Here is a 144,179-nt window from a genome sequence, read left to right as displayed (position 1 = left end):
AAAAATTAGTGTTTTCCAGTAACACAGTAATTATGCCGCAGACTTCAAAGCACCTTAGAGATTACCGGAATGTAATGTGCAGTGTCTTAAAAAGAGATTGTAAAGTGAAAATCAATGAAAGTAAAAATGTTGCGAAATTAAGTCAGATGACGCCTAGAGAGTTACATTAGGAGATGAGGCATTATAAGAAGTGAATGTGTTTTGCTACTTGGGCATCAGAAAAAAAGGCTCGATCAAAAAGTTTCCGTTGGAGGTCGATTTTGCAGCGCATATCCAACAGAGCGCGATTCCGATGCTGGTAGATAAGCATCGACATGTAGCCAAGAGATCAGTGTGAGTTTCGTGTGTTTCCCATGTCCGGAGGTGAATGCTGAAACATGGACCATGGTGACGCTGTTACCAAATGCGTCCAAAGAGGACCAACATGCTTCTGTTCTTTTCCTGGCTGCCGAAGGATAAACACCGGTAGATATCCACTGAAGAAAGAAGAATTTCTACGGGGCAGTCTGTCAATAGCCACCGTTGTGGGATGTTGTGCCAAGTTCAGTGCTTGTCGCGATTCGATACAAGGCGCCGGTCGATCTGGGAGGAGAGCTTCATCCGTTACCCTTGATGCCAACCCAAGTGAGAGACATTCGAGCACCTTACGTAGCCGGCCAGAGTGGCCGAGCGGTTCTAGACGCTACAGTCTGGAACCGCGCGACCGCTACGGTCGCAGGTTCCAATCCTGCCTCGGGCATGGATGTTTGTGATGTCCTTAGGTTAGGTTTAAGTAGTTCTAAGTTCTAGGGGACTGATGGCCTCAGCAGTTGCGTTCCATAGTGCTCAGAGCCATTTGAACAAAGTACCTGACGTAGTCGTGATCCCTCCCGATGCTATTATGACGTATTCTCTCCCTTAAAAGAACGCCTTGAAGAGTCGTCTGTTCTCACGAGACACGGACGTGATAAGAGACTCCTTCACGGAGCAGTTCACTTCGTTTTAGCAAACGAGTTTCTTCAACCTGGTGCGTCGGTGGGATGATGGCCCCAACGCTCATGGAGAATTTGTCTGTGACTGGCGTACCGATTCTGCACTGTATGCCCGTCGAACGGAAACTTTTTGATCGGCCCTTACAACTGACGATAACACATATACACTCCTGGAAATGGAAAAAAGAACACATTGACACCGGTGTGTCAGACCCACCATACTTGCTCCGGACACTGCGAGAGGGCTGTACAAGCAATGATCACACGCACGGCACAGCGGACACACCAGGAACCGCGATGTTGGCCGTCGAATGGCGCTAGCTGCGCAGCATTTGTGCACCGCCGCCGTCAGTGTCAGCCAGTTTGCCGCGGCATACGGAGCTCCATAGCAGTCTTTAACACTGATAGCATGCCGCGACAGCGTGGACGTGAACCGTATGTGCAGTTGACGGACTTTGAGCGAGGGCGTATAGTGGGCATGCGGGAGGCCGGGTGGACGTACTGCCGAATTGCTCAACACGTGGGGCGTGAGGTCTCCACAGTACATCGATGTTGTCGCCAGTGGTCGGCGGAAGGTGCACGTGCCCGTCGACCTGGGACCGGACCGCAGCGACGCACGGATGCACGCCAAGACCGTAGGATCCTACGCAGTGCCGTAGGGGACCGCACCGCCACTTCCCAGCAAATTAGGGACACTGTTGCTCCTGGGGTATCGGCGAGGACCATTCGCAACCGTCTCCATGAAGCTGGGCTACGGTCCCGCACACCGTTAGGCCGTCTTCCGCTCACGCCCCAACATCGTGCAGCCCGCCTCCAGTGGTGTCGCGACAGACGTGAATGGAGGGACGAATGGAGACGTGTCATCTTCAGCGATGAGAGTCGCTTCTGCCTTGGTGCCAATGATGGTCGTATGCGTGTTTGGCGCCGTGCAGGTGAGCGCCACAATCAGGACTGCATACGACCGAGGCACACAGGGCCAACACCCGGCATCATGGTGTGGGGAGCGATCTCCTACACTGGCCGTACACCACTGGTGATCGTCGAGGGGACACTGAATAGTGCACGGTACATCCAAACCGTCATCGAACCTATCGTTCTACCATTCCTAGACCGGCAAGGGAACTTGCTGTTCCAACAGGACAATGCACGTCCGCATGTATCCCGTGCCACCCAACGTGCTCTAGAAGGTGTAAGTCAACTACCCTGGCCAGCAAGATCTCCGGATCTGTCCGCCATTGAGCATGTTTGGGACTGGATGAAGCGTCGTCTCACGCGGCCTGCACGTCCAGCACGAACGCTGGTCCAACTGAGGCGCCAGGTGGAAATGGCATGGCAAGCCGTTCCACAGGACTACATCCAGAATCTCTACGATCGTCTCCATGGGAGAATAGCAGCCTGCATTGCTGCGAAAGGTGGATATACACTGTACTAGTGCCGACATTGTGCATGCTCTGTTGCCTGTGTCTATGTGCCTGTGGTTCTGTCAGTGTGATCATGTGATGTATCTGACCCCAGGGATGTGTCAATAAGGTTTCCCCTTCCTGGGACAATGAATTCACGGTGTTCTTATTTCAATTTCCAGGAGTGTAGAATGTACAAAAAATACAAACTGGCAATAGAAAAAGAATAGTTTCTCGAAAAGAGAAATATTTTAACGTCTGATACAAAACTGTGTGTAAAAAAGGGTTTTCTGATAGTATTTGTCTAGAGTGCTGCCTTATACGGGAGTAGGACGTAGACAATGAACAGAGCAGGCAAGAAGAGCATAGCAGCTTTTGAAGTTTTTTGCTACAGAAGAATGATGAAGACGGTATGGACAATTACAAAAACTAATGAAAAGGTGCTGAATCGAGCTCAGGAGAAAAGGGCGTTATTGCAAAACTCCACCAAAAGAAGGGATCAATTGATGGAATACATACTCAGGAGTAGTCAGCTTAGTATTAGAAAGAAGGGTAAAGTTAACAATTGCGAGAGAGATCTAAACCCGATTACACTAAACTGTTTTAAGTGTGCGTAGATGTAATAGCTATACAGAGATGAAGAGGTCTGCACAGCGGGGAGCCTAGTATGGACAGCTGAATCAAACCAGTTTTCGGATTGAAAGCACGACCGACAACCAGTTTCTACTGACGGTTCAAACAACGTATGTCGTACAACGTACAAACAACATCCATACCTTCCTTCACACCGTCGTCATCTTGTCGAGTCACTTGTTCCTGAGAAACAACTGCCAGCTTGTCCCCTTTCGCGTGAAAAGTCCGCGCCATAGTCCTAAGTGTGTCTTTTGCCTTTAAGCGTACACAAGCGTGACGAAAGACTGGATACTGCCCACAGTACCTGCGTTGTAAGCTGATCAGCAGATACGCCGTGTGTGTGTGCAGCGTTCTCATCGACATGCTTACACCCTACATACTGTACGCTGTACGATGGAGTAATTTGGAGTGACTATTACCTCAGTCGTCCGTTCGCGGTGTTGTTCAAGATTTCCAAGAATGTTGCGTCTTATTTTTCTCTATAATCACTATCTATCTCAACTGAATCAAGCACAGCATACATCTACGATACTGCAACTCATGCTGAGTCAATGATCAGAACCCACAGCGGAAATGTAAAGTAATGCACACTCATGCATTGTGAAAGTCGGTGTCACAGCATGTAGCCATTTGCTGCTATTCTGAAGAGAAATTCCATTTGTAATACACTGTTCTACAGTTCACGTCTTAACACCCATATATGATGGAGCCTTTGCATTTGAATATGCGAAGCCATGACCTTTCCCAAAGAGGAAATTAATTGCTTACAATTCTCGACGTTTCTAGCACGTAATAGGCGTGTTTCCCACAACAACGCTGGAAAAATCACTGCGACCCAGGCGGTGCTGTGGAGGAACACAGGAATCGCATTCGGGAGGAGTCCGCTTCAGGCCGCCGTACGATCATTCACATCGTCGTTTTCACTGGTTTCCTAAATCACTTCAGGCAAATGTCGTGAGGTTCTTTGAAAATGACATTGCCGACTTCTTTTCCCTCGCTCCCAGATCCGAGACTCTCCCTTCTCTCATGACCCCGACGTCTAAGGATATAAATCCATCGCTTCCTTCCTTGAAATTTCAGCGCACAACAAAGTTTCATGACAGCTAGAAAGTTTCACTGTAGAATGTTTCCTTACTCATAGCAATGATGTAATATAGTATAGTGAAGGCGGACAAATTTTTTTCACCTTGGTACTCCAGTTAGAGTAATTTTTAAAACAATGTATGAGTGGGAAGAATAACCTCACCCATTGATGCTTCGCTCTTCTTTTAACAGACGCCTTAATCTGATTAACATCTTGATTCAGAGCTAGGGGCTGGTTTTCCAGATGAAAAATTAGTTATGTTAATATCTTCACATTATTTGTGAATATTTGTTTTCTTAATAAATATCGTTTTGTGTTTTCGGCGATTTTTGTAACCGTAATGAGCAATAAGTCTCCAATCAAAGCCGCATAGACAAAAATAAAAGTTCATAATGATTTTTCATTTGGCAGTGTCTTCTAATTAGAAATAATCTGGAAGATTAAAACTGTATGTTGTGCGAGAACTCGAACCTGAAACCTTTTCATTTCGAGGGCAACTGATCCACCGACTGACCTATGTAAACAAAACTCCCGACACGGCATGCAGTTTTAACGAGTGAAGAACCTTCACATCGGCGTAGTGTGGAAATTCATTTTGGAAACATTACCTTGGAAAGCGACTAAGCCATTTCTTAGCAGTTTCGTATCTGCCAGGATAGGAGAACCTCTGGCTACTTTGGAAGGGAGGAGACAGGGTGGCTGTGAGTCATGCCTGGATAGTCCAGCAGGTAGAGTGAATGCCCGCGAAAGGCAAAAGTTACACCTCTGAGTATCGGTTGTGACTTGTGTCTCTTGTTGTGGGCTAGTTTCCTTTTCTTCAACTTTCGTGTATCTCTCTGTTAAATGGAACCTGAACAATGCAAGTGGTGTGACTTTGTGAACGCTATCGGTAAAAAGAGTCGCAAAATCAAACTGAAACTGCATAACTGTATTGTAATGAACTTTTACGAAAAATAATTAGAAAGAGTAAAACTGTATACTGAATAAGAAGGCTTGTGAGGTTCTCTATCGCAGTGCAGCAAACGGTGCGACAATTCGTGACGGTACCGTAAGCGACTTGCAGTTCCAAAACATAAATCTAAAATACGAGGGTTGCTCAGAAAGTAATGCGCCGCATTTTCTTTGTCGGCTGAAAACAATGCTGCGAATGCGAAACGTTTCGTATATATTACAGGGTTATTACAAATGATTGAAGCGATTTCACAGCTCTACAATAACTTTATTATTTGAGATATTTTCACAATGCTTTGCACACACATAGAAAAACTCAAAAAGTTTTTTTAGGCATTCACAAATGTTCGACATGTGCCCCTTTAGTGATTCGGCAGACATATAGCCGATAATCAAGTTCCTCCCACACTCGGCGCAGCATGTCCCCATCAATGAGTTAGAAAGCATCGTTGATGTGAGCTCGCAGTTCTGGCACGTTTCTTGGTAGAGGAGGTTTAAACACTGAATTTTTCACATAACCCCACAGAAAGAAATCGCGTGGGGTTAAGTCGGGAGAGCGTGGAGGCCATGACATGATTTGCTGATCATGATCTCCACCACGACCGATCCATCGGTTTTCCAATCTCCTGTTTAAGAAATGCTGAACATCATGATGGAACTGCGGTGGAGCACCATCCTGTTGAAAGAATAAGTCGGCGCTGTCGGTCTGCAATTGTGGCATGAGCCAATTTTCCAGCATGTCCAGATACACGGGTCCTGTAACGTTTTTTTCGCAGAAGAAAAAGAGGCCGTAAACTTTAAACCGTGAGATTGCACAAAAAACGTTAACTTTTGGTGAATTGCGAATTTGCTGCACGAATGTGTGAGGATTCTCTACTATCCAGATTCGCACATTGTGTGTGTTCACCATTAAGAAAAAATGTTGCTTTATCACTGAAAACAAGTTTCGCACTGAACGCATCCTCTTCCATGAGCTGTTGCAACCGAGCCGAAAATTCAAAGCGTTTGACTTTGTCATCGCGTGTCAGGGCTTGTAGAAATTGTAAACGGTAAGGCTTTTGCTTTAGCCTTTTCCGTAAGATTTTCCAAACCGTCGGCTGTGGTACCTTTAGCTCCCTGCTTGCTTTATTCGTCGACTTCCGCGGGCTACACGTGAAACTTGCCCGCACGCGTTCAACCGTTTCTTTGCTCACTGCAGGCCGACCCGTTGATTTCCTCTTACAGAGGCATCCAGAAGCTTTAAATTGCGCATCCCATCGCCGAATGGAGTTAGCAGTTGGTGGATCTTTGTTGAACTTCGTCCTGAAGTGTCGTTGCACTGCTATGACTGACTGATGTGAGTGCATTTCAAACACGACATACACTTTCCCGGCTCCTGTCGCCATTTTGTCTCACTGCGCTTTCGAGCGCTCTGGCGGCAGAAACCTGAAGTGCGGCTTCAGCCGAACAAAACTTTATGAGTTTTTCTACGTATCTGTAGTGTGTCGTGACCATATGTCAATGAATGGAGCTACAGTGAATTTATGAAACCGCTTCAATCATTTGTAATAGCCCTGTACTTGAAGTCTCCTGACTGAGCGCGTCAAGTTTCCGTCAAATCCGACAGTGTAGCTGCAGGACAGTTTCAAAATGGCGTCTGTATGTGATGTACGTTACAAGCAACGCGCTGTCAGTGAATTTCTCACTGCAGAGAAACAAACTGTGGAGAACATTCACAAACACTGTGCAAAGTCTATGGAGCATCAGCTGTCGACAGAAGTACAGTTAGTCGCTGGGCACGGAGGGTGAGGATATGAAAAGGCGGTTCGGTGGTGCTCCACGGTTTGCGGCGGTTGGGGAGACCATCCACGGCTGTCACACCTGACACAGTTCCCTCGGACTTACACTTGTTTGGGCCATTAAAGGATGCCATTCGTGGAAGACGTTTTGTGGACGATGAGGGGGTGATTCACACAGTCAAGTACAGACTCCGCCACCGGGACAATGATTGATACCGACAGGGCAGACACGCCCTTGTTTCGCGCTAAAAACAGGATGGAGATTACGTGGAAAAATTGGGTGTGTAGATAAAACACCATTCTTTCGTGTGTGTAAGTCACATTATGTTGAATAAAGAATTCTTGAAGAAAAAGAACGAGGTGCATTACTTTCTATCTCGTACCTATAAAAAGTTGTAAAAGAAATTGTGAAAACATAAATGTCGAAAATGCTTCATTCCCTGTAGGTTTACGTACAGTGTGTTAACTGTATAACGGTAGAGTTGTGAGGGGAGTGCGGGGAGAGGAGGAAGCAAGCATTGGCTGGCGAGGGGAAAGCAGCCGTTGGGGGGGGGGGGGGGGGGGAGGCAAGGCACGCCTACCAGTTGCAGTGCTGGCACTACAAATTGCGCGTCATGCTTACACGAAAGCAGACGAAAGGCTTGGAAGTAAAACTCACTTTAAATGTTGTTCGCAAACGAAACTGAAATCGTCATGTACATCAATATCTATATACACTCCTGGAAATGGAAAAAAGAACACATTGACACCGGTGTGTCAGACCCACCATACTTGCTCCGGACACTGCGAGAGGGTTGTACAAGCAATGATCACACGCACGGCACAGCGGACACACCAGGAACCGCGGTGTTAGCCGTCGAATGGCGCTAGCTGCGCAGCATTTGTGCACCGCCGCCGTCAGTGTCAGCCAGTTTGCCGTGGCATACGGAGGTCCATCGCAGTAGCATGCCGCGACAGCGTGGACGTGAACCGTATGTGCAGTTGACGGACTTTGAGCGAGGGCGTATAGTGGGCATGCGGGAGGCCGGGTGGACGTACCGCCGAATTGCTCAACACGTGGGGCGTGAGGTCTCCACAGTACATCGATGTTGTCGCCAGTGGTCGGCGGAAGGTGCACGTGCCCGTCGACCTGGGACCGGACCGCAGCGACGCACGGATGCACGCCAAGACCGTAGGATCCTACGCAGTGCCGTAGGGGACCGCACCGCCACTTCCCAGCAAATTAGGGACACTGTTGCTCCTGGGGTATCGGCGAGGACCATTCGCAACCGTCTCCATGAAGCTGGGCTACGGTCCCGCACACCGTTAGGCCGTCTTCCGCTCACGCCCCAACATCGTGCAGCCCGCCTCCAGTGGTGTCGCGACAGGCGTGAATGGAGGGACGAATGGAGACGTGTCGTCTTCAGCGATGAGAGTCGCTTCTGCCTTGGTGCCAATGACGGTCGTATGCGTGTTTGGCGCCGTGCAGGTGAGCGCCACAATCAGGACTGCATACGACCGAGGCACACAGGGCCAACACCCGGCATCATGGTGTGGGGAGCGATCTCCTACACTGGCCGTACACCACTGGTGATCGTCGAGGGGACACTGAATAGTGCACGGTACATCCAAACCGTCATCGAACCCATCGTTCTACCATTCCTAGACCGGCAAGGGAACTTGCTGTTCCAACAGGACAATGCACGTCCGCATGTATCCCGTGCCACCCAACGTGCTCTAGAAGGTGTAAGTCAACTACCCTGGCCAGCAAGATCTCCGGATCTGTCCCCCATTGAGCATGTTTGGGACTGGATGAAGCGTCGTCTCACGCGGTCTGCACGTCCAGCACGAACGCTGGTCCAACTGAGGCGCCAGGTGGAAATGGCATGGCAAGCCGTTCCACAGGACTACATCCAGCATCTCTACGATCGTCTTCATGGGAGAATAGCAGCCTGCATTGCTGCGAAAGGTGGATATACACTGTACTAGTGCCGACATTGTGCATGCTCTGTTGCCTGTGTCTATGTGCCTGTGGTTCTGTCAGTGTGATCATGTGATGTATCTGACCCCAGGAATGTGTCAATAAAGTTTCCCCTTCCTGGGACAATGAATTCACGGTGTTCTTATTTCAATTTCCAGGAGTGTATATAAAAATTAATGTATGTATGTTTGTCTACTATGCGCTCACAAACCATTCATCCGATTGCAATGAAACTTTGGTGAGTTGTTCTCCGAACGCCCGAAAAGAGTAATAGACAATGTTTCAACAGTTACGTTACTGTTGCATGCGTAGCGCAATTGATTAGGTAAAGGCTTGTCATGCAGCGGACCCGGGTTTGATTCCCAATGCTCGCAATTTTTTATTTCATTCCCCGTATTAATTATGAAATTTCAATGTACTTAAACAGGTGATATAGTATAACGTAACTGTCAATCTCTATATATACAAATGAATGTACGTATGTCTGCCCTCTGTGCGTTTTGAATTTGGAAATGTACTGTAATATGAATGTGTTTCGAAATAATACAGTAACCAGTGGTGTTTCCATACAAAGCAATACGGTGGCAAGGAAAAATGAAATATAAGGTAATTCGGACGAAATAGGGGGCTCCTTCAAAGTGATCGCGAACAAAATATCTGAAATGAAAACTCACCTTTTCTTGCTAGGCGTTCGTGGTGATACGCCAGGATGATTCTTGGAAAACTGTTTGAATCTTCCAATGCTACGCATGCTTTGTCCTGTGTATGTAGCAGCTCTCAGTGAAGATTTGTAAATGGGGTGAAGCAATTTTTTCTGCTCCCTTTCTCTTTCGCAGCATTCAATCAGACGCAATATAATTTTGCGAGCATCGCTAAGTAATACTGGTTTCCTTCTAACCGTAGGCCTACCAGTAGGGGGTTGTTGGCGACTCCCGAGACGGGCCAGCAACTGCGTCTTCACTCATTTTGATAATGTTTAGCACAACTACACAATAAAAACACGCAGAACAGTACAGCGCAAAGCAATAACGAAGCAGACGACAATGGCTACCTTGTACAACACAGTCAGCTACGTAATGTTGGCAGCAGTCGAAACTGCGTGCCTACCGAAGCCTCCCGACGTTTACCGACTTCTACCGATTCAGGACTAGGGAGAGGTCTGCCATCTAAAAGTTTACACACAGTATGCGAACTGACTAAATGAAATTTTCAAATATTAAGTGATACACTCGCAAATCCCTCCCGACAGAGGTTCGAGTCCTCCTTTAGGCATAGGTGTGTGTGTTGTCCTTAGCGTAAGTTAGTTTAAGTAGTGTGTTAAGTCTAGGGACCTTAGCAGTTTGGTCCCTTAGGAATTCACACACATTTGAACATTTGAACACTAGCAAATATAACACTGCAATGGAAAAGTAAGACTCTCTGATCAAGAAAAGAATTAAATTTCATCTATATTGAACCAGATAATAATTTTGAAATCCAAAGCCTAAATGTAAATGACCTTATTGTTTCCTGAATGTAATGTTAAACTGCCCCTAACGAATTTTCATGGCCTGTCTGCGGCAATGGACACGAGGTACTGCACGATAGTGAAGAACATCAAAAAACAGCACAGCATCAAACCATCTAAAGAAGAGAAAAGCCTCAAGCAAGTACAACGCAAGAACGTGTTGATGTGCAGAGCAGGTGATGTTTGATTTAGAATAGCTGTGTTCCGTTCAATGCAATACGGCGACACACGATTAGAAAGTAAAACTTTCGTGAGGAGACGGTGGAAGATACTGCGTTTACTGAACGACTTAGTAGAGACCAGCATTCAGAAACTGTAATGAAACTCTGATTCCTACACAATTACAATCATCTTAAAAAATTACTTGTTATTTAAAAAATACTACTGAGCCATGAGATTAGTTACTGTAATGGTAAAGGAATGATACATCTGTTACTGTGAGTTGTATAACAGATAAGTGTGTTTCTTCACCTCTGGACAATCAAATTAATTAACCCAAAATCCATAAAGAAAAATCTCCGAAAATTTGCTCTTTACAATGGCATCATAAATTACATACGAGCAAGCGATGCAACAACAACGTTACTTGAAAATCTTCACACTTCTTAAAGCATTCTTTATTAAATCATATTTCCAAATAGCAACATTCTCTGAATTTGTGTCTCTGTGCTCTGGAAGCTATTTCCGGAGCGCTCAGAGGCGCAACCGACACCCGACTCCCTCACTCACTCCTCACTGAATGCTGCTGGCAACGGCAATTCTAATGACAGACAAAGATCACATTTCTTAGAACCTCTGTGGCGTAACATATCGACTAATGAAGACTAATATTCAGTGTACAAATATGAAGTGTTATTCATCGAATAAAATCAGAGCTCTACATCACTTTCATTTAACACCAAAAAATAAGCTAGTATCCTTACACGGTCCGAAACGCAGTTTCAATGTCAGGTTATTGGCTCTGAGCACTATGGGAGTTAACATCTGAGGTCATCAGTCCTCTCGAACTTAAAACTACTTAAACCTAACTAACCTAAGGACATCACACACACCGATGCCCGAGGCAGGATTCGAACCTGCGACCGTAGCGGTCGCGCGGTTCCAGACTGAAGCGCCTAGAACCACTCGGCCACACCAGCCCTCTAATATCAGGTTATTTCAAACATAAAACTTTTTGTGACTTCTCAGTCAGTCCCGGTGGATCTGTTGCTAATACGCGCCTCGGCCTTGTCAACAAATAACTTTGTGCTAGTCTCCCAAAATTTTATCTAAGCAACTGTTCGATATCTTCGGGTGATCGCTGTACTTACCGCTGCTAGACGCGACTGGGGATACGCAAGCGTCAGCGTCCAAAGTATTTAGGCTACGAGTGCGTAAACGACCAGGTGCCGAAAAGCTCTTTCAGTTGGACGAAAATACTGCTAATAGTGCCCTCTGGCGGCAACCGAACACAGGGCAGCTGCACGTGCACCATGGACGATAGCCATGCCGCCTGCGTTACTGTGGCTACAAACTGAATTGAATTTTAGAAATTAAGTGCGTTTTCCGGCCACAGGAAAAAGAGAGGAATCCTTTATGTTCGGTCAGTTATGATCTTGACGTCACAGCTCGTTTTGTAAGTGAGATTCCATGTCAGTGTGGGGCACTGTTCAAGGACACTTTGGTACACGACTGGCTCAACCTGACAAATCAGCAAATAGCGAAACATTTTTTAAACACAACACGAAATGTACATCGCGTCTTCGTCACAGTCTGGCAATGACTGTGAAAACATGTTTCGTTTGTTGTCTTTTTAGTGATGTTAGATAACACTTGCTGTACATGTCTTATTGTTTGTGATTACGTCAGCAAAGAAAGGTTTTCATTTACTAAAAGGATATGATTTTTCTGAGTAATGTAATTTCAGTTGTCAGATGGTTTGAAAAGCCAAACTTAACTTCGAGTGTAACTTCAAAAAAATGGTTCAAATGGCTCTGAGCACTATGGGACTTAACTTCTGAAGTCATCAGTCCACTAGAACTTAGAACTATTTAAACCTAACTAACCTAAGGACATCACACACATCCATGCCCGAGGCAGGATTCTAACCTGCGACCGTAGCAGTCGCGCGGTTCCAGACTGTAGCGCCTAGAACCACTCGGCCACTCCGGCCGGCTATAACTTCACTATTGAAAAATCCAGTATTAGTAATTCACGCAAAACACTACCGTCTCTCTGTCCACGTCATATGTTTTCAAAGATATTGAACTTAAATGTTTTCATTTATCAGCCCAAAGAATTTCGTGTATATTTCGAAGTATTACGTGCAACATTGCACACCGCTGAGTCGGTAGCTAGAATAATTTATTCTTCGTGAGAGAGCAGAATATAACGCAATCAACCGTTGCTACTTTAGAATTAAGACAATTTAATTTATTTGTTATGTGAAGAAGGACCAAGGTTATCAATTTTGAACAGGGCCAGATGATTCAGGGCTGAATGTATTTTGCAGTGACTGTATTTCTCTTTTGGTATTGGAAGTTGCACTGCCCAATCAGTCCGACACAGGGTAAGCACACCACTAACAGCTACAGCACGCTACACGATAACTCGAGTTTTGTATGCATCCCCAGTTCAGACATTATTTTAAGCATTTAAATAATTCAAAGACGTTACACGATGTATCAATTAATTGGCTATATCGAGGTTCGCGTTAACAAGAGTCGACTGTAGATGAAAGCTGTTTATAGACCTAACTGTTCAGTAACCAATTTTATTGTAAAACATATTGTATTTATATACTCTATTAAAAAGGTGCTAAAATACACTTGGGCAAGGAAGGTGATTTCAGAAGATTTCTTGTGGCTGACGTAAACAGGTGCAACACTACACATATCATTTACGTCAAACGCTGCGTTGTCTGCTGCCTACAGTTGGCAGTGACCGGATAGCATTTAATACCCGTCAACGAATTTTTGTTCCTATCATTTCGGCTACACCCAGCTGTCACCTCATCTGGATTTCTCAGAGCGCACGCGTAGTACGAGGGGTGCTCAGTAGGTAATGCAACAGATTTTTCTTTTCATAAAGCAAGTTGGTTTTATTCAGGAATCCAGTGTGTAACACTCTCGGGAGTACGAAGGGGGGTGGGGGACCCTTTGAAACGTCCCCTTTGAACAATTTTACATGTGAAACGTCCACTTAGAACAATTATACAAGCCTGTGCTTAACCTGACACACAATATTATTTAGCGCAACGCAATCTGACTTTCAATAACCCCTACAAAACAATGGCCCTGACTAACTTTAACCTATACCTTTCACAAATCACTTACCTCACAAAAATCTTCGTTACTGGAACTACTGCAATACAGCGAGCGCCACTACTGCCAGCTAAATAAAAGATTGAAACTACTGAAGGCACTAACTACTGATAGGGATAGTTAGCAAATGAAAGATATTAATAGAGAACAAACTCTGTATTTACCTCAATATTCATATTATATACAGCAGTTCATGACATTTTTCAAAACTCCGCCATCTCTCACCCCACATCCACCACTGCTGGCGGCTCACCTCCAACTGCGCAACGCTACGCGCTGTTCACATCCAGCTATAGCAGTTCATGACAACAATGGCAGGCAACAATGCAAACTAGCCACAGACTGCACACAGCACAGCCAGTGATTTTCATACAGAGAGCGCTACGTAACGTTGCCAATAAGAAAACATAAACAGCAAACTTACATAAAGAAAACATAAACAGCCTACTTACATAGCCCCCATGCTCCCCACAAAAAATTTTACAAATGTTTTTGGCCAGTGGCCAATAATGATTTGATAAAATTTTTCATAATTACACTAACAAAGATATCCAATGCACACACTTATTGATACAATGTTGGTCAACAGCTAAAATTTTCTCACAGTCCATAAAGACAGTCCTGATCGTTCATCATAATAGTAATTACAGTTTTTTTTACAAAGTCTCATTAGTAAAAGAAATTGCACACAGAAGTAGTGGATTTCCATGCAGTCTTGAAGAAGTAGAGTTGTCCTTCCAACGGAAAGACAGTGCTGACTCTTGACATGCTGACAGGTAATGGGCCACAACAGAGCAAACCCACAGCAGAGTCATTCGACGTTTTGAAGAAGATTGTTAGGTAGGTCGTCACAGAGCAGACCCACTGTAGTCCTGGTAGAGATTACGGTATTGGTGGGCCACCAGAGGTGCAGACCCACTGCAGTCCTTGTAGAAATTGTGGTACTGGTGAGTCAGCAAAGGTGTAGACCCACTGTAGTCCTGGTAGAGATGGCCAGCAGCCATCTGCTGCGACTGTGCAGGTGCACAATCACCATCGAAGAGTCTTGCAGAGAAGATAGCAAGTCCATAAACCACCACTTGTGCACGCACAAAGTTTTTGGGAATTGTCCTTAGAACCAGCAATGCTGTTATCCAGTCCCTTGCTGAATTATTAACACACGTGCAAACACTAACAGTCCCTACTTCTCACATATTGTCCATATACTATGACCAACAGAAATGTGTGCAGTGAGATGGAAGTTACAAGTTACTTAATTTGATGAACTGTTGTCAATTACAATTTTATAACATAAGAATACAATGACAAAGGTACAAAATACATAATTAAAAACATAACAATACAGATAACATTTGTAGTACAGGCTTTACAAAAGAATAGAAATAAACATATACATCAGTGTTACAGGAATGATGACATGAGTACAAAAATAAAAGATCAGAATCACTTTTGAAACGTCAACTGCACACATGAGCATTAAAACAACACAGAATAAATAATGTCTAAGCATCTTTACAAAGAAAATAACAGAGTATTAGAAAAATTCTACAACATAGCTCTCATCAGCACATAAACACATCAACACATAAAGACAGGAAAAACACAAATACACAAGGGTACACAAACATATAGTGGGATAACACAAAAGGAAAGGACAGGGTTTGTTTTCAGTGTAACATTTGGTACTGCAGTCCACCCCACAACTTCATTCGATAGATCTTTCGTCTTATTTCAACATTTGTTTCCACCAAAAAAATCCTATCCAAGCATGCTTTCTGTATTTATATGTTCACACATTGCTTACCTCATCATTTATTTCCAAGAAAATCCTACCTATACCTCGTTCGTGTATTCTATTCATATTTCTTTCAAAATAATTATTTCTGATTGTACAATAATCATTGGGGCCCAAATCTTTCTTCGCAATGCATTCTTTACCTATTCTCCATAGTCAGTTTCTTATATAGTCTACCCCCTCTTAAGCTAACTTAAATCTACTGAGCTCAGATATATATACCAAGGGACGAGGCAATGCAGCATCACAACAAATCAACACAAACAGAAATGACAAAAAATGCAAATTGGCAAAGCTAGCAGCATAAATTAGCAAAGCAAGTGCAATATTACAACTAATATAAGGCACTGTGCAGGAAACAAGAAATACTAGCTTAGAAGAGTAACACAAAGTCCAATTCAGTAACACTATGCCTGGCAAACAGCAGCAACTTATACCTAAACATGACATAGCTCAAGCAGAAAAAATATTACAGTAAAAACAACAATGCAGACAAGGGAAATGCATATTCACATCTTAATGTCAATGTAATTAAAGTGGTCATCTTAATGTCTATGTAATTAAAGTGGTGCACCATAACAACTTATTGTAAAAAAAATATTACCATGTACTTGAAAAGAAAATTATGTGTTACTGTTACTAGTTCCTTCTTATTGTTCTTTCCTTTCCAAGTGCTCCTTTTTTAAAGAATGTGGATCATAAAATAATTATTTAATAGATCTGTCGACAGAAAGAGTTCACTTTAACCTATACCTTTCACAAATCACTTACCTCACAAAAATCTTCGTTACTGGAACTACTGCAATACAGCGAGCGCCACTACTGCCAGCTAAATAAAAGATTGAAACTACTGAAGGCACTAACTACTGATAGGGATAGTTAGCAAATGAAAGATATTAATAGAGAACAAACTCTGTATTTACCTCAATATTCATATTATATACAGCAGTTCATGACATTTTTCAAAACTCCGCCATCTCTCACCCCACATCCACCACTGCTGGCGGCTCACCTCCAACTGCGCAACGCTACGCGCTGTTCACATCCAGCTATAGCAGTTCATGACAACAATGGCAGGCAATAATGCAAACTAGCCACAGACTGCACACAGCACAGCCAGTGATTTTCATACAGAGAGCGCTACGTAACGTTGCCAATAAGAAAACATAAACAGCAAACTTACATAAAGAAAACATAAACAGCCTACTTACACCTTAAGGGGCTCCGGAAAGGCTCAAAATCATGAAAAGTTCAATTTTTACTTTTTTGCGTTTTCTGAATCTGCAGACTATTACCTATTAATAGATATATAATTTATTCAATTCCGAAGACTACAACTATTTTTAAATTCTTTTTGAGATGTGTTCTACATGGGCGTGACCCACTGTGGCGCTGTTAAACTGCTGTCAAATGGTGTTATTATTAACGTCCGTGTTCATCAGGTACATTTCAGTGATGTGAGATAAAGTATGTGTTGTGGCTAACCTGTGATGGTTCAATATATGGTTCAATATATATCGCTGGTGTGATTGTCGATTGTTTCATGTTTATTTACTCTGTCGTTATCTCGAAAATATTCGTAATTAATTCTGTTTCTTGAGTCTCTGTTTTGTTGAAGTATAATAACGAGTAAAAGTAAAGCTATTAGAAATCCTCTGAAGGCTCTTAAGAAAAGGAGAAATGTTGTTTAGAAATATGGGAATGAAGATAGTTTCTAACATGGTACGAGCGATGCTTGCTTTAGACAAGGAACGCCTTCGGGCTGCAGACAGGGCTGTAAAGAGTCTAGAAATACAAGCAAGAGTAAACAGGAGGAGGAACAAGAGGAAGCTGGAGGAGGAGTTTGCAGAGGATGAAGATACTCCATCCTATGGACCTGGAATGCACTAAAAAGTTAATCCAATCTTTGTCGCTCGATTCCCAAAACTTTTATTTTCTCATACTAATTACATGTTTTCTAAGGATCTTCCAAACATATTGGTTTGAAACTTTCAGTAAATGTTACACAGTACCTTCTGCATAATTTAACACAGCCTTTTTCCAAAAAACTGTATATTTTTGAATATATAAATAAAAAATTGCAAAAAAAATGTTGTGAATTTTCATTACAATTGAAAAAAATCATCTTTAATAACTGAACTAAAATTTTGTAAAATCCCTAAGTTAAGTTGTAGCCCATATTCCAATAAATAATGTGTAAAAAGTTCAACTTCCTACCTCAAATACTTTGTGAGGAAAGATGTAATTTACAAGCGTTATTTTAACATTGCAATATAGGGCGTTCCGGAGCCCTTAACTGGTTGTCGCTTCTGCTTTTCTAGACCGTGCGCCCTGTCCACACCACGTACCTGATAATCCCGCGGCGGTCGTACTGTTCTGCTCCACACTGCTGCTGGCTTGCCTGAAATTATCTATCGAAATATGCAAGCGGATGTACGGGAGCCACTCAACGTCAAGCACAACACTGTCCTACGTCTGGTATGAACATCTGTATTCTGAGACGATAAGAAATCACAGGTTGCACTGCTTACAGTCTAAGTCATGAGTTTCGATGTCAACTTGTAGATGACTGTCTGTCCACCAAATCACTTGGACGAACTTACGCGCAACCGAACGCGGCGCGGACGATTGTTGACGATGCGAAAGCCGAGTAATCGAACGAAACTTCTTACGCTCGCCACACATACATAGATTTTTGGTACCAGTCCTCCTTGACACTAGTAATAAATTTTAACGCTGTTCACAAAGTTAAATTTACAGTTCACAGTTCTCAGTTGTACGCTGCGCGGCTGATTGTTGATGATGCGGAAACCCGATGACCGAACGCACGTTCTCACGCTCGCTACAATACACTGGCACTTGGTTGCACTCTTTTATGGTAACTAATATTTGCTGATTCATATTAATTCATTCTGAGAAACCGAACACGGCGCGGATGATTGATATTGTACGGTACGACACGCAACGATACACAAATACGTTATCAGCAGCACTGTTCATTTTGAAATTACTTCTTTACGCACTTTCCTCTGAATCACTTGCATATTTTATCACTTTGCTGTAATAACACTTGTAGCAACACTTCAGCTTCCATACTAACAATGCTTCATACATGTAGAGCTACACACTACACAACACAACAGTTCCGTGTCCCGCGCTCCACTCTCCAGACGCGGCTCCCCGCAAACATACTCCACAACTAAGCCAGCGATATGACAATACGCTTACAAGTGCACCATACTATTCCCACACTCCTAGCTGCAACACCCTATTTTTCAATGCCTGTATCCCCGCATGGTACCACATAACGTGTCGACCTCGGAGCCGACGCCTTGCTGCATTAATACCCTCCCCATTATCCATGTTGTGCTTCTCGCGCAGTGCATCCTTCGTTCGGCCAAACAGATGGAACTCAGAAGGCGCGACGTGGAGTGGCGCCACTTCATAAATTGCCGTTTTGTTTCCGATTCGATGCCGTTAACTCGTGTTTCATCGCCTGTGATGACGTTCGAGAAAAAAATTGTCACTATCAGCCTCGCAATGCGGAAGCAATTCGGCACAGAAGGTCTTTCGCTGCTCTTTACCGTCTTCTGTTAGGCGGCGACAAACCCAGCGGGGCACACATTTTTGAATACCCCAGCTGGTGGACGGCTGTGTCAGCGCTACCAAAAGAGACTTCTGGCAGAGCAACGAGGTGTTTGAATTTGATCGACGGATCCGTCGATCACCTCGAATGAGAGTGTCCGCACGTTCTGTCATTGCAGAAGTCACAGCTGGGTGCGGTCGCCCGGCACAGGCGATATGGGACAGGTTTGCGCGACTTTGTTGAAATGATGACAGACGCCTCGCCCAACGACTCACTGCGCTTTTGTTCATTGCCATATCCCCGTAGCATTCTGCAAGCGCCAATGAATACTGCTGTTCTCTCGTTTTCCTCCAAAATAAATTAAATGACAGCTCTCTGCTTGGAACGCCCCTTTGTTACAGACGCCATTTTGAAGGTTAAGCATAGCACCACCACCTACAAAAAAAATGGTTCAAATGGCTCTGAGCACTATGGGACTTAACATCTGTGGTCATCAGTCCCCTAGAACTTAGAACTACTTAAACCTAACTAACCTAAGGACATCACACACATCCATGCCCGAGGCAGGATTCGAACCTGCGACCGTAGTAGTCGCGCGGTTGCGGACTACCACCACCTACAGAAACTTAATGAAACTACAGGAGCTGAAGCAGAAATATCACATGATGTCCCAAAACAAATTCTGCATTTTTCAACTGAAATTGGCCGAGAAAACAATGTGTTGGATTACTTACTGAACGTCCCACGTACTTAGCTGCTCACCGTACTAATGGTGAACAACACAGACAGCATGTAATTTTTTTTCTGAAAGGAGGAAGGAAGAAGGAAAGATTAGTTTAACGTCCCGTCGATAACGAACTCATTACAGGCGGAACACAAGCTTGGATTTCCAAAAGAAGTGGAAGAAAACGGGCCGTGTCAAGGAACCGTGCCGCTGTTTGGCTTAAGCGATTGACGGAAGTCAAGGGAAATCTAAATCTGAATGCCCGGACACGGATATAAACCTCCCAACAAGCGAGTCCAGTGAAGTGATCATCCCGCAACTTCGGTCGGTAATTTTTCTACAAAAATAGTCTCGTTTTTGGAAGCATAAATGCGCAGTACGCCAAATTGTATATTTATGGCGTTAAAACTGTGAGCGAGTCTGGGTTGCGAAAGGCGGTGCGTTCATTTCGCTATAAATTCTCTTCTACATCTACATTTATACTCCGCAAGCCACCCAACGGTGTGTGGTGGAGGGCACTTTACGTGCCACTGTCATTACCTCCCTTTCCTGTTCCAGTCGCGTATGGTTCGCGGGAAGAACGACTGCCGGAAAGTCTCCGTGCGCGCTCGAATCTCTCTAATTTTACATTCGTGATCTCCTCGGGAGGCATAAGTAGGGGGAAGCAATATATTCGATACCTCAGCCAGAAACGCACCCTCTCGAAACCTGGACAGCAAGCGACACCGCGATGCAGACCGCCTCTCTTGCAAGAGTTCCGTACGAGCCACTCGCGCACTCCTCAGTAAACCCGTTTCAACAACAGTATTTCCGTTTGCTAGCGCTCTGTCTCGTTTTACTGCCACGTTGTCAATGGAAAATACATGTCATCCATATTGGGAGGTTTTGGGATCACTTCCTCAATTAATAATTAGTTTTTCCGATTCTTCCTTCCGTAGTGCTTTGAAATTTCTTGAAGCCGAACATTGTTTCTCTGATGCCTGCATATATAAATAAATGAGTATTACACCAGCTGCTTCATACGTTTCCCAGAGGAAGAAATCCAGACACATGACGTCAGGGACCTGGATGTCCAGACCACAGGGCCACCTCGGCAGATCCATTGACTCCCGAAGGTGGCTTTGAGAAGATTTCTCATAGCAGTACTGATGTGTGTTGGCGTCCCATGGCGCTAGAAGTACGTCCTCAGTGTAACATTCAGAGGTACATCCTCCAGCGTTTCTGGCATCAGATATTTCACGAAGATGCAATACCTCCGTCCGTTGAGGCGCAATGGAAGAATGTACGGTCCAGTCAACCTCTAACCGAGAATCACGGCCGACTCATTAACACCGAATCTCTGCTGGTGGAAGTGAGGTCGAATACTGTGTGTATGCACATGTTCCCAAACATGCGGATTGTGGATAATGTCATAACACGTTCCCATTCAACGAAACCGATACAATAGCTTACGCCAGCACCACAAATCGGAATACCAAGAAATACACTATTGGCCATTAAAATTGCTACACGACGAAGATTACGTGCTACAGACGCGAAATTTAATCAACAGGAAGAAGATGCTGTGATATGCAGATGATTAGCTCTTCAGAGTATTCACACAATGTTACCGCTGGTGGCGACACCAACAGCGTGCTGACATGAGGAAAGTTTCCAACCGGTTTCTCATACACAAACAGCAGGTCACCAGCGTTGCCTGGTGAAACGTTGTTGTTATGCCTCGTGTAACGAGGAGAAATGCGTACCATCACGTTTCCGACTTTGATAAAGGTCGGATTGTAGCCTATCGTGATTGCGGTTTATCGTATCGCGACACTGCTGTTCGCGTTGGTCGAGATCCAATGACTGTTAGCAGAATATCGAATCGGTGGGTTCAGGAGGGTAATACGGAACGCCGTGCTGGATCCCAATGGCAGTCGAGATGACAGGCATCTCATCCGCATGGCTGTAACGGATCGTGCAGCCACGTCTCGATCCCTGTGTCAACAGATGGGGACGTTTGCAAGACAACAACCATCTGCACGAACAGTTCGAGGACGTTTGCAGCAGCATGGACTATCAGCTCGGAGACCATGGCTGCGGTTACCCTTGACACTGCATCACAGACAGGAACGCCTGCAATGGTGTACTGAGAGACGAACCTGGGTGCACGAATGGCTAAACGTCATTTTTTCGGATGAATCCAGGTTATTTTTACAGCATCATGATGGTAACATCCGTGTTTGGCGACATCGCGGTCAATGCACATTGGAAGCGCGAATTCGTCATCGCCATACTGGCGTATGACACGGCGTTATGGTATGGGGTGCCATTAGTTACACGTATCGCTCACCTCTTGTTTACATTGACGGCACTTTGAACAGTGGACGTTACATTTCAGGTGTGTTACGACCCGTGGCTGTACCCTTCATTCGATCCCTGCGAAACCCTACATTTCAGCGGGATAATGCACGACCGCATGTTGCAGGTCCTGTACGGGCCTTTCTAGATGTGAAAATGTTCGACTGCTACCCAGGCCAACACATTCTCCAGATCTCTCACCAATTGAAAACGTCTGGTCAATGGTGGCCGAGCAACTGGCTCGTCACAATAAGCCAGTCACTACTCTTGATGAACTGTGGTACCGTGTTGAAGCTGCATGGGCAGCTGTACCTGTACACTCAATCCAGGCTCTGTTTGACTCAATGCCCAGGCCTATCAAGGCCGTTATTACGGCCAGAGGTGGTTGTTCTGGATCTATTCACCCAAATTGCGTGAAAATGTAATCACATGCCAGTTCTAGTATAGTATATTTGTCCAATGAATACCCGTTCACCATCTGCATTTCTTATTGGTGTAGCAATTTTAATGGCCAGCAGTGTAATTAATGCCGATTAATGAAATTTCGGGAATACATTCGTCTAGGTAATATATTTAAGTCATTAACACTTCAAGATCACACGTTAATGTAGGTGCGAGATAATCTATTCCAAATGCGAAATCCTGGTACATTAATAGCTTTTGTAACTGGTAGATTGCTGAATGCAAGCATTCAAACGTGCATACGTTGTGTTGCGCAGTTGCCGGATGTCGGTTTGTGGGTTGGAACTAGATGACTGTTGCACTCGGCCGGTCAATACCGCGACGGTCACAGTTTGTGGATAACGTTGGAGTTGTCATCTGACGATGTTCCATATGTACTCGATTAGTGACATATGTGGCGATGGAGCAGGCCAAGGCAACATGACAACACTCTGTAGAGCATGTTAGCTCACAACAGCGGTGTGCGGGCGAGTGTTATCCTTTGGTAAACACCCCCTGGAATGTTGTTCATGAATAGCAGAAAACTAGTCACGGTGAATCCTTAACTCTTGTTGTGTGTCACGCGTCTCGCTGTCTGAATATTTCACCAGGTGTTGCCATTCTTCACTGCACATCTCATTGTAATATTCAGTGCTTCAGGGGCTGCTTCATGTCTCTACACTGACACAAGGCTGATTATTTTGTTGCAAGTCGAGCAATGACTTTTCTTAATTAACGCAAAGTTAACTAACGAATGCAGTCACTTCAAGAGGTGCGGCCTTGCGATAAGCTCCGCTTCCACAAAAAGGACCCTGAGTCAATAACAATCGCACCCAGCTGCTCAGCTGCCTAGCCTGGGCCTTTGAAATGTGATAGCTTTCGTTGTCTTGCTAAAAAGTAAAAAAGTATTGTCAGATGACAGAAATGTCGTTGTGAATGTGGTCTGGAAGTGGACTTTCTTCTGCAAAAAGTATTTATTGTCATGAATTGCAATAGATTTCGCAGCTGTACAATCATTGGTACAAATTTTATCCATTATCAAAACATTGTTCAAATTATTCACATTACTCCTTTCGCTTCCAATTTCTTTCAGAGTAAAGAATGTTAATAAATGGTTATTTCAATCAACGTTGTAGCCACAAGTTACGATATGCCAAAAATGATTCCCACTACTGCGTTTTCTAATGCAGACAGGTGTTGGACAAACGTGTGCCTCTGGTATTTTGATGAGATATCTCTAAGTCCCAGTGACGATGAAGTGAATTATCATCCTGCATTTTAATTTACGATATTTATTTTCAGATGAGCAGTGGAATCGTCTCTACGATTACAAGTTTTTGACATTTCGATAGATTATTCCAAATGACAAGTTCTGTATCATTATAAGCAAATACGAGTGCGTAATGTGACAGTTACATCTCTCCTCCTACTTGTTATACGATATTAAACAGTTTTTGCACAAAGCAATTTGACGGATTGTACACAAAGCCTTTGTTCTAGTTTCCTTCTTTCTCGAAACCCATCCTGTACCTCTTCTTGTTTCATCAGTCGGTGGACGATCAAAAAATGGTTCAAATGGGTCTGAGCACTATAGGACTTAACTGCTGAGGTCATCAGTCCCCTAGAACTTAGAACTACTTAAACCTAACTAACCTAAGGACATCACACACATACATGCCCGAAGCAGGATTCGTACCTGCGACCGTAGCGGTCTCGCGATTCCAGAGTGTAGCGCCTAGAACCGATCGGCCATGCTGGCCGGCTGGTGGACGATCCCAAACATCCACCGGAAGTATGTGGGCGTTCAGCAACATTCTTTCTATAGATAACCACATCTTTTTCTCGCACCATTAGCTCTGCAAGTGAAATAATAAAACCATTCAATGGTATTTTTTATACTGTAGGTCCTGAAATATATTCAACGTACTCACGATTGGCGTCATCAGGTGCAGCTTGTAATTTTAAAAACTGTGCGAGCCGTAAACCGGCTTCCCCTTACCAATGGGACATTGTTAGATAGCAATACCAATCGCAATTTAGCGCTAGGTTTTCGATAAAATGTCTTGGGGCACATACGACCCATTGGCAGTCAAAGGGATTAAGTGGACGACTGAAAAAAGTCCCTGTGCCTGAGTGTCTGCGAATATTTCAGTGCCCAAAAATTTATTTTAGATAACATAGAGCTATTTTTTTTTATTGTACATTACAAGAAATGAACAAGCAGAACTGCAACAATTGCTTCAAAATTTACGTTACCCTTAAGAAGGAAAAATACTGTGATGCAATGCAGTGGACATGTGGTGTTTATGTTTAAATATGACTGATAAGAATGATTCGTCCAAATTATAGTTAACTACTATGTACACATGCTAAAATTAAGGTATAAAAAGACATATATTAGTCTTCTAATCTTCGAAAGAGAGAATTACTCCATGTTGTTGTTGTTGAGGTCTTCAGTCCTGAGACTGGTTTGATGCAGTTTCGATTTATTGGTGTTTATTAGACTGACTCTTGTATTTTGCAGGTGTTCTATTTATTGTTTTTTTTTAGACTTTGACTCTTGTATTTTGCAGGTGTTTTATTTATTGGTGTTTTTTTTTAGATGTTGACTATTGTACTGTTTTATTGATCAATGTTTGTTCTTGTGTGATGTATTAGATTTGTGATATTTTGTTTCGTAAATTCATTCAAGTGGCATTGCTTCGTTTATCAGTCAGATTGCTATTCATTCTCATTGGGCTGTGATCGATTAGCCTTTGCATGGGGCATATTTATTGTGAGGAACCCGTTAAGGGTAACAATCACATAATTATTGTAGTTTCAGTATAATGACACAGTGCTCATTGTTTGCTAACTAATTGAAATATAGTAGAGTGATTAAATTAGTGCCACATAGTTATTTTAATTCTAAAAAATTATTAGTTTTATAAGATATATAATTTTTTGCGATAACCACTTTGTAAAACATGTTTTTTCTCTTATCATTTTTTTGCTTTTGCGGATTGTGCATTGTAATGTTCTGCTTTGTAATACTGATGTTATTTTCATGTTTTTTTAATTGCTGTGGCACCTCTGCTATTTCCATAAATTTTACTTGTTAATCAACAGACATAAATTTTCCTGTGATCAGTTGGCTCTTGCAATGAGCAAATACTGGTGAACTCCATAAGGGTAACAACCAGAAATTGTTTTCATATTAATGACACAGGAACCATTGTTTTTACTTGCTGACCAAATTAGGTCTACACTATCTTTTAAATAGGTGTCACAGATTGTGGTGTTTTTCTCTTTGAAATTGGTAGATTCTAAAGATGTGTTTAATTATTGTGTTTTAGCAAGTAGCTGGTGACCTTTTGCCTTTTCTTTACATTTTTGGTTTAAGTAGGGTGTGAGAACCCTGCTTGGGAATGTCCTAGCATGGCCAGAAAATTCCCTGCACAGTCTTTTCCCGGAGCGTTGGGGTTATGAAAGGCCTCTGTTGGATTCCTTTCATGTTTAATTTCTTAAATCTGTTGTCATTTACGGCATAAATTCCTTTTCTAAATTTACTGTGGCGTTTCTGACTATCTGGGAGGAGACTGAGTAGTGGAACGTGTTACTTTTACACATAAACAAGAAGGCTCAATCACACTACTACACTTTAAAACACAGTTTATATGTAATTCATGTCACACAGTCTCATACGGAACTTACATATACTGTATATGATAAGATACTGTCATCCCCCTTCCCTTATGTGTGAGAGGATGAATGAGCAAATGTATTTCTAGTTGCATGCTTGAGGGTAGCAGACAAGGCTGTCTGCTAGAGAACAGTAGGACCAACGTCGGAACAGGTAGCTACGCTTTCTAAAAGCAAAGAGGTTTCTATCCTTAGTATGGTCCTGTCCGTCCATTGTCATGTTGGTATAGGAAGCTGCCCCTCTGGCCACTTCCGTTGGTATTTGTGAGCCACCCCTCAGGAAGGGACCAAGCAGTGGGTCCGTGGCGAGCGTCTGAAGTGGTAAGATCTCCGGCTAAGCGCGTGTCTGCTAAGTCCACAGGACAATGGATTTCTTAAGTTCAGCCTAACTGAAAATTTAATCACCTTTATTTCAGGTTTAGCTCTAAAATATCTAATGTTATCTTAAATTGCAGCGCAGTGTAATTCTCGTGTGAAGTTCAGATTATTTTCCGGTAGTTGCTTTGTCACTACTTTGTGAGTAAAGTGGAACCACGTGTTGATCAGTAACTCTAACTAAGATCAATCTTAAATGCGAATGCTCGTGTGATTATAACGTCTCGTCTTGACAATATTTTTCAATATAGCAACTTTTCTTTATGTTCAACCCACGTGGGGTGTACTTTGCGAGACCAGTACCACGTGCTTATATAACTGTTTGACCCGTCAGGTTAACAGTAAGACGTTAGTAACCAGTTCGAGGTTTTTCTTTTGTAAATTGCTTTTCGATCTAATTTATTTTAACTATCAAAATTATTGTGGAGTTACACTCTTTGTGTAAACCAAGTTGACCACGTGAAGCATGTGGTGTAATCATCAAAGTAGCCCTCAGCTATTCTTTTTGTGAAGATTTCACAAAGAGTTAATATGAATTTAGTATACCAGTGTGTGGTAATTACATGACGGACAGGATTGTGCTACGAACGTAATTTCTTTGGGTGAAAATTTGAATCTGTTGGTAGTGGTTAACTTTCTCTTGCATACATCTCAACGTTCTTTGTGCGTTGTTTTATGAATGCAGTGTTGTATGCAGTCTCCCAATCTTGGCTCCATAATTGATGTGTTCCGTAAGATTGCAATCTCACATTTTCACATTTTCACAGTTCTAAATAAGGCACCAGTTTAGTTAGGAATCAATTTTAATATGCTGAAATTTCAATGATCAATCTTAAAATAAATTTCCAGATATAAACTGATTTATTTTTTTTTATTTAAATTCTCTCTTTTATTTATATATCACCGGTTGTCGTATGACTATTAAAAGATTATAATTAATGTTCGTCTGGTTGGGAATTTGGTAAGCTAGACAGGATACCTGGTGAAACAGTTGCGCAGTAATGCAAGGTTAACTTCCCCAGACAGCTCACAGCTTTTAACCCGCTTTTATTGTCCATCAGTACCGCTTTCATCATAGCAAATTAAAGTAACAATCTTACAACACTCTTAATGATCGTGGCAATTTAGAAATACATAATTGAATGAGTGCAGATTCACTATATGGTTCACTTAAGTACTGGTTTTGTTGGACCATATGCTCAAAAAATTGCGTGACACTGGGAAAATTTGTGTTCTCATAATTTGGTAAACTGATTAGTTGATCTTTAATTCCGCGCTGTGTCGTCTTCGATCAATACGCTGATAGAAAAGCATTCTGAAACTCTTCTACCGAATAGCATTGTCTCGCGATCGGTCTCATACGAGTTGCCGGTTCGCCTTCCAAAAAACTGCAAATAAATTCAAGTTTATGCGTTACGGGCCACGTCGGTGGAAAAGCAAAGCTAAATTGTTGTATCCAATCTAGTGGGTGAATCTGTGTTCTGTCATTTCTAAACACTTTAAATTTTCTCACTGATAGAAAATGTTTGTAATGAAAATTATCGTCTCTGTATGATGGAACATGTTCATGTTTGTAAGAGAATCTATTTGTCTGTGCCTGTGCTGCGTGAGTCTGAAAAATGTTCGTAAAGTGGCGTCTGCTGTGATGTGTTATTAACTGAAATATTTTTTATCTCTGTTACCTCTTGCTGTAAACTTGACAATTTTCTACGCAATGTATTGTTAGACGAATCGATCTCATTAATTGTCTGCTGTAAATTTTGGAATTCAGGTGTTTGGTTAAATGAAACCGGTGAGGTATCGTCTGATTTGCTGTCATTATTACTTTCAATAACATCAATACGACTGGCCAATTCATCACATTTTTCAGTCAGTATTTTTACATGATCATCGTTCTTACTTTCAGAAGCATTAATCTGTGTTTGTAATTTACGTGTGGTTTCGTTCAATCTTTTAACGTCAGCTTTGACGACATCGGAATCCTGTGTTAGTTCTAATTGTTCGAATCTGTCTGTCACTGTCTGAATATCTGCTGTGTGCGTATCTGTTTTTGATTTAAGATCAGAAATTACCTCACGTAATTCTACGTTCAACTGTTTGATGGTATTAATTTCGTCGGACACTGTAGCAATATTGTTGTCTACGTATGTTTTTGCCTTCGCAAACATTTTACGTTTATCTTCTTGTCTCTGTGCAGTGATTGTTTCCATTACTTGTCGTTTTACTTTATTTTGATCCTGTATAAATTTACGGAAACGCGTATCACTGTTTTGTATGTGGTGATTAAAACGCTCGTCAATTTGAGTGTTCTGTTGTTCGAATTTCGCTTCTATCTTTGCGTCCATTGTGCGCGAAAGTTCTGCTGTCATTAATTTAAACTCGTCGCGTAATTGTGTAGCTTTTTCAGAGCATTGTTTACCGACTGCATTAATTTCCTCTCTAAGTGTTTCTGTTGTAGCTGTTTGCATTTCCCTTAATTCGTGAGCAACAGATTTAATTTCTTCGCTACTTTTCCTTGAACAAGCCTCAATTTCCTCGCGTACTGTTCTTTAGTATCATGACACTGAGCGGCAACGTCTCTAATTTGTTCACTAAGCTGTCTGGAATTGTTGTCTAATTTTTCATTTAACTGTTGTTTGAGATTTTCGTTATTTTCATTAAGCTGTTGTTTGAGATCTTCTTTAAGTTGTTTGGAATTGTTGTCTAATTTTTCATTAAGCTCTTGTTTGAGATTTTCTTTTAGTTGTTTGGAATTGTTGTCTAATTCTTCATTAAGCTCTTGTTTGAGTTTTTCGTCATCCTGTTTGTTATCTTCTTTAAGGCTGTCTTGTTTTTCAATAATTTCGTTAACTCGTTGTAGCAATAGTGCCATAATTTGATCGGAGCCAAAATTAGCATTTCTATTCTCTGTGTTGTTTGATAGTGCACCTGCAATTGTCACGTTTTGTGTGACCATTTGGTCATTCTGCGTCTCACAAAAAGGTTTGCTTATCGGATGTGCACTGTCCGTCACTATCTTGGAATTAAATATATCTGTCGTGTTTTGAGTATCCTGTTCTCTTTCATTAGAAAAATTTATCTGTTCGTCACGTAAATCCTCCAAACCGGGTGTGTTAATCTGGGCAGCACTCATTGCAACAGAGCGCCCCGCGTCATCCATTGTCGTCAAATTAACAGAGGACACAATTGAGTTCGCTTGTTCATCATTAGGATGATTGTCAGTAAACAGTGAATTGTCATCATTATATTGCGTGTCGCAAGTACTATCGGTGAAGTTATTTAGTTCGGTTATTTCATTCATAACACCTCGCGATGCACTATTAATAGTCTTTCGCGGCATTTTTACACTGATCACAATTATTCACAAATGACATGAGCACAATGCAAAAAGCAACAAACAAAAATACAACAGAGCAACGAATTGCCGATGATCTGAGGAAAGAAAGTCATAAAATTAGTAAAAGCGTTGCGCCAAATCCTAATTATATTAAGTAAATAAGAGCAGATATCTGACTACTTTTCCGAAGATTCTCAAAGAAATACGATCCTCGACCGGATGTCGCCAAGTGTAACCTCCCAAGAAATAATAAAAAGGAAAATATTTAAATGTGAATACTCATCGTACTAAGTGTAACCTCCACACAAAAATTTTGAAATGACAATAATTAAATGTTAATGGGAATCGTGCTCAACGCAACCTCCCAACAGAAATAAAAGAAAAGTCTATGATAATGGGAACGTGCCAAAAGTTATTTACCCACAAGATTACTGATTAATAATGACCCCAATGTTGTTGAGCTCCCGCAAAACATCGTTAAATTGAAGTAAAAGCGACTGTATCTTCGCTACAAAAATATTGAAAAATAATGACCCAATGTAAACTCGACACAAAAATTGAGAAATGAACATTCAATTGTAATAATTTTTTTTAATAACGATTGCTTTGAAAACAGAATTATTATTGGGGCATTTCTTGAACAAATTAATTACAATTACAATAAATTATTAGCTGAGCGCAATGCTGCTTCATTACCTTATTTAACAATATACCTCGTCCTGAATCGTGACCAGAGACCCCTGTCGACGCCCGCCGACTCCGACCGAGTACATCTCGCAACTGCTAACTCGCAACTGAACTACATGCTCTCGCGACTCTCTACGTACCACAACTGCGTCCAACTCGGAAAAAAACACACTCGCGCGGTTAAGCACAGACTAGCAACGATAAATAACTCTCTGGTCAGAGATTCTGTCATGCCTCGCCATCGCTGTCAATGAACACTGAATACATACGCGTTTCAACCATACGACTTAATAATATATATTGACAGTTAATCCATTTTGCCTGTTATCGATACTGATAGCTGGAAGATATCGGTCTCAGAAATTCCACCATTTTCCAGAATGTTCACCACATCTGAACGGTACTAGGATTGAATACGAATTACATGTCTTCAAATTTAGTTGGGCATAATACCTTCAATTTCATCCACCTTAAAAGCAAATCCTCGTTTCAAAACATCCGGTGCACATGGGACTAAGGGTATGTTTCTTCATTTATCGAGTCAATATATGGCTCTCGCGAGCTGAAGAAACTTCATTCTTTGTTTACGATTATATTTGCAAACTGAGTAGTGTATGATTGACGTTTCTTCTATTAGTTGTACGCACATTAACAAATTTTTTCTGAAAAACCGAAGCATGTCAACACGTAAGATAAATTTAAGTGTTACGAAGCTATTCGAGATAGTATGTGAGTGGAGGGTGGACAATAACTAGACAGAAGCCATTAGAAGTGATATTGAGTTGAACTGGGGAGAATAGACATTCAGGGCACAATTTACTAAAAGAAGGCATTGTACGATAGGGTACGTCCAGAGGCACCAAGGAATCATCAGTTTCGTGACGGAGTGATGTTCGGTCGTACAAATTGTAGAGGAAAGCCAATGCTTCAATGCAGATCGCCATAGGATGCGCCTTTCGGCAGATATGCAGAGATGAATAGGGCTGCACAGTAGACACTAGTACGGAGAGCTATGTGGAAGCGTTCCTACGACGATAGACACCAAAAACAACCACAGCTCAGTCATTGCTCTGAAATGCTAAATTAAAATGAGTCCGGTAGCATTATGAGAAAGGTGTATGATAAAGTTCTCAAGGCACACGAATGTCCATGTAAGGACGCGATTATTAATGGGAAATGGGTCAGAAAATAAGTTCGGACCATCACCAAAACCAAAGAGGAATAGGAAACGCCAGATTGTAAATTCTTCCTCCGGTGCAAAACACAATGGTTCAAAAATGGCTATGAGCACTATGGGACTCAACATCTTAGGTCATAAGTCCCCTAGAACTTAGAACTACTGAAACCTAACTAACCTAAGGACATCACACACACCCATGCCCGAGGCAGGATTCGAACCTGCGACCGTAGCAGTCCCGCGTTTCCGGACTGCAGCGCCAGAACCGCTAGACCACCGCGGCCGGCAAACAAAACACAATGGCTTTGCGTGATTTGCCATTTATCAGATATTTCTTCTCGCAAAATTCAAGAACACTGAAATACAACAGTTTAGTAACTTTTTTCATTGAAACAATGGACTCTAATCTGGGAGTATTATGGATCGCCATTACCTAGTTGTTGCGTGTGGCCTTCTGACATAATAATTAATGAAGATGAAACTGAAAAGACCACAACGAAGCCATTCACCTGAGGCAAACGAGACAATGGAGAGCTTGGGAAAACTTAAAGGAAATGGAATTAGGATGCTGTAGAGATTACGTATGAGAAATCATTGGAAGAGTATAATTTAGTTTAATTTAATATATATATAATTTAATATATATATAATATAATTTAGTTTAATTATGGAGTAATTATGGAGTAATTATGGAGGGCTAATAGAAATCCTTGGGTAACAGAAGAGATACTGAATTTAATTGATGAAAGGAGAAAATACAAAAATGCAGTTAATGAAGCAGGCAAAACGGAATACAAACGTCTCAAAAATGAGATTGACAGGAAGTGCAAAATGGCTAAGCAGGGATGGCTAGAGGACAAATGTAAGGATGTAGAGGCTTATTTTACTAGGGGTAAGATAGATACTGCCTACAGGAAAATTAAAGAGACCTTTGGAGATAAGAGAACCACTTGTATGAATATCAAGAGCTCAGATGGAAACCCAGTTCTAAGCAAAGAAGGTAAAGCAGAAAGGTGGAAGGAGTATATAGAGAGTCTATACAAGGGCGATGTACTTGAGGACAATATTATGGAAATGGAAGAGGATGTAGATGAAGATGAAATGGGAGATAACATACTGCGTGAAGAGTTTGACAGAGCACTGAAAGACCTGAGTCGAAACAAGGCCCCCGGAGTAGACAACATTCCGTTGGAACTACTGACGGCCTTGGGAGAGCCAGTCCTGACAAAACTCTACCATCTGGTGAGCAAGATGTATGAAACAGGCGAAATACCCTCAGACTTCAAGAAGAATATAATAATTCCAATACCAAAGAAAGCAGGTGTTGACAGATGTGAAAATTACCGAACAATCAGTTTAATAAGTCACAGCTGCAAAATACTAACACGAATTCTTTACAGACGAATGGAAAAACTAGTAGAAGCCGACATCGGGGAAGATCAGTTTGGATTCCGTAGAAATACTGGAACACGTGAGGCAATACTGACCTTACGACTTATCTTAGAAGAAAGATTAAGGAAAGGCAAACCTACATTTCTAGCATTTGTAGACTTAGAGAAAGCTTTTGACAATGTTGACTGGAATACTCTCTTTCAAATTCTAAAGGTGGCAGGGGTCAAATACAGGGAGCGAAAAGCTATTTACAATTTGTACAGAAACCAGATGGCAGTTATAAGAGTCGAGGGACATGAAAGGGAAGCAGTGGTTGGGAAGGGAGTAAGACAGGGTTGTAGCCTCTCCCCGATGTTATTCAATCTGTATATCGAGCAAGCAGTAAAGGAAACAAAAGAGAAATTCGGAGTAGGTATTAAAAACCATGGAGAAGAAATAAAAACCTTGAGGTTTGCCGATGACATTGTAATTCTGTCAGAGACAGCAAAGGACCTGGAAGTGCAGTTGAACGGAATGGACAGTGTATTGAAAGGAGGATATAAGATGAACATCAACAAAAGCAAAACGAGGATAATGGAATGTAGTCGAATTAAGTCTGGTGATGCTGAGGGAATTAGATTAGGAAATGAGACACTTAAAGTAGTAAAGGAGTTTTGTTATTTGGGGAGCAAAATAACTGATGATGGTCGAAGTAGAGAGGATATAAGGTGTAGACTGGCAATGGCAAGGAAAGCGTTTCTGAGGAAGAGAAATTTGTTAACATCGAGTGTAGATTTAAGTGTCAGGAAGTCATTTCTGAAAGTATTTGTATGGAGTGTAGCCATGTATGGAAGTGAAACATGGACGGTAAATACACTCCTGGAAATTGAAATAAGAACACCGTGAATTCATTGTCCCACGAAGGGGAAACTTTATTGACACATTCCTGGGGTCAGATACATCACATGATCACACTGACAGAACCACAGGCACATAGACACAGGCAACAGAGCATGCACAATGTCGGCACTAGTACAGTATATATCCACCTTTCGCAGCAATGCAGGCTGCTATTCTCCCATGGAGACGATCGTAGAGATGCTGGATGTAGTCCTGTGGAACGGCTTGCGATGCCATTTCCACCTGGCGCCTCAGTTGGACCAGCGTTCGTGCTGGACGTGCAGACCGCGTGAGAGGACGCTTCATCCAGTCCCAAACATGCTCAATGGGGGACAGATCCGGAGATCTTGCTGGCCAGGGTAGTTGACTTACACCTTCTAGAGCACGTTGGGTGGCACGGAATACATGCGGACGTGCATTGTCCTGTTGGAACAGCAAGTTCCCTTGCCGGTCTAGGAATGGTAGAACGATGGGTTCGATGACGGTTTGGATGTACCGTGCACTATTCAGTGTCCCCTCGACGATCACCAGTGGTGTACGGCCAGTGTAGGAGATCGCTCCCCATACCATGATGCCGGGTGTTGGCCCTGTGTGCCTCGGTCGTATGAAGTCCTGATTGTGGCGCTCACCTGCACGGCGCCAAACACGCATACGACCATCATTGGCACCAAGGCAGAAGCGACTCTCATCGCTGACGACGACATGTCTCCATTCGTCCCTCCATTCACGCCTGTCGCGACACCACTGGAGGCGGGCTGCACGATGTTGGGGCGTGAGCGGAAGACGGCCTAACGGTGTGCGGGACCGTAGCTCAGCTTCATGGAGACGGTTGCGAATGGTCCTCGCCGATACCCCAGGAGCAACAGTGTCCCTAATTTGCTGGGAAGTGGCGGTGCGGTCCCCTACGGCACTGCGTAGAATCCTACGGTCTTGGCGTGCATCCGTGCGTCGCTGCGGTCCGGTCCCAGGTCGACGGGCACGTGCACCTTCCGCCGACCACTGGCGACAACATCGATGTACTGTGGAGACCTCACGCCTCACGTGTTGAGCAATTCGGCGGTACGTCCACCCGGCCTCCCGCATGCCCACTATACGCCCTCGCTCAAAGTCCGTCAACTGCACATACGGTTCACGTCCACGCTGTCGCGGCATGCTACCAGTGTTAAAGACTGCGATGGAGCTCCGTATGCCACGGCAAACTGGCTGACACTGACGGCAGCGGTGCACAAATGCTGCGCAGCTAGCGCCATTCGACGGCCAACACCGCGGTTCCTGGTGTGTCCGCTGTGCCGTGCGTGTGATCATTGCTTGTACAGGCCTCTCGCAGTGTCCGGAGCAAGTATGGTGGGTCTGACACACCGGTGTCAATGTGTTCTTTTTTCCATTTCCAGGAGTGTAGTTTGGACAAGAAGAGAATAGAAGCTTTCGAAATGTGGTGCTACAGAAGAATGCTGAAGACCAGATGGGTAGATCACGTAACTAATGAGGAAGTATTGAATAGGATTGGGGAGAAGAGAATTTTGTATAAAATATTCTCGGTATTCTTGCCGCGTCAGTTCTAGATAAAATCTCGAGCTTTCGACGATTACCTCCATCGTCATCGTCAGGAGCTGACTGTCTCCACTGCTGCTATGGTAGCCTCTATATAGCCCGAAGACGGCTTCTGATTGGTCGGCTTCTGATTGGTTGGCGATTACGTGCTGCTGTCTCAGACGGTGTCACTGTGTGCGCCGGTGGCGCCACCGCTTCCGTTTAAACGTAAACCTTGGAAGGAACGTCTCTGCTGCTTCTCTGCATCAAGCGCTCGTTTCCACGCACAGCTCAGATGGTATCCGCTATCGCGGTTAAAGTTCTTTTGGCTCATTCTGATTTCAACAGCCTCCTTAATAACCGAATCCCAGTACGTGGAGGCATGGGACAGAATTTTAGTTTCATCGAGCAATATTTTGTGTTTGTTCGTGAGGCTGTGCTCCGCAATTGCCGATTTCTCAAGCTCTCTATTTTTAATGTGGCGTTGGTGTTCTGCGCAGCGTTCGGAAACGGTACGAATAGTCTGACCTATATAATTGCTTCCACACTCACAGGGTATATTATAAACACCGGGGACCCTGAGGTCGAGATTGTCCTTAACAGGGCGCATCATCTCCTTAATTCTCTTAGGAGGACGAAAAATCGGTCTAATGCCACGTCTACGCAGGACTCTTCCTATTTTGCTGGAAATTGCGCCACAAAAAGGAAGAACCGCAATTGGTGTATCATCCTGTGAGGTTGCAGCATTATCACGTTTCCTTCTTTTGGAGAACGCTGCCTTTATATCGCGTGCACTATAGCCGTTCTTTCGGAACACGTTCTTTAGGTGATTAATCTGGAACCTTAAGTGGTCCTCGTCAGAAACAGTTTTGGCTCTATATACCAACGTGTTCAAAACGGCTCTCTTCTGAGCAGGGTGATGGAAACTCTGTGCGTTCAGGTATAAATCGGTATGCGTCGGCTTACGGTATACAGAGTGGCCAAGACGTCCGTCCGTCTGTCGTTGTACTAAAACGTCTAAGAAAGGCAGTCTCCCTTCCTTCTCCATCTCGACAGTGAACTGGATGTTCGAATGGATGCTGTTCATGTGTTCGATGAATTCTTTAAGAGCTTCTTCGCCGTGTGGCCAGATCATAAATGTATCGTCAACGTAACGATAAAATAAGGACGGACGGAGGGGAGCCGAATTTAGTGCACGTTCTTCAATATTCTCCATAAAAAAGTTAGCCAGTGATGGAGACAACGGAGAGCCCATTGCCATACCGTCTGTCATTTCATAAAATTTATTACCATACAAGAAGTAGGTGGTCGTCATCACGTGCCGGAACAATTTTATAGTTTCAGGAGGAAAAAGATCCGCCAGCATTTTCAAAGTGTCCTCCACAGGAACTTTTGTGAACAGCGACACCACATCCAGGCTGACTAAAATGTCATTTGGACCAACTCTAATATCTTTGATTTTCTCAATGAACATCTGGGAGTTTTTGATGTGATGTTCACACCGGCCAACTATAGGAGTCATCAACTTTGTTAAGTATTTGGCCAGCTTATAAGTAGGAGAACCAATTGCACTGACAATAGGTCTCATGGGAACATTCTCCTTATGGAGCTTCGGTAGTCCGTACAACCTGGGCGGTCGAGGAGCTCGGACTCTGAGATTTTTTGTAATATCGTCTGGAAGCCCAGAATTTTTCAGTAACTTCATGGTTTTTCTGCTGTACGTCAAAGTTGGGTCCCGTTTAAGACACTTATACGTACTGTCCTCCAACAGTGAAGTCATTTTTCTATGATATTCGGTAGTATTAAGGACCACGGTGGCATTTCCTTTGTCAGCTGGTAATATGACAAGATCTTCATCCTTCTGAAGTAAACGGAGCCCCTCCCTCTCCTCTCTACTGATATTAGACCTGGGAGGCTTAGCTGATGCCAAAAAGCGACTGGTAACAAGTCTCACTTCGTCGGCGTCGTCCTGTGCAAGTTGCCGCACAGCCTGTTCTACTCCACTGATAAGATCCACGATGGGTATAGTACGTGGTGTAGGAGCAAAGTTCAAACCTTTATTAAGGGCCGAGATGGCTCCTTTGTCCAGGTTCTTGCCCGACAGGTTGACGACAGTGCGTGCTGTTTCATGCGCTGACTCTGATCTTTGCACAGCTACAAGATGCTCAAATTTCTTTACTTGTCTAGCAGATGTATTGCTAAGATGAGCTCTTTGATGAGCAGCCGTCGTCATATCGACCCACTCCCAGTCAAACGGCGAGAGAACTGTAGATAACAAAAGATGGCAACTGTATAAGCTTCGTGCATTAAGATCCAGTTCGTACCTTGTGTGTCGTAATCTTTCTCTGACGATCGCCCGACTTGTCTTCTGTAATATATTCTTCATTCCAACCGACTTGATATGGTGTTTAACCACAGCAAACTTAGGCACAATCTCCTTATCGCGACAGCGTTGCAGAAATGCCAAATTACTCCGCAACTGTGCATATTTGACGCGCAGCTTCTCCAGTTGACGAACCTGGCGTGCGATGTCCTCCCCGTAGAGGAAAGTAATATGAGAACGAAGTTTTTCGCGGCGGCACTTATGTATAAAATATTCTCGGTATTCTCTCCCAGATGTTCATTGAGAAAATCAAAGATATTAGAGTTGGTCCAAATGACATTTTAGTCAGCCTGGATGTGGTGTCGCTGTTCACAAAAGTTCCTGTGGAGGACACTTTGAAAATGCTGGCGGATCTTTTTCCTCCTGAAACTATAAAATTGTTCCGGCACGTGATGACGACCACCTACTTCTTGTATGGTAATAAATTTTATGAAATGACAGACGGTATGGCAATGGGCTCTCCGTTGTCTCCATCACTGGCTAACTTTTTTATGGAGAATATTGAAGAACGTGCACTAAATTCGGCTCCCCTCCGTCCGTCCTTATTTTATCGTTACGTTGACGATACATTTATGATCTGGCCACACGGCGAAGAAGCTCTTAAAGAATTCATCGAACACATGAACAGCATCCATTCGAACATCCAGTTCACTGTCGAGATGGAGAAGGAAGGGAGACTGCCTTTCTTAGACGTTTTAGTACAACGACAGACGGACGGACGTCTTGGCCACTCTGTATACCGTAAGCCGACGCATACCGATTTATACCTGAACGCACAGAGTTTCCATCACCCTGCTCAGAAGAGAGCCGTTTTGAACACGTTGGTATATAGAGCCAAAACTGTTTCTGACGAGGACCACTTAAGGTTCGAGATTAATCACCTAAAGAACGTGTTCCGAAAGAACGGCTATAGTGCACGCGATATAAAGGCAGCGTTCTCCAAAAGAAGGAAACGTGATAATGCTGCAACCTCACAGGATGATACACCAATTGCGGTTCTTCCTTTTTGTGGCGCAATTTCCAGCAAAATAGGAAGAGTCCTGCGTAGACGTGGCATTAGACCGATTTTTCGTCCTCCTAAGAGAATTAAGGAGATGATGCGCCCTGTTAAGGACAATCTCGACCTCAGGGTCCCCGGTGTTTATAATATACCCTGTGAGTGTGGAAGCAATTATATAGGTCAGACTATTCGTACCGTTTCCGAACGCTGCGCAGAACACCAACGCCACATTAAAAATAGAGAGCTTGAGAAATCGGCAATTGCGGAGCACAGCCTCACGAACAAACACAAAATATTGCTCGATGAAACTAAAATTCTGTCCCATGCCTCCACGTACTGGGATTCGGTTATTAAGGAGGCTGTTGAAATCAGAATGAGCCAAAAGAACTTTAACCGCGATAGCGGATACCATCTGAGCTGTGCGTGGAAACGAGCGCTTGATGCAGAGAAGCAGCAGAGACGTTCCTTCCAAGGTTTACGTTTAAACGGAAGCGGTGGCGCCACCGGCGCACACAGTGACACCGTCTGAGACAGCAGCACGTAATCGCCAACCAATCAGAAGCCGACCAATCAGAAGCCGTCTTCGGGCTATATAGAGGCTACCATAGCAGCAGTGGAGACAGTCAGCTCCTGACGATGACGATGGAGGTAATCGTCGAAAGCTCGAGATTTTATCTAGAACTGACGCGGCAAGAATACCGAGAATATTTTATACATAAGTGCCGCCGCGAAAAACTTCGTTCTCGAAGAGAATTTTGTGGCACAACTTGAGCAGAAGAAGGGATCGGTTGGTAGGACATGTTCTGAGGCATCAAGGGATCACCAATTTAGTATTGGAGGGCAGCGTGGAGGGTAAATATCGTAGGGGGAGACCAAGAGATGAATACATTAAGCAGATTCAGAAGGATGTAGGTTGCAGTAGGTACTGGGAGATGAAGAAGCTTGCACAGGATAGAGTAGCATGGAGAGCTACATCAAACCAGTCTCAGGACTGAAGACCACAACAACAACAACAACTGTCATCCCCCTTCCCTTCTGTGTGAGAGGATGAATGAGCAAATGTATTTCTAGTTGCATGCTTTTTACCTACTTGATCCTCTGCTGCCTTCACTACTTCATCCCTCAAAGCTACCCATTCTTCTTCTACTGTATTTATTTCCCCCATCCCTGTCAATTGTTCCCGTATGCTCTCCCTGAAACTCTGTACAACCTCTGGTTCTTTCAGTTTATCCAGGTCCCATCTCCTTAAATTCCCACCTTTTTGCAGTTTCTTCAGTTTTAATCTACAGGTCATAACCAATAGATTGTGGTCAGAGTCCACATCTGCCCCTGGAAATGTCTTACAATTTAAAACCTGGTTCCTAAATCTCTGTCTTACCATTATATAATCTATCTGATACCTTTTAGTATCTCCAGGGTTCTTCCATGTATACAACCTTCTATCATGATTCTTAAAGCAAGTGTTAGCTATGATTAAGTTGTGCTCTGTGCATAATTCTACCAGGCGGCTTCCTCTTTCATTTCTTAGCCCCAATCCATATTCACCTAATACGTTTCCTTCTCTCCCTTTTCCTACACTCGAATTGCAGTCACCCATGACTATTAAATTTCCGTCTCCCTTCACTATCTGAATAATTTCTTTTATTTCATCATACATTTCTTCAATTTCTTCGTCATCTGCAGAGCTAGTTGGCATATAAACTTGAACTACTGTAGTAGGTGTGGGCTTCGTATCTATCTTGGCCACAATAATGCGTTCACTATGCTGTTTGTAGTAGCATACCCGCATTCCTATTTTCCTATTCATTATTAAACCTACTCCTGCATTACCCCTATTTGACTTTGTGTTTATAACCCTGTAGTCACCTGACCAGAAGTCTTGTTCCTCCTGCCACCGAACTTCACTAATTCCAACTATATCTAACTTTAACCTATCCATTTCCCTTTTTAAATTTTCTAACCTACCAGCCCGATTAAGGGATCTGCCATTCCACGCTCCGATCCGTAGAACGCCAGTTTTCTTTCTCCTGATAACGACATCCTCTTGAGTAGTCCCCGCCCGGAGATCCGAATGGGGGACTATTTTACCTCCGGAATATTTTACCCAAGAGGATGCCATCATCATTTAATCATACAGTAAAGCTGCATGCCCTCGGGAAAAATTACGGCCGTAGTTTCCCCTTGCTTTCAGCCGTTCGCAGTACCAGCACAGCAAATCCGTTTTGGTTATTGTTACAAGGCCAGATCAGTCAATCATCCAGACTGTTGCCCTTGCAACTACTGAAAAGGCTGCTGCCCCTCTTCAGGAACCACACGTTTGTCTGGCCTCTCAACAGATACCCCTCCATTGTGGTTGTACCTACGGTACGGCTATCTGTATCACTGAGGCACGCAAGCCTCCCCACCAACGGCAAGGTCTATGGTTCATGGGGGGGGATGACAGTATCTTATCATATACAGTATATAAAAGAAAGCGGATGTAGGTTTCGTATGAGACTGTGTGACATGAATTACATATAAACTGTGTTTTAAAGTGTAGTAGTGTGATAGATCGTTCTTGTTTATGTGTAAAAGTAACACGTTCCACTACTCAGTCTCCTCCCCGATAGTCAGAAACGCCACAGTAAATTTAGAAAAGGAATTTATGCCGTAAATGACAACAGATTTAAGAAATTAAACATGAAAGGAATCCAACAGACACCTTTCAGTATCACTTTTAACGGGTCAGCAAAAGGAAAATATTTCGGCATTCAGGGATCTGCTGCAGCTTTTAGAAGTGCAGCAATCAGATTATTCCTTCGTAAACAAAAATTTTTCATATAACAACCAAGGCCAACACACTTACAGTAATTACGGTCAACCACGTAATTTCAATAGCAAAGGTAACAGACGCTTTAGGAACGACAACCACCAGAACTTTAATAGCAGACAACATTTTGATTATCAGTATCGAGAAAATTATCAGCAAGAAGAACAACATTTTAGTAACAATAGAGGTTATTCACAACAACTGCAACAAAACCAGCCGGTTGGAATACCTAACTAACAATGTATTGCACAAGGTCAACCTAACTTTAACGTTTCGCCGCGTGGACTGGTACAATAAATAGTAACGCACGGAAGCAAAGAAACAACTACGTGCAGAAAACACAGTACTTCAATTCCTATCGCAATGCACCGTATAGGAATGACTTTCACGACAGACGTAAAAACAATGAGCACAATTGTCAGCGTACGTATAATAACAGTCGGTCTTACCAGCAACAAAATGATCAGCAATAACATATTCTCATGAATGAACCCGACAGTAGGTACCATCCAGAGCGTAATACGTCTGGAAGAAATAATAGAACAGTTAAAATAGTAGAAATGCCACAACATCATCCAAAAAATAATAACACGTCAGATAGAATCTGACTAGATACAGTACAGGTCGCATCTTCCAGTAACACTAATACTACTTTAGACACGCAGAATGTTGTTCACGAAAGTGTTATTACTTTTGACGATATCAGAGACACACTTTTGCAGGAAAGACCAGTTGTTCAGAAAACCATTTCACATCCTGTCATTGAAATTAAAATTGGTTCATCGAAATTTTCAGCAGTAATCGATTCCGGCTCACCTATGTCAGTTATTAATGAAAAAACTTTCAACGAGTGTAATAAAGAGAATACCTATCCTACATTACCACTAGGCAAAACGAAAGTAAAAGGAGCAGTATCGAGTAAAGGAGTAGACGTTAAATTACAGACACATTTACCATTTTTCATTGCAGGTCACACATTTCACTCAAATTTTTGGATTGTGCCTTTATTGACAACAGACGTTATTTTAGGTACTAATTTTCTGGTACAACACGACGCAGTTATTGACTTTCAAAATTCCTATTTAATGCTAAATGATGAAAATGTACAATTGGCTTTAGAATTTCAGCACTCACTATCTGCGGAAGAACAGACAATTAATCGCACTGAGGTCATTTCCGTATCACGTAACATAGACTGTAATCCCACATGGTTCACAGATACGTACGTACACAACTATAATTGTCCAGACGAAGCTGAATACGATGTAATACAGACGATTTCAGATAAAGTTAAACAAAGCAGTCCAAATACAGACGACGAACGGACGCAACTACACAAAATTCTTTTACAGCAAGCTCCAGTTTTTGACAACGTTCCTGGTACTATGTCCGGTTTTATGTGTGAATTCCAAGTCAAACAGCATGATACATTTAAAGCCAAGCATTATCCCATTCCATATAGTCATAGAGAACAGGTTAAGAAAGAATTGCAGGATATGCTTGATCAAGGAATTATTGAACCAGCAGTTAGTCCGTACATAAACCCGCTACATATTGTTAAGAAATTCGCCTCGTACTTGATTCACGTCACATCATTGACATTATTATTAATTAAACAGGTCGACCACAGACATTAGAGGAACTTCTACAGAAATTTCACGGTGCTGCTATTTATTCTATATTAGATATTAAATGGGGATTTTGGCAAATTCAGCTCCATCCCAACTGCAGAAAGTACACAGCATTTCTCTGTTTTGGCGACTGTTATCAATTTTGCAAATTACCATTCGGTTTAACTATTTCCTCAGCAGCTTTTATTCGCCGTTTGAACACAATCCTTCCGTCAGAACTTAAAGACAGAATCACGTTGTACGTAGACGACATTCTTATCGCAGAAGCTAACTGGTCTGAACACAATGTGATTTTAGAACGACTGTTACAAACTTTTCATGCGCAAGGACTCACAGTTAATCTCAGTAAATCGCACTTTGGTAAAACTTCAATAAAATTTCTTGGACAGGTAATTTCAGCAGAAGGCATTGCGCCTGATCTGGAAAAACTTCAAGCTCTACGTGACATTACTGTTCCTACGACGAAGAAACAATTACGCAGCTTTTTGGGTTTAATTAACTTTTTTCGCAAATTTATTCGTTACCCTGCCTTGGACACACCCAGATTATGTCAATTGACAGGTAAAAACACTATTTGGTCTTGGGATAAGCAAGCACATTCTGAATTTATGAACCTGAAACATGCTTTGTTAAATGCTCCACTTTTATCGCATCCAGATCTTACCAGAAATTTTTCCATTGCCACCGACAGTTCCAACACCGCTTTAGGCGTACACATTTTTCAGGAAATTGAAGAAGATTGTTCTACAGTAATTAAAAACATCGCATTTGCAAGCCGCATTTTGTCACCTGCTGAACGAAATTATTCCGTTACTGAACTTGAAACATGATGTGTTGTTTGGGCTTTCACGAGATTTAGGCATTTTCTTTATGGGAGACATACCACCGTCTACACAGACCATAGAGCAATACAATTTTTACTTTCAGCTAAATTCACTCACGATAGATTGAGCAGATGGAAGCTATATTTACAGGAATTTAATTTTACAATAATTCACATTCCCGGCACACAAAATGTTATAGCAGACGCACTATCTCGTTCTCTCAGCAACAATCAGCAAGACGTCGCAACCAACTTCTGCAAAACAAATTCCAGCATCATGTACATTCAGCAAGTTTCATTTGAAAATTTTATTTCCTCGTCATTACAGAACATAGCACAAGAGCAAAGTAAAGACAACGTGTGGAAAGAAATTAAACACCTTTGGCAAGATAAGAATAATGTTACGATTAGAAACCATTACACTGTACGCAATGACATTCTGTTTCGCCGCTCTCACCCTGACAGCAACAACTGGTTATTATGCATTCCTGACGAATTGGTTAATAAATTAATCTGGTATACTCATTTAAGTTTCGCACATTACGGAGCAAGAAAATGTTTTCTTATACTGAGACTGAACTGTTATTTTGCCAACAGGGAGAAACGTATACGACAAGTTTTAGCGTCATGTAAAATTTGCCAGAAAGCTAAGTCAGACACCACTTCACATATTCCTCTATTATATCCCATTGTACCTGTTAAATTGAGACACATGGCCGCTGTAGACATTTTTGGTCCGATTCCCAGAACTAATAGAGGTTTTTGCTACATCTTTGTCGCTGTTGAACTCACTTCAAAATTTGTTACCTTCACTCCGTTACGCAAAGCTACTGCTAAAACTGTTTCGAAAGCATTTGTGAAACATTTTTTATTTCATGTAGGGCATGTGTTGAAAGTAATTTCCGACAATGGATCACAATTTCGTTCTGCTATATGGACACGTATGTTACGAGCTAGAAACATTTCTCCTATCTATATATCCAGGTACCACGCTTCTTCGAACCCCTGTGAACGATTAATGAAAGAAATTGGTAAACTGTGTACAATTCACTGCCATAAAAGACATATTGATTGGGACACACACATACACTCATTCCAGGATGTAATTAACTCCATACCAAATGAATCCACTATGCTATCTCCGTCTGTTATACTGAAAAATGTTGAACCACCTAACAAAATTACAGAATTAGTAAACTTTCCTACGTCTCGTCGACTACGACACCATGAAATAATTGACATTGCGCTGAACAACATCAAACGTGCCGCAGAGCGCCGGAGAAGACATCAAAAACTGGTTTGTACACGCCGTGACTTTCACATTGGACAGAAGATATTAGTACGAACACACTATTTATCCAACAAAATAAAAGGTAGGTGCAGTAAATTTGAACTTTTATACGCAGGTCCATATCGGATTCGCAGTACTCCTCATCCCAATGTTGAACACGTCGAAACTTTGAGAACGAGAAAAAGTAAAGGCGATCACCATGTCTCAAACATTAAACCTTTTGTTGAGTGAACATACTTTATGATTTATCACACTGTAATGCCATTTCCTATTTTTTTATGACCACTTAAGTAATTATATTCACATGACTAATTACTGATGATTATCATATTTTTTCTTGGCAAGTGCCCGGCAAGGTAAGGCTAGCAAGTCGCTCTTCTTGTCGTCACACATCGGACCGTGCATATTTTTTCCAGATGAACTTACACATTTTATGACCATTATGCAATTATATTTATGTGATTACCTACTGATGACTATCGTATTTTTTCTTGGCAAGTGCTCGACAAGATAAGGTTAGCAGGTCGCTTTACTTGTCGTTACACATCAGACCGTACACATTTTTCATTTTTTTGTATGTATGATTCTTTTCCTGTTTTGTTGGTATGCACTATGAATTAGTTAAGATATAGCAGTTGACTTTGACATTTTGCTTTATGATATCTCAACATCGTGACTACTTTACTTTTTTTTGCTGCTGCATTGTGATATTCTGTGTACATTTTTGCATTTGAACACTGTCTATGTTTCTGACATATTACGTTTTTTGTCATGTTATGCTGTATGCTCACTTATGTTACTATAAACCAGTTTTTATCTAATGGGTATATGATTTAAATGCAAGATATTAATCTTTGTTCATCATTTTCAGAAAGAAATAACGTTTAAAGGAAATAAATTATACAGAAATGGGAATTTCACCTACGGAATAAACGAAAGAAGATGCAAAACCTTATGAGGAAGAGTAAATGGATCAGAATTGACAAGCATTAACAAGAATATACTATACACATCGCAGAATAGCAGTCTTAACTAATTTTTTCTTTCAGAATACGAGGCGATTGATGCAGGCTGTCAGACAGAACTACACATCTTAGTTTTAGTGATGAAATATGCTAGAGATAAGGAATAATTGTGGAATGAATAATGAAGTGATTTTTTTTTGCAGATGATAATGAATGCTGATGAATAATGATGAAGAATATGCTACTGTGGATAATGAAGTTTTTCTTTACAGTTGATGATAACAATGGAGTTATGATAATGAAGTGATGGATAATGAAGCTTTTTTCTTTACAGATGAGGATATTGTTGAAGTTATGTATTTATGCTATGTAGTTATTTAAGTATTTGTTGCAGTTTGCTTTGACAGCAGGTGTTATATTGCATAGTATGATGACGGAAGGTTTTGGAAAGGACAGCTATGGAACATATTTTTATACGCATTTCACTACCTGTTAATTCGAAGTTCACTACTTTTCAGCATAAAATGCATTTCTTCTTTCAGCTTAATAATTCATTTTTTATATATTTTCGCAGGAGAAATTATTTATGAGATTAATGTGCTATAAGCAGTTGTTCATTAAATCTAGATCATTTATGAATGTGATTACATATACTCTACTTGTTTCATAACCTTGCTACAGCTGACTCATGACGTTACACATTTTCATTTACAGCAACAACCCAGAAGCATATTTTTTCTTTCTTTTTTCCTTGCTTTCCCCTATAATTACGCAAAGCAATGTATTGCTAACAAAAAAAAAATGTATTACCCATCCCAAATAATGATACCAGTTTAAGAGAGTTCTGAGTAATGCTGATCAGCTATGAATAATATGTCACTTGAATAATGAATACTACTGATTATGGTATTTAAATGACCAATGATTAATAATGCTTTGTAACTGGGAAAAGAATGCTACTGATTACTGTATTGAGATGATTACTGTATTTAAATGACCAATGATTAATAATGCTTTGCAACAAGGAAATGAATACTACTGATTATGCTTTGTAACTGGGAAAAGAATGCTACTGATTACTGTATTGAGATGATTACTGTATTTAAATGACCAATGATTAATAATGCTTTGTAACTAGTAAATGAATGCTACTAATTATGCTTTGTAACAAGGAAATGAATGCTACTGATTATGCTTTGTAACTGGGAAATGAACGCTACTGATTATGGTATTGAAATGACCAATGACAATGTTGTCTGTAAATCAATTAATGAACATTTTTCTGTAATACTACATACATGGTACAGAAATGTTCAATAACTGGGCTATGAATGCCGCAAACTACTAACGTAATTCCCAATGGAGACTAGTATGTGACTTAATGTCCTTCACTTTCTGACCTAACTACCCTGAATTTCTGTAATATCCATTTGTCCTGTATATCCTCTTGATCTTGGGGCACTATATTTGGTTTTTGCACTAATTTTACGTTGGTGTGCCTTGTAAGAGCGTGGTGTTGACACGACATGCTGTCCACCACCGTGAGCGATGGAGACGTTATTATGGTCGCACTGTTTGGTGTACCTGATGTACTGCCAAAATGATAACATGGAATATTACTACGACATTTCAGTGTCTTGGGTACGCTGATAAATACTTCTGGGAAAAGAACTTCAGATTGTCTCACTTGGTGTTGTACTTCTGTGGAAAGATATGGACTTTCAGTGCAGCTGCGTGCAACATAAAGTGCCACAACCATGATGCAATCCTTCCTTTTCCTATCCTAATTCTTGTAACATAGTGAAAAATCATTTTTAGCTAACATCATTTGTATTCATGGCCTATACATTTTTTTTCGAACTGCAGTGCATGTGCACTTATGTTACTTGTCAACATGATTTTTTTTGCCATTGTGTTTATTTGTTGTGAAAATGCTAAAGAGTTTTTCAGTGCGTGTGCACTTTTGTCATTTTATAACATGATTACTACTCATTGAATGTACATTTTGATTTGCTGATATGTTCTGAACTGCAGTGCATGTGCACTTATGTCACTTGTCAACATGATTTTTTGCCATTATGTTTATTTGTTGTGAAAATGCTAAAGAGTTTTTCAGTGCGTCTGCACTTACGTCATTTGTTAATATGTTTTGTACTCACATTTTGTCATTGCCTAATATGTTTGTACTTGGTGCATATGCACCATATTTACTTCATGTTCTATATCTGTATATATGCTGTAATTGTAAAGTTAACTAATTCTGAAACAATTTGTTGCTCATGGCAAGTCCAAATGACTCACCATCGCTGCCAAATTTTTGCCCCCCCCCCCCCCCCCCAGTGGAGGGTTATGAAACGCGTATGTATTCAGTGTTCATTGACAGCGATGGCGAGGCATGACAGGATCTCTGACGAGGGAGTTATTTATCGTTGCTAGTCTGCGCTTGACCGCGCGAGTGTGTTTTTTTCCGAGTTGGACGCAGTTGTGGTACGTAGCGAGTCGCGAGAGCATGTAGTTCAGTTGCGAGTAAGCAGTTGCGAGATGTACTCGGTCGGAGTCGGCGGGCGTCGACATGGGTCTCTGGTCACGATTCAGGAGGAGGTATATTGTTAAATAAGGTAATGAAGCAGCATTGCGCTCAGCTAATAATGTATTGTAATTGTAATTAATTTGTTCAAGAAATGCCCCAATAACAATTCTGTTTTCAAAGCAATCGTTATTAAAAAAATTATTACAATTGAATGCTCATTTCTCAATTTTTGTGTCGAGTTTACATTGGGTCATTATTTTTCAATATTTTTGTAGCGAAGGTACAGTCGCTTTTATTTCAATTTAACGATGTTTTGTGGGAGCTCAACAACATTAGGGTCATTATTAATCAGTAATCTTGTGGGGAAATAACTTTTGGCACGTTTTCATTATCATAGACTTTTCTTTTATTTCTGCTGGGAGGTTGCGTTGAGCACGATTCCCATTAACATTTAATTATTGTCCTTTCAAAATTTTTGTGGTGAGGTTACACTTAGTACGATGAGTATTCACATTTAAATATTTTCCTTTTTATTATTTCTTGGGAGGGTACATGGTACGCTCAGAACGCGAGTCCTAATCGCAAATCGTTAGTTGTTTTTTCTATATTTCTACCCAACTCCCAACAGCAATTTGCAATGTGCAATGTGGAACGTTTTTCTTCTAATGAGGTTGAAAGACGTTACTTCCACAAGAAAGGAAAGAAAGGAAAACATTGCACTGTCGCAATATAGTAGGTACTATTATTGTTTGCTAAATTTTATCTCTCCGACCGGTACCTAATGGATATTATTATCCATTTTTTAAATCAGTTTGTGTTAGGAACCGTAGCGTGTTAGCTCAATGAAATTTAAATAAAATAAATAAATAGATAAATGTGAGCAAACCAAAATGGCCGCTCACAAAATTTGGTGTTTGTTGTTTAACAGTTGATACGTAAAAGAAAACGCTTTTTTTTCTTTTTTTAGTGGTTATTAATATTAATATAGTGGTGCACGCAACCTACCGATAACGTCATCCAACTACGTCCACGCTACGAGTTACCAAATATCAGACAGTGATTCCTGTCAATTAATAACTTCTATTTAAATAACAAGCCAACACATCTTTACGCTGCTTCATTACGAAATTGCAGTAACAGCTCATTCTCCACGGTATCTCTTTCCAGACAGCTCACTGTCTGGTCTTTACGAGCATGGTAGATAATTTCGCCGGCAAGTATCTGCAACAGCTCATTAACCTGTCACTGAAAAAAATGTATTTTTTTCAGACTGCTCATGGTCATTACAAGTATAGTAGTTAATTTCGTCAGCCAATTTTGCCTGACAAGCATTTCATTAGCACGCGGTAGGAAGTCGGTACGTAGCAAGTCATTACCAAATTGCAGTAGTACGGGATGTCTCGCTTAAGAGCTCTCAGGCACATTTTCCCTGGTGTTTCCGCAGGTACTTGTAATCTCTTCTTCGTAATGTGCAGCTGAAGTAAGCGCAAACAAATCCTGTTCGTCACATGTTTCATGTGACACCCAGCGTCAATGGAAAGCGCCAGTTTGCTTCCCGTTACAAATGAAATGCTTTTCTAAGTGGAATTTTACGAGTCCATTCGACAATGCAGTTTAGGGCGACATTCTTTTGCCTACGTGTATTAACAGAGACAGTACAACACGAAGAACAGCCAGTACTGAGCGGCGACAGCACGGCCTTGGCCTGCACTGGCGGCTACCGTGGTGCAAGGCGCTGCTCTGTCGTTGCTGCAGTACTGTTTGCTATTCTTCGTGTTTCACTGCTACTGTTAACACACATCGATGAAAGGAATAACGCACTAGAGCGATACGGGACCGCTCCATATAATGGGCATGTAAAATTAGGCTTTAAAGCAATGTTGTTTGTAATGCGAAACTTACGAACGCTTTCTGTCCTTACTAATACAAAAACGACATCGCATATATCTGCCAAAAGATCAGATAAAATGCGCCTTACATGCCATAGGACAGACACCCGTACATTAGCGTTTTAGAATACAGCTACTGCATGGGTACACAAAATACAAGTACATCCAAACGTTTGAAGTAGGTTATGTTTCAACACGGAAACCATATGCTACCGAACTTTAATTCTCTTTATTGTGGAGTTGGTCGCCTGAAGTCCATCACAAGACTGTCAGCTCTACCGTCAAGCGAAAAGTTTCTGTGATTAAAGCTAAGAAAGTGAACACACCTTATCGCTCAGCAGTACTTGTAGAACTGGAGAAAGGAAAGCTCTTTGATCCGTCTCAAAGACGAACAGCGAGGACATACATTTCCTAAATTAATGGACACATTTTCGTTTGTTGTAATAGTAGAAGAACCGGAATGGATACCGTAATATTTATGCCTCTTTATGTAAATTTTAATAAGCATTTTTGCCTTTGTTCTTTTTGCATATTACATACTTCGCAAAATGTACTTTTTTTCGCATATATACTGCATATAAAGATACTTGAACTGTTATACGTTGGATACATTAGTGACACTCATGATTTTGATGTAGGATCAAGATGTATCTATAGATATACCAGGCGCATTATAACTCACTTTATGGATCATTTTTATGACATCTACGTCGTTGCTTCCGTGACTCCATGTTATGCTCTGGAATCTACAAAGTTGAACTGTGGAGAATGCCCAAAATTTTGTATTGGATAAACAGGAAGGAAAGCTACCACACGATTTAAACGACGCACGACAATAAGCGACAATAACCCATCCGCATTTGCAGCACAATTGAACGACACCAACCACACAATACCTAATACAGATGAATAACTTCAAATATTAAGTAAGTTACAGAAAGGAAAAATCATGAATGTAACGGAAGAAATTGAAATTAACATCCATCAAAAAGATCTATCAGACAGAGTTTTAAATGAGCAAAAAGACCTGCAAAATGGGAAATTCCTATACAGCTTTTTACCAGCTCTACGTCGAAGCATTACAGAACCATAGAATGAAAAATTATCGTTCCATCCATTAATAAATATTATTGTAATGCGAAACACAACCATAAAGCAGTTTTTACTCGGCGCTCCTAGTTTTCAGTACTGTTTCAATAGAGATTTCATATATAAGATCTTTGTACCATTATTCAAAAATGACGTTCTGCAACAAGAAAAGAACAAATACTTCCAAGTTATTTTAAACAAATTACATATAGTCATATATACACGAACGATGAGCGATAATTAAATATAATTGAGAACAAAAGTATATGCAGGTTAATTAACAGATTTCTGTAAAAGAATTATAATCTTCCTAGTTAATACTCAGACATAGCTCTTATATATATAAGAGCCATGCAACAACTGCTCGAAATTAACGTGCTCTTAAAATAGCGTAAAATACTTGAATTGTGTTTGAGATTCTTGCATGTGTAAGTACATACATCTTGTACTCCTGTGCAGTAGCTGTATTCTTAAGAGCTAACATATAACTTTCTATTAATTCAGAAGCAGAAAGTAACTGTAATCTTTTTGAATAATCAGTAATCAAAATAATTTATTATCATGTGTCCTTGTTCTTATTTACAAATCATTCCTTGAATCTCAGGTCCTGTTACAATAAATTATAAACCAGAGCAGTTATGCACTACTATTACTTGACAGCTCTTATGGCAGTTACACCACACACAAGTGGAACATATGTATACAGATACGTATGATGAGCAATGGTGAAGCTTGCAGGCTAGGCATTAAAAGTTTTTTTTCTCATTTCATCAGAGCTATCAGATAGCTCAGACACACATTTTTCAGACTGCAGATCATTATAAAATGATGTTGGACAGTGATCTATAATATCTAAGCAGTATTGTATTATTATTATTATTTTCCTCGACACACTGTAGAATCACTCTGCCTCATTTGAGCATTTTGTCAAATCTTCCGCGATTCTCTCAGTTTTTTTCTCCATGGAGCCTCTTTCTGTCCTCACTCCACTTTGTACCTGGTTTCTAAAGGACTTCATTCCTTGACCTAATATTCCACTTGTGTAACTTATCTCTGTATATTTTTCTCTCATGAACGTCTATCGGATCCATTTGTGGTTTTCCTAGGTCAAGTTGGACTTGTGTGATCCATAATATTGTTAACGTGGCTTCTTTTATGTATGTCATAGCTCTTTTGTTGAGTCTTGTTGCTGGTCCGTCCGCGATTGCTGCTCCGTCGCGACTGCCCTGCTGGTGCGTCTCCCACTCACTTCTAGACACAAGCTGGTAACTGAAGGGGCCGAGAAGCGCTCGGAGAACCAGTTACACCACGGCGTCGCAGCTAGCACCGGCCAGACTGATGTGGTGGGTTGACACCTGTTGCTCTCGTGTCGACCCCTCGCTATACGCCGCGGCCCACTGGACTCACGTGGCGACCTCACATCCGCCGACGTTCAAGACGGACAAGTCATCTTGTGTCTCAGTGCGTGACCGACCAACCGATCGATCCAACCGCCAATGGCCATTGCCTGAGCAAACTCGAACAGACTGGCGGCGTAACGCGCAGACTCAGATGCAGGAACTAAGCCCCAACCGGGCGACCACTCGCTGAGTTCTCTTACTGGCGGAGTGGAAAGACTCTCATTTTGCCAGCTTTAAAGGTTGATCCGAACAACAGACATACTAGCACTCCGACGACAGACAGACACTAACTGCATAACAAATACGGACGATAAACAGACCCAGACTGATCGACTGACTTCAGACTGACTGACTGATGAGTTTTTTTTTTCCTTTATTGTGATTTTAAAACCCATAGAATAGGTAGGCTGGCAGCTGCACAATACGCCGCTCTTCAGCCAAAGATAGTACAATGATAAAAACAGAGAAGATACATGACTTGGAACAAAACGGCGGGAAAAAACAGTAGACACATGAACATAAAAAACATGAAGCCGTTCACACTCGATGATAATCCACACTACAAACTGTTGACACGAAGCACAAACACTGAAGATGACGATGGCACTGGTGAACGATGGAGTGTCACGGTGAACACTGAACACTAAACACGACGGCACACACGAGACACTGATGGCGATGATCTCCGGCGAATGTCCTCTCAGAGTGTGAGAGTCCGGGGACCTGCCAAGAGAGGAATAAGGGTGAGGTGGGGGAGAGGGGAGAACAAGGATGCCAATGGGTGAGGAGATGGGGGCAGGAGGAGAGGGCCTGGGGAGGGGAAGCCTGGGGGAGGAGTGAGGAGAAATGGAGGAGGGAGGGAAGAGGGAGAGAAGGGAGGGAGGGTGCCCAGAGGAGCAAACACAGGAGGAGGGTGGGAGGATCAAAGTTGGTAGGAGGGGTATATGAAGGGGAGGAGGGCACCATCAGGGAGAGGGAGCTGGCGGAAGCCACCTTGGGAGAGGGTAAGGAGGGTGGAGAGATGGAGACCGGGTGGCACATGGGAATACATGTGCGGCAGCGGGCGGGGGTGGGGAATGATGGGTGAGACAAGCGGGTGAGGAGGATCAAGTTTGCGGGAGATGTACAGGATCCGTATCCTTTCAAGGAAAAGAAGGAGGTGGGGGAAGGGGATGAGATCGTACAGGATCCGCGTGGGGGAGGGGAGACGGATGCGATAGGCGAGGCGGAGAGCATGGCGTTCAAGGATTTGGAGGGATTTATAAAAGGTAGGGGGGGCGGACATCTAAGCTGGATGGGCGTAACAAAGGATAGGGCGGATGAGGGATTTATGGGTTTAGAGGATGATGGAGGGGTCCAGACTCCACGTACGGCCGGAAAGGAGCTTGAGGAGACTGAGTCGGGAGCGGGCCTTGGCTTGGATTGTCCGGAGGTGGGGAGTCCAGGAGAGGCGACGGTCGAGGGTGACGCCAAGGTACTTAAGGGTGGGAGTGAGGGCGATAGGACGGCCATACATGGTGAGATAGAAATCAAGGAGGCGGAAGGAAGGGATGGTTTTGCCTACAATGATTGCCTGGGTTTTGGAGGGATTGACCTTGAGCAACTGGTTGCACCAAGCGGTGAACCGGTCAAGATGGGATTGGAGTATGTTGGGGAGCGCTGCAGGGTGGGGGCAAGGGTAAGGAAGGCGGTGTCATCGGCAAACTGGAGAAGGTGTTTGACGAGCTCATAGCGCCCCTTAAATGCATGTGAACAGGCAACTCCCCCCCCCCCCCTTTCTCACCAGAGGGAGACACTAAAGCTGCGATTGCCACAGCGACGCCACCGCGAGAAACGGAGGGCGACTGCTTCACACTACGCGCTACGGCGCGCTCTTCAAAACAACAATTATTTACCACGGCTCAGTATTCACTTCAGGGCCTCACTGATTCGTTATATTTATTACCTTTAAATATAAATAGCATCTCCGCTGAGTAACTATAGATTCTAACGTAAGGTTTTCACTAAACGTGGACAAAGTGAAACGAAACAAAGCTCTACAATCAGACTTAATACAAGAGGGAAACGAGTCACAGACAGGCAGCCATATTGCAACAAATAGCCGAGATGTCGCATGCGATTAATCACATTGCATGGGAATTCCGAACTATCAGAGCACAGATCGCACAACTTGGAGACGTGATGATGATGATGATGTTTGGTTTGTGGGGCGTTCAACTGCGTGGTTATCAGCGCCCGTACAATTACCCAATCTTTTGCTCAGTCCAATTTCGCCACTTTCCTGGATGATGATGAAATGATGAGGACAACACAAACACCCAGTCATCTCGAGGCAGGTGAAAATCCCTGACCCCACCGGGAATCGAACCCGGGACCCCGTGCTCGGGAAGCGAGAACGCTACCGCGAGACCACGAGCGGCGGACACAACTTGGAGACGTATCAGTGTTACCCGTTGCTCGTGTGTGGGTGCCCCAAAGGGTCTACTGCACTACACTCCGCTGTGAATGAAACGTGTCAGACAGCCCTTGTACATAGGCTGTGTTAAACGGGTCTAACGTGGTTGCCATCTGGCGGGAGTACGCGTGGACGTGTGAGAATTAGCAGACACATCATTGCCGAGAGGGAATAGACAGCAGTTTCTCAAATCCTGTGAATTCGCTCACGTGCACAATACTCCGTTCATCATAAGAATACACCTGATGTAAGCAAACACGAACGCGACGATTGGCCAGCAGCCGTAGCTCTCGCACACTGGTGTTGTTCCGCTCCTGGTTGGTTGGTTGGTTGGTTTGGGGAAGGAGACCAGACAGCGTGGTCATCGGTCTAATCGGATTAGGGAAGGAAGTTGGCCGTGCCCTTTCAGAGGAACCATCCCGGCATTTGCCTGGAGCGATTTAGGGAAATCACGGAAAACCTAAATCAGTCAGCTCCTGGATGGAGGTCTAATTTATGTATTAGGTATCTTATCACTATGTCATTGTAAATGAAACTTTAATGACATTCTGATGTATTAACAACCATCAACGCTTTTTTCTTAATGATGCTTTAGATATTTAATTTTTATTTCAGAAATCGTGTACAGTCACAGTCTCGGTGAGCTCTGCCTGTGCACTGATTGTCCCGCTGCTCATCCGTACCGTGAAAATGGATGACACTGCTTCCTGCTTCTTAGTGAAACACACGTGCGGAACAACGTTAATGGTGAGAAACAAGTTGTTATTAATGTTTTTCACAAGATTACAGGGAAAAGTCAACTTCGACGTTTCTCGAGAAACAGTACGCAATAGGAATAAGGCAACGCATTTAAATTATATGCTTGGGGTGATCGTTAGCGTCTAAGACAGTCGGCTCTCAGCCGTGTTGCGAAGCGGGACTCTGTGCCGGTAGTGGTACTGGAGTGTAAGCACATCGCCCCGAACTTTCGTACAGAAAGGCCAAGATAAAATTTGCGTTCCATGCCCAGTACGTACGGTCTAAGACATAAGAAGTCGTTTCCTGCGTGACGTAATACACGTCGATCGACAAGAACTTCTCTGTATACATCTTTCGATCGTATCCAGCACAGTTTACCTGAAATTTGTCGATGAAGCAGCGTGCGAGGGGCTTATTCGCCGTTCCACCGATGGATATCGTTTCCATCACTCGGACGGCAACCTGGCTGCAGTGACTGCCGACGGTGCAGGCGTCGGCGTCCGAAACATACGAATATTCGAGCTGCCGTTTCAAGTTTCCGCGACGCTTGTCGTGGACGCGCTACGGCCTTACGGGGAAGTACTAAGTCACTTTGAAGAGAAGTGGCTCACGTTCGAGACCTCCTCCTGGGTGTTTATGGTTACACGTCTTACGTCAACCTAATTATGGACGGTGGTGGTGGTACGGTCGTACTAATACGCGATGGCATAGAACCATCGCACATTCAGTATTTGCCATCAGCGCGAGGCGTCACGAGGGAAGAAATACGCATGGCCCTGTCGCGGGTTGTTATAAACAAATCCCCTGGATGCGATGGTCTTCTGCTTGAATTTGATAGCACCTTTTCTGACCTGATGGGGGAAGTATGGGGGCAGATGTGCCGCGAACACGTGGATCCAGACTTCTGCATTCCCCCGAAATTTTGGAGGGCATGATCAAAACCAAAACTAAACGGGGGGCGCAGGCCGCAAGACTTCCAGCCGTTGACATTATTAAATTCCGATTACAAGATGTTAACCCGCATATTTTTACTTAATTGCAAGGAAATGGACTAACAAAGGTGTGGAACTATTATCATGAAACACAACATCAATGTTATTAATAATATCTGTTTAAATGTTTAGATTTCAAAGCTCCTAAGAATTCTTGTCGTAACAGTGCAAAAATCTTAGTCTCTATACAGTTTAAAGCAGAAAATGTCCTTTTACACGTTACTTGTGTAAATACGAAGTGCAGTATGGAATATAGAAACTGCAGAATGCTTTAATGTGCAAGTTATACTGAGACAGCAATTTACAAGCGCAAGGCACACTATTTCTATAATTGTGGCCGATTGATAAACGAGTCATTACACTCTTCCTGTTTATTATTTATGTATACGTCAAATTTAAGAGCACGGCAGCTAATTTGTTTGAGAAAAGACAGTAAATTCTTTTCTCGTTCTGCTTGTCTCAGACACTCAGAGATAGAATTAGATACAGACAACAACTCAATTTTTGTATTGGTATGATGAACTGCGCTTACTGTTTCCTCCTTTTAGATACGTTGTAAGAGAAGTACAAAACTTAGATTGCGAACACGTGATTGATTATTCACAGGATATAATAGTAGAACTGAAAATGTCATCAGAACCACTCAATATTACTGATGCTTGACAAATGATCTGGAGTGACGAAAACAAAAGGACGGACTGAGCGAGGTATGGTATGAAGTAATAATATGATCGCCAGGCAGTGCACGTGCCCTGGTCCAGCACTCGACAGAGATGAATCAAGGTTGTGACTGTTTCCGTTTCGTACTCAGTAGCGGCTGCTTTAGTTTTGAGGTACGTAGAGGTAGTGTGTTCACCTTCGTCAAAATAAGTGAAGACTTATTACGCAACTGTTCCATAAGTTCTGAAAACGATTCGGAGTTTTAATTTTTCCTCTTTTTCAATTTTCTCACCATTTTCCCAGCTTTTTCACTGTTTGATTTCATGTTCAAGTCTTTCGCCCTTTGGCGCCCCTACATTTTGCCGCCATAGGCGGTCTAGGTATTTTGCTACCTTGTATGACGTTGATGTGTGTGTGTGTGAGTGTGTGTGTGTGCGAACTAAAGGAACAAACTGTTGATGTCATCGGTCCCTATATTTACACACTACTTAAACTAACTTATACTAAGAACAACACACACACCAATGACCGAGGGAAAACTCAAACAACAGGCGGGAGGTGTCGCGCAATCCTAGACATGGCGCCTCAAACAGGCGACCACTTCGCGCGGCGTCGTTGATACACTACTGGCCATTAAAATTGCTACACCACAAAGAAGACGTGCTGCAGACGCGAAATTTAACCGACAGGAAGAAGATGCTGTGATATGCAAATGATTAGCTTTCCAGAGCATTCACAGAATGTTGGCGCCGGAGCGACACCTACAACGTGCTAACATCAGGAAAGTTTCCAACCGATTTCTCATACACAAACAGCAGTTGACCGGCGTTACCTCGTGAAACGTTTTTGTGATGTCTCGTGTAAGGAGGAGAAATGCGTACCATCACCTTTCCGACTTTGATAAAGGTCGGATTGTAGCCTATCGCGATTGCGGTTTATCGTATAGCGACATTGCTGCTCGCGTTGGTCGAGATCCAATGACTGTTAGCAGACAATGGAATCGGTTGGTTCAAGAGGGTAATACGGATCGCCGTGCTGGATCCCAACGGCCTCGTATCACTAGCAGTCGAGATGACAGGCATCTCGATCCATGAGTCAACAGATGGTGACGTTTGCAAGACAACAACCATCTGCGCGAACAGTTCGACGACGTTTGCAGCAGCATGGACTATCAGCTCGGAGACTATGGCTATGGTTACCCTTGACGCTGCATGACAGACAGGAGCGCCTGCGATGTTGCCGCCCAGTGTGGCCGTGCGGTTCTAGGCGCTTCAGTCTGGCACAGCGAGGCCGCTACGGTCGCACGTTCGAATCCTGCCTCGATCACGGATGTTTGTCATGTCCTCAGGTTAGTTAGGTTTAAGTAGTTCTAAGTTCTAGGGCACTGATGACCTCAGATGTTAAGTCCCATAGTGCTCAGAGCCATTTGAACCTGTGATGGTGTACTCAACGACTAACCTGGGTGCACGAATGGCAAAATTCATTTTTGCGGATGAATCCAGGTTCTGTTTACAGCATCCTGATGGTCGCATCCGTGTTTGGCGACATCGCGGTGAACGCACATTGGAAGCGTGTATTATTCATCGCCATACTGGCGTATCACCCGGCGTGATGGTATGGGGTGCCATTGGTTACAGGTCTCGGTCACCTGTTGTTCGCATTGACGGCACTTTGAACAGTGGACGTTACATTTCGGATGTGTTACGACCTGTGGCTCTACCCTTTATTCGATCCCTGCGAAATCCTACATTTCAGCAGGATAATGCAAGACCGCATGTTGCATGTCCTGTACGGGCCTTTCAGGATGCAGAATATGTTCGACTGCTGCCCTGGCCAGCACATTCTCCAGATCTCTCACCAACTGAAAACGTCTGGTCAATGGTGGCCGAGCAACTGGCTCGTCACAATACGCCAGTCACTACTCTTGATGAACTGTGGTATCGTGTTGAAGCTGCATGGGCAGCTGTACCTATACCTTCCAAACTCTGAATCAATGCCCAGGCGTATCAAGGCCGTTATTACGGCCAGAGGTGGTTTTTCTAGGTACTGATTTCTCAGGATCTATGCACCCAAGTTGCGTGAAAATGTAATCACATGTCAGTTCTAGTATAGTATATTTGTCCAATGAATACCCGTTCACCATCTGCATTTCTTCTTGGTGCAGCAATTTTAATGGCCAGTAGTGTAATAAATTACCTGTACTGGTATTACTGCGTGAGTGGAAAAAAGTATAAATATTTCGTTCTGGAAAATCAGCTACATTGAAAGCGTTTCTCCCATTGTCTGTGTTGTAAATTTCCTAAAAGTCAGCACACAAACACGTATTCTGGATTTCCCCACTATACGAGAAAGTTATTAGGTCCACCGTTTCAGAAAAAATGTATGATTTAGTCAAGAGGAAGAGCTTCACAAAATGAGCAAGCAAGCAATAGGTTGGTCCACTTCTGTCCGCTACGGAGGCAATCATTCGGCTCTCGCATTGATTCACATAGTGGTTGGACGTCCAATTGGCGCCTCGGTCGCCTTGCCCATAATGCTCCAAACGTTCTCATTTAAAGAGAGACACGGGGCCTTACACGCCAGGGCAGGGTTTGCCAAGCACGGAGACAAGCAGTAGAAGCTCTCGCCGTGTGTAGTCTGACGTTATCAAGGCTGAAATGTAAGACCAGGTTGGATTCCATGGAGGGCAACAAAATGGGGCGTAGAATACCATCGACCCACGGCTCAGTTGTAAGGGTGCGGCGGATGACAACAGGGCGTCCCCAAACACTTCTTCGGCCTGTAATCTTACTAACTGGAGTCGTATTGTCTCCAGTGATGGGTTCCGCTTCGAACTGAGCTCCAATGACGAGCAAATACGTGTGCGGAATACCACCAGTACCGTCGCCCGCCATTCGGCCCGACTACCAGGAGTGATGCCCATGCGGTGGGACTTGGTTTCATAGCATGATCCCTTGGTTGTCATATGCTGCTCCCTTAACGGCACAGACCCAAGACGATAATAATCTACGGCCCGTTTTGTTACCCTTCACGGCAAGTCCTCCTGGGCTTACATTTCAGCAAGATAATACCTGCCCTCACACGCCAAGAGCCTTTGCTGCTTGCTTTCGTGCTAGCCAAACGCTACCTTGGCCAGCAAGATCGCCGGATTTCTCCACTATTAAGAACGTTTGAAGCGCTATGCTTGCTCGGGATTCTGACGCTCTAACGTGTCCGGTCTATACAGAAATTGGCACAGTATCGGTCAGAAGGACTATCAACAACTTTATCAATCAATGTCAAGCCGAGCAATTGCTTGTATAAGGCCCAGAGGCAGACGAACGTGTTAATTAATAGCTCAATTTGTGGAAGTCTCTCTCCTAAATAAATCATCCAATTTTTCTGAAATTGTAATCATGTCTGAACTTGTTCATCACGTCTACCGGTACCGTCACATTCTGGTAGTTCCTTCGTGGTGCTTCGTTGTCTACTTGTCTGAGAGTGTATGCTCAAAGTCGAGAACCACAGAGCGAGGTGGCGCAGTGGTTAGCACACTGGACTCGCATTCGGGAGGACGACGGTTCAATCCCGTCTCCGGCCATCCTGATTTAGGTTTTCCGTGATTTCCCTAAATCGCTTTAGGTAAATGCCGGGATGGTTCCTTTGAAAGGGCACGGCCGATTTTCTGCCCCATCCTTCCCTCACCTTCCCTCTAATGACCTCGTTGTCGACGGGACGTTAAACACTAATATCCTTCTCCTCAAAGTCGAGAGACTACTAACTTGAACGACGAATTTCGTAGCAGCAAAATCTGAAACAGTTTCAGAGCGCATAAAAAAAGAGAACATTTGTCTGGTCGATTGCCACTATCTCCAGAAAACGGACAGTATTTCACTATGCTTTGGCGTTCGTCAGACGATACGCCGCTTCACACCAGACAGTGGAGATAACTCCATGTCAGTCCGCATACGACAGCAGGTGGTACCACTATGTTCCAAAACCCCGCGCATAAAAACGGGATTTTTCCGGGGGTCATCTTTTGGTTCTACTGCTGATAGAAAGGTAGGGCCAAGGGTATTGGGTAGCACGTTGGCTAGGAACCATTTGTAAAACAACAGAAGGAGCGCCTTAGAGTCAAATTATGAATATTACACACTTCCTCTAGCTTAGGCAAACCGAGTAAATCGCTTGGCTCTTATGCCTTAGTTGTGGTCTACCGTGTGCCCTGTTTAAATGTGTAGTTGCCAGTTGCCTCATTCTTCCTTCCTTGGCACATGTAAAAACTTCCCAAAAATTTTGGCATGCGATCATATTCCCATTTTTTTTATGTTGAGATAGAACAAAACAGTGGCAGTGGGAAACAAACAGGAAACAATACTGGAAGACGGTAGTCCATAGTTGTGGAATAGAAAGAGGAAAGGAAACAATGACAACGCGAGAGGAAGAGAGGGACACAGCGACAGTGAAACATAGTTGACGGTGACAGATCAGTGATACGGAAAGAGTGAAGGAGACAGTGCAAGTTGGAGAGGAATAAAGGGAGGGAGAAAATGTAAGTGGGTGAGAACCAGCGATAACGTGAAAGAAAGTGATAGTCAGTGTGCGGAGAGACAATATCAGTGGAGAGGGATGAAAAGGGGAGTAGCAAGGGGAAGACAGTGACAATGAGAGGAGATAGTAGTAGTAGTAGAACAGAACGAAGGAGACAGGGGCTGTGAGACAGTAGATAGTGATAGTTGGGGAGACACAAGGAGATAATAATAAAGACCTGGGCTGAGTGAGTAAGCGAGAATAGGAAAGTGGGAGTGGATGGGTGCGGGCGATTTACAGCAGTGGACAGTCGGCGTAGGTGAGTTACAGATAGGAAAGCCTTTGAGAGTGAGGGATGATTTGCATGTTAAGAAGAGGGTGAATATTAGCATGCCAAAATATTGGGAAAATTTTTAAAGATGCTGTGGAGGGTAGAACGAGGCAGCTTGTTTCCCACTAGCCGGCCGTGGTGGCCGAGCGGTTCTGGGCGCTACAGACCGGAACCGCGCGGCCGCTACGGTCGCAGGTTCGAATCCTGCCTCGGGCATGGATGTGTATGATGTCCTTAGGTTAGTTAGGTTTAAGTAGTTCTGGGGGACTGATCACGTCAGAAGTTAATTCCCATAGTGTGCAGAGCCATTTGAACCATTTTTGTTCCCACATTTCAGTCTGAGTCTTTTAAACTGGAGCATATTAGCCCATTTTGTGTTGCGATAGCACCCTCTTTCCCCTGGTTAAATGTATAGTCACACGGAAATGGGATACGCTATAACCACGTACGAAACAGAAAGCTAGAAGTGCTGTTTCGGTGTCATTTGTCAGATCGGTGTCTTGCTACAGCGAATAGGCGACTGCGTTTCACGTTACGTCTCTGTCTGTACACCCCGCGAGCACTCTGGAGAAAACTTGGCGGTCTGAGGATTAACGATTTTTACCCTGTACGTAGACTCTCTAGGTGCGCTTCTTAGAGATAAGAATGGACCGAGATGGCGAGCAGATGATATACAAAAAATATAGGATCTACCTGGATATGTATAGCTGAGGACTGAAGATCAGAAAAAATTTTAGATTTTAAATACCTGATGACGATTACGTCACAAATATTCAGAAACAGTAGAAAATGTCTTCCGAAACATGTTTACACTTATTAAATGTTCCTGGTACTTTACAATACTGTCAGGCTAGTAGTGACAATTAAACAGTGTTACGTTAATAGACCGCCCGACAAAAAGAAAAGTTAAACATCCTGGAGTGGAGGGGGAAACAAAATTAATCTTCACACTTTAAGAAGGTACGATATATTATATCAGTGATTACAAAATTATGTGAAATTAGGGGGAACAACAGGGTAACAGAAGAAAATAATGTTGAAATTCAGGATTTTTTTCTCCGTACTGGAATGCAGTAGACAAATGGGATTTGCTGCAAGGAATAAATCATACATTGAAGTTTTTATTGCTATTTTTTATTGAAAAATATTAACATCGTCACTGTGTTACAGGGATTTTCCCGAGGCAGCTCTGAAAGGCGATACTGTAGAGCGAAGATTCGTCGCTGGAACTCCGGTTGTGATTATCTGAAACATGAAGTTAACATATCACTCTGATCCTTACAGGTGCAATTTTAGTTCATCGTTGTGACTTTGAAAACAAAATTGTGAAATTGTAGATATTTGAAAATATGGCCATTTTCGGACCCCTCTTTTTTGACCGAAAAAAATACTGAATGTCGACATAAAACTATCGTCTTTGATGAATTTTAGAGAATTCATTTCGCTTCAAGGGAGACAAAAAATCATTAAAATCATATGATAATTGTAGCATGGGCCACGACAACCACGCCGAAGAACATGGTTTTGAGAACACAACTAGTGCGCTATTTCTTCGCATCACCATTCTTCAAAACCAGTTGCTGAAAATGATGAACGAAAATCTAAATGGCAAGATTGGTCTTCGCGCTTGTCGGAGACATGTGAAGGGAAATACTGACGTAATCGGCGCTCGGCGCTACCAACAGAGACAGCAGCGTTTGGCTTCACCACTCAGTTTTGACACAAATGCTGGATCGCTGGAACTGGCAGGAATGAAAAAACAAGGAAGTCGACGAGGAGAGTGTGGTGTCACCGCCAGACACCACACTTGCTAGGTGGTAGCTTTAAATCGGCCGCGGTCCATTAGTACATGTCGGATCTGCGTGTCGCCACTGTCAGTGATCGCAGACCGAGCGCCACCACACGGCAGGTCTAGAGAGACGTACTAGGACTCGCCCCAGTTGTACGACGACTTTGCTAGCGACTACACTGACGAAGCCTTTCTCTCATTTGCCGAGAGACAGAATAGCCTTCAGCTAAGTCCATGGCTACGACCTAGCAAGGCGCCATTAACCATTTCAAGAGAGAGTTTCACTTGTATCATCCAGAATGCTGTATACAAATCATGGATTAAAGTTAAGTATTCCAGCAGCTACGTACTTTTCTTTATAGCATTCATTACGTATCCTGTTTCAGACCTAACGCCTGCCGGCGTGTGTAAACGCGTGCCTTTCGGTTACCCGTCACTGTGGACTGGCTGTCTTATCAGTCCACTACAGAGAGTTACGGGCAAGACCGATATGTGACGAAACCGGGTATGTAAATGAAGCAATCTTATATCATCTCCTGAAGTTAGTCTTACGGTAGAGGTTCTCTTTTTCCCTTACAAAATTAAAAACAACTTGTTTTCACATTTGCGCGTTTTCCTTACGACAATATGTAACATGTTTCATCCGGTTATGAGGAATCTAACTGACGTACAGAATCGATTTCTTTCGTATCTTATAGTTTCCTCTCACAGCTTGATCATGAAGTGCCTTTTTTGATTACTGGTCATAGTTATTGTCATACTTAATTTCCCAGTACTCTGCAGCATAAAATTTGAAGGGTTTGGAGTGAAAAATTCGTCGCTGGCTACTTTGCATCAGGTCTATTTTAGGTGATACGTTGATCCGTGCTAAATGTAGCTAACACATCGATATTGTTTTTGATGTTGGAAGGAAAACCACATCTTACCACAGAATTGCGAAAATAGAGGTTAAAGTATTTTATTTGAGCGCTGCCAAGTGCAAGTAACCTGCGACTCTGTCCTGGACAGTTTGTGCAAGTAGACGCATGTTTCTCAAGTTAGTGACGGCAATTTATTGTTGTACTCACTGCAGAAAGAAAGTGACGGAGAAGAAATCATTCCACTCCAAAGGTTACATAATGGAAAAACACACACACATCTCATATTTAGAACAGAGCTTGACAAAAGTTTCGTTGCGACACTTATCAATTGCCATTTACTAAACGAATATGATTCATATTACATATGTTAGCGTGAACTTACAGGTCCAATTCAAAACATTTCTATAAATTAAAACGCAGCCGACTATTTTCATTTCAAGTAATACCTATGTTAATCCGAAATAAATTTTCTGACTGAGACTATCGTGGCATCAGCTGCGTTAGATATAGATGTACTATGTATATGTAGATATAGATATGCTACCTATTTCTAGATACACTATCTGTATTCTGCAGATTTATTAGTGAAATATGAAAAGTTGTGCTGGACCAGGATTGGAAGCCGGATTTATCGCTTATCGCTTATCGCTTATCGCTTATCGCTTATCGCTTATCGCTTATCGCCTGCAGTAGCCTGGACTATTGGGGCTATCCTTGCTCGTCAGCTTATTTCGAATTAACGTTGTGAGGCTGAAAGTCATCGTCAACGGATTTTCATCCACACATGCAAGTAAATAATACATATGTGTTACTGTAATGCCGAGAACACGAATGAAAAAATCCCAGTACTGATATAAACACTGAAATTCTTGCAGAGTGTCCGATAACAGCTATTTCTGTTGGAACTGAAATTGATTTATCAGCTACAAAAGAAAAAAATAAGAAGTAAAACAAATTTCCAGCAAGGAAAACACCGATATTTACTAAATATAGGAGCTGTGCCACTTCAGAGGTTGCACATACGAACAGTAATGCATTTAAAGGCTTATGTGATAAGTTTTTAACTAAAAATTTATCACAGTGTGTTTCATTAATGTTCACTTGCCTACAAGTTTTCATGTAGTTACTTCCATCCGTTAGGACGCACATTTCAAGCCGTGGTAGTAAGCAGCTATCGTATGGCGTTCGGTTCCAACAAGGCGTCGAGCGCAACGCTTGACTTCCTACAAACTAATCGAGCCGCCCTCTGCTTTGCTTTCTGTATCGCTGTCTCACGCGACTACGCAGCATCTCCTTGTCCTTCATGTGATCCGTCAACATCCAACCCTGTTCGAGCACTTTATGTATCCTACCAGGCCTGGTAACAGCACGCAACACGAACAACACTAATGTGCACCAGTGGCCATTCTACCTGTCACAGAGATTTGCTACTCTCATTATTTACAAACCAATCCATGGTTTCTACGAGTACAAAGTTACACCGACATCCGACCACGTTTTCTGTTTGCTTCATCGTTATTGTCAGGCAGTGAACAATAGCTGCGGATAAATGACACTCTTTTCCTTCTGTCACTAAATATTAGGAAACGAGTGCGTAATTACTTCAAATATCTTGTGAATGTTGTTCTGTGGTTCAAATTTGCAGTCGTGCAGTCATCCGGCCGCACCCAGACACTTTGTTCAAGATGTAGGCTATGGTGATACTGTGTGAATGGGAACTGAGAAGTACACATGCTGAAAATGTATTTATTCTGCCAAATGAGTAAACGAACAAGTGACAAAAATGAAATGACATCGAAATGTCCATTAACCGGCGATCGCGATAAATGTGTTTTCATAACAGTTCCATCGATCCCAGAGGGAGTACACACCTTGGTGAGAAGCGCGTCGAGCGATCGCGTTGGACGCGTGTCCGTAACGAAACAAACCTTTTCCTCGTGATTCCTTGGCGTCGTGTATTTCGTGAACGCGACGAAGTGAAGGCGGAAATGAACCGAAAGCTCCAAAGAAGCTTCCGTATGCGCCTGTGGGGAGCTCGCATTAAACTCGACCCACGTGGCCGGCGGACTCAGGTTATAGCTACTCGAAAAACACGTCTTTACTGTACAGTGGCTCGGTTCGCACTGCCGTTCCTTCTTTTGCTGACCCGCGCTGTGGGCGCCACACGTTGCCAGAATTTTGCCTATCGGTAGGTATGCACGGCGACGGATATCTGACGCAACTAAGGCTGTGGTCATAGTGACTCCAATATAGGTGGATTCCTCCGACGACCGACATCGGCCGGACACGGTCGATCTTTCAAATCAGTACTCCACGACCACACGATAGTATAGACTTCCGACAACAATCGGTAAAAATGTAATGTGTTTGTTTTCTTCGATCAAATCGACTGACGTTTTCGCACACGAAATATGGAGCGTGAGAGACTGATAAGTTTGGTCCAAGAAAGAGTACGTTTGTAGCATTCTGAGGGTGAAAATATCATAATTCGGATATAGGTCGAAAGCAATGGACGGAATTCGCACGTTTATTCGAAACCTTAAATAGGCAAAATCTTTAGTAGAAATTTTAAGCATAGATTATAACCTCAAAAATGAAATACACTACTGGCCATTAAAATTGCTACACCAAGAAGACATGCAGATGATAAACGGGTATTCATTGGATACATATTATACTAGAACTGACATGTGATTACATTTTCATGCACTTTGGTTGCATAGATCCTGAGAAATCAGTATCCAGAAAAACGACCTCTGGCCGTAATAACGGCATTGATACGCCTTGGCATTGATTCAAACAGAGCTTGGATGGCACGTATAGGTGCAGCTGCCCATGCAGCTTCAACACTATACCACAGTTCATCAAGAGTAGTGACTGGCGTATTGTGACGAGCCAGTTGCTCGGCCACCATTGACTGGACGGTTTCAATTGGTGAGAGATCTGGAGAATGTGCTGGCCATGGCAGTTTCTGTATCCAGAAAGGCCCGTACAGGACCTGCAACATGCTGTCGATCATTATCCCCCGGCGGGGTAAGGGATTTTCTCTGCCTCGTGATGACTGGGTGTTGTGTGCCGTCCTTAGGTTAGTTAGGTTTAAGTAGTTTTAAGTTCTACGGGACTGATGACTATAGATGTTAAGTCCCATAGTGCTCAGAGCCATCTGAAGCATTTTTTTTATCATTATCCTGCTGAAATGTTTGGTTTCGCAGGGATCGAATGAAGGGTAGAGCCACTTGTCGTAACACATCTGAAATGTAACGTCCACTGTTCAAAGTGCCGTCAATGCGAACAAGAGGTGACCGAGACGTGTAACCAATGGCACCCCATACCATCACGCCGGGTGATACGCCAGCATGGCGATGACGAATACACGCTTCCAATGTGCGTTCACCGCGATGTCACCAAACACGGATGTTACCATCATGATGCTGTAAACAAAAGCTCGATTCATCCGCAAAAATGACGTTTTGCCATTCGTGCACCCAGGTTCGTCGTTGAGTACACCATCGCAGGCGCTCCTGTCTGTGATGCAGCGTCAAGGGTAACCGCAGCCATAGTCTCCGAGCTGATAGTCCATGCTGCTGCAAACGTCGTCGAACTGTTCGTGCAGATGGTTGCTGTCTTGCAAACATCCCCCTCTGTTTATTCTAGGATCGAGACGTGGCTGCACGACCCGTTACGGTCATGCGGATAAGATGCCTGTCATCTCGACTGCTATCATACGAGGCCGTTGGGATCCAGCACGGCTTTTCGTATTATCCTCCTGAACCCACCGATTCCATATTCTGCTAACAGTCATCGGATCTCGACCAACGCGAGCAGCAAAGGTCGCGATACGACCTTTATCAAAGTCGGAAACGTGATGATACGCATCTCTGCTTCTTACATGAGGCATCACAACAACGTTTCACCAGGCAACGCCAGTCAACTGCTGTTTGTGTATGAGAAATCGGTTCGAAACTTTCCTCGTGTCAGCAAGTTGTAGGTGTCGCCACCGGCGCCAGCCTTGTGCGAATGCTCTGAAAAGCTAATCATTTGCATATCACAGCATCTCCTTCCTGTCAGTTAAATTTAGCGTCTGTAGTACGTCATCTTCGTGGTGTAGCAATTTCAATGGCCAGTCGTGTATGATTAAGTGAGAAGGGTTGCGTACCTTACATGTTTATAGCTGCTGGATCTTTTTTGTGGTGGGTTGTCATTAGTTGTCTACAAATTATTATTACTGCTTACTTGCGTTTTATGCTATTAGGATAGTGATTCTGTTAACATGAAATGTTTTGCAAATGTAGTGTACGGTATGTATTTCCACTTTTAAGTGCTTTCCGTGTGCTGAGTATCTTATGCTACAGTTTGTGATCGTCTTTCACTCGTGCGCTATATGACAGTCATTGAAGGTTAATTGACGTACGTCTGCACAGCTGTAAATAAATACAGTTAAACAGAATGTTCATAACTTGCTTTTCAAGGCGACCACGAATTACCTCGAGTATGTAACAGAATGTTTCTCTCGTCGTCTCATACATTTGTAGAACTTGTCTGATTCTACCGATAACTGACGACACAGTCTATAGTACTCGCCACGTTCCTTACGAGACAGCAAAGCTCATTCACGTGCATTTGGCGTTATCTTTAGTAACAGAAGCCGCCATGCAGCACTCGTATCGAAGCACACAGGCGTCGCGGTATCCATCCCACCCTAAGAGGTTAAAATCTAACCTACTTCACACACAAAACAGTCCAACCTAACCTAACCTAGCCTCCTTGATCCTGCCAAAAAAGGACGAAGGACATCGAACGCACTAAGACCGAGCTATCGGCCGATGTTATCGGCTGACCTCTGGCGACAGTGTCTGATGGCCGGGTCGACCTTGAGCAGCCCAGTCCGCTGGTCCGTTCAAGCAGTTTTGCGGCACGGCTGCCACAAATTTTCTAACTAACCATCTTGAAATCATGTTGTTGTTGTTGTTGTGGTCTTCAGTCCTGAGACTGGTTTGATGCAGCTCTCCATGCTACTCTATCCTGCGCAAGCTTCTTCATCTCCCAGTACCTACTGCAGCCTACATCCTTCTGAATCTGCTTAGTGTATTCATCTCTTGGTCTCCCCCTACGATTTTTACCCTCCACGCTGCCCTCCAATACTAAATTGGTGATCCCTTGATGCCTCAGAACATGTCCTACCAACCGATCCCTTCTTCTGGTCAAGTTGTGCCACAAATTTCTCTTCTCCCCAATCCTATTCAATACTTCCTCATTAGTTATGTGATCTACCCATCTAATCTTCAGCATTCTTCTGTAGCACCACATTTCGAAAGCTTCTATTCTCTTCTTGTCCAAACTATTTACCGTCCATGTTTCACTTCCATACATGGCTACACTCCATACAAATACTTTCAGAAACGACTTCCTGACACTTAAATCTATACTCGATGTAAACGAATTTCTCTTCTTCAGAAATGCTTTCCTTGCCATTGCCAGTCTACATTTTATATCCTCTCTACTTCGACCATCATCAGTTATTTTGCTCCCAAATAGCAAAACTCCTTTACTACTTTAAGTGTCTCATTTCCTAATCTAATTCCCTCAGCATCACCCGACTCAATTCGACTACATTCCATTATCCTCGTTTTGCTTTTGTTGATGTTCATCTTATATCCTCCCTTCAAGATACCATCCATTCCGTTCAACTGCTCTTCCAAGTCCTTTGCTGTCTCTGACAGAATTACAATGTCATCGGCGAACCTCAAAGTTTTTATTTCTTCTCCATGGATTTTAATACCTACTCCGAATTTTTCTTTTGTTTCCTTTACTGCTTGCTCAATATACAGATTGAATAATATCGGGGAGAGGCTACAACCCTGTCTTACTCCCTTCCCCACCGCTGCTTCCCTTTCATGTCCCTCGAGTCTTATAACTGCCATCTGGTTTCTGTACAAATTGTAAATAGCCTTTCGCTCCCTGTATTTTACCCCTGCCACCTTTAGAATTTGAAAGAGAGTATTCCAGTCAACATTGTCAAAAGCTTTCTCTAAGTCTACAAATGCTAGAAACGTAGGTTTGCCTTTCCTTAATCTTTGTTCTAAGATAAGTCGTAAGGTCAGTATTGCCTCACGTGTTCCAGTATTTCTACGGAATCCAAACTGATCTTCCCCGAGGTTGGCTTCTACTAGTTTTTCCATTCGTCTGTAAAGAATTCGTGTTAGTATTTTGCAGCTGTGGCTTATTAAACTGATTGTTCGGTAATTTTCACATCTGTCAAAACCTGCTTTCTTTGGGATTGGAATTATTATATTCTTCTTGAAGTCTGAGGGTATTTCACCTGTTTCATACATCTTGCTCACCAGACGGCAGAGTTTTGTCAGGACTGGCTCTCCCAAGGCCGTCAGTAGTTCATGTCGTGTATTCATAAAAGAGAGTACGACAGAGGGTGAAGGAAACTAAAACTGCTTCGAATATGCGTAACCTGGATTTAAAATATTCATGATTTCCCATAAAAAATATTTTCTGCTACGTCACAAAATGCATTCGTGCTTAAATATATCTTAAAATATTCGAAAGATGTTCTAAAAACCACAAACACATTTAATTTCAAGTATATTTCACTTCAGACACAGTTATTCAGTATCGCATTAGTTCTCGAGCGTTCCGTTCCGACACATTCTACCGACTCATATGGCGCAATCTGAAAGTATTCTCATACATCAAGAGACGGTCTTCATCTGTTCTGTCTACCGAGGTAACGTGTCGCTAGTCTGTCGCTGACATTGAGTGCTAGATAGGAAGTAGCTCGATTAGCCGTCGTGGAGAGGGGAAGGGAGGGGAAACAGCAGACTCCGTTGCGAAATGCGCGGATGAGTCAGCAGCAACAGCCACCCGAGGTCAGCAGAGAGCGTAGACGTAACAGCACCGGCGGGCTGCGCCTATTAGTAGCCGCCGAGCACAGAAGCGAGTCGCAGGCATGGAGAGGTACGCAGGCCGCGTCGCACTGGTTACTGGCGCCAGTGCCGGAATAGGAGCGGCCATCACGCAGGCGCTGCTCAAGAAGGGGCTCACCGTCGTGGGACTGGCGAGGAGGGTGGACAGAGTTAAGGTGGGCCTAAACTCGTGTTCTTTTTAGGCCTGTCTTCTGCAATCGCTGTTTCATTCGTAGTATGTCAGTCATTTTATTTTCTTGCAACTATAATGAAATCTGATTTGGGTCAGATTGTTGTTGTTGTGGTCTTCAGTCCTGAGACTGGTTTGATGCAGCTCTCCATGCTACTCTATCCTGTGCAAGCTTCTTCATCTCCCAGTACCTACTGCAACCTACATCCTTCTGAGTCTGCTTAGTGTATTCATCTCTTGGTCTCCCTCTACGATTTTTACCCTCCACGCTGCCCTCCAATGCTAAATTCGTGATCCCTTGATGCCTCAAAACATGTCCTAGCAACCGATCCCTTCTTCTAGTCAAGTTGTGCCACAAACTTCTCTTCTCCCCAATCCTATTCAATACCTCCTCATTAGTTACGTGATCTACCCACCTTATCTTCAGCATTCTTCTGTAGCACCACATTTCGAAAGCTTCTATTCTCTTCTTGTCCATACTAGTTATCGTCCATGTTTCACTTACATACATGGCTATACTCCATACAAATACTTTCAGAAACGACTTCCTGACACTTAAATCTATACTCGATGTTAACAAATTTCTCTTCTTCAGAAACGCTTTCCTTGCCATTGCCAGTCTACATTTTATATCCTCTCTACTTCGACCATCATCAGTTATTTTACTCCCTAAATAGCAAAACTCCTTTACTACTTTACGTGTCTCATTTCCTAATCTAATTCCCTCAGCATCACCCGACTTAATTCGACTACATTTCATTATCCTTGTTTTACTTTTGTTGATGTTCATCGTATATCCTCCTTTCAAGACACTGTCCATTCCATTCAACTGTTCTTCCAAGTCCTTTGCTGTCTCTGACAGAATTACAATGTCATCGGCGAACCTCAAAGTTTTTACTTCTTCTCCATGAATTTTAATACCTACTCCGAACTTTTCTTTTGTTTCCTTTACTGCTTCCTCAATATACAGATTGAATAACAACGGGGACAGGCTACAACCCTGTCTCACTCCTTTCCCAACCACTGCTTCCCTTTCATGCCCCTCGACTCTTATAACTGCCATCTGGTTTCTGTACAAATTGTAAATAGCCTTTCGCTCCCTGTATTTTACCCTTGCCACCTTTAGAATGTGGAAGAGTCAGATATGTTCGATTTATTTAAAATATCTTCAGTGGTCACTGTAACAGTTGTGGTTATCATTACAAATAGTGTTAACGAGATCGTAAACAGCTGTGATATTAAAATTGTTTTTTTGCTGCGTTGTTTCCGTGGTTTCTTGTATAAACAGGCGTGTGATTTTTTCGCGTACTATTTTCTTGTTTTTGTACATCCTCTTTCACCTGGTGTTCAATGTTTTGATCTCGTGAAATGCGATTCTTTGTTTTGTTTTTCTATGGCCGTGACAACGTCTGTATTTCACTGTGTTTTTAGGTACCTAACGGTCTGTGTGTTCTTACGCGCATAGATATTTTAGGACACTTAGCTGCGATCAAAACACAGTACTCGAGTTGAATGTGAATCTATTAAAATATGCAAACGCGAAAATACCGTGTGTCACTGCAGTTTCAAGAAAATCAAACGCTTGCGTGTAGAAGAATGCACCGAAACATTATGCTAGCCCAAATACGTAATAAGTAACGTTAAAGATTAGAACTACCGATGTTCTCGTTTCACCGGTTTATATAACCTCCTTAACCCTAACTTATTAACCCTTCGTAAAATTTAAACTTGCAGTAATGTGTAGAATAGGACATTTTGTACTTAATTTGGTATGTAGCATACCGTTGTAGATCTAACTGTAATGAACTAGGGCATAACCTTTAAATACAGTACGACGTCTTACGAATAAAATGTGGAGTGCTATACTTTTGGGTGGTTTAATTCCAATGTAATCATGTAATCTTCCCTTCCCCCCGCCCCCCCCCCCAATTACCCTTTTACTGTTCTAGGGTTAACACGAAGCGAACGCAAATGAATCCGCAACAATGAACGATAATCCGCTATGTGTTCGTGAGCAAACTGCGTTCGTTTGAGTTTTATTGGCATTCGCCTGCGTTCGCTCGTGTTTCTCTTACTTCCGTCGTTTAGCGAACCAACAAAGGAAGTTACTGCCCCCTTTGTTTCGGTGCTAGCAGTACAAAAAGCTGTTGTACTATTTTGTCCTTTTTTACGTAAGTTAAAATGAGCGATGGAGTAACCGAAGAGAATGTAATCGTGCTTCTGGAATGGAAGAGATGCATATCACAGTTGCGAAAGGAAATGTGACTGACAGAAAAATAACGAAGGTCCCAATGGGAGATGTGAGAATGAAAATAAATTCAATAGATACTTGCACCAGTCAGACACAGAATGAATAAACATAACCGTTGTATTTATTTTTATTAAAAAATAAAAGCACAGTAAATTTTCGTGAAAGTAAATAAGTGCGAATATGTATCTATTATGCTGATTAAAATTAAAAATACACGAACGACAGACTCATTTTCGTTGCGTACGTTCTTGGTAGCTGTAATAATATGACTGATGTATCGCAGTTACCTTAGAGACTTTTGTTCATAAATAAAGGTGTTTTACGTGGGATCACACCATCATCGCTCTAACAAAATACGTAGCAGATTGTACCAAGTAGCCTGGGTGATAGGTCATATGCGTATCTCACATTTCATTAATCTTTGTTTTTCGATAACTTCCTTATAACTATTGAATTGTGAAATAGTTATTAACGTGTTTCCGACTGCTAATAACCAGAGTGTAAATACTAAACTTTCTTCCGGTTATGCTGGTCGTCGGTGATCAGTGTTCTAATTTTAAATTTTCTGATCAGTTGTAATGGCAAGCCAGTCAAAACAACAACTGACATCTGTACAATGTTATGAACTAAAGCTAACGAAAGCTGAAGCTGCGATTCAGTGTCACTACCTCCACGCATTTCATGTTTAGGTACAAATTCAGTCACCTAAATTCTTCTTTTCGTACTCCATTTTATTTACTCATTTTACTTAGGTTTGAAGCTCCTCTTTTCGTTCTTCCATGTTTGCGATTTAAAAACTGGGCTGTTTTGGAAATCAGCCTTATGCAAACACAATTAGTTTATTTTTATATTTACCCAGACATGTTTCGACACCCATGTGTCATCTTATGTGGGTCAAATTTTTACATCTGTAAAGTACAATATCACGTTTGTTATAATTTAACTGCTATAGGCCTAAGAAATACAATATTTGCAATTTTCTTCTGTTGGTTTAGACACTCACTTTAAAATTACATCGCTAACTAAACTGTATTATTATACATCGATTTTAGTGGTCGTTCTCGTCGTTTTTTGACAGCATGTCATCTGCAAACTGGCTATCAAGAAAATTCTTGCGTATTTGTGGAGAGCTGTTTCGAGGGTAGAGGTTATATACGTTTCTGGACTTACATTTTTCGTCCTGTTTCGAGTCCCTGGTTGGTGTCTCAATCAAATGCTATGAGTGCATTGTTTTCAATCAGTTATTTTACAAATTTCCGCTCACTACTTCACCTCACATCTACTTACAAAAAATGTGGCTGAGTATGATCTGACAGAAACTTCTGACAACACACTCAGTGAGAGATGTTATGCTATTCTCATTGCTTACTTGTTCATCGTTGGTCTTGTGTTTGTTATGGCACTGATTTCGGAAGTGTGTGTGTGTGTGTGTGTGTGTGTGTGTGACAGAAAGAGAGAGAGAGAGAGAGTTTGGAAGAGGGGTAGAGGTAACCAAGAAAACAGAAATCCGTTTTTTATTGTTATGTTTTTTGTGGGGAGTCACCTTTGTATAGTTCATTGAGTGTTCGAAACAGTGTTTTGTTGTACAGTGTTAGGTTCTCATTCAGGACTCTCTTTCCCTGTATTATTGCTTTGGTATGCGGTAGTTCTCCTCTATTGTGAATTTTTGATAGAGACTGTTGGCCTAAGTAGACCGACTGTCATGAACTGCAGGTTAACTGATATATTCCAGCTTTGGAGAATTTGTCTGCAGAGGTGTTCTTAGATCTTAGATTTTTTTCTCTACTGTGTTATTTGAGCGGAATGATATTTGTAGCCCTTGTTTCTTCAGTATGTTTCCCACCCTGTGGACGGTTTTGTTACTGTATGTTAGTATGTGCCATGCAGAACTCTTTGTAGGGTGTTCCTGGTATCCTTTGTTTATTTTAAATCACAAACACGGAAGAACGAAAAGAGGAGCTTCAAACCTTGGTAAAATTAGTATTTCAAAGCCAAGCCAATCATTTCCCACAAAGCTCTACAACAAATTCAAGAATACAACAGTACAACTTCATGAAACTCTCCTCACTATCAGGTTTAACAAAATCTGTCTAAGTAATAACTTAACTCCTTGTTTTGAAAAAGTCAGTGTAAATAGCAAGTTACCTACAGCACAAGTAGCCAATACAAAAGTTATTTGGTTGGAAGAAGAAATTCGTTTCCTATATGCGAAAAAACAGCAGCTTAATCCTCAGCTGTACAAAATTGAATTAGCAAATCTCTAAGAAACACCAACCCATTTGGATGAAATAACTGAAGAAATCAGGTCTTACACAGAAACACTAGTGAACAAACAGAAAGAAAGACGAAATAGAAAACTGAATCACCTCATGAGATCTGCCACAACAATAGATAAAGAAGACAGAGTAGGGACCGAACATCAGATCCATAACAGCCTAGTCAATTTAACTGATAAAGAATTAACAAAACGAGAAAGAGAATTACCTGAAAAGGGGCCTAAACACAACATAAGCACAAACCTATCACACAAACAGAATACACAATAAAGCAAGAAGAAAAGTTGGAGAACCCAAACTTCATTGCCATATTGACACAGGAACTTGTAGAAGAAGAAGTAAAACCCATAATAAAAGGGAACAAGACCCACATCATCTCAAAAAGAAAAGCAAACAATGCAATCATCACAAGAGCAGACAAAGGTAATACACTTGTACTGATGAATGAGGCAGAGTACATCAAGAAAACAGAGGAATTTCTAGAACAGAACAACATCATCAAATTAATCAATGATCCTACTAGGAGGTACCAAAGAAACATTGAAAAACTTTTAAAAACCCTCAGAGTCGCCATCACAGAATCTCGAGCCAAATACATGACACAAAAGAATCCCAAAGCACCCAGCCTCGATAGTTTACCAAAGATACATAAAAATAACTGTCCAATACGGCCTGTAATACATTTCAAAAATGCACCATCTTGGCACCTAGCATACATACCACTTGCATACAGTACTACAGAAATTATACACTTTCACAAGCAACAGAAACCTAAAAAATACCAGTGAATTGGTAGAGAAGATAAAAGATGTAAATATACCATCAACAGCAATCCAGGTATCTCTTCACATCACATCCATGTACACAAATGTGCCAGTAGAAGAAACAGTAAAAAAAGCTGCAGTGCCAAGGGGACATAACGAGTAAGACTTAGATGAACTAGAAGCCACCCTAAAGATTATATCAGAACAGAACTAGTTCACTTTCAAGAAAGGGTTCTATCAGCAAAAAGATGGCCTACCAATGGGCTCACACCTCAGTGGTCTACTTGCAAACATATTTCTAAACCACACTGAAAACTAAATATTCAATGAAATCATACATTTAAAACAGTACAAGATTATATTCTGGAACCGATATGCACACCCAAATAAAACAATTACAAAATGACCTAAATAGAGTTCACCCACAAATAAAATTCACCATTGAGACAGAAGAGGAAATGAAGGTTAATTTCTTAGACATTACCATACGCAGAATCAATAACAAACATAATTTGGGATTTTTCAGGAAACCTATAGCCGCAAGTACAACCCTTCACATCAAATCCAACCACCCCCAAGCACACAAACTTTCAAGATTCAGATACATGCTGCTCAGGCTCTATGGAACTACACTGGACAAACTCAACTAAACACAGGAACTAAATACAATACACCAAAAAACCAAAGAGAATGGGTACAACACACAAATGATAAACAAACTGAACAACAAAATTAAAAAACAAATTAAATGAGAACAAACCATTAACAAATCTCCAGCCATAATAGAGAACCAAGAACACAAGCTGCAGACAACACAGGATACCAGGAACACCCTACAAAGAGTACCACATGGCACATATTAACATATAGTAACAAAAACGTCCACAGGGTGAGAAACACAATGAAGAGAAAAGGGTTACAAATATCATTCCGCACAAACAACACAGAACAGAAGAATCTAAGACCTAAGAACACCTCTGCAGCCAAATTCTCTAAAGCTGGAATATATCAGTTAACCTGCAGTTCATGCCAGTCGATCTACTTAGGCCAAACATGCAGAAATTTCAAAATGAGGTACTCCAAACACCTGAGAGCGATAGGAAGTGATAGTACAAACTCCACATTTGCAGACCATCTAATTCAAGAAAAATGGCTCTGAGCACTATGGGACTTAACTTCTAAGGTCATCAGTCCCCTAGAACTTAGAACTACTTAAACCTAACTAACCTAAGGACACCACACACATCCATGCCCGAGGCAGGATTCGAACCTGCGACCGCAGCGGCCACGCGGTTCCAGACTGTAGTGCCTTTAATCGCTTGGCCACACCGGCCGGCTAATTCAAGAAAACCACCACCCAAATGATATGGAGACTGATATTAACATCCTCAGAGTAAGCAACAATCTCTATCAAAAACTCACAATAGAGGAGAACTACCACATACAAAAAGCAATAATACAGGGAAAGAGAGTCCTGAATGAAAATACAATACTGTGCAACAAAACACTCTTTGGAACAATCAATGAACTATACAAAGGTAACTCGCCACAAAAAACATAACAATAAAAAACGGATTTCTGTTGTCTTGGTTACCTCCCAACCCCTCTTTCCATCTCTCTCTCTCTCTTTCTCTCTCTCTCTCTCTCTCTCTCTCTCTCTCTCTCTCTCTCTCTCTCACACACACACACACACACACACACACACTTCTGAAATCATAACACAAAGACATTACAAAAACAAGACCAACGATGAGCAAGTGAGCAATAACAATAACATAATACCTCTCACTGAGTGTGTTGTCAGAAGTGTCTGCTCAGATCACATTTCGTCAGATTTTGTGTAAGTGCATGAGAGGTGAAGTAGTGAGCGGACATTTGTGTAAAACTGAGTGAAAACAATGGACTGAATAGCAGTTGATTGAGACACCAACTAGGGACATGGAACAGGACGAAAAATGTTAGTGCAGAAACGGACATAACCTCTACCCTCGAAGCAGCTATCCACAAGTATGCAATAATTTTCTTCATGGCTTGTTTGCACATGACATGCTTTACAGAAAAAAAAAACGAGGTAGCTACAAAGTTGGCAGCGGGGCATGGTGAGAATTGGTATGTCAGTATGATTTGGCTTAGCGACGAAGCTCACTTACATTTGGATGGGTTCGTCAATAAGAAAAACCGGCGCATTTGGGGGACTGTGAATCCGCGTTTCACGATAGAGAAGGCTCTTCACCTCAGCGGGTGACTGTGCGGTGTGCTGTCTCCAGTGACAGAATAATCGGTGCAATATTCCTTGATGGCACAGTGACTACCGAACCCTACATAAAGGTTTTGGAAGATGATTTCATCCCCATTATCCAAAGTGACCCTTATTTCGACAAGATGTGGTTAATGCAAGACGGAGCTCGTCCCCACCGATGCAGGAGAGTTTTTGTTGTCCTGGAGGAGCACTGGGGGCAACGGATTCAGGCTCTGGGGTACCCACTCGCATGGGCCTCGATGGGCCGTTATATTCTCCAGATCGGAACAAACGCGACTGCTTTTTGTGGGGTTACATTAAAGACAAGGTATACAGCAATAATCCCAAAACCATTACCGAGCTGAAAACAGCCATTCAGTAGGTCATCGACAGTATAGATGTTCTGACACTTCAGCGGGTCATGCAGAATTTCGCTATTCGTCTGCGCCACATTATCGCCAATGGTGGAGGCATATCGAACATGTCATAACCTAAATCCGAATAAATGTGGTGACGTTCACACGTTGAATAAAGTGTTTGTACGCTGTAGTTTGTAACTAAGCTACTTTTTTTTCATATAGTTCTATAATTGTCACCATCTACGTGTGTGGCTCAAAGACATTTTGAGTAATAGAACCCAGTACTTATTCAGGGACAGCAAGAGTCAGTCGGAGACAAAGGTACCGTCAGGGGCGCCCCAGATAAGTGTGAATGGACCGCTCGTGGTCTCTGTTTATATGAACGACCTGAAGCATAAAGTAAACAGCGATCTGTGACTGCTGATGTCGCTGCAGTGAACGGAAATGTTTCGTAGGTTAGTCTTTGGGTGAGTCAAAATGTGAAAAATCTGAGTTACTGCAGATGAGCTGGGAAAACACGTGTTCAGATACAATATTAGTGGTACACTTCTTCACACAGTTCCTTGGATTAAATATTCAATCGTAACGTTGCAAAGCGACATGAAATTGAAAGAAAACGTAAGGTAGGTTTCAGCGGAGAAGAATTTTCGATTTTGATTTGTTTGGAGAATTCTAGGAAAGTAGATTATTATAAAAGAGACCGCGTACTGGGAAATGTGCGATACATCCGTGGGTACTGCTAGTCTATGGGATTCCCACTATGTCGGATTAAAGGAAGTACTTCTTTGCCTTTACAGTTAGACATATCGACCTGTTCTGACCTCAGTTCCGTCTTTTAACTGGCTGTCCTTTGTGCCACTTTCTTTTGGGTTTGTATTGCATGGCAACTTTGGAATCCTTGTTTCTTCCATTCGTTCCAAATGGTTTTCCGATTTTGTCTGTGTTCTTCTGTTTCGTTATTTACTGCAAAAATGTTAGGTTGTCATCTAATGTTATCATTAGGAGTCCCGTTCTACTTACTGCAGTCTTAGACTGCTCGTAAAAATTTTATTTCGGCCGCCTGAAGATGGCTAGTATATTTTCTCTCAGAATTTAGTGTTTCTGTCCCTTTTTTTTAATGCTCTGCTCAGAGTATGACGTATGCTCTGACAGTTCTGCAATTTAACATTTATATTCTTCTCTTTGTTAACGGTAGTACAGGTACCCAGGTACCTGAAGTGACCTTGTTCCAAAACTTTATCTTCAGTTACAATTGTGTTTAGTAATAGGTATTTCCTATGGAATGCCATTGTCTCAGTTTCATTTACTGCCGTCTTAAAATTAGGCTCCTTTGCAAATAAGTGTAATAGATAGATTTATATTTGTAGTTGGTCTTCAGAATTTGCGAGTAATACAATGTCATCATCATTTAATAGTATGTTAATGTATTTATTCTCGTCCCTATTGAGCGTTTCGGACGCTGTTCCTTTACATTTTCAGATGGGATTGTCTGTATAAGTACTAAAATAGCAGGCGGTAAAGTACACCATTGTCTCACGCCTTGGTTATTATCTCTTATCCGATCTAATTTTGGCCATCAAGAGTAAGTTCAGCTGTATTGATTCTTGATGCATTGTATTGAGAGATTTGGGTAGGCACGTTTTTGCCATAATTTCCTACAGGGTATATGTCCACACCTTTTTTTTTTTTCAAAATCAGTATTTCGGTAAATTCTTCTCTTTCGTTTTTTATTTGTCACACACTAAATATGTAATTTATTAGGAAATGATTTCACGTCAGCTGTACTATATATTAGTAACGCATAACTGATTGATCACGATCGGGACTCGAAGCCGGATTTCTCACCTATTGCCAGCGGACACTTTGACCACTTCAGCTGTCCATACATGCTCCCCACACCAACCGAAACCTCCATATGTTACACCGTCCACATCCCTAATGCTCGCACATTATGTGGTTCCCGCAGCAGGAAGGTAGAACGTTGTTGCCTGTTTGGAGGACACTGCACATTATAAAACAGACATTCTGAACTATAATGTGTATTACATGACATGTTATAAACGACGATAACAACATTGTTTCTCCCTGTTGCGGGAATCACATAATGTGCAAGCATTTCGGAATGTGGGCGGTGTGGCATATGGGGGTTTAGAGTCGTGCGGGAAACATGCATGGATAGCCGAAGTGGTCAGGATCACCACTCGCGATAGCCAAATATCTGGGTTCTAGTCCCAGTCGGGCACAAATAGTCGTGCATCACTAAGAAAATAGTACAGCTGACGTCAAAATCACTTCGCAGTTTGCGAATCAATTTTGTAATTTTTAATACTAGCTGTGGATTCTCAGCAAAGTCAGTTCCATCAGACATGCAACCAGATAAAACACAGACATTGTAATTAAAGTGTATTGTCGCTACATGACCTTTCTTCTTCCAGGTGTAACTCTTTATTACGTATGTGTTTTCTTATTTAATACACCTGAATATATTTTGTAGATACTATTTGACATATTAATAAGTCTAAAATTTGGAGTTTTGTTGCGATCCTCTACTGTAAACAGCCGCAGTTTTGTTCTAAGCCACTCTTTTTGAATTTTAGTGTGTTGCCAACAGGCATTGAACACATGTAAAATTCTAAGCTTCAGGAATAATCCACTATGCTTAATCAGCTTGTATATTAATCACTCCAGGTTCTTTACATTTCTTGTGTTTTGATATTTTAATTATTGTTCCATTTATTATAAAGTTATTAAATATGTCATAACATAATGAAATATATTTTCATAGTGTCTACTTGCCTTCCGATTATACCACTGCTTCTTCTAATGTTCTGGCCATTGTTCGTGACTTGTACACTTGTACTTCAGTATCTTAATTTTTGAAAGCCAAGTCTTGTCTGTCATGTAGTTTGTAATTGATAACTAATCTCTACTTCTAATTTATCGGCCGTGCGGGCTAGCCGTGCGGTCTAGGGCGTCTTGTTACGGTTCGCACGGCTCTCCCCGTCGGAGTGTGTGTTGTGTCCTTAGCGTAAGTTAGTTAGATTAAGTAGTGCGTAAGCCTAGGGACCGATGACCTCAGCAGTTTGGTCACATAGTCCTTACCACAAATTTCCAATTTCTAATTTATCTCAGTGCCATTTTTATTAGTGACTTTGTTTATTTCCTCATCAGTCTGCAGTTTCCTCTTGCTTGGTCATTGAGAGATTGCAGCATTCACTAGTATGCTCTTCGTTCTCCTTTAATTATTTCTTCAATTTCTTCATTCCTTTTTTGCGTTGCCGTTTTTATCGATTTCCTAGTGTTTCACCTGTTGCTTAATTTATACAGTATTTGTTTCCCTTCCTAAATTAATATTATTATGTGTAACTTAATTCGCTAAATAATACAGTCTTTATTGGTAGAGTTCTGAAGGTTTATTTAATAATCTTACTTTAAAATTGGATGATTTGACTTTGTCTTTAAGCAATGAGTGCATGAGTCTCTTCCACCTGTTTGCTAGTTCTGTTTTGGGCGTAATCAAACAATGGGCGCTAAAAATATCACACTCTGCGAAAATTTTAAATGTCCTCAACTAAGGAAGCAGGCATCTTTTTCACTAAAATGAAATATATAATTGATCTAACTCCTGTGTTAGTCAACGTGCAGTTATCAATATCCTCAATCCGGAAGAACGTGTAGGTTACCTTGAGATTGTTGAGAGTACAGGAAAATTTAGTTTCATTTACAGTATATTCCCAATATCTTCCCACCACATGTTTAATAGGGCTATTAACTACTCTGACTTTCCAAACTTCACGTATGTAAATCAAGTCTGTTTTATTTATTACATCTTACAGAAGCTGGAGCTTTTCGAAATGATCTCCTGAGTTCTGTACTCGTCCTACAGAAAAGTAAACTTCATGACAGTTAAGTGCCCTCGGTCTATTATGAACCTAGCAGCCATTAGTCTCTTACTATGAAAGGCGTAAGATGTAATTCTTTTCTTCTGTTTTCAACCTACCGTAATGGCTACGACAGCCTGCGCAGTCGCGCAACCTATTTGCACACTCGAAGTTGATACTCGACTTGTTTAAAAGTGTTTCCCATTTACATTCTCCTCCATCAGCCACTGCGCTGGGTCTCAGCTTGGACTATGCGAATAGTACGTGCGTATACGTGGCGGCTTTTCAGGTATACAAGTCTGAACTCCGTCACTGTTATTGCCACAATTTTCACTTCATAAAACCAAAATGAGAGTACTTTTTGACTCGCTCCTCATCGCGCAACGTCTGCGTCCACAGGCCCTGGAGCTGAAGGATGCTCCAGGCCAACTGCACGCTCTGCAGGGTGACGTGGCCGACGAACAGAGCATCCTGGCAGCCTTCAAGTGGATCAGGGATAACCTCTCAGGCGTCGACGTCCTCATCAACAACGCCGGGATACTCGTAGAAAGCGAGCTGACGTGTAAGTAAAAAGTCTGTCTAATGCAGCCAATTGCTATGCTACTCTGGGTCTTTAGTTCCTCATTCCACCACGAAGTAACATAAATATGAATTCAATAGTATGTAGGCCATTACCGCAGCGTCCTTCAAAACATTTTACTGCTTGCGAAGATAGAGGGGACACAGTATGTTATTCTTGAATGGAGAGGAACTTCACGTGAGCCCCAGGGAATTGTGCTCTTGATGTTACACGTTTAAGTCCTAGAAGACAGTATTATTAACTTTCCCGTGTTTGGAGGGTACCGTCACCCCGAAACTGTGTATTTAATTAATGAAAGGTTGCTTCCGCTTATGATATCCGCTCCCTGTAAAACAGTGCACAGTAAGAATGTGTTCCAAAAAGCTGCGCGTTTTTAAGGAGCTGTCTTTCGGGATCTCTGGATGACAGAGGTAGGGGAGTAAAGTGTTGTATATAGCCCTTGGCTTAGCGAGTATCTGTATTACCTATCGGAAGAATGGTCATACTTTACGTAGTCTACAGTACATGGTCAAAATTTAAACATTGCACAATTCTTCTAACCCAGGAAAATTGAGTTAATCGGCCGGGTGATTTTCATTAGAGGTGTCTGTGGTAATCCTTATGTGGCTAGAAACACAATTTGTTGATGGGTGGTTCCTGAGGAAACCCCGGTCAACCCTAATTTTTGGGTACGAAAAGTACCAATTGTGGGGACGGTCACTTCCATAATTCTTGTTCGTGGCAAATCTTTGAAATTTTTACCAAAGTTTCTTAAGGTGATATTCTCAGGGAATCTGGAAACTTTTTTTTTGATACCTTTATCCGTTACTGAGATCCAGAGGTTCAAAGTTACTGCACATTTGTAATAAAATTTACACGTAATACCCGGCTTCAGGCGCAAGCGTACTTTAAACTGACGTAGTGGACACGTAACAATGGTTCTAGGGTCATCGAAAGGATTTCTCAGGTCGCCACATTACGTTCTACGTCAGCATTTTTTCCCAGTAAAATTTTATGACGCGCTGCCTCTGCATAATGGACTGTCACACGGCTATAGAGGTCTCCACACTTATACTTCAGCGACAAACAGGGGATAAAATGGGTCTAACATGCCAGAAGAAAGGTTAAGACGACTGCTAAAAATCCTGTAAAACTGGGAAGATTGCAAATTTGTTAAAATACATCTAACACACTTTTACTCTTTCAAGAAACGAGTCATAAGCCGGGCGTTTTCGATGAATTGCGATCGATGAATTGCGATCGATGAGCGAAGCATCCAGAAAATGTGAAGCAAACGATTTTGTGTTAACCTTAGATTATTGTTAGTTACTTATTGTTTGTATGTCAAGCATATAAATGCGTCGAAGTATAAAAAAATATAGTTTCTAGATTTTAATGAGCTATAGAATTCGTTTTCTTATAAGCAGTACACACGTTGTAGCAGGGAAAAGAAAGGAATCAGCGGGAAGATACTCCTTTCTTTAGCAAATAAAAAAAATTATTAAAATAATAATAATAATAGTAATAATATAATAATAATAATAGTAATACTTTGTAATAATAATAATACTTGTTTGTTCGCTTGATTGTGTAAGTAATTGAGAGATTAAAATTTACGCCGTGAATTCATCGAGCTTCGCACGTCCGAAGATGTACGGAACGTAGCCAGGGCTCATTATATATTTTCTGTAGACAGTCTAATATCTGACCTGAGCTTCAATCATGAAAATGGAGTGACTAAAATTACTAAAACAGAGAAAAGCATACGATTAAATAAAACATATATTCATTTTAACATGTACATTACGATATGAATGACACTTACGTAAAATTATAGGTAAATGATTGCAGACCATTTACAAATGAGAGCGACTTATTAATTTTGCGCCTCTTTTCTGCAAATAAGTATGAAATGGCTAACAGTGGAGCCACACAAAATATTACGTCCTTCTAGGACAACGAATGACATAAGAGAGTGAGGATGCCTACTGGCTGTGACAAGAGAGCGGTGTTAATTGCTTTATTTTGCATTCTCTTGTCTTAAAAAATCGATACATATAATCTAAGTTAACTAAATTAAATATTGTCTGTGCTCGAGTGCAAATGGTTCCTTAAACTGCCCCCCAAATTGCGAAGGCAAAGGTGTACCACCTGCAGCTGAGCAATTTGTTGACGTATTTTCTTTATTTATCAAGTTATGAATCATAAGTTGTTACGTATCATGTTTCACAGATTCAACATACATATAATATCATAAATGTCATACATCTATACAAATACATAAATAATATTTACATACAAGATAAATGAAAGTGAAAAGAAAAATTTTTGATTCCGAGCGGCATTGAACCTGGGAACTCCACTACCAGAGTGCAATGCACTGGCTCAGAGCTATCACTACACTCGTTGTTCTACTATAGGTTTACATAGAGTATAACAAATTCCACAGTTCGTATTCACTTGTGTTGTTACTTTGTAATAAATTGTTGGGCATATAGTCCGTTGTTCTCTTTCACTTCAAAATGTTATTACACATGTTCATTCAATAAATAAAATTAATTAATGGTTTTGTGCATTTTCAAAGATATGTGAACATATTCTCTTTAGAATGTCACTTGTTAGTAAAGGTTTATACTGTGCTAAAGTCTTTGCACTGTAAAATAAATGTCACGTGTCACACGTTTTGTTTACATTGAGACGAAAGTTCTTGAAGAAATAAGTTGGAGATCAAGAATCTCGTAATGAAGCGTGCTTTGGAAGACGCAGTTAAAATGTGGTTTCGTCTTGGTAGGAATACATGGTGTCAGTGGTTCCGTACTGACCAGTCCGTGTTACGTCTACTCAATAACCTCCAATTTCGTCTTCCAAAAGGCGTATGTCGTCTCCTGGATATTGTGTCGTCGTTTCGTCGAAAAGTGTGCCGTGGTTTTGCGACTCACGTCACCTATAGTGTCCCATCATAAGCGCAGTGAACCGTTTTTTTTTAATATTTGCACACAACTTGTTCATACATTGTTCGTTGCAAAACAAAATGTTCGTTCACAACAGAGAGCACAAAACATAACAAATATCACTTCACTTCGAGTACAGTTTTCTGTTACATGTTTACATAGATATATAAAAAAAAATTCTGTGAAACATGTACGTATACATTTACATTACATTGTTTGGTAATACATATACATATTTTACATTTTTCAGTTGCATTAAACTAGATATTTACAAGTACATATGGGTCAGACATAGAAAAAATTATCTTATAGGTTCAGTGTATTGTGATACATTCAGAAAATCCATTTTCTTTTATAGGTCTTTTCCCCTTTTTAATAAATTTTTCCTTTTAAGTATATTTTCCTTTACATCAGTACTACACAATAAGTGTTCGTCTTCATTAAATGTTTCCTGCAACATAAACTTTCATAGTAGGTTAGAAAACATCTTGGAGATGATCTGTCCTGAAAAGTCATGATCACAATAAGACACGACACGTCACATCCACAATCAATTCCAAATTAGCACATGCACGAAGTATCATTTACAAATAAAATAAATAATATATGTATATATAGCCTTGCTCAATTAATCTCACATGTCATTTCCTGTAGAGTGTTTTTTGTGCATGTTGTGTTCATGTGGATTGTGGTGTGAGTGTGAATAGCAAATCAAGTGTCTATCATGCCACTTAATATATCAGGTTCAGGGCAGGAATTGTCTCTGGTCATTTAGTCTGTCAGCTTGTCTGCAGGGTATTAATAAATTAATCAGTAACTGTGCTTTGCATGAAAATTGTTAGTTCTTCTTGTGTCTTATCTTCTTGTTGCTGCTGTTGTTGCTGGTGCTGTAAAATGTAGATACTTCAGATTATAGCTTATATCCTCTTCTTCTTCCAGCTTGAAGTACCAGATGTGACTTACCTTGTTGTTGTATCAGGATACTCTGCTAAGCGCTAAAAGTTTTCAAATCTTTGTGAGGGTACAAACCTAAAATTCTCTTATTCTTGGGGTTTTGTAGCAGATATGCTCCAGGGTGTGGTATATCAGTGATTGTGTAAGGACCTTCATATAATGGACGCCACTTGACATTACGTTTTAGAGGTGATGACGATTTGTAGTGGGTTTTAAGTAAAACTTGCATGCCTATTGTAAAGTTTTGCCTTCTTTTCAGATTAGCACCATAGTTCTTATTTCTAATGTCAGCTTGTTCAGTAATTGCAATGAGTACTTCCCTTACCTTTTCCTCGTGTGAAGGTTTGGTGTCAGAAAACTTTGGTAGTGGGTTGCTCCATTCATTAGTTTCCTTTGTGTCAAACATGATTTCTCTGGGAGTATAGGGTGTGTTGTATATATTTAAATTGTTGTGTATTTCCTCAAAAAGTGCTAGGTAATGTATCCAGTTTGTGTGCTGTGTTGAGGTATAAGTTCTCATGAATCTATTTAATTCTCTAAAAATTCTCTCACAAGGGTTGGCTGATGCATGAAACTTTGAAATAAAGATACTCTTAATGTTATTGTCCTTTAGAAATTTTCTCCAGATGAATCCTGCATAATACGTGGCATTATCTGATAGAATGGCTTTAGGTTTTCCACAGTATGGCATGTAATCATTTGTGAATCTTCTGATGATGGTGTTTGCTGTGGGTGACTTAATGGCAAAAAGTTTGATGTGCTTAGAAAATATGTCATAAAATGCTAGAATGTATTTACAACCACCGATGCTAGTTGGATGAGGTCCGCTAACATCTGTACAAAGTATCTCTCTAGGTCCAGTGGGTAAGATAGAGTGCAAATCTGTTTTGGTGGATTGATTTTGTGGCTTGGATTTTTGACATATGAGACATTTGCTGATAACATCATGTATTTTTCTTCTCATGTTTGGAAAATAGCAATACATTTGTAACTTGTTTAGACATTTCTTTGTTCTGTAGTGTCCCCAAACTGTGTGAGTGTGTGCAATGAGTTTGTGCACAGAATCTTGTGGTATGCAAACGCACCAGTTAGTAGCATTTGTGTGTCTTTTGTAGAAAAGTATGTTGTTGTGTAACATGTATCTGTCTTGTAAAGTGTCATTGTGTTGTTGCACTATGATTTGTTTTACTTTGTACCAGTGTGGATCTGAATCTTGTAGTGTTGCCATGTTCTTGCATAGGTCTATGTAGTATTGTGTAAACTGTTTGTCTTGCATGAGTAGTATTCTGTAATCGTGTGTGTTCTCAAAGTCTGTATTGTTATGGTGTAATCCTTGCGGTAGTCTTGAAAGTGCGTCAGCTATTATGTTGTCTTTTCCCTTGATGTGCTTGATTTCAAAAGAGTAATTCTGTAATGCAAGTGCCCATCGTGTAAGTCTAGGATGAATGAGTTTACATGACAAAAGGAAGGTAAGTGCTTGATGGTCAGTGTATATAATGGTGTGTCTTCCATGCAGATAATAATTAAACTTTTTAAATGCCCATATAATAGATAATGTTTCCAATTCTGTGGTGGAGTAAGATCTTTCACATTCCGTTAAAGTCCGACTGGCAAAACCAATGATCTTAATATGTTCTGAAGTTTCTGTTTTAACAAGTTGGAATAAACAACATCCCAAGCCAATGTTTGATGCATCACAAGCAATACAAAAGTTCAAATTGAAGTCTGGATGTTCCAGCATGTTAGAATTTACTAAGGATTCTTTGATTTTAGTAAAGTCATTTTCACAGTCTTGGTTCCAAATCCATACCTGGTTCTTCTTTAATAAGTTTAGTAAGTATCTGCTATTGAGTAACTGTTTAGGTATGAATCGTCTGAAAAATGAGCATAGACCGAGAAATGATTTTAACTGTTTCTTTGTAGTGGGACTGGGGAAATGTCTGATAGCATCTAATTTTGAAGGGTCAGGTTTAATGCCTTGTGTGTTGATGATGTGTCCTAGGTATTTGATCTCAGAACAAGCAAATCTAGATTTACAAATATTGGCAGTGATACCAGCTTGTGTGAATCTGCATAGTAAAGTGTTCAGGGTATCAGTGTGTTCCTTCCAGGTTTTTGAGGCAATCAGTATGTCATCTACGTAGTGCGTAACAGTTTCTAGTAAATCATCACCGAGTACAGAGTTTAGTGCAGTAATGAATACTCCTGAGCTTACATTTAGACCAAATGGTAACACACAAAATTGATAAGTTCTGCCACCAAACATAAAGGCTGTATATTTCCTAGATTCTTTGCTTATTGGCACCTGCCAAAACGAATTTTTAAGGTCTATTGTAGAGAAATATTTTGCATCCAAGAATTTCTGAAGTTGTTCGTCAAGATTTTCTGGTTGTGTCCTCACAGGTAAAATAATTTGGTTGATAGCTCTTGCATCTAATACTAACCTGATACTTCCATTGTGTCTTTTCACTACATGCAAAGGGCTACAATATGGAGATGTTGATGGTTCTATAATATTCCATGTAATCATTTTCTTTAGTTCTTCCCAAACTGCAGGTCGCAGAGCTAGAGGTACATTGTATGACTTGTGGTAATAGATTTGGTGAGGCTTAACTTCAATCGTATACATATATGTGTTGATCCTACCTGGCTTACTAGTGAAAACATCCTTATTCTTAAGTAAAATATGTTTAAGCTGGGATCTCTCCTCTTCATTAATAGCATCACATTCTGATAACTTAGAATTAATTTGTGTAAGTACATCATTCACTACCTCACAGTGTGATACAGGTTGTTGTGTGGAATCTATGTCAGTCTCACGTATTATCTGTATCTTGTAGCCAGAACAGTGCTTTTTATGGTCTACTAGTCGAGTGTCCAAGTTCAAAACTATGTCTCTGCCTTCATACTTAAAATAACAAATGCCTTTGGAGAAGTCTATAGTACAGTCCTTCTCGCAAAGAAAATCAATACCCAATATACAATTGGCAGCAAGGCTTTGGACAACTAGGAAAGGCCATTGTACGATTCCATTTCCCATATTAACAGTCACAAATACCTGATTATTAACTCTACTTGACTTATTACCTAATGCAGTTAATATTAAACAGTTTTGAACTGGGAACTCTGGTATCTTAGAAGTTTTCTTCATCATAGTATAAAAATTGTGGGAAATCACACTGACAGAAGCTCCTGTATCAATAATTATGTTAGTAGGTATACCTCCTACAATGCCTGAGGTGGAAGACAGTACAAATCTTTTCTTTACATTGTGACATTGTGTGTTGTCATTTATCAGATCATCAGCTAAGTTTCCACTTTCATTATATCTTAAGAATAGTGTAGGCAACTTTTGTTGTGTAAATGTTAATTTTTCTTGTTTCACAGTTTCACTAGCAAGTGTGTATTCAAACATAGTTTCTAAATTGAAGTTGCCCCCCAAATGTTCCTCAGTCACAACCTGGGGCTCAGTAATGACTGGTTCTAGTTTACCTGGTTTGTCTGGTCATTAGCAAGTGTAGTAGTAGTTTCATTAGCTACCTCAATAATATTTACATTAGGATATTGTCTTTGCCAATCGCCTGTCTGTTTTCGGCTGGCTGAAATCACTTGTTGGTTTGTGTTGCTTGTTTGTGCAAAATTCCCTTGTGGGATCTGAATATGATTTTGTGGTGGCAGTTGCTGTGTTTGCCACTGTCTCACATAATACTGGTTGTTGTTCCGGTTAAAGTGTGGTGTAGGTGTTCCATTTCTTGTGTAATCTGTGTTGTTGTTTCTTTGCCAGTGTTTCTGTTTGGCTTTGTGTCCGTTGTTGTTTCCATTATTCCTTCTTGAATTAAAATTGTCGTTTCTTCGTTTTTTGTACAGGTTATCTCCTTGTGTATAGTTACAGTTGTTGTTTGTATGCAGCTCTGAGTTTTGGTGATTGTTTTGCATGTTTACTGTGTGTTGTGAATTTTGCTGCGTGTTTGGTAATGTAGCAATGTAGACATGTTGATTCCTACTGCGTGAGTTGTGTGTTGGTTCTTGTTCTTCATACAGTAAATCAACAGCATCTAACTTTTCCAAAAAATATTCAGGATCGTCGTCCGGTAAGTACAGTAATTTCTCTTTAATATTAAAAGGAAGTCTTGCTTTCAGTGATCGGATCACATCTTTTGGTTTCACTGCTTCATTAAGGAAATGTGTCATGTTTAGGTACTTCTCGAAATATCTGCGCAGGTTGCCGTTTTTAGGATTGAAGTGTTCGGGTTCAGTGACTTGTTTGCGGATGCGTTCCTGCACAGTGCGTGACCAAAACTTATTCAAGAAGGCGCGTTCAAACTGCTCGTATGTTACACATCTGTCGCTTTCATGGTAAGCCCAGACAGCAGCGTCCCCTTGAATGTAATCCACAACGTACGCAATGCGTTTGTGGTCGCTCCACGAACGTGGGAATGCGTTCCTAAAAGCTTTTAAGAAGATGACAGGGTGTACAGCGTTTTTTCCTGGTATAAAAGGTTGGAATCTACGGTGCTTGAATAGACTTTCTTCTTCTTTGTTACGTGTTCGTCTGTTTCTTTCCGTGTAATTATTGAATTCTTCCCTGTGTGTACATGGTTCTTCATCAGAGTAATTGTATTGTATTTCAGATGATGGGTATCTGTTGTTGTGCGTGTCAGTGTATTGTGTATTTGAGTGTTGAAATTCGTGTGTGTACATGTGCTCATTTCCGAATCGAGATTTTCTTTTGTGTGTGTAAAAATGTGTAGTGGGTGTAGTATTCTGTTGTGCTTGGCATTGAGTTGTCTTTGTTTGCATGTCGTCATCGATTACTTGTCTATTGTTGTTCATGTATTCCACTACAGAATCGTGCACAATATGTGGCAATTTGTTTTGTATACATTCTTCAAAAATTTCGTCTTTGTGTGCCGTCCATTCTTTAAATTGTGAATTAATTCGAGACAAATGGGGTTCAGCCTCTATCTGTATTGTTGTGTGAATCTTTTTGTGAATGTCAGCTACGTTTGTTTCTATTGTATTCACCTTTAAATTAATTTCGTCACATGCGTGCGTGTTTGATTCTAATTTGCAATTAATAATTTCACAGGTTTTTGTCAAGTCATGGATGTGATTGGCATTGTCGCTTTGTCGTAACTCTAAATTTTCGAATTTTTCCGTAAGATCGTCGACCTGTTTGGAAAGACGTGTATTAATTTCATCTACCTTTTGAGTCAGTGTGGCGAAGTCTGATTTTATGTCGTTTCTGAAGGCTGCATTGTCTGTCATTAGTTGTGAGAATTTTTCGTCATTATCTTGCTTAATATTGGATATGCCTTCCAAAATTGAATTCAGTATAGCGGCAAAATTTTGATTGCAAAATGAACTTGCCCCCGCCGCGTCATTAGACGTGACGTGGTCTCTCAGGTTTGGTTCTGAATTGCTCCTTTCGGCGTTTGTGTGTGTGTGTAGCAGGTTATTTTGATGTGTTTGCGTGTATGTATTGATTTCTGTGTCTGAATGTGTCTGTGTATCCATGTTTGCATTACTTGATTGTTGTTCCATTGTGTACTGGTGTCGAGTTTTTACCATATCGTGAATAAATTGTGTGCAAGAAAAAAAAATTGTTTAAGCGCGTAGTGTGAATATGTACTGCCTATGTGTGTGTTTAAATGACTGAGAATGATTGAGAGATGACTTTAAAGATCGAAAGGTGACTAGTCATGTTGCTTAAATCTTTTACAATGTCGGCCATATTGTGCAATGTAACTTGCGTATTGTTGGATCGAAATGTAATCGTTTGAATAATGAGATTTCGCGGAATTTGGAAAAAATTACTGAATGGAAACTGAATATTGAATTTAATGCTGAGAAAAATAATTTTGAATGAAAAATGTGCTTGGAATCAATTGTGGATGCGCGAGTGCTGCGTCTTACCGTACATGTCGTCTTGATGCGAAGATTGCATTTCCAGTCCAAATTGTCTCCAGATTTTATTCGCTTTCTTCCATATTCTCGTCACATGGGTTGTTGCCGGTCAGGATGTACATGAAAAAGAACAATTAGTTGTAGTACAGATACAATAATGAGTCCTGGCACATAGTCGCCAGTTTAGCAAATAAAAAAAAATATTAAAATAATAATAATAATATAATAATAATAGTAATACTTGTTTGTTTGCTTGATTGTGTAAGTAATTGAGAGATTAAAATTTACGCCGTGAATTCATCGAGCTTCGCACGTCCGAAGATGTACGGAACGTAGCCAGGGCTCATTATATATTTTCTGTAGACAGTCTAATATCTGACCTGAGCTTCAATCATGAAAATGGAGTGACTAAAATTACTAAAACAGAGAAAAGCATACGATTAAATAAAACATATATTCATTTTAACATATACATTACGATATGAATGACACTTACGTAAAATTATAGGTAAATGATTGCAGACCATTTACAAATGAGAGCGACTTATTAATTTTGCACCTCTTTTCTGCAAATAAGTATGAAATGGCTAACAGTGGAGCCACACAAAATATTACGTCCTTCTAGGACAACGAATGACATAAGAGAGTGAGGATGCCTACTGGCTGTGACAAGAGAGCGGTGTTAATTGCTTTATTTTGCATTCTCTTGTCTTAAAAAATCGATACATATAATCTAAGTTAACTAAATTAAATATTGTCTGTGCTCGAGTGCAAAATACCCGGCTTCAGGCGCAAGCGTACTTTAAACTGACGTAGTGGACACGTAACAATGGTTCTAGGGTCATCGCAAGGATTTCTCAGGTCGCCACACTACGTTCTACGTCAGCATTTTTTCCCAGTAAAATTTTATGACGCGCTGCCTCTGCATAATGGACTGTCACACGGCTATAGAGGTCTCCACACTTATAGTTCAGCGACAAACAGGGGATAAAATGGGTCTAACATGCCAGAAGAAAGGTTAAGACGACTGCTAAAAATCCTGTAAAACTGGGAAGATTGCAAATTTGTTAAAATACATCTAACACACTTTTACTCTTTCAAGAAACGAGTCATAAGCCGGGCGTTTTCGATGAATTGCGATCGATGAATTGCGATCGATGAGCGAAGCATCCAGAAAATGTGAAGCAAACGATTTTGTGTTAACCTTAGATTATTGTTAGTTACTTATTGTTTGTATGTCAAGCATATAAATGCGTCGAAGTATAAAAAAATATAGTTTCTAGATTTTAATGAGCTATAGAATTCGTTTTCTTATAAGCAGTACACACGTTGTAGCAGGGAAAAGAAAGGAATCAGCGGGAAGATACTCCTTTCGGAGCACAACAAGGCGAAAGTATTCGTCCCTAAGACTCTGAGAGAAAATAGGGGAACCACCTGCTTCACCTCAATCCCTATTCGAAGTCCCACACCAAAAGTTTTGGCATGCGAACATATTCGCTCTCTTTTGTGCTGAAAGAGGGTAGCAGAGAGACAGTGATGGTGGAAAAGACTGGAGGCAGTACCAGTGCGAAAGAGGGAGAGAGTGAAGGCGGGAGAGAGAAAGGGGCAGTGAAAGAGAGGCAGAGACGTGGATGGAAATAGTAGTTGTGGGAGCAAACGAGACAGCAGACATCGGAAACGAATAAGATAGGTGAGTGGCTACCATCATAGGTTAGGGGATCTGCATCGTTCGAGATGTGTAGGTAAGGGGCGCTTTCATTTTTGACCAAAATTTTAGTGGTTCTTCACTTTTCTGTCATTCTTTTAAAGAGAAACATACTCGCGTTTTTGTGCTCCGACAGGAAATTTTTCCGGAAGTCAATGACCGCTTTCGGCTTTCACATACAAGCCATTTTCAAGTGGATCTGAAAGTGCCATTCTGTGCAAAACTTAAGCACGATCGTGACTTCCTAATAATGTGTCACTGCAAAGTAAAAAAGTCTAGATGAAACTTGCACCATACATAGAAAGAACTGCTACACTATAGTGCAGAACGTAACTGAATGATAAGCGCAGTGAGACGAACAGAAATGCTACCTTGATTCGAAATGAATCATTACACTGAAGTCTCCGCCATTCATGATGGTCCATATGAAATTACGAATGACGAGGCACGCTTCTTCATAGGGTGCATGACAACTGCGAACGGCAATGCATACGGGGCAACTTGCTCCCATATTCGTCACGAGGTTGGTGAGGATTTCTGGTGACAGGGCGTTCAATTCCACCACCAGCGCGATGGCCGTTGGTGGATGTGGACGTGCTGTAATACGTCTGGCCGACGCATCGCACACGTGCGAATGGTCAGAGATTTGTTTGAGCCACTGGAGGGCATCACTGAGATGCTAAAAAACCTGAACTGGCTGATTCTTGAGCATAGACGCCAACCATCCCGCGAAAGCCGGCATACAGAATTTAAAAAAAAAAGAACAATTTTTATCGAATGTGGAATCTAGCGACATACCTTTCGTTCCCATAGGGGGCGCAGAGATGAGATCAGACTAACTTCAGCGTTCACACATGCATTAAAAATTTATCTCCTGACGCCCCGTATGCGAATGGAGTGGGAAGAAACCCTGATGTTTGACACAATGGAAGCAGTCATTGCCATGGACTTCACATTGATTTCCATAGCATGAAAGGTCTTACAAACAAAACGGGCGAGTAGCGGACAATGAACTAAGGAAAAAGCATAATAAAGACATGCTGTCGGTATGGAAACCAATAGTTTGGCCGATGCAACGAACGACACTGGCAACAATGGTAATCTATAAAGGACCGTCTAGTTTGAAACAAAGCAACAGACGCTAAGTTACAGATTAAAAAAAATGACCTCATGTGAATTTATCATTGTGGATACTAGACACTGTGATTTCAGATTCCTAAGTACTGGTATTTTTGCAGAAAAATATACAAAAATACCAGCAGCTGCAAAATACTAACGCGAGTTCTTTACAGACGAATGGAAAAACTGGTAGAAGCCGACCTCGGGGAAGATCAGTTTGGATTCCGTAGAAATGTTGGAACACGTGATGCAATACTGACCTTACGACTTATCTTAGAAGAAAGATTAAGAAAAGGCAAACCTACGTTTCTAGCATTTGTAGACTTAGAGAAAGCTTTTGACAATGTTAACTGGAATACTCTCTTTCAAATTCTGAAGGTGGCAGGGGTAAAATACAGGGAGCGAAAGGCTATTTACAGTTTGTACAGAAACCAGATGGCAGTTATAAGAGTCGAGGGGCATGAAAGGGAAGCAGTGGTTAGGAAAGGAGTAAGACAGGGTTGTAGCCTCTCCCCGATGTTATTCAATCTGTATATTGAGCAAGCAGTAAAGGAAACAAAAGAAAAATTCGAAGTAGGTATTAAAATCCATGGAGAAGAAATAAAAACTTTGACGTTCGCCGATGAGATTGTAATTCTGTCAGAGACAGCAAAGGACTTGGAAGAGCAGTTGAACGGAATGGACAGTGTCTTGAAAGGAGGATATAAGATGAACATCAACAAAAGCAAAACGAGGATAATGGAATGTAGTCAAATTAAGTCGGGTGATGCTGAGGGAATTAGATTAGGAAATGAGACACTTAAAGTAGTAAAGGAGTTTTGCTATTTAGGGAGTAAAATAACCGATGATGGTTGAAGTAGAGAGGATATAAAATGTAGACTGGCAATGGCAAGGAAAGCGTTTCTCAAGAAGAGGAATTTGTTAACATCGAGTATAGATTTAAGTGTCAGGAAGTCGTTTCTGAAAGTATTTGTATGGAGTGTAGCCATGTATGGAAGTGAAACATGGACGATAACTAGTTTGGACAAGAAGAGAATAGAAGCTTTCGAAATGTGGTGCTACAGAAGAATGCTGAAGATAAGGTGGGTAGATCACGTAACTAATGAGGAGGTATTGAATAGGATTGTGGAGAAGAGAAGTTTGTGGCACAACTTGACTAGAAGAAGGGATCGGTTGGTAGGACATGTTTTGAGGCATCAAGGGATCACAAATTTAGCATTGGAGGGCAGTGTGGAGGGTAAAAATCGTAGAGGGAGACCAAGAGATGACTACACTAAGCAGATTCAGAAGGATGTAGGTTGCAGTAGATACTGGGAGATGAAGAAGCTTGCACAGGATAGAATAGCATGGAGAGCTGCATCAAACCAGTCTCAGGACTGAAGGCCACAACAACAACAACAAGTACTGGTAAATAGCGTTTCTTTACAAGTGTATCGGTCGTGCCATGACAATAGCGTCCCCCTCCCCCACCCCCATGTCTCCCGACTTGAACCAGTTTTATTTGTGTGGGGATATGTAAAAGCGTTTGTGTATTCCAGCCCTGTTGATAGTGTCGGTCAACTCTGGGAACACATTGTGGATGGTTGTCGGTGCATTTGTAATGTGTACGGGAATCGAAGAGGTGAAGCGTTGAGGCCTCCCTTCATATCAACGGTGGCCATGTGAAAAATACCTTGCAATGTGTTTGTCCTTAAGAGCATGTCTGCAGTCTGGATCCTCGGGTATTCTGTTGCAAGGTGTTCCTGTATTCTGTCTTAATACGTCGTATCGGGGAAACGGTTTAGGATTATTTGCTTGTTTAATTGTCCTCTAAAGTAGCAAACATTCTGAGTACGTAGACCGTTATCCGGTATCTGGAACCTTTCTTTCGTGAGTGGTGAAATGTGTCGGTGATATTTCCACGACAGCTGCCGCCCTCAATAAAAGATTCCTGGACGTTCGAGCAGAACGTAATTTTGTTTCGTGAACCGATGGTTCTGTAATTTGAAAGTTAACGAACTCCTCGTGTATAGTGTCAGGTCCCCAGAGGATTTAATTAACAAAATGACATGGCTATTCATAATGTAAAGGTTCAGCCAGTGTTTCTTACGCGGACGCCGCGCAGTACCGCAGACACGGAAGGGAAAGTGTCACGCAGTACAAATAGCCTGAGCTGGTAAACACGTCGAGGATACGAACAGCGCGTCTCTCGGACCTTGGAGGGTGAGAAGGAACTTTCTGTCCGGGACTCGGCCCGACATATCGAAACCAATGTACAGGGTGTTTCAAAAATGACCGGTATATTTGAAACGGCAATACAAACTAAACGAGCAGCGATAGAAATACACCGTTTGTTGCAATATGCTTGGGACAACAGTACGTTTTCAGGCAGACAAACTTTCGAAATTATAGTAGTTACACTTTTCAACAACAGATGGCGCTGCGGTCTGGGAAACTCTATAGTACGATATTTTCCACATATCCACCATGCGTAGCAATAATATGGCGTAGTCTCTGAATGAAATTACCCGAAACCTTTGACAACGTGTCTGGCGGAATGGCTTCACCTGCAGATGAGATGTACTGCTTCAGCTGTTCAATTGTTTCTGGATTCTGGCGGTACACCTGGTCTTTCAAGTGTCCCCACAGAAAGAAGTCACAGGTGTTCATGTCTGGCGAATAGGGAGGCCAATCCACGCCGCCTCCTGTATGTTTCGGATAGCCCAAAGCAATCACACGGTCATCGAAATATTCATTCAGGAAGTTAAAGACGTCGGCCGTGCGATGTGGCCGGGCACCATCTTGCATAAACCACGAGGTGTTCGCAGTGTCGTCTAAGGCAGTTTGTACCGCCATAAATTCACGAAGAATGTCCAGATAGCGTGATGCAGTAATCGTTTCGGATCTGAAAAATGGGCCAATTATTCCTCTGGAAGAAATGGCGGCCTAGACCAATACTTTTTGAGGATGCAGGGACGATGGGACTGCAACATGGGGCTTTTCGGTTCCCCATATGCGCCAGTTCTGTTTATTGACGAAGCCGTCCAGGTAAAAATAAGCTTCGTCAGTAAACCAAATGCTGCCCACATGCATATCGCCGTCATCAATCCTGTGCACTATATCGTTAGCGAATGTCTCTCGTGCAGCAATGGTAGCGACGCTGAGGGGTTGCCGCATTTGAATTTTGTATGAATAGAGGTGTAAACTCTGGCGCACGAGACGATACGTGGACGTTGGCGTCATTTGGACCGCAGCTGCAACACGGCGAACGGAAACCCGAGGCCGCTGTCGGATCACCTGCTGCACTAGCTGCGCGTTGCCCTCTGTGGTTGCCGTACGCGGTCGCCCTACCTTTCCGGCACGTTCATCCGTCACGTTCCCAGTCCGTTGAAATTTTTCAAACAGATCCTTTATTGTATCGCTTTTCGGTCCTTTGGTTACATTAAACCTCTGTTGAAAACTTCGTCTTGTTGCAACAACACTGTGTTCTAGGCGGTGGAATGCCAACACCAGAAAAATCCTCTGTTCTAAGGAATAAACCATGTTGTCCACAGCACACTTGCACGTTGTGAACAGCACACGCTTACAGCAGAAAGACGACGTACAGAATGGCGCACCCACAGACTGCGTTGTCTTCTATATCTTTAACATCACTTGCAGCGCCATCTGTTGTTGAAAATTGTAACTACTGTAATTTCGAAAGTTTGTCCGCCTGAAAATGTACTGTTGTCCCAAGCATATTGCAACAAACGGTGTATTTCTATCGCTGCTCGTTTAGTTTTTATTGCCGTTTCAAATATACCGGTCATTTTTGAAACACCCTGTAGGTCCACAGCGACGAAATGTCCGGGAAGACCGAAAAATAAGTTAGAGAAGGCGGATGCGAGGGCTGCGTCCGAGCAGGGCAGACCTTCGCAATGGGTATTTGAGGGCATCCACGAGCAGCAAGAAGCAGAGTCGTCGCAGAAGTCGAAGAGGGCACAAGCAGCGCCCAAGGCCCGGCAGCACCGAGAAGGTAGCATCTGCTACTGATGAGTTTATAGTAACTGCAATTACGAGAAGACGGTGATGCTCTGGTGGAATCAACTACAACTGTCAGTTAAGTAGAAGTTTTTACCGTGGAATAGTTCTGAACAGGGACAGTTTGTCTCTGTCTCAAGTAGCCCCTACAACTAGTTTCAGCAATAGAAGGAACAAGCCACTGGCTGGTGCTTGTCTCCTGCGGATAGTATAAGGGTCCTTTATTTAAACGACGAGTAAAGTGGAGATTCTGGCTCAATCTGTAGAAGTGTACAGAGTAAGGGGAAGGGTCTGACACCTCACATGTTCTTTGTGATATTAGTTTAATAAATTACGTTAAAGGAGAAATCTCACCTTACCGTTTTTCAGTGCTGCCAATTCCCCCATTGTACCCGCTACCTATTGGAAGTATTGTCTACGGTATCTACACCTCCTACACGCCCTTAGACAGTCCAGGAGATCCTACTCCCTCTCACCTCCGTAATAAAGACTAGTTAAAGGGAACCGCAAACCCGTAATTGTCGTCAGCCTCCCGATTGCGCCACGCAGGCTCGACCAACTCTACAGGGTTATTACAAATGATTGAAGCGATTTCACAGCTCTACAATAACTTTATTATTTGAGATATTTTCACAATACTTTGCACACACATACAACAACTCAAAAAGTTTTTTTAGGCATTCACAAATGTTCGATATGTGCCCCTTTAGTGATTCGGCAGACATCAAGCCGATAATCAAGTTCTTCCCACACTCGGCGCAGCATGTCCCCATCAATGAGTTCGAAAGCATCGTTGATGCGAGCTCACAGTTCTGGCACGCTTCTTGGTAGAGGAGGTTTAAACACTGAATATTTCACATAACCCCACAGAAAGAAATCGCATGGGGTTAAGTCGGGAGAGCGTGGAGGCCATGACATGATTTGCTGATCATGATCTCCACCACGACCGATCCATCGGTTTTCCAATCTCCTGTTTAAGAAATGCCGAACATCATGATGGAAGTGCGGTGGAGCACCATCCTGTTGAAAGATGAAGTCGGCGCTGTCGGTCTCCAGTTCTGGCATGAGCCAATTTTCCGCGGGCTACGCGTGAAACTTGCCCGCACGCGTTCAACCGTTTCTTCGCTCACTGCAGGCCGACCCGTTGATTTCCCCTTACAGAGGCATCCAGAAGCTCTAAACTGCACATACCATCGCCGAATGGAGTTATCAGTTGGTGCATCTTTGTTGAACTTCGTCCTGAAGTGTCGTTGCACTGTTATGACTGACTGATGTGAGTGCATTTCAAGCACGACATAAGCTTTCTCGGCTCCTGTCGCCATTTTGTCTCACTACGCTCTCGAGCGCTCTGACGGCAGAAACCTGAAGTGCGGCTTCAGCCGAACAAAAGTTTATGAGTTTTTCTATGTATCTGTAGTGTGTCGTGACCATATGTCAATGAATGGAGCTACGGTGAATTTATCAAATCGCTTCAATCATTTGTAATAGCCCTGTAGATTGGCATCTGGGAGCTGTGCCGGGACGCGACAATAGAAGAACATGCTAGAAAAGTTTTGCTGGCTAATGAAAGTTTGCATTAATACCTAACAGTGCATTCCAGGTCGGGAATCCACTTCAACGTCTGTGCTGAAGTCATTCAGGAACTGATATTGCCCTATGCAGTCTGTCACTCTCTGGATCAGTGAGCTTTTAGACCAACATGATAGTGGTTGATGTGGTCAGTTTCCGCAGCTCGTGGTCTGCTGATTAGCATTACTACATCAGCCTGTTTCGAGTTTCTCTGCTTTGGGACAACTTAATGTGTCCTCATAATAATATCATCGATGTCCAAGTTGTCAAAGTGGTATTGAATAGAGAGACTTGCCGTAAGTGGCCATAGTACCCCATATGGCGTCTGCCGGCCAATAGTGCTATACCATCAAATGGTTTGAATGGCTCTAAGCACGATGGGACTTAACATCTGAGGTCATCAGTCCCCAAGATTTAAAACTACTTAAACCTAACTAAGGACATCACACACGTCCGTGCCCGAGGCAGGATTCGAACCTGCGACGATAGCAGCCGCGTGGTTCCGGACTGAAGCGCCTAGAACCGCTCGACCACAGAGGCCGGCGCTATACAATCATTTCATTTGGTCGCAGCATAAGTCATCTAGAAAAAAGTTCCATCTCTAAGAGCTACAAACCAACCTTTTCTCCAACGGGTCGTCTGAACTTTCTGAGATCGGGAAGGAATGCTTGCCTACTTATAGAGGCATTTATCAAGCAAAAGTCTAAGGTGATGATCAAAACGTTTCTATCTGACTACGGTACTGTGCGGAATCAGTGTGTCAATCAGGCTAAATCGCCGCGAGCCCTGTGGCAGTCATGCCACCGACGCACCAGGTTCAAGAAGCCCCCGTGTCCTGCTGCGTGAAGAAGTCGATAACTGCCAGCTGCACATCTTTACCTGACAGCAAGTGTCGACCCGTTAAAGGCTTTCTTAAGGGTCCGAAGGCGTCGTAATGGCATGGGGAGAGATCATGACCACAGAGCGGATCACGAGTGTCTCCCAATTCAGTTGGTGTAATTTCTGCGTTACGACATTTGCGACAAAAGGACGTCCATTAGCATGAAACAGCGGCACCCCTCTTCGCACGGAACCTGTCGCACTATTCCGCAGTGGTGGTTTCTGACACACATAATGCCCCATACACACTCTTCGTTCTCTAATGGATGTCCACCGGTGTTTGTCCTTCGGCAGCTAAGAAAAGAATAATAGGACGTTGGTTCTGTTTCGGACGCATTTGGTAACAACATTGCCATAGCTCATGTTTCCGAATATACCACACGCATGTTGGAAAGACACGAATGCGACAATAATCCCTTTCCTACATATCACTGCACAAATGAACGCGTCGGAGTAGTGATGTGTTGTGTATATACTGCAGCTGTCGTCTCAAATATAAAGATTTTGATCATCCCCTTATACTATATACATCATCTATATGCTTAGTACCACCTTGTATGCCCCCAGTACATATACAGGGTTATTACAAATGATTGAAGCGATTTCACAGCTCTACAATAACTTTATTATTTGAGATATTTTCACAATGCTTTGCACACACATACAAAAACTCAAAAAGTTTTTTTAGGCATTCACAAATGTTAGATATGTGCCCCTTTAGTGATTCGGCAGACATCAAGCCAATAATCAAGTTCCTCCCACACTCGGCGCAGCATGTCCCCATCAATGAGTTCGAAAGCATCGTTGATGCGAGCTCACAGTTCTGGCACGCTTCTTGGTAGAGGAGGTTTAAACACTGAATCTTTCACATAACCCCACAGAAAGAAATCGCATGGGGTTAAGTCGGGAGAGCGTGGAGGCCATGACATGATTTGCTGATCATGATCTCCACCACGACCGATCCATCGGTTTTCCAATCTCCTGTTTAAGAAATGCCGAACATCATGATGGAAGTGCGGTGGAGCACCATCCTGTTGAAAGATGAAGTCGGCGCTGTCGGTCTCCAGTTCTGGCATGAGCCAATTTTCCGCGGGCTACGCGTGAAACTTGCCCGCACGCGTTCAACCGTTTCTTCGCTCACTGCAGGCCGACCCGTTGATTTCCCCTTACAGAGGCATCCAGAAGCTCTAAACTGCACATACCATCGCCGAATGGAGTTATCAGTTGGTGCATCTTTGTTGAACTTCGTCCTGAAGTGTCGTTGCACTGTTATGACTGACTGATGTGAGTGCATTTCAAGCACGACATAAGCTTTCTCGGCTCCTGTCGCCATTTTGTCTCACTACGCTCTCGAGCGCTCTGACGGCAGAAACCTGAAGTGCGGCTTCAGCCGAACAAAAGTTTATGAGTTTTTCTATGTATCTGTAGTGTGTCGTGACCATATGTCAATGAATGGAGCTACGGTGAATTTATCAAATCGCTTCAATCATTTGTAATAGCCCTGTAGATTGGCATCTGGGAGCTGTGCCGGGACGCGACAATAGAAGAACATGCTAGAAAAGTTTTGCTGGCTAATGAAAGTTTGCATTAATACCTAACAGTGCATTCCAGGTCGGGAATCCACTTCAACGTCTGTGCTGAAGTCATTCAGGAACTGATATTGCCCTATGCAGTCTGTCACTCTCTGGATCAGTGAGCTTTTAGACCAACATGATAGTGGTTGATGTGGTCAGTTTCCGCAGCTCGTGGTCTGCTGATTAGCATTACTACATCAGCCTGTTTCGAGTTTCTCTGCTTTGGGACAACTTAATGTGTCCTCATAATAATATCATCGATGTCCAAGTTGTCAAAGTGGTATTGAATAGAGAGACTTGCCGTAAGTGGCCATAGTACCCCATATGGCGTCCGCCGGCCAATAGTGCTATACCATCAAATGGTTTGAATGGCTCTAAGCACGATGGGACTTAACATCTGAGGTCATCAGTCCCCAAGATTTAAAACTACTTAAACCTAACTAAGGACATCACACACGTCCGTGCCCGAGGCAGGATTCGAACCTGCGACGATAGCAGCCGCGTGGTTCCGGACTGAAGCGCCTAGAACCGCTCGACCACAGAGGCCGGCGCTATACAATCATTTCATTTGGTCGCAGCATAAGTCATCTAGAAAAAAGTTCCATCTCTAAGAGCTACAAACCAACCTTTTCTCCAACGGGTCGTCTGAACTTTCTGAGATCGGGAAGGAATGCTTGCCTACTTATAGAGGCATTTATCAAGCAAAAGTCTAAGGTGATGATCAAAACGTTTCTATCTGACTACGGTACTGTGCGGAATCAGTGCGTCAATCAGGCTAAATCGCCGCGAGCCCTGTGGCAGTCATGCCACCGACGCACCAGGTTCAAGAACCCCCGTGTCCTGCTGCGTGAAGAAGTCGATAACTGCCAGCTGCACATCTTTACCTGACAGCAAGTGTCGACCCGTTAAAGGCTTTCTTAAGGGTCCGAAGGCGTCGTAATGGCATGGGGAGAGATCATGACCACAGAGCGGATCACGAGTGTCTCCCAATTCAGTTGGTGTAATTTCTGCGTTACGACATTTGCGACAAAAGGACGTCCATTAGCATGAAACAGCGGCACCCCTCTTCGCACGGAACCTGTCGCACTATTACGCAGTGGTGGTTTCTGACACACATAATGCCCCATACACACTCTTCGTTCTCTAATGGATGTCCACCGGTGTTTGTCCTTCGGCAGCTAAGAAAAGAATAATAGGACGTTGGTTCTGTTTCGGACGCATTTGGTAACAACATTGCCATAGCTCATGTTTCCGAATATACCACACGCATGTTGGAAAGACACGAATGCGACAATAATCCCTTTCCTACATATCACTGCACAAATGAACGCGTCGGAGTAGTGATGTGTTGTGTATATACTGCAGCTGTCGTCTCAAATATAAAGATTTTGATCATCCCCTTATACTATATACATCATCTATATGCTTAGTACCACCTTGTATGCCCCCAGTACATATACAGGGTTATTACAAATGATTGAAGCGATTTCACAGCTCTACAATAACTTTATTATTTGAGATATTTTCACAATGCTTTGCACACACATACAAAAACTCAAAAAGTTTTTTTAGGCATTCACAAATGTTAGATATGTGCCCCTTTAGTGATTCGGCAGACATCAAGCCAATAATCAAGTTCCTCCCACACTCGGCGCAGCATGTCCCCATCAATGAGTTCGAAAGCATCGTTGATGCGAGCTCACAGTTCTGGCACGCTTCTTGGTAGAGGAGGTTTAAACACTGAATCTTTCACATAACCCCACAGAAAGAAATCGCATGGGGTTAAGTCGGGAGAGCGTGGAGGCCATGACATGATTTGCTGATCATGATCTCCACCACGACCGATCCATCGGTTTTCCAATCTCCTGTTTAAGAAATGCCGAACATCATGATGGAAGTGCGGTGGAGCACCATCCTGTTGAAAGATGAAGTCGGCGCTGTCGGTCTCCAGTTCTGGCATGAGCCAATTTTCCGCGGGCTACGCGTGAAACTTGCCCGCACGCGTTCAACCGTTTCTTCGCTCACTGCAGGCCGACCCGTTGATTTCCCCTTACAGAGGCATCCAGAAGCTCTAAACTGCACATACCATCGCCGAATGGAGTTATCAGTTGGTGCATCTTTGTTGAACTTCGTCCTGAAGTGTCGTTGCACTGTTATGACTGACTGATGTGAGTGCATTTCAAGCACGACATAAGCTTTCTCGGCTCCTGTCGCCATTTTGTCTCACTACGCTCTCGAGCGCTCTGACGGCAGAAACCTGAAGTGCGGCTTCAGCCGAACAAAAGTTTATGAGTTTTTCTATGTATCTGTAGTGTGTCGTGACCATATGTCAATGAATGGAGCTACGGTGAATTTATCAAATCGCTTCAATCATTTGTAATAGCCCTGTAGATTGGCATCTGGGAGCTGTGCCGGGACGCGACAATAGAAGAACATGCTAGAAAAGTTTTGCTGGCTAATGAAAGTTTGCATTAATACCTAACAGTGCATTCCAGGTCGGGAATCCACTTCAACGTCTGTGCTGAAGTCATTCAGGAACTGATATTGCCCTATGCAGTCTGTCACTCTCTGGATCAGTGAGCTTTTAGACCAACATGATAGTGGTTGATGTGGTCAGTTTCCGCAGCTCGTGGTCTGCTGATTAGCATTACTACATCAGCCTGTTTCGAGTTTCTCTGCTTTGGGACAACTTAATGTGTCCTCATAATAATATCATCGATGTCCAAGTTGTCAAAGTGGTATTGAATAGAGAGACTTGCCGTAAGTGGCCATAGTACCCCATATGGCGTCCGCCGGCCAATAGTGCTATACCATCAAATGGTTTGAATGGCTCTAAGCACGATGGGACTTAACATCTGAGGTCATCAGTCCCCAAGATTTAAAACTACTTAAACCTAACTAAGGACATCACACACGTCCGTGCCCGAGGCAGGATTCGAACCTGCGACGATAGCAGCCGCGTGGTTCCGGACTGAAGCGCCTAGAACCGCTCGACCACAGAGGCCGGCGCTATACAATCATTTCATTTGGTCGCAGCATAAGTCATCTAGAAAAAAGTTCCATCTCTAAGAGCTACAAACCAACCTTTTCTCCAACGGGTCGTCTGAACTTTCTGAGATCGGGAAGGAATGCTTGCCTACTTATAGAGGCATTTATCAAGCAAAAGTCTAAGGTGATGATCAAAACGTTTCTATCTGACTACGGTACTGTGCGGAATCAGTGCGTCAATCAGGCTAAATCGCCGCGAGCCCTGTGGCAGTCATGCCACCGACGCACCAGGTTCAAGAACCCCCGTGTCCTGCTGCGTGAAGAAGTCGATAACTGCCAGCTGCACATCTTTACCTGACAGCAAGTGTCGACCCGTTAAAGGCTTTCTTAAGGGTCCGAAGGCGTCGTAATGGCATGGGGAGAGATCATGACCACAGAGCGGATCACGAGTGTCTCCCAATTCAGTTGGTGTAATTTCTGCGTTACGACATTTGCGACAAAAGGACGTCCATTAGCATGAAACAGCGGCACCCCTCTTCGCACGGAACCTGTCGCACTATTACGCAGTGGTGGTTTCTGACACACATAATGCCCCATACACACTCTTCGTTCTCTAATGGATGTCCACCGGTGTTTGTCCTTCGGCAGCTAAGAAAAGAATAATAGGACGTTGGTTCTGTTTCGGACGCATTTGGTAACAACATTGCCATAGCTCAAGTTTCCGAATATACCACACGCATGTTGGAAAGACACGAATGCGACAATAATCCCTTTCCTACATATCACTGCACAAATGAACGCGTCGGAGTAGTGATGTGTTGTGTATATACTGCAGCTGTCGTCTCAAATATAAAGATTTTGATCATCCCCTTATACTATATACATCATCTATATGCTTAGTACCACCTTGTATGCCCCCAGTACATATACAGGGTTATTACAAATGATTGAAGCGATTTCACAGCTCTACAATAACTTTATTATTTGAGATATTTTCACAATGCTTTGCACACACATACAAAAACTCAAAAAGTTTTTTTAGGCATTCACAAATGTTAGATATGTGCCCCTTTAGTGATTCGGCAGACATCAAGCCAATAATCAAGTTCCTCCCACACTCGGCGCAGCATGTCCCCATCAATGAGTTCGAAAGCGTCGTTGATGCGAGCTCAAAGTTCTGGCACGTTTCTTGGTAGAGGAGGTTTAAACACTGAATCTTTCACATAAACCCACAGAAAGAAATCGCATGGGGTTAAGTCGGGAGAGCGTGGAGGCCATGACATGATTTGCTGATCATGATCTCCACCACGACCGATCCATCGGTTTTCCAATCTCCTGTTTAAGAAATGCCTAACATCATGATGGAAGTACGGTGGAGCACCATCCTGTTGAAAGATGAAGTCGGCGCTGTCGGTCTCCAGTTCTGGCATGAGCCAATTTTCCGCGGGCTACGCGTGAAACTTGCCCGCACGCGTTCAACCGTTTCTTCGCTCATTGCAGGCCGACCCGTTGATTTCCCCTTACAGAGGCATCCAAAAGCTTTTTAAACTGCGCATACCATCGCCGAATGGAGTTAGCAGTTGGTGGATCTTTGTTGAACTTCGTCCTGAAGTGTCGTTGCACTGTTATGACTGACTGATGTGAGTGCATTTCAAGCACGACATACGCTTTCTCGGCTCCTGTCGCCATTTTGTCTCACAGCGCTCTCGAGCGCTCTGACGGCAGAAACCTGAAGTGCGGCTTCAGCCGAACATAACTTTATAATTTTTTCTACGTATCTGTAGTGTGTCGTGACCATATGTCAATGAATGGAGCTACAGTGAATTTATGAAATGGCTTCAATCATTTGTAATAGCCCTGTACATACTCTGATTCTTCTCTGGTCCTGTGAAATGCAATGTAATTCCATTTATGGTAGAGTTAGATTAAAGTTCGTACTGGTTTTCGTCTGTTCTCTCTCTCTCTCTCTCTCTCTCTGTCTCTCTCTCTGGGCGTTTGTGTGTGTCTCTGTGAGTTTTCTTTTCGTTATGTGCCTGATTTCATCATTTAATTCAATTTTCACTTGCCGTTTTCAGACGTCACCTATTATTCCACCGAATACTTCCTCATATATTTAGCAGTTGTTTTGAGAGAGGTTATTGCTATCATTATTACTCAGACAGTTCGCTAGCGGCAGTATTAAATATAAACTTCGGAGCCTGCAATTACTCCTAGTGATAGTTATTATTGCATGTCGTTTTCATCTTCGATTTGCGTTCATTTTCTGTTTGTTAGTGGGCATTATGTTATTAAAGTTCGATTCATGTGTATTTTTATTGTCGTATTATGCTAATATTTTAATTTTACATGTAATGTATGCATCATTTATAAGTGCACAAAATATGAGTTGTAGCACTAGCTTTTCACAGATTTAAAAAGACATCGTTTTGAGGCTTGGAGGTGAACAAACCATGATTTACGGGCTGCATTCTAAATTGGAGCACTCTTCCGCGGTGCAGTGTTCGTGTCCTCAGCAGGCCAATTGTACTGGCGAACTTCATGGCAGCGAGGCGCTGTGTCTCCACTCTCTGTTCGTATTACAACGAAAATTGCGGTGAGCGCTGATTATAGCTCCAGCATATTAGGATGCACAAGAGTTCGTATTTCAGATTCATGATACGTTTCACTGCCTCATTTTCATCAGTGTATCTTCAGGTCTTTGTGATTACGTGGTTCTTTTTTCAAATACAGTTACTATCGTCGTATAGCCCTTTTACGATATATTTCACAGAGCCAGATGCGAGATTATTTAGTAAGCACACCCCAGTGAGTAATTCAGCAATTGACAGTTTTACTTTTGCATATCTCATTGGAAAGTATGTCATCGTAACATTCATGTCATGATTGCTTTGAAAGCTTCGTAGTTACAAATATCTTTCGTAATAAATCATAGAGCTCTTTTTAAATTAGAGGTTATCATTAGATACATTTAAACATTTCAAATGATAAATAGTGTGGGAACTACCGACCTTAAGTTTCACTGATAGGGTCGAAATAATTTATGGCGTTAGTAAATTCATTGTGTACTGCACTGAGCATCAAGGGTGTTCCTGTTTGATAATTAACTCAGATCCATTCCAATTCGCTGAAACAGGTTCAATTTTGCACTGTGTACTGCTTCATAAAAGAGTGACTCATATTTGATCCAGTGAGTGTATATCCACCTTGCTTACTAGTATTCAGTCAGTGTATATGGATGTTTATGACCAGTTACATGTACCTAAGACAGAGGATTTACGAACGATCTTAAACTTACGTATGTACCAAAAAAATGATACATCCATGTACGGTACTCGATATGCGTGAGTTGACTCCATTTGTGACTCAGTGACATTTTGCTGATACGATACTCCTTTTTGTGTTTCGTGAACGGGACAATTTTGAATTTCCCTGCGCCAGTTTCAAATCTTATCGAGGTCTACCTAAATACTTCTGCACCTTCATTGCAGAAAAGTGCATAAATTCCAAAAAGTCTGCTTTTATTATTATTATTGTTGTTATGTTTGAGGTCATTAGCATAGAACGTGAGCAGTAAGGGTCCCAACATACATACGTGGGACATACCTGCAGTTCCTCCTGCATCTGCTGACGGCCTTAAATCCACGATAGCATGCTGTACCCTCACTACCAAAAAAACCTCAGTCCAATTACAAATTTCGTTTGATATCCTATATGATGCTACTTTCGTTAATAATCGTTGGTTTGGTGCTGAGTCAAATCGCAGGAGGAACACCTGCAAGGTAAAGCGTTACCATTATTTGGGGAGACGTGGCAGTCTCGTTGAATCTATCGTGCACTTTGGCGTGGTTCCGGCGCCTGCTGACTCTTGTACGTGTGTTGTGGACAGCCGCCCCCACGGAAGCCTGGAGGCGGCAGCTGGACGTCAACGTGCTGGGGCTCAGCATCTGCACCAGGGAGGCCGTGCAGGACATGCTGAAGAGGGGCGTCGACGACGGCTTCATCATCCACATCAGCAGGTGGGTTCTCTGACAGCGCGTCGCCACGGAAGTAGAGGACTGCACGTACCAATTAACTATTACGTTTCTTTTCGAATGGACACTATGTAGCATACGTATTAAAGTAAGTCTTACTGAGACATACCTTCGAAGCACATAACACATTCCACGCTGCATCCTATTAAGTGTTTGTTTAGGAAGGAAACATGAACACAGAAACCAGTTTTTACCAGTCATCTCGTTTTAGGAATGCAATGTGAAAACTGTTCATTTTATATGCTGTTAAAGTTCAAGTTATCTTAAAGAAAATTAATATTATCGGTGCGTTGTCAGTGAAATAGGCGTCCGCAAGTGCCATCTCGTGAATAAAATTTTCAGGACAGGATTAATAAGAACGGAGAAGAAAGATGATGGTTTTAATGATTCAGCTTTTTCGCTTAACCTTCTCCCACTTCACTAGAAGGCACAGAACGTTAGTGAAACTGTCAGGAAAGTCCTACGTTGGGATTTTGTTCGATTCCAGCGGTACATCCGCAACTTCTTTGGTCTTTGTGAGCCATGAGAGACCCTTTCTGCACTTTCTCGTTTTCCCGTAGCTTCTTGTTGACAACACCAAGTGATATTTTACAGAAAAGAATTGCCCACGATTTCATTTCAGTCAAGCCACATCAAGCGTCAACACGTCGTTGAGTTCCGTTCAGGAGTCGAGACGTGTGTGAGAGACTTTGCAAATGCTTTCTGGTAAACGACATGTTCACTTGACTTAGAAATGCCGTTTTTTACGGTCTGCGGCACAACATCGTTGACACACTTTTGGCCGCACGTTTACTGCTAAACAGTGCCCGCACAAACCTGATTAGCTGAATAATCATAATTATGTTGTTTGCAGCTGTTAGTTTAGTCTGCACTGACGTCGTTTTTACGCCAGGTATGAAATAATTTCTGGAAGGATGGTGTAGTTTGTGCACTTGCTAAACATTCACTCCTTTCATTTGTTGTATTGCAGCTGTTCCGTCCTGTAGCTGCGACGGATGCAAACCTCCTCTTTTTCTCGGATAACTGGGCAGCGTAACTCTGCGCTAGACAGAGCATTCAAATGACGGAAGGGAAGCGTGCTCACGTGGGAATATGAATCATGGTTTTCCGTCTCAGTGTTGAACACGTAAAGCAAATTAACTCGTCCTAACTTTCAATGTGTTCTAAATTGATTAATTTAGTCTCTACAACACAGTGCATGACACTATCACCAGGATCTTTTACATTGCCAAGAACTGCCTTTAGAAAAATACGGATAAAGCCAAGGATTCATTGCTTACGGCCCTAAGTAAAGCAATGACATTTAAAGGGAACCTGGCGTTGCTACAGTGATTATAGTGTCAGACGGCTTGCCGTAGCCCCTTAGGTTAAATTTAACCTCAACAACGCAGATACTTTTGGGGAAAGTTTTCTTTTTGCATTTCACGAAACGATAGTCCGCTCCTGGTAACTGAGTAGTCAGCGCAACGGAGTTCATACCTAACGGCCCGGGTTCGATTCCCGGCTGGGTCGGAGCTTTTCTCCGCTCAGGGACTGGGTGCTGTGTTGTCCTTATCATCATCATTTCATCCCCATCGACACGCAAGTCGCCGAAGTGGCGCCAGCTCGAAAGACTTGCACCAGGCAAACGGTCTACCCGACGGGAGGCCCTGGCCACACGGCATTTCCATTTTACGAAACGATGAAGGAAAGAGGGTGTTGGTAAGGGGATTTCGATGTCTCATTGCTATGTTGAAGCTGGCTTGCAGCATGCAGCAGGCTTTTAGTTGCTCACGATGCATTAAAACTGTTGCGATTTATCGCAGGAGCATTTATCCGGGAGCATAATGGCAGGAGTCACTTCACATTGTTATCAGGAGGGTAATAGACAGTGACGAAATGCGCTGCCTTTAACCTATAATGTTTTCCAATACGCAAGGAGAGAGTCCTGACAAAACTCTACCATCTGGTGAGCAAGATGTATGAAACAGGCGAAATACCCTCAGACTTCAAGAAGAATATAATAATTCCAATCCCAAAGAAAGCAGGTGTTGACAGATGTGAAAATTACCGAACAATCAGTTTAATAAGCCACAGCTGCAAAATACTAACACGAATTCTTTACAGACGAATGGAAAAACTTGTAGAAGCTGACCTCTGGGATGATCAGTTTGGATTCCGTAGAAATACTGGAACACGTGAGGCAATACTGACCTTACGACTTATCTTAGAAGAAAGATTAAGGAAAGGCAAACCTACGTTTCTAGCATTTGTAGACTTAGAGAGAGCTTTTGACAATGTTGACTGGAATACTCTCTTTCAAATTCTAAAGGTGGCGGGGGTAAAATACAGGGAGCGAAAGGCTATTTACAATTTGTACAGAAACCAGATGGCAGTTATAAGAGTCGAGGTACATGAAAGGGAAGCAGTGGTTGGGAAGGGAGTAAGACAGGGTTGTAGCCTATCCCCGATGTTATTCAATCTGTATATTGAGCAAGCAGTGAAGGAAACAAAAGAAAAATTCGGAGTAGGTATTAAAATCCATGGAGAAGAAATAAAAACTTTGAGGTTCGCCGATGACATTGTAATTCTATCAGAGACAGCAAAGGACTTGGAAGAGCAGTTGAACGGAATGGATGGTGTCTTGAAGGGAGGATATAAGATGAACATCAACAAAAGCAAAACGAGGATAATGGAATGTAGTCGAATTAAGTCGGGTGATGTTGAGGGTTTTAGATTAGTAAATGAGACACTTAAAGTAGTAAAGGAGTTTTGCAATTTGGGGAGCAAAATGACTGATGATGGTCGAAGTAGAGAGGATATAAAATGTAGACTGGCAATGGCAAGGAAAGCGTTTCTGAAGAAGAGAAATTTGTTAACATCGAGTATAGATTTAAGTGTCAGGAAGTCATTTCTGAAAGTATTTGTGTGGAGTGTAGCCATGTATGGAAGTGAAACATGGACGGTAAATAGTTTGGACAAGAAGAGAATAGAAGCTTTTGAAATGTGGTGCTACAGAGGAATGTTGAAGATTAGATGGGTAGACCACATAACTAATGAGGAAGTATTGAATAGGATTGGGGAAAAGAGAAGTTTGTGGCACAACTTGACCAGAAGAAGGGATCGGTTGGTAGGACATGTTCTGAGGCATCAAGGGATCACCAATTTAGTATTGGAGGGCAGCGTGGAGGGTAAAAATCGTAGAGGGAGACCAAGAGATGAATATACTAAGCAGATTCAGAAGGATGTAGGCTGCAGTAGGTACTGGGAGATGAAGAAGCCTGCACAGGATAGAATAGCATGGTGAGCTGCATCAAACCAGTCTCAGGACTGAAGACCACAACAACAACAACAACAAGGAGAGAGGTAGTAGTTATATTTTATTAGACTCCAAACATCAAAATAATACGCAAGCAAGTTATATACGTCATCTGCTGAAAAGTATCTGGTCACCTTTTCGAGGATATCAGTGTGGGGTGTGTCCAGCGTTCGCCTTTATGACGACTGCAGTTCTGCTCGAGAGACTTTCAGTGAGGTGTCTGAATGCGGAGGAATGGCAGCTCACGCTCCAGAGCAGACACCAGATAAGGTAGTGAGAAGGACGCTGGAGTCTGGAGGGAACTGGACGCCGTACTTCATCCGAAACATGTTCCTGAAAGTTCAGGCTGGGTCTCTGGGCAGGCTGCTCCATTTCAGGATGTTATTGTCGAAAAACCATTGCCTCACACATGAAACTTTCATGAGAGGGTGCATTGTCATACTGATACAACTGTCGCCTACAGACCATTCCTCTACTGTACACACTATACTGTGTAGAACAACGTGTACGTATCCTTCCGCATTTAGCGCTTCTTAATCGCTTTAAGAGTATAACTAGGAAACCACGGAGAACACTCCCGTACCGTAACACCATCTCAAGGTCGGGACACACATGTCCGGACCGTGTCCGTGCCGAGACACGTCCGAGTATCGGCCGTCACCCGGACATCGAAATACATCATTAAAATAAATGTAGCGGGCCCCACTTAACCGGGCCGTGCACGGGGAACGTCAACGGGCCGGAGCCGGGCCGTGCGGGATTCGCCGTGTTTAATTTTTCACGTGACGGGCACGGCCTGACGGTAGAATTGTCTTGTGAGCTGTGCAACTGCGCAAGACTGTTCTGTGTACAAAACATGGATGTGGAACGGCTAATAGAAGAAGTTCGTAAGTTTCCTGTTCTTTACGATCAGGGAAGTGAAAACTACAGGAATATCGAGTACAAAGACAGAGTTTGGAAGACAATTGCAATAGATTTACAGGCCAAAGGTAAGATAAAAACTATACAAGTTTTAATACCCGAAAGATATTTATTTACTTTTTATTTTACAAACATGTTTGGTTTATGTCATCGTTATATCGCCAAGGTGTTCTTGGCATTCCACAGTCCCATGTGGAGAATTCAGGAATTTTTTGAGTTGTTCTCGTACAGCAAATGCAGCATCTGTTGACCTCTCACGAATTCGAGGTAGGTTTCGAAGATTTGATGATCTTCCGGATTCCTCAGCAGTTTCCTTTTGATCCATCCTCTGTTCGGGCACCCTATAACCTTCGATTTTTCGAATAAAGCTGTACAGTACACACACAGCCGTCACAATCATTGTAAGGTTATTAGGATTGGAAATTTCTGTTGCAATATACCGAATGCATTTATGGATATTCTTCTTGCCCGACTCAAACAATAATTAAATATAGCCTTGTCATTTGTTAAGTTCCTGCCAGGATATGGTTGCATCAAGTATGTTTTGAGAGGAAAAGCTTCATCGCCTACAATTATCATTGGAAATTCAACATCAGTTCCGGGTAAAGTTTTACTCTTTCGGACGCTAAGCGTATTGTTTTCCAATGACTTTCCAAGGTTTGAATTTACTAGAATGCCTCCATCAGACTTTTTTCCGTACGCTCTATTGCAATAAAATTATAACATGGGTTAACCAGAGCAAGAAGCACAATGGAATATGTTTTTTTGTAATTCCAATAGAGACTTCCTGAGTTGTTTGGAGCCTGTATTGTTACGTGCTTTCCCTCTAAAGATGAGATGAGAAAATAATGAATCGAAACTCTCCCTGTACTGGTCTTGTTTTCCAGGCACTGTGGATCCATAATTTTCTTCTTCTTGTTTGCCTTCTTTCTTTTTCCTCTTCATCTAAAGCAAGTGCTGTTAAGTCCTAATTCACTATTACGAAAATTAGTGAACATGTTTTACGGCTTTCACAAACAGAAAAACAGATCACCGCGTCCGAGTCACTACAAGGAACAACGAAGACACGGACGTGCCCCGGTCATGTGTGGCCCCTGCAGGAACGGACCGGAGCACGGCCGTCACGCGTCCGACGCTCGGCCCTGACACGGCCCGGACGTATGTGTCCCGACCTTCATTCGCAACCTGTCATCATGATGGCAGGTAAGGTTCCTTAGGCATTCGTCAAACCCAAACACCTCTGTCGGACTGACACAGGGCATAGCGTGATCCGTCACTCTGTATCACTCGATTCCAGTCGGTCAGTCCAGTGTCATCGCCCTTCACTCCGACTAAAGCGTGGCTCAGCGTCGACCACAGAAATGTGTGGCGTGTAAGGAGCCACTCGACCCACTGCGCCACGTTCTTTTCAGCTCACCGAACACAGTCACTGCGTTAGCAGTTTCAACCTCACGATTGGTTCGTTCCTCAGATTTTATGCGGTTTTTTGCAGTCGCCACTCGATGATCCCTGCCAATCTGTACAAGAGGTCTTGCCTAGCCTTGGTTTAGTTGTTGTAGAGAGTTTACACCATAAACTTACAATGGCAACATTTAAGGTGGGCAGGTTTATGAAGGTTGAAATATACCTGCTCGATGTGTTAGCCAGATGACATGGAACGCCTAACCCACGTTCGAAGTCGCTGGGCTCTCCTGACTGAACCACTCGGCTGTTCCTGCCTCAGTGCTGCCAACATCACAACTCTCCGCCTCCTGTAGTACTGGCGGGTCAGCCTCTCGTGGCAACAGATGTTCAGTTCCTGACAGCATATGGGTATGCAGATACTTTCGATCAAGTACGGTAGTTAGGAAACGGAAGAGGTATGTTGAGATTTCCCTCCAGCTTTGGGAAAGGAATTGTTTCAGACCACCTGCGAAGAGACATTTCACATCCAGGTTTTACTTTACTTCCATTATACAGAGTTGGTGAAACTTCAAGAACTTATCGGGGAAAAAAGGTAATTGGTCAATTGAAATCAAAGTGTTACAAACACGAAAATATATTGATAATGTGTTAAAACAAATCTCGAAAGAACAGGAAACCCATGTGATGTTCATTATCTATGTCTACATCATGAAATTTTAACATGCAAAACAAAGCAAAAAAGTGAGGACAAAAAGACTGGTTCATAGAAGATGTATGATTAAAGACGATCTTTTTTTTTATTACTATAGACTATAAAAATATATTGTGGACACAAAGATCGCATCATAACTACTACTTTTGTCAACAGTTGTACACGTCAGTATGTATTTTGTATAGGAGTGGTGTTAATGAACTTTGGTACTGTGAGCAGTATGGTTTTATTCCGACTGAGGCGACTTTCATCTACGATTTGCTTTTCTGTAAGCAGAAACTATTATCGCATCTCGGAGATCGCTCGCGACGAATACTATGCGCAGGTGCTGCTACTAACGTAGTGTTAAGTAGTTCCCCAGTGCGTAATGTCACTTGTCTTGAATGCTTCGGGAAGTTCCACCGCAGCCGATCCTTGTGGCTGCCGTGCCTCGTTAATAACTCCGCCTGACACGGTGTTGCTGACACCGACGATGCTGCTGTCTCCCATGACAACTGCCTGGCTGTGCGATATGGCGAAATCCAGAAGACCTCTACGGAATTTCCACTTAGGTAAGCAGTGACGGCACTTCTTAAATATCTTAAAGGTAATTCCCCCTACAGAGAGAAAAGGCCTTATAGTAACCTGCTGCAGGAGCAGCAAAACTGCACTATTTGCGACTCTGTCGCAAATGGTACTGTCAAAGATCAGCATGAAGGAAAGGACCGTCGGCCTTAACGGGAAACTGTTAAACAGTTTAAGCTTTAGTGGGGTGCTTCGAGGTCTACAACCGAGTATTTTTTTCTTTTTTTTTTCATTTTATGCACAATGTTTCAACGCCGACCCAGTCGTCGTGTTTAGGTGCTACGGGTTTTGCTGGTATGTGTGGACTCGAGATATTGTTAGCCTCTCACACCTGTTTGTAGCCGAGTTCGACTCTTGGTGTCTACTGCGCCCTTTGTTGTTCATTTGTTTTTCAGAGATCCCTTTCCGTGAAGCAGTGGAAGTGAAAAAATTGTTATTGATTTAACTTCCGGCCGCTAACGGTCATTTAGCCAGCTGAACGTTAACTGAGACACATAGTTCAACCCATACATAGATGACACAAGTGATACAAATATGAGCATTAGATATACAACTGTTCAGAGCCTACATTAAAATAAATATACACTCCTGGAAATGGAAAAAAGAACACATTGACACCGGTGTGTCAGACCCACCATACTTGCTCCGGACACTGCGAGAGGACTGTACAAGCAATGATCACACGCACGGCACAGCGGACACACCAGGAACCGCGGTGTTGGCCGTCGAATGGCGCTAGCTGCGCAGCATTTGTGCACCGCCGCCGTCAGTGTCAGCCAGTTTGCCGTGGCATACGGAGCTCCATCGCAGTCTTTAACACTGGTAGCATGCCGCGACAGCGTGGACGTGAACCGTATGTGCAGTTGACGGACTTTGAGCGAGGGCGTATAGTGGGCATGCGGGAGGCCGGGTGGACGTACCGCCGAATTGCTCAACACGTGCGGCGTGAGGTCTCCACAGTACATCGATGTTGTCGCCAATGGTTGGCGGAAGGTGCACGTGCCCGTCGACCTGGGACCGGACCGCAGCGACGCACGGATGCACGCCAAGACCGTAGGATCCTACGCAGTGCCGTAGGGGACCGCACCGCCACTTCCCAGCAAATTAGGGACACTGTTGCTCCTGGGGTATCGGCGAACACCATTCGCAACCGTCTCCATGAAGCTGGGCTACGGTCCCGCACACCGTTAGGCCGTCTTCCGCTCACGCCCCAACATCGTGCAGCCCGCCTCCAGTGGTGTCGCGACAGGCGTGAATGGAGGGACGAATGGAGACATGTCGTCTTCAGCGATGAGAGTCGCTTTTGCCTTGGTGCCAATGATGGTCGTATGCGTGTTTGGCGCCGTGCAGGTGAGCGCCACAATCAGGACTGCATACGACCGAGGCACACAGGGCCAACACCCGGCATCATGGTGTGGGGAGCGATCTCCTACACTGGCCGTACACCACTGGTGATCGTCGAGGGGACACTGAATAGTGCACGGTACATCCAAACCGTCATCGAACCCATCGTTCTACCATTCCTAGACCGGCAAGGGAACTTGCTGTTCCAACAGGACAATGCACGTCCGCATGTATCCCGTGCCACCCAACGTGCTCTAGAAGGTGTAAGTCAACTACCCTGGCCAGCAAGATCTCCGGATCTGTCCCCCATTGAGCATGTTTGGGACTGGATGAAGCGTCGTCTCACGCGGTCTGCACGTCCAGCACGAACGCTGGTCCAACTGAGGCGCCAGGTGGAAATGGCATGGCAAGCCGTTCCACAGGACTACATCCAGCATCTCTACGATCGTCTCCATGGGAGAATAGCAGCCTGCATTTCTGCGAAAGGTGGATATACACTGTACTAGTGCCGACGTTGTGCATGCTCTGTTGCCTGTGTCTATGTGCCTGTGGTTCTGTCAGTGTGATCATGTGATGTATCTGACCCCAGGAATGTGTCAATAAAGTTTCCCCTTCCTGGGACAATGAATTCACGGTGTTCTTATTTCAATTTCCAGGAGTGTATTTTAGTCGACGTGGGAAGAGCTTTTCCATACCCATGGTGTACACAGCATATGACGGAGTACTGATAATTGCTCCTCGTGAAAGTCCATTTGAGACAGTGCGATGGCCCATTCGTTTATCATGCAACGTGATGAAAATATTCCTGTCATAAACCGTTTCTTCTGAGATACCTAGCGCTCCATTTGTGGAGCAAAAGATCTACGTTTACATTGTCATGTGCTCCCTCGATATCCACAAACGTAGCTGTGGTCTTTCCAGTCTTATAGAGCTTGTGAAGCTATCTGTTAGAGCGATATTGGCAACTGAGCCTTTTCCCTTTCCAATCCAAATTATGAAGTAGCCCATAGGTTGTGCTATTCCAGCCGTCACTCCAATTGTTGTTTAACTAATCGTTCCAAAGTCTTCCCAATGCAAGAGGAAAGAGCAATGGGTCGGTACGAAGTCGGCTAAGAAATATCATTGCCCCTTTTCAAGACTGGACTGTTATGTATGTTCTTCAGTCTTTTCCAGGATCTTTAGACCCCCAAAGTTGATTGCGTATATGCAAGAGGAGAAAAATTGCATGTTGCACACCACACCATAGCACAGTGAACAGTATCAGATGCCTGGAGAGCTGCCTGTGGCTGAGTGAAGTGCCCTCTTCAGTTCCACGAAAGTAAAAGGAGAAACAAAGCATTCATCATAGTAGTGGTGGCCAAGTGAATATGTAAGCGGTCGAGGACGTACTGGAGCAGGAGAAATTCGATCAGCGAATTGTTCTAACCAAGGTGCTTCCATCACAGGAGTGTAAGCAGATAGTTTGGTCCTGAATTTATTGATTTTGTGCCATAATTCTGTACTATTTGTACTACTACTACTACAACCAGTACTACTACTACTACTTTCTTTTGCTGATCTACAGCAAAAACTTAACCAACTTACCTTCTTTTCGCGTATAAGATTTCACGTAACTGATGTATTTATTTCTTTATATTCCAGAAAATTATGAAGAGTTCATTAATTGCGATAAGCACTTACTGCAAGATGGCGTCGTTCCACTGTTTGAGAGAAGGTCGGGTTCCGCCAAATGGGCGAGGGTTTCCTGTCAAGACTAGTCCCCCCCCCCCCCCCCCCCCATCGTCCCCACGGCTCTTTCTTGAGTTCGTGTGTGGCACGCATGGGACCGAGATATTGGGGCCCAGTCTTCCTTCCCAAGCTGCATTTCTTTCCCTGTGCTGCTCCCTCTCTGTGCCCCCTTTTTGCCCTCTGCCACTTCCATCCATTCTGTGTTCATACTTACGTCGGTCTGGCTATCCAGCTGGTTTCTGTGTTACTTACGGTTTTTGTTCCCCTTGTTGACCTTTTCTTTTTGGCATTTTCTGGTCTCCCTTTGGGATTTCACTTCTACTTCTAAATTTTCTCTCTTTACTGCGCAGGAGAGCTTCTGTAAAGTTTGGAAGGTAGGAGACGAGATACTGGAAGAAGTAAAGCTGTGAGGACCGGGCGTGAGTCGTGCTCGGGTAGCTCAGACGGCAGTCTGCGTTCGGCAGGGCAGCAGTGCGCACCGCGCTCGGCCATCCACGCCGCTGCGCGCGCGGAGTGTTTTGTTTTTTTCCTCGTCACAGCGCTTCTCAGTCGAACAAGCTCTGATGGCCAACCCTTACAGGAAGAACACGTCTTAAGTTCACCTTCTCAAATGAATACGCACAGCCCAAAGCTCTGGCCGTCGAACGCTTCCTACGCGAAGACGTGAAGATCCCCCGTGACGACCTCATCGGCATACACCTATCGATCATGAGCAGCGTCGTTTATGTTAAGATGAATTCCGACGCTGCCTGCAACGAGATTATTCAAAGGACTCGACATGGACTAAAATTTCGGCACTCCGACGGAAACGTCGGGCCTGTGGATGTCGACCATCCAGGACTTGGCCTTCAGACGATCCGTGTATTCTAACTGCCTTTCGAGGTGAATGAAGATGAAGTCATCGCGGCGCCAAGCCCGTTCGGAGAAGTCCAGAGCCACCAGAGCCACCAGAGCCACGTAGCCGAGACATGGGCACAGTTTACGACTTATCCGGTGCTTAATGGTGTGAGACACGTCCGAATCGATCTCAAACGGCACGTTCCATCGTACATTTCTATCGGCGGCCGCCGTGCGGTGGTCATTTACGACGGACAACCTCGAACATGTTCCGGTTGTGTCAAAGAAGGCCACGTCCGTAATGAATGCCTACAACGCCGCATCACACAACTAAGGCACGACGATACGAACACCGACAGATCCACGACCACCCTTCGAGTCATCTATGCGGCGACACTGCACGTCCAGCCCTCACAAGACGCCGTTCATGAGCGTCTGTCTGGTCCGATACACCCGGAGGCGTCCCAGCGCCTTGACACCGGCGATGCCGCCAGTGAACATGTCCAACAGCCGGACACACCAACGCTAGAAGATCACAAGGATACCAATGAGAGTGTTCTGGAGAATGGCGACCGCATCAAAGCACCCGCGGCTTTTGTACCGGAATGACCTTCCTCAGACACCGAAACTCATTGCCGAAAGCAGAAGTCGCCCAAACGACGAAAAAAAAGGTCGCAAAACATCAGAATCGACCATTGAGCCACCTCCGCAGGACGAAGAGATGCCACATCACTCTGACGGAGAACACGATAACACTTTCTCCTCTGCCACGGAGACGCGTCATCCACCAGACGGTGAACCGTCCAACAGAGATCGTGCGCAAGCCCCGCGCCCAGAAGCCATGGAACGTAGCACGCCTGTTGTCACCGACGCAATTGAGCCGACTCGGCCAGTGCTGCCACCTCTCGCCGATGTCAAAACTGTCGGACATTTTTCATGGGCGGATGACACGGATTTCCCACCTCCATCTGATGCGGAAATGAGATCTGTTCCTCCGTTAGACCAACACTAAATTGGGGGAAGTATTCTACGGCGACTCCTGCGACTTCTATGGACTTCCAGCATCTACCACGACGATCTTCACCAGCTACGAACCTATCGGCAGCACGGATCTCCCATCAGGCGTACCGAATAGCTACTATCAATACTAATCGGCACCCACGTTAAACTTCAACTGCTCCGTGACACGCTAAGAGCAGCGGACATCAACATCGCCCTGTTACAAGAACTGAGAACAGCAACTTGGAGGGGGTGTTATGAATATGAGACGTACGCCGCCCCTGCAGCTATGGAACACACAGGCGCAGCCATCCTCCTGCGAGAAGGGATTGCAGTTTCCGATGTCACATACCTCCCAACGGCGCGAGGGGTAGCCATAACAGTTGAAGAAATCAAAATCATAAATCTCTACGACCCATCGGGCACTGATAAACGGAGGGATCGCTCCCAGTTCTACGCATAAGATATCACGCCTTCGTTCCTCGGCCGATACGATCATCTCATCGTAGGTGGAGATTTAAACTGTATTCTCGAGCGCACAGACCAATACCCCCATTTTACCACATGTCCGGAACTTCGCTTCCTCGTCCGCCGCCTTCGTCTCCTCGACACTTGGCGAGTGGTACACGGCGACCGCCCGGGGTATACACACATCACGAACCACTCCGCCAGCCGACTTAATAGAATATACATCTCTGACGCTCTAAAATCAGTTCTCCTCGACGCGGAACGTTGGCCGTCTGCCTTTTCGGATCATAACATCTACATCTGTACCATGAACCTACGTCAACAATCTATATGACGCAGTGCAGGACCCTGGAAACTCAATGTCACGCTACTGCGGGACCCTGAATGTCGACAACAGGTCACCGACACGTGGCACACCTGTGTTCAACGCATTATGCGTTACGAGACCACACTGCAGTGGTGGTTGCTGTGCGCCAAACCGGCCATCCGACCCACATTGATACACTATGGCAGAGCCAAGCCAGGTGGAATCACCACAAACCTGATTTCTACTATAGCGCTCTACGTGAACTCATGGATCATCCTCCATCCCCGGATCGTCTAAAAGAAACTCAGCGCATCAAGGCAAGGATTTTAACCTTGACCAGATGCCTCCTAGAGGGAGCCATTGTACGAGCACGCAACCAAGATAGGATTAACGGTGAAGAACGCCGACAGGTTTTAATGACAACTTTAGACCTACCTGATGGACGACGGCTGAGTTCGCAAGCTACCATTGCGGATGCATTCACAACGCACTATAGACTTTTCTATCAAGAAGTACCTGCCGGTGCAGAGGCCATTGCTGAGATTGCCCAGGAGACACTTGGTACTCTAAACGCAGCAGCTGCAGCCCTCCTGACTTCTGAAGTGACCACCGACGACGTCCAAGGCGCTGTAGCCAAAGCGTCTCTGAATCGATCTCCCGGCCCGGAATTGTTTACCTCTCGAATTTTACAGAAAATTCCAAGATTTGATGTTGCCACGATGGAGGGACATGTACTGGGAACTTTTGTCCGGCGCGGCGAACCCGCCATCAATGTTCATGGAAGGCTTACTTGTACCAGTCCCGAAACCAGCAGGAGGAACACGACTCGACAGTTATCGGCCGATCACGTTACTCAATTCCGACTTCAAGATTTTCACACGCCTTCTAGCAGTGCGCCTCAAACATGTCTTACGAGACATTGTTTCCCAAGAACAAACATTCTTAGGCGCCGATCGTAATATACAGACAGCCCTCAGTGAATATCGAGATGTGATCGCTGTGGCAACACACTCGCGACTGCCAGGCGCTTTAATCTCCATCAACTTCAAACAAGAGTTTGACCGCGTCAATCATGCATTCCTCAACGCAGTGATGGACCGAATGGCAATTCCCCCGACGTTCACGCAAGTGATTATGCGGCTCCTTCGTGGAGCAACGTCCGGACTTCTCGTCAACGGCAGACTTACAGAACCTATACGGATTGAACGCTCAGTACGGCAGGGTTGCCCTTTGTCGACGGTGCTTTATGCCATTGCGATGGAACCACTCATTTGCGGATTACGGCGACGTTTGACAGGTGTTCCACTCCGGGATCATATGTTCCGCTGCCGAGCCTACGCGGACGACTTGGCCCTCGTCGTACGTTCAGCGGCCGACGTACAAGCTGCGATGCAGTGGATTACCCGTTACAGTGCAGGGGCAGGGAGCGCTATGAACGTGGCAAAATCATGCGCCATGAAGATCGGCCGCGGCCTTCCCGCAGACAGCGTAGTCCCATTTCAGCTGGGGGACACCCTCCGTTGTCTCGGATTGCTGTACACGCGAGACATTCGCCGCACCTCGGCGATCAATTTTCGGGCGCTGCTGCAACGCATCCGGGCCAACATACAACATCACATACTACGCCCGTTGAATATGTGCCAGAGAGTCACCTTCGTCAATACCCATCTGGCAGCCCGGATACCCCATATAGCGCAGATTCTGCCCATCACTGCGACAGTGGCGGCCAGATTACAGGCGGCTTTCGGCTATTTCATTTGTTCTGGACACATCTTCAAAGTCCAGTATGAAGCTCTCACCTTACCGAAGCGGGATGGTGGCCTCGATCTGGTTAGCCAGGACTACGGCAATTTACACCAATACTATGCTCCGGTTATGGAAAAGCCAAAATGCTAGTTTTACTGGAATGTTGACCACCGAGCTCGCACCTGTTTCGAGACGCCCACCGACGTCTTTGGCACACATCCCACCTCCGATGTCACATATCGGCCGTTTCTTTTTGGAGTACAGCTACATATGCACTGAGCTCCCGAGGACCAAGAAGACGACCACCCTCGACATCTACCGCCTTCTCCGAAAGTCTCCACCCCGCAACCCCGTCGAAACACGTCACCCACAGGTTTCATGGCCTACAGTTTGGAAAACGATCCACCAACCATATCACACCACTGACACCACCTCTATGTGGTACCTTCTCGTCAACGGCAAGTATACTACAAGACAGAAACTGCATCGCATCGCACTGGTGGACTCACCCCTGTGCCTCAAGTGCAATGTCGAAGATACAGATTTACATCGTTTTGAGTGTGGGCCAGCAGCTGCCGTCTGGACCCTCGTACAGAATATTGTGGCTTTCTACCTCCGAATACCACCACATCATGTTTCTCCTACCATGATGATATATCCCGACACGACCTACTTTCCATCGGCTAAGTGGCACGCCATCACATGGATCAGTGGCATGGCTGTCAACTACCTCTTCCGGGACAACATCGTCGATCCGGCGGACTTCTGGACGCGCCTCCAAGTACACCACCACACCCTTCGCCGACATCGACACTATCGGGCCACTTTCGCGAACTATTTACAGAGTATTTTCACCAACCCGCCTCAAAGCTGGAATCTCAACGAACCGTGCCAGCCAAGAATGGACGATCCCACATTCCCCTTTAATGATCAATGATAGAATGCATTTTGTTCTGATGGCGCGACAAAGTGGAGCATGGCGAGGAAAGTATTCCTATTTTATTTCACTTCTATTTTCTCCTCCTCTTCTAAGTTTTTTTTTCCTTACACATGTTTAAGCTTTTCAGGCATAGCTCTCTATCTGCAGCATATTTGTTTTCTTTATCCTGTGCTCCCCCACCCCCCCCAAAAAAACATAAAGAAATGGGTTGCTGCTGATGGCGAGAATCTATACTCATTTATGTTAAATGTGGTGTCACCGCCAGACACCACACTTGCTAGGTGGTAGCTTAAATCGGCCGCGGTCCATTAGTACATGTCGGACCCGCGTGTCGCCACTGTCAGTACTTGCAGACCTAGCGCCACCACATGGCAGGTCTAGAGAGGCGGACTAGCACTCGCCCCAGTTGTACGACGACTTTGCTAGCGACTACACTGACGAAGCCTTGCTCTCATTTGCCGAGAGACAGTTAGAATAGCCTTCAGCTAAGTTAATGGCTACGACCTAGCAAGGCGCCATATGTAACATTGCATGTATCTTAATGAGTCTCACTTGTATCATCAAGATTGCTGTATACCAAAGGATGCATAAAAGTTAAGTGTTCTAGTAGCTACGTTCTTTTCTTTATCGCATTCACTAATTATCCCGTTCCAGAAATCACGCCAGTCGGCGTGTGTGTACGCGTGCCTTTCTATCGGCTACCCGTCACTGTGGACTGGCTGCCTTGACAGTCCACAACATTAACAATTAAAAAAAATAAAAAAAAGAAAAAAAGAAGGCCGTTGCGGAAATATAGCTACCTTTTATGTTTTACGTTTTCTAAGGATATTGTGTTATTTTATGAAGAACGTCGTCTTTTATTTTCATACACAAGAGGTTTTTATTTGTTTTCTCCTTACCTGCAACTTAAAAAAAAGTAAAAAAGGGAAGTTGGTAGAGCACTAGCCCGCAAAAAAAGTAAATAAATAAATAAAATAAAAAAACAAAAAATGGAACTTTTAAAAATAAAAGAATAAAAATAAAAAAATAAAAGGAGCGGTTCAAAAAAAGATGGAAGGGAAAAAAATGGTAGAGCACTTGCCCGCGACAGGCAAAGGTCCCGATTTCGAGTCTCGGTCGGGCACACAGTTTTAATCTGCCAGGAAGTTTCATATCAGCGCACACTCCACTGCAGAGTGAAAATCTCGTTCTGGAATTTAAATACTCTTTTACTCTATATGCGTCGATAGCTGATGAGGCTAGAACTCCTAAAACTTCTTTGCTTACTGGAACTGATTCTTACTTGTTACATTTTCAACATTCAGGTCATATGCACTACTCACGTTTGCAAACGCTTTACCAATGCTTTCTTTGCCAGCCGACAGATATTTGCAATGACGAAAGAAGTAATCAAGACATGATATCCTGACTTGTGGATGACAACAAATCAAAATATTCTTGAAATGTCGAAGGAGCAGAATTGTACAGAGGTATACCACAAAGCGGGACTACGTTGCTGTTCTGTTACACTGTCAGTGTGTCAGTGTCGTCGCAGTTTACTCACATTCTCGCAGTGAAGTCTTGACTATGAATTGTCATTCATCGTGCGGCCACTAAAAGCAAAACATGATACGTTCATTTTCGAAAACAAGTTCTAGCAATTTGCAACAAAATGTCACCAGTAGACAGTTATGGTGCTATTAAAGAACTTTTAAAATAATACCTCATATATTAATTAGTGAAAAAAGCAATTGTAAACAAAGGAGTGGTCTCAGTTGCCTAGACCCTGTAAAATTTAATATTTTGCTTCAACAACTAGCCCTATGTGATTAATTTTCTTGGTAACGATGGCCTAACCTCTGTAACACGTACATGCTTCTCAAACAGCTGTTTCACATCCATTTTAATAAAGATTTAATTGATAGCGGGAAATTTTACATTTTATTTTCACACTAAACTATTGTAAGTTTTTAACAGTAGCTCAATTGCTTCATTTCTATATTACTTCTTGCCAGGACCTTTGTGTGTCAGTTTTTCAGAAATAACTTGTTCGGTTTCATTTTTGAGTTTCATTTTGAGGTTTTCGAATTAAATAAGCCGACATCGAGCTTTGAGATATAGCAGTATTAATACTAGAATGACATGAAACAACCGCTTTAATTTTAGTCACCCATAAATCATACCTGTGATCAAGTTTGCTACAATGTACTCTTCAGAAAAAAACATGAATGATGATGATGCATTTTCTACTTACAGCTGTTTTCTTCGGCTTTTATGTTTCATTCTATAATGCCGTAAGTGAAATGGAAACAAGACAAGGATTTCTGGTAAGATGAGTATTGGGTAATATCAACAGCAGCAGAAAATGGCATAACGGGAGTAGGATTTGTTATGAATGGGAAGGTAGGACAGAGAGTGAGTTACAGTGAAGAGGTCAATGATGTAGTTACTCTCATCAGAATCGACAGCAAACGAATACCGTGAACAATGGTTCTGGTACACATGCCGACGTCGCAAGCAAAAGATGAAGAGATAGAGAAAGTATTTGAGAATATTCAACGGGTAATTCAGTACGTGACGGGAGATGAAAATCTAACACTAACGGAGAATTGGAATGCGGTTTTAGGGGAAGGGGTAGAAGAAACGGTTACGGGAGAATGTGGGCGTTGTATTAAGAATGAAAGAGGAGAAAGACTGAGTTCTGCAATAAATAGCAGCTAATAAAAGCAAATACTCTAATCAAGAATCACAAGGGGAGGTATGCTTGGAAAAGGTCGGGAGATACGTAAGGATATCACTTAGATCAAATCAAGGTTACACAGAAATTCCGGAATCAGATACAGGATTTTAAGGCATACCCAGGAGCAGATATAGAGTCAGATCCCAGTTCAGTACTGATGAAAAGTGGGCTCAGGTTAAAGAGATTAGTCAGGAAAAATGAGTGCACAAAGAGTTGGGATATGATAGTACTAAGAAATGAGGTGATAAGCTTTATGTTCTCTTAAAGCTATAGACACTGAAATAAGGTGTAGCTCAGTAGACAATACAGTTAAAGAGGTATGGACATCTCTAAAAAGGCCAATCACATAAAGTGGAGAGAAAAACATAGGTATAAAGAAGGTAACTGTGAAGAAACCATGGGTAACACACGATATACTTCAGTTGATCGATGAAAGAAAAAAGTACAAAAATGTTCTGGAGAAAACAAGAATACAGAAATAAGAGTCGCTGAGGAACGAAATAAATAGAAGGTGTAGGGAAGCTAAAGCGATAAGGCTGCAGGAATAATGTGAAGAAATCAAAAATGAAATTATTGTCGGAAGGACTGAGTCAACAGAAAAGTTAAAAGAACCTTCGATTAAATTAAGAACAAGGGAGGCAACATTAAGAGTGCAATGGGAATTCCAGTGTTAAATGCAGAGGAGAGAGCAGATAGGGGGCAGGAGTACCTTGAAGGCCCCTTTGAAGGGGAAGATTTGTTTGATGTCATAGAAGAAGAAACACGAGTCGATTTAGAAGAGATAGGGGATCCAGTATTAGAATAAGGTGGAAGGGGTAGACAACATTCTATCAGAATTTCTAAACTAAAAAATTGCAATAAAATGACAATTCACGTCGGTGTTGGGAATGTATGGGTCTGGTGATGTATTGTCTGACTTCTGGAGAAACATCATCCACAAAGTTCAGAAGGTAACATGAGCCGACAAGTGCGAGAATTGCCGCACATTCAGATTAACAGCATGTGCATCCAAGTTGATGACCAGAATAATACACAGAAGAATGCAAAAGAAAATTGAGGATGTGTTAGATGGTAATCAATTTGGCTTTAGAAAAAGTAAAGGTACCAGAGAGGCAATTCCGAAGATGGGATGGATAATGGAAGCAAGACTGAAGAAAAATCGATACAGGCTCATATAATTTGTCGACCTTGGAGAAGCGTTCGACAATTTAACATGGTGCAAAATATTCGAAATTCTGAGAAAAATAGGTGCAAGCTGTAGGGAAAGATGGTTAACATACAACATATACGAAAATCAAAATAGAATAATAAGAGTGGAAGACGAAGAACGAAGCGCTCAGATTACAAAGGGTGTAAGAGAATGATGTAGTCTTTCACCTCTACTGTTCAATCTACACATCGACGAATCAACGAAAGAAAGAAAAGAAAAGTAAAAGCGAGAAATTAAAATTTGACGTGAAAGGATATCAATGATAAGATTCTCTGATGACATTGATATCCTCAGTGAAAGTGAAGAAGCTTTACGGAATGTGCTGAATGTAATGAAAAGTTTAATGAGTACAAAGTATGGATTACAGGTAAATCGAAGAAGGGCGAAAGTAACTAGAAGTAGCAGAAATTAGAACAGCGAGAAACTTATCAGGATTGATGGGCACGAAGTAGATGAAGTTAAGGAATTTTATTACCTTGGTAGCAAAATACGCCACGATGGGGAGGGAAAGGAGGACATTTGGCATCACAAGCGGACTAGTATTGCAAAAGAGGGCATTCCCGGCCAATAGAATTCTAATAATGTCGAACATAGACTTCAATTTGAGGAAGAAGTTTCTGAGAATGTACGTTTTGAGCATGGCATTGTATGGTAGTGAAACATGGACTGGGTGGAAACCCAGAAAAGAAGACGATAGAAGCATTTGAAATGTGGTGCTACAGAAGAATGTTGAAAATCAAGTGGACTCATAAGGTGAGGAATGAGGAGGTTATATGGAGAATCAGCGAGGAAAGGAAGCCATTGACAACAAGAGACGACAGGATGGTAGGAACCTGCTAAGACACTAAGAAATAACTTCCATCGTACTGGAAGGAGCTGTAGAAGGTATAAAAACAGAGATTGGAATACATCCAGCAAAAAATTAAAGACTTTATGTTGCAGGCGCTGCTCTGAGGGGAATTCGTGGCGGTCCGCGTCAAACCAGTCAAAAGACTGATGACTCAAAAAAAAAAATCAAGATACTCGCTTTACGATAACACTTGCCAGTTAGTCACATTGCAATCGAAGTTCTGACTGTTACATTGTTTAATAATAAAGCAAAGACCGATATAAAATTGCGCCTCATCTTGCATCTAAAGTATGCTGGTAAATGGCATTTTCTTGGTTAGGTGAGCAGAAACTTGCATGTGTTACTGTTACCACATGTGTTACTGTTGCCGAGATAGTGCATAAAGTTATTTCTTTAATGATATGAAGGCATCAGAAATATCGGAGAATAATGTTGAACACTCCAACGCTGTGCAGAATAGAAGATCAATGAAAAAAGTGTTGTGGCGTATTTCTGTTTCTTCAAAAAGATGACGGCCCACGAGCGATGTTGTAGGTGACGATGTAAGTACTTACGACTGAGATGTTTTCGGAATATTCCGTTTATAGAAGGGAATAGATTAATCAAGCAGTTCAGTAAATTGTCTTCCTATGATACACATAACTGACCTAACTGTACTTATCAGTGTAAATCCCGTGATGCGAAGTAGACAACGAAAAATTCCGGATGAAGCAAAAAGGTCATGATTCTGTCTCGTGTCTATAAGGGACGTATTAGCAGTTGGACAGATACAGGAAGTTCAGGTATATCGATTAGCATTTTTGACATGGCATGGCATCACATACAGACCTTTTATTACGCTGAAAATGGTGCTGGGTACCACAGCGAAAGCGCATGTGGTGGCCAGAGGAAAACATAATGTTACGCTAAGTGTACAGGGAACGCTTACGTAAAGTGCATCTACAGGGTGTTTCAAAAATGACCGGTATATTTGAAACGGCAATAAAAACTAAACGAGCAGCGATAGAAATACACCGTTTGTTGCAATATGCTTGGGACAACAGTACATTTTCAGGCGGACAAACTTTCGAAATTACAGTAGTTACAATTTTCAACAACAGATGGCGCTGCAAGTGATGTGAAAGATATAGAAGACAACGCAGTCTGTGGGTGCGCCAATCTGTACGTCGTCTTTCTGCTGTAAGCGTGTGCTGTTCACAACGTGCAAGTGTGCTGTGGACAACATGGTTTATTCCTTTTTCAACGGAGGTGTAATGTAACCAAAGGACCAAAAAGCGATACAATAAAGGATCTGTTTGAAAAATTTCAACGGACCGGGAACGTGACGGATGAACGTGCTGGAAAGGTAGGGCGACCGCGTACGGCAACCACAGAGGGCAACGCGCAGCTAGTGCAGCAGGTGATCCAACAGCGGCCTCGGGTTTCCGTTCGCCGCGTTGCAGCTGCGGTCCAAATGACGCCTACGTCCACGTATCGTCTCATGCGCCAGAGTTTACACCTCTATCCATACAAAATTCAAACGCGGCAACCCCTCAGCGCCGCTACCATTGCTGCACGAGAGACATTCGCTAACGATATAGTGCACAGGATTGATGACGGCGATATGCATGTGGGCAGCATTTGGTTTATGGACGAAGCTTATTTTTACCTGGATCGCTTCGTCAATAAACAGAACTGGCGCATATGGGGAACCGAAAAGCCCCATGTTGCAGTCCCATCGTCCCTGCATCCTCAAAAAGTACTGGTCTGGGCCGCCATTTCTTCCAAAGGAATCATTGGCCCATTTTTCAGATCCGAAATGATTACTGCATCACGCTATCTGGACATTCTTCGTGAATTTGTGGCGGTACAAACTGCCTTAGACGACACTGCGAACACCTCGTGGTTTATGCAAGATGGTGCCCGGCCACATCGCACGGCCGACGTCTTTAATTTCCTGAATGAATATTTCGATGATCGTGTGATTGCTTTGGGCTATCCGAAACATACAGGAGGCGGCGTGGATTGGCCTCCCTATTCGCCAGACATGAACCCCTGTGACTTCTTTCTGTGGGGTCACTTGAAAGACCAGGTGTACCGCCAGAATCCAGAAACAATTGAACAGCTGAAGCAGTACATCTCATCTGTATGTGGAGCCATTCCGCCAGACACGTTGTCAAAGGTTTCGGGTAATTTCATTCAGAGACTACGCCATATTATTGCTACGCATGGTGGATATGTGGAAAATATCGTACTATAGAGTTTCCCAGACCGCAGCGCCATCTGTTGTTGACAATTGTAACTACTGTAATTTCGAAAGTTTGTCTGCCTGAAAATGTACTGTTGTCCCAAGCATATTGCAACAAACGGTGTATTTCTATCGCTGCTCGTTTAGTTTGTATTGCCGTTTCAAATATACCGGTCATTTTTTAAACACCCTGTACATGTACACAAACTGAGAGGCCGCAAATCACATTCTACCATTCGTGACAGAAAACATATATTTGCCAGAACAAGATAACATTTGAAAGTCACGCCTGTTACATGCAGGAGAAAGTCCTCCAAACCCTGTCATACGGACAATATTGACCGACTACAGCATAAAATTTGGGCACCCCAGAATTGCCACATGTTTATTGTGAGGCAAATATGGAGCTGACTGTTTTAATCTTGACTTGTAAACGAGACGTATGTAACTCAGATAGTAACTTTGAATAAGCGGAAACAACATCCAACGAAATAAAATTAACTAGGGTTTGCATAATAGTAAACCAGGCAGTTTTACGAGAGTGAACTTTCCGAACATTTGAAGTCTGTACGGATTACCAGAAGTATCTTCCACTTCCTAATATTTTAACCAATGAATTATATTCCTGCCTGCAGCTATCATTTTATTCATTCAACATTCATTTGCTTTCTTTTGTGAAATCGGAATTTTGTAAATATAACCAAATACGTTCCAACAAAAGACCCATGAACTGTAATCCCTTTACACTTTTGCCAGATCGAATAGTACGCTCATAAACGACGCAAGCTAGCGTTATTGTTCAAACAACTACCACGACTCTAGTCAGTCAAAACATCTGGAGGTAACGTTGTGGGGCAACTAAGATAGCAGAGGTCACCTTCAAGTTTTGACGTCATGACAACTCCCCTTATTTTTACCGCCATGCGTGAAACTCAAATTCTGTCAGTGTTTTGCAACTCCTGGTGGATGTTGTGGCCATTGAGATCTTCATAACGCCACTACCGGACTCCAGGCATTGTTTTAATGGAAATCTCCCAGCCTATTTATTCGACACACTCTTTAACTCTGCTGTTGCAGAAAGTCGGCGTTAGCGCGACGATACTGGTCACACCGCATATGTTTTCATGATTATATTCGGGGCTCGAACCTCAGGTGGCATTGCACATCTCTGCTCTGTGAGCCATTAAGACCCATCATACAGAAAAGAAGTGCTAAAGACTCCGCTCCATAGAGCTCGAACACTCAGATAATGAAAGCGTCTCCGAAGAATAACAACATCTGGAATAATGTTCCGAAAAAATGGGTATTCAGATCATAAAATTGATTCAGATCATAAAATTGATTGGGCGTAAAAATTGTGTTCCTGAGGAGGAGTTTGAGACTGCGAAAAAGAAAGAGGAGCAAATAATCATTCATCTATCTTTTTTAAATTGATGTACAAGGCTAACATACGTTACCATATGCACTGTAGTACTAAACTATTGATGATATCATTTCAGCATGCAGAAGATTAGATGGGTAGATCACGTAACTAATGAGGAAGTATTGAATAGGATTGGGGAGAAGAGAAGTTTGTGGCACAACTTGACCAGAAGAAGGGATCGGTTGGTAGGACATGTTCTGAGGCATCAAGGGATCACCAATTTAGTATTGGAGGGCAGCGTGGAGCGTAAAAATCGTAGGGGGAGACCAAGAGATGAATACACTAAGCCGATTCAGAAGGATGTAGGTTGCAGTAGGTACTGGGAGATGAAGAAGCTTGCACAGGATAGAGTAGCATGGAGAGCTGCATCAAACCAGTCTCGGGACTGAAGACCACAACAACAACAACATTTCATCATATTGTATTTAGACAAACTGTATTTCTTGCACTTCTTTCTACAACTCAGATGCTTCCCCATGCCGGAATATGACTCGTGTAATGTAGTAACGACCTTTCTCAGTCTGAATCTTAAATGAAGTAAGTGGCCTCACATATCGCTCAGTTATTCACATTTACTGCAATTACTAACTTCTTCCCCACTTCCAATGTTTTTAGCAGATACTGAACTTTTACTGGAACTGTCAAGAGTCTTAATGTGGGCCAGTACTCTGATAGCGTGCTTCGTAGCGTTCTCGTATCAACATAAACACATGCATTTTATATTCGTTAAATGAAGGAAACTTTGAGACTATCTCAGATAATACATGCTTCTGACTTATTGCAATGTAATATGTGGTTATAGTTTCCTAGCTATGTTTCATGTCATTTTAATAAAAACAAACACAGCGGCGTTGAGGTTGAAGAAACAGTCGTGTGTGTCTGTGTAATTTTAGCGCATCATGTGTCTAATGTAATGTAGAAAGACGTAAGCATTTCTTTTTTTTTACTTATTATGCTTCTTCATTAGCTCACTACGCTCTGTACTTGGAATACAATGCAATATTAGCTTTTATGGAACTTACGTGAGAATGTTATGAAGCTATGTTTTGTACATTGTTACGTGCATTGCTCAGTGAAATAAGCAGGCATATCGTGAAATGTCCACACTGATTTTTGTGTCATGAAAGGTATGTCTTGGACCATAACACTAGGTATTTATTTTTTCTATTCAGCATTGGGGGCCACCTTCCGCCGATTGCCAGTGATGGAGCCATGTATAGTGCCAGCAAGCACGCGGTGAGGGTACTCCTTGAAGGACTCAGAAAGGACCTGGTCGCCAGAAAGAGCAAAATTCGCGTCGGGGTGAGTGGAGATGCTTCACATTAATTGGGATTAAGGATTTCTTGTAAGTCAACCGATTCTTTTGGGCTTTAGTCTTCTTTTTGAAATGTTTATAAATAATTACTGCACTTTTCTGCTACTGGCAGATTGAACAGGATGCAATCAGTTTTTTCTCTAATTATTTACGTTTTCTGTGAAGTTCCCTGTAATTATATGAATACTATAATAGAGTTATGATTGAGAGTTCATAAAGTTTTGTCTGTTTATCTATCGTGGCAGTTTATTATTCCCGTAGTTTCAATAAAACAGCTTTGACTCCGATCGCAAAGGCAGGAGACAGTTTTACTGTCGTGCTGCTATACGCCTTACAAAGTCTTCTGCCTGTACTTGTAAAACAGGCAATACAAGGAGCACTTATCGCTCGAAAAAGAACTGAAATTGGCTGCTGGCTGGCTCAATTGAACGTCACTCACAAAGTTATTTTAATCGAAGTACTTATTTGTACATTGCTGCCCCTTTTCTGATAAGTTGAAGAAACCCACAATGAAATAATTATGAATGCTTCTCTTCCCACAGTCTGTTTCTCCTGGGCTTGTGAGGACTGAAATCCTTGACGGAAAAGAAAAGTGGTCTTCAGAAATATTCGACAAATTTAACTGTCTTGAATCGGAAGACATCGCAGAAGCTGTTGTTTACATGCTGTCACAACATCCGCGTGTGCAGGTAGGCTGTCTGCTGTCTTGCCATTCCTACTGCCTGACACTCAAAATCTCCTTATCACGTAAATAAAGCTAATACTTAACTGTAAAAATTTGCCAGTTACGTAGATGAGTGATTGTTGAGAAGGTCACTAAAAACAGTGAGAAAGAAAAATATATTATGTGTCTGCAATTTACTAGTCGCTCATCACATAAAATCTTATGTTTCAGGTGCACGACATCATTATTCGTCCCACTTGCGACGCCTTCTGAACCATAAATTACCATGAACAATTATATGATCATTTCATGAACCACAAACGTGTACCAACCTGTTTGCATTTTGTAAAACTTGTGTAATACAAATGTTACTAAGAATCTTGCCATTCATATTGTGTTATCCACACATTACTTATTTCCCATCCTGACACCTTCACAACAGCAAGTACAATTCCTTATCTCTGCCTTCAAGGCTTCCCCATGCCAGTAGGAAAACAACTTACACACAACACTGTATAGTGAAAGATTCGTACTGTAAAGATTGCTCAGTCTATGGCTAAATATTTTTTATGCTCTCGATTATTCCAACAATATATTATTGAAAGCTACTGCTAGGGGACATCTTGGCTGAAGTAAAGTAGTGAGGGTGATCGTTGGCCATGCCAGCAGCTCACTCGGTAAGAAGGTGCCTGCATAATCTAAAGCCCCGCGTTCGACTCCTGATATGACCCACAATTTTAACTCAGATTGTATTTTGAAAATTACACATCATCAATATTTTATTTCTTATGGACAAAGAGGAATAGAAGAACAAAGAATGAGACTGATTGAAATAAGTGATGTGGAAGAAGTAATGTCTCATTCACAAAAGAGATTCTAAATTGAAATAATTTTGGACTCTTTAATTGGAAGCTCAGCCACCAAAGCAAAATATAATACAATAAAATCCCACAATAACACTAAAAGGCACTCCGAAACACAACGAACTATTGTCCCCATGAATAATTTCAAGAGTTCTTCCACATTTCACACTGTAGACTAATCACACTGGTATTTTGTTGTATACTTCAAATTATGAACCATAAAAAAATTCCACTTAGTGATGTATAGAAATATCAATCACTTAAACATGAAAATTAGTGTTCTGTGATGTAAAATGCCTGTAAATATCCATGCTCCTCAAGAATATTGTACCAATAAAGCAGCAACAAAAACAATCAGGAAGTTCTTAAGTCTTGTACACCACCGTAAAGCTATATGAACATTCATTATGTTAAATGGCTTCTTGCACGACAATGAATGAAAGGATGAGATAAATTATTCAGTACATTAAGGAAGATCAAAGTTCACTTCTGATACGAACTGGAAAAGAAAACTGGGTAGTAGAACAGTGACCTGGAGACACTGAGAGTTGTCAGATACATTATAAGGGTAAGATGGGAATTTATAATCCAGATTTGAAACTGCATAACATTTCAAGGAGCAGAGGTGATTTCTGACGATTATTTGTGTCTTATGAAATGGAGGTATAAACTGAATAAATCGAAAATAGTGGGGTTGTAGCCTGTCCCCGATGTTATTCAATCTGTATACTGAGCAAGCAGTAAAGAAAACAGAAGAAAAATTCGGAGTAGGTATTAAAGTTCATGGAGAAGAAATAAAAACGTCGAGGTTCGCCGATGACATTGTAATTCTGTCAGGGACAGCAAAGGAATTGGAAAAGCTGTTGAACGGAATGGACAGTGTCTTGAAAGGAGGATATAAGATGAACATCAACAAAAGCAAAACGAGGATAATGGAATGTAGTCGAATTAAATCGGGTGATGCTGAGGGAATTAGATTAGGAAATGAGACACTTAAAGTAGTAAACGAGTTTTACTATTTGGGCAGCAAAATAACTGATGATGGTCGAAGTAGAGAGGATATAAAATGTAGGCTGGCAATGGCAAGGAAAGCGTTTCTGAAGAAGAGGAATTTGTTAACATCAAGTACAGATTTAAGTGTCAGGAAGTCGTTTCTGAAAGTATTTGTATGGAGTGTAGCCATGTATGGAAGTGAAACATGGACGATAAATAGTTTGGACAAGAAGAGAATAGAAGCTTTCGGAATGTGGTGCTACAGAAGAATGTTGAAGATTAGATGGGTAGATCACATAACTAATGAGGAGGTATTGAATAGAATTGGGGAGAAGAGAAGTTTGTGGCACAACTTGACAAGAAGAAGGGACCGGTTGGTAGGACATGTTCTGAGGCATCGAGGAATCAAAAATTTAGCACTGCGGGGCAGCGTGGAGGATAAAAATCGTAGAGGGTGACCGAGAGATGAATACACTAAGCAGATTCAGAAGGATGTAGGTTGCAGTAAGTAGTGGGAGATGAAGAAGCTTGCACAGGATAGAGTAGCATGGAGAGCTGCATCAAAATAGTCTCAGGACTGAAGACAACAACAACAACAGGAAATTAAAAAGTTGGAACTTGGACAAAATGAAACAATGAAAGTGTTATACTATAAACGAGAGAGTTACACAACACTGAAATAGGGGAAAGAAGTAAAACCGATGAGTTGGAACCTTTAATAGATAAAATAGGGATGCAGCAGGGTGATATCTAGGCAAAAAAGATTAGGCACAGAATCAATCCATACATAAGTTTCAAGGATCTTAGAGATTTAATAGACGAATAGAGAAAACGTAAAATTGTGTCAAACAGAATGTGTAATAGGAGCCATACGTGTCTAGAGTTTGGAATCGATAGGTGAAAAATTAAAATGCAGGAATGGATAGATGAGAAATTTAGAGTTGTGGTAGTTTATTAGTAATGCCTTGGCGTTCCACTATTAAAACCACACACACACACACACACACCATTATTAATCCACAGATAATTTTTCGTAACAATATTTTTTTTTTCATGCTGCAGTGTGCCTGTTGCCCAGCGTGTGTCTTTGGAATAATATGGATCACTCTAAATTATGTTTTAATGGACATACCTGGATTTTCCTGTAGTTAATATAAGAGAGCTCTAGTAATGTCGCATTTACTAACAACACTGCAATTTCTGCTTTGTTTAGATATTATAATAAAACGGTTTCATTCCATTTGGAAGGGCTGCTTGTCTGAAAACAGGGTTACCCACACGTTTTAAAAGCATGATGGTTGGGGGCGGTTGGGATCTCGTTCCTTATTGGTCTGCAGAGAAAGTGGGATGGCGGGGATAGTATGGCGCTTAAACTGTTAGCAACCTTTATCTACAAAGGCGCCTACAGATATCCTCTGGTGAGCGTGTAGGTTTCTGTGAGTTATGAGTGAATTGCCCCCTACCTGAATGATTGACTCTCTTTCGTGCCAGGCACCAGGCCAGAGAAGATTATAACACAACCTCTCAGCCACTGGCGGTTTGGGAGTTGAGGGGCCAGTGTTCACAACCACATCCTGCACCCTATACGTCAGTGGCTGAAGGATGGGCTATCGTGCAAGCGATATACTTTGTGCTGGGGTTGTTCCAGATGCTACTCACCTCTCTAGAGGTATATTTTGTGGCGGTGTGGTACACATACAGTATCTTTGATTTGAGGCTTCAGATTTTACTATGATTTCACCAATTTTGTTTTGTAATTGTGGCTTGACAATGATACATAAATAGGGTCTATGTTCATTGCGCTTGGCTGAGAGGATCAAGACGTTGAAGCGTCGTTGGGAACAGCGGCGTGGATCCTCTGTAGTTGATTAAAACACGATAAATGTTGAAAATCTGGGGAAAAAATATGAAAATGGGTAGAAAATACGTAAATTTGGTGATAATGTGGCAAATGTCGGAAATTTTAGAAGAATGAGAATACTTACATATCTGATTAGATGTGGTCTGTGCTGGTGTCACGCATGAGGTAATAATAAATTGTTACAAACAAATAGCCATAGCATAGGACTCAAGTACTGTGACTTAACGTAATTTGTTATGAATTTACAGACAGTCTGATATTCTCTGTACGTGCTCAGCTGCAAAGTGAATCTCTCCCACTTATAAAAGATCTCTCACAATTACAAAAGATCATGACAGGGAAAGAAAACTTGATTCACTTTGGCCCATAGCGGAAGGGGGGATGGGGAGAGGAGAGGAGGGAAGATAAGAGGTTGGAGGGAAGTATCAGATGGTTCCCCAATGTCACCTTGATCAATTCTCGATGGCTACCCAGGGGAGAGGAAATGAGGGTGTCGCCCAAGTGGGTAACCTGATGCTGGATGTATACCATGATCCTGAGTGTAATAGAATCCTTGTCTCAACTTGAAACAGCAGTGCTACCCTACTAGACCAACAAGGTACAGATCTAGCAGAATTTATGAACGAGTTTTTGAAAGACTCTAGGTGTAGAAAAATTCAAAGGGAGTTGCTAGTGGATGTCTGGAGCGGCAGCAGATATCAAGCAGATCGCAGTACTATGAGCGAATACTGCAAAATTTGGTGAAAGCGAATAAAATGGAATTATTCCATTATGGCTACTGAATTGTTCGCCACAGGTACAGAACGAACGTTGGGAGCTACATCTGGGTTCATCTGCGTGAGTTCCCTACAGTGGGTCGAACATCTGCATGGAAGAGACAGCACTCAGGTAACATGTCGCCATGATGAGAGGACGCGCAGCTTATGTGTGACCCAAGGCTCTCGCGTAGCGTATGTAACTGTCGACAGAATGTTTTACTGCATGGGGAAGAATTGGGAAATGGTAGTCAGCATGTTCGTGATGACACTTTAAGCTACATAGTGTCTCCATGCCGGATCGACCAGTGGCAGAGCGTTCTGAGGTCCCATTATGTAATGAAAATTTGGCAAGGAATCAGCACGGAATGCGAGAGCTCATAGTTCGGCCAGCAGCAGCCACACACGACCTTGGCGGCGAGATGCAGCCACGGTTTGGGGAATAGTAGGCCGAACAGCCAGTCCAGCAGCACAATTAGCAGTCTTTGGAAAAGGAAGTATCCTTGACGTGGATTGTCGTGAAACAAATCAGAAAGCGCGTGAAACGGTAGCAGACGTGGCCAATACAAGGGGTATGCTAGAGACGCTGAAGAAGTACAAGGGTCTGGAGGCTTTGATGTGTTTAGAATCGCGAGGCTGTTTGCAGAGAAAACACCAATGATACAGAAAAGAGGAAACAATAAAGGTTCAATGAGTCAGAATGTTTGAGATTTACGGTTTAAAAATCACGTGTTCCAACTGGCAAGAACGAAAATATTTACAAAGAATGAATGAGAAAATTAGCACCAGCAGGAAAAACAGGTAAGGTAGTGCCAATAATAGAAAGTGATGTTATATTTAAGTTTTTGTTCGAGAAAGATTCCGAAAACGAACATCATGTAATGTTAGATAATGAGCTACTTTAGCTTTAGAAGGGCCAGCCTCCGACATAAAAATTTTAGGTGCTATAATAAAAATGTCCAAGAGTGTTCATCATGAAGTGACATTACTTACGCCAATTCTGGATGAATTAGCGGATAACACATTCCTCATAATTACTATGCTCTGTAAGTCAGATGGTTGGCACAGATTTTTTAAATGTACACTCCTGGAAATGGAAAAAAGAACACATTGACACCGGTGTGTCAGACCCACCATACTTGCTCCGGACACTGCGAGAGGGCTGTACAAGCAATGATCACACGCACGGCACAGCGGACACACCAGGAACCGCGGTGTTGGCCGTCGAATGGCGCTAGCTGCGCAGCA

The 144,179-nt window shown here is 42.5% G+C and overlaps 1 protein-coding gene across 1 annotated transcript; it reads left to right on the top strand.

Annotated features, from left to right (window-relative positions):
* The first annotated feature begins 72,580 nt into the window (after nucleotides 1-72,580).
* LOC126143650 (farnesol dehydrogenase-like) lies at nucleotides 72,581-138,837 on the top strand. Its single transcript, XM_049915441.1, has 6 exons — nucleotides 72,581-72,764; nucleotides 84,948-85,110; nucleotides 112,639-112,768; nucleotides 137,653-137,782; nucleotides 138,338-138,484; nucleotides 138,691-138,837. Exons 1-6 carry the CDS (start codon nucleotides 72,633-72,635, stop codon nucleotides 138,730-138,732), a joined length of 744 nt encoding a protein of 247 aa, XP_049771398.1. The 5' UTR covers nucleotides 72,581-72,632; the 3' UTR covers nucleotides 138,733-138,837.
* The last annotated feature ends 5,342 nt before the right edge of the window (nucleotides 138,838-144,179 follow it).

The sequence above is a fragment of the Schistocerca cancellata genome, chromosome 2, assembly GCF_023864275.1.
Source record: "Schistocerca cancellata isolate TAMUIC-IGC-003103 chromosome 2, iqSchCanc2.1, whole genome shotgun sequence".
In the NCBI taxonomy this organism is placed as follows: domain Eukaryota; kingdom Metazoa; phylum Arthropoda; class Insecta; order Orthoptera; family Acrididae; genus Schistocerca; species Schistocerca cancellata.
The sequence above is the reverse complement of the archived record's forward strand: the minus strand, read 5'-3'. Positions and strand labels throughout refer to the sequence as shown.

Bases quoted from the DNA above. Each gene is read 5' to 3' on its own strand.
- LOC126143650 (XM_049915441.1), top strand. From the start codon at position 72,633: ATGGAGAGGTACGCAGGCCGCGTCGCACTGGTTACTGGCGCCAGTGCC. The intron at 72,765-84,947 runs GTGGGCCTAAAC...CTGCGTCCACAG, and splicing joins GGAGGGTGGACAGAGTTAAG to GCCCTGGAGCTGAAGGATGC. The intron at 138,485-138,690 runs GTAGGCTGTCTG...CTTATGTTTCAG, and splicing joins CACAACATCCGCGTGTGCAG to GTGCACGACATCATTATTCG.